Source organism: Pygocentrus nattereri, chromosome 6, assembly GCF_015220715.1.
Source record: "Pygocentrus nattereri isolate fPygNat1 chromosome 6, fPygNat1.pri, whole genome shotgun sequence".
Classification (NCBI taxonomy): domain Eukaryota; kingdom Metazoa; phylum Chordata; class Actinopteri; order Characiformes; family Serrasalmidae; genus Pygocentrus; species Pygocentrus nattereri.
This window is the reverse complement of record NC_051216.1, coordinates 36,980,240-37,104,369: the sequence shown is the minus strand read 5'-3', so window position 1 is coordinate 37,104,369 and position 124,130 is coordinate 36,980,240. Positions and strand designations below refer to the sequence as shown.

Below are 124,130 nucleotides of genomic sequence, written 5' to 3'. Positions count from 1 at the left end.
CCAACTCACTTGCTACTTTTTCTCTTATGGGGTAAGGAATGGGTCTAGCCTTGTGAAATTTTGGTGATACATTTTCATTCAGAACACTTTTGCCCTTGATGTGGTTGAGTGTGCCTATTCCATCTTGGAAAACATCTGCTGCACTTTCCAGTACCCTTTTTAGTTCTGTTTCTGTGGACACCTATGTGGCAGCAATAGTGCATATGCTGTAGATGAATCTCCATTCCAACTGTATTTGTCAGCCAATCTTGGCCAAAGAGTTCCAGTCCATTGATTTGACTACCTACAGATTCAGCATACTCTGTTGGTTCTGGTACTTCACATTCACAGGCACAACAACCACTGGTGTGATCCTTTCTCCTGTGCAAGTCTTCAAGATACAGCAGACCCATTATCTAGTTCCATTTTCACCATTTTCCCATTTACTTCAGGAGTGAGCCATATTTGTTGTTTTCTGTCTACTTTCACTTGGTAAATGTCCAGGCTGCCTAGTCCTATGTCACTATTCAAGTGCTGATCCACACGCTGCATTTCTGAATGTTTTGGGAAATTTTGTCTGGTTTTCTTAACCATGTCTCTGTCATTACTGTGTTTTTTTTTTTTCACTGACCTACAAGCCCTTTGGATGACCAACTTTGTTACACTTTCTACATTTTTCCACTTTAAATCTGCACTCAGCTGCTGTGTGGGAGCCTCTGCCACAGCGATAACATCGTTCACTTGGTCCTGCTGCACTTCATTTTGAGTAAAGTTTGTGTCACTTACTTTTGCTCCTGGCTGCAGCTCTGTAGCATCTCTAGCAGCGGCTTCCATTGAAACAGCAATTTCCACTGCTCTCTTGAAGGTGAGTTTATCCTCAGTTAAGAGCCTTTCTTGGAAGCTTTCTTTCAAAAGTCCACAAACTAAGCGATCTCATAGAGACCGAATTCACAATATTCAGATAGTTTCTTTAGTTCAGCCACATATGCTGAAATGGACTCTCCCTCATTATGATTACGTTTCTGGAACCAAAAACGTTCCACAATTAGCAAGGGCTTTGGACACAAGTGGTTTTGCATGGTCTCCACAATTTTACTGAAGCTGAGTTCTGCAGGCTTGTCCAGTGCAGTTAAGTTTCTCAACAAGCTGTAACCGTTCCCTCCCATTGCACTGATCAACACGGACACTTTCTTTTCATTGGCTATATTATTTGCCTCAAAATATTGTTCAATCCTCTCAATATACATCATCCAGTTGTTTGGTGAACCATCGAAGGCATCAAGTTTTCCAATATAGCCTGCCATTTTGCTGTCGTATTACTGCAACCAGACTTCTGCAACTTACTGTACTGTTTGCGGCACTTCCCCCTCTCTCTATCTGGCCAAAAGTCCAAAGGTAATGTAGGTTCTTCGGAAAATAATTCTCGTCGACACTGTAGCGTCCGCATTCTGGTGAGCAACGTCTTCATACAACACTAGTAAATAAATGAGACCAATAAGGAGGTAGCATGGATCAGCTTGTCTTTTTCTTTACTAACTCACTTTTTGCGGTGTGCAACAACAAGAGAGGGAGGGAGGATACTTACTTCAAAATAAGAGTCTTACTGAACTGCAACACAATACACAACAAAAACAATCTATCAGGTATCAAGTCATGCATCCATTTTGTGTAATAACGTGAAAGGATGTAACTTTTAGAGCCATTAAAAATGTTGGATTCCTAGTATTATAATGGAACAATTTGCACTATAAGTTTTCACACCGAACCACTCTGAATGATTGCTTACACCTAAATCATTGAATGTTTACAAATTGGTGGAGTTCCCCTTTAAGGCATTTTATTACTTTATTACTATATATATATATATATATATATATATATATATATATATATATATATAGCAGATAAATAATCATTAAATAGAAACAAAGCTGTTATGTGGCCCTGTAAAAACATTCTCTGATGATTTTTGCACAGGGTAGGAAGAAAACGTTTACGGTGGCACAGAAGCCACAGAGAAGTAATTGTTAATATCATATCAATATGATTGTCTTGTTTTTAAAGGCTTGTGTGGCAGTGTGATGTTGCACTAAATTATTCACTTCAGGGATTTTATTTTGAAATCAGCAAGGGCTTTTAATTGTTGGAGCTATTCATTGAGGAGCGAAAGGGGGGACTATTAAATGTAAAATTCTTTCTGTAAAATTCTTAGTTGAATTATTTTATTGTTTCTTTTGTCTACTGCAAATTATTTAGCTTGAGAAATATATAAAAGAGAAGTCTGATTTCATAGAAGAAGTTCAATATGGGCAGAGTTTTAGCAGCCTTTACTTGAGTGGAATACGAAGTAAGCTGTAGCCCCACCTTTCGTCCTCTTTGGAAAATGCCACTGAGAGAAGGTGCTGGCAAAGTTCATTTAAACACACTTTGTTAAACACACTGTATTTTCCAGTTTTCAACATGAAATTAGTTAATTCAGTCACAAAAAAACATTATAATATATATATACAAATATATATATTATATACAAAAGCATTGTTTATGCTTTTGTGCAGTTAAAACACTGTTGTATGAGGTTTTAGTATGTTTTTATTCACTGTTGGCCATGAGTTATGTTAAAGTGGAATGTTGAGGTGGAATGCTAGCTACAAAGTTAGAGTATGGATGCTAATTGTTCATAGTAGATTTGTTCTTTCTTTTGATTTATATGACCAGATTAAACTGATAGTTTATGCATTTTGTTGTTTTTAAAAAAACTGTAACTTTTATTCTCAATTTTAGGGTTTGTATAGTTCATGTAGTGTAGCAGCTTTGTAATCTGAGTGCATGGTGTTTAACAGGTGCAGCTGAGAGAGAGAGAGAGAGAGAGAGAGAGAAAGAAAAGCTAATGAAGCCTGTTAATTCGCCTTTTGTAAACTATGTGCAGGTATGTTGTTATATTGTCAAATGTGTGTTAATCTTGTATTCAGGGAGTGTGTAGAGTTTACAGTTCACTTTACATGTATTATTATTTTTTTAATTATTATTTTAAGGTGTGATTGATGAAATCCCCTCTTTGGAAAATGCCACTGAGAGAAGGCGCAGCTGAGAGCACGAGAGAAAGAAAAGCTAATGAAGCCTGTTCATTCTCCTTTTGTAAACTCTGTGTAGATGGAGAAAATAAATGTTCCTTCATGTTAAGCTGGTGTGCTGATATTACTTCATCAATTTATCATCCAAGCCTACACAATGCAAAAATAAACCCGTTACAAAGTGGTGCCATGACCATGGCTGATGACTCGTTAGCATACTGCAGACCACCGTGCATGCTGCTAAGTGATGACTACGCTACAGGGAGACACAAGCTGCTCCAATGAAGAATCCTAATCTGGGAACTTTCTTCTTAACTTCTGGTTTGAACCTTGTTGAGCAAAGAACTTTTTGGTTATATTAACAGTTTTCTTTGGAACAGCAACATGATTTCTCTGTTCATTTAGGACATGTTTTTGCTATAATGGTATTTTTTTTTATTTGTATAGCAGAATAGAAATGCTAAGTTGTTTGCATTCTGTTAAGCACGGAGGGCATAGTAGATAATGGGGCAAGTTGTAACGCCAGTCAGTTGGGTATTGAGAGGGGCAGGGTTTTTTTACTTTCGACTCCTCATACTGAGAAAAGTGTCATGTTTGCTCACCCTGAACTCACAAGGACAGCAAGCAAAGTTTATTTATATAGTGTTTTTTACAACAGCTGTTGTCACAAATCAGCTTTACAGAACAATCAGTATTACAGAAAGAAAGAAAAATCCGGGTCCAAGCCCCCATGAGCAAGCCAGTGGCAACAGTGGCAAGGAAAAACTCCCTAAAAGAGGAAGAAACCTTGAGAGGAACCCATCCTCCTCTGGTCGACACTGGATAGCAAACATTGTTACTATGAAGTATTATAGAACAAAGTGGGGGGAAATAAAAGAAAGTAGTGGCTAATTTGATTAGCTTATGATTATGCAGCAGCAACAGCAGTGGTCAAGCTGATGGCTGGTGAGCAGTGGCACTGTTATCACTGTTCTGGTGATATTAGTTATATGTGCATTGAAGGACAGATCAGGGTCTATCACGACACCAAGACTTTTAACTAGGGTGACCACCTCCAGGCAGACAAAATGTGGGACAAGTACCAAGTTTAAGTGGGACAATGTGGGACAGACGTAATAACTTTAAGCTTAAGATATAATGTCTATCTAATTTACCAAGTAAACATTTATTCTTGCCTTTCAACCCCACCAACCAAAAGATTAAGACACTACCTGACCCAAAAGATAGCCCAAAGTTGTTACGGTTTAAGGCATAGGCATATAAAAGACAAAACACTAATTTTGCAACATCTTGTCTTTATTGGGGCTATCAAATTAGTCAACTGTACAAAGGACCAGGCATTATGCAACTAAAAGTATGGTCTCCGTTTTTTATCAAATTCAACTTAAAATACAAGGCACAAAAAAATAACAGGCCTTGCCTATTTAAGTTCAACAAAATATTAGGCCTAACCTATACAACGTTTTAACAATTTTAGTGCAAAATATTAGGCCTAACCTATACAATGTTTTAACAATTTCAGTGCAAAATATTAGGCCTAACCTATACAACGTTTTAACAATTTTAGTGCAAAATATTAGGCCTAACCTATGCAATGTTTTAATAATTTCAGTGCAAAACATTAGGCCTAACATATACAATGTTTTAACGATTTCAGTGCAAAATATTAGGCCTAGCCTAGACAAAGTTGAACTATTTCAGTGCAAATAAGGTAAATAAGGTAAAATAAATGCTCTTCACTTCTGCTCCAGAAATTTTATCAAGCTGGGGGTCATTTGGTTTAATGAAAAACGATTGCATGTATTTGCATGTTTCTTGTTGTTGTGCTCTTTTTCTGTGAGACGCGTCGCTTCACATCATATTCTCCGCCATGCCAGACAGAAAAACTGCTTTTACATAAAATGCAAAAAGCTCTCTGCTTCGCCACCATGGCCAAAGTAGCCATGGCTGCCTAGCCTGACCAAACAGCGCTCTCAAATTTGAGATTGTTAACAATGTTGAGGAGGCGTTTGTGCGCATGTCAACAGCTTGATTGACATACGACTCAGCCTATCGACTACCGCTTTTATTGCTGTCCTCTGAACTATTGGACAAAAGTTAAGCGTAAACCTATCCACAATGTTTTTAGGTAGGGTGGAATGAAAAAGCGAGACAGAATGCTCAATTTGCGTGACGCGGGACAAAGGGTAAAATTGCTGTACAGTGCAACGTAAAGCGTAAACGTAAAGACAACGTAAAGACAGGTGGTCACACTACTTTTAACGGATGAGCTTGATGCAACTGAGAAATTGTTAAGTTTAAGAGGTAAGTTAGACAGGCAGGGGTAGACTACTTGATCAGTTTGAGAGGGCAATTCCTGCATTCACCTCTAGCCCAGACAATACGCATGAGAGAAACTCTAACCACAGTGTGATCAGTAGTCATATTAATGCCTTAATTCAACAGATAGTGGGTGAGATACTTAATAGGCTCATGGGTCGTGCAAGAGATATAACAAAAGGTCTGGATGCGAAATAACTCAGGAACTACTGATGCAAATGCAGTATTTGCAATTTTGAAGAAGCACTTTAGCGAGTCTGTCAGTTCAGGGTTACCTTTAGCTGATTTTTATACAATAAAGCCACACGCTAGTGGGAACCCATTAAATTATTGGATAAGGTTGAATCAAGCCGCAGAAGTGGCTGAGCAATGCCTTGGTAGTTAAGGGAGAGCTATGTTTATCCAAAGTATGGAACTAGCGGTTATGTTCATTCAAAACTGCCCAAAGATCTTTCCCTGGTGCTTAAGAGCAAAGCAGTCCATTCTTGGACAGCTTGTGAAGTTCAAGAGTGCTTGGATGAGTTCCTGAGGGAACGTAAGGCAAAGAAGTGTCACCTTAAACAAAATGCAGTGGAAGTCTCAGAGGAGAGATCTATGGATTATATGTAGATATATTCATGTGAGGATGTTAAAACGCTGATCATTTTGTCCTGTAATTGTGTGATGGTCTCCAACACCGCAGCTTGACTCAGGAGCAGAAACACTGCTAAGCGGCTGTGCTGCATCTGTATCTGTTAAATATGATCATTAGAAAATGCAGTTTAGTGAAGATTGTGGTTGTAGTTTACTGTCTTCCCTCAAGTGCACACTGCAATTAAGTTACAAGTTACAAAATCAATTAAATACCATGCCATTTTCCTGTGATGATGAAAATGTTTTTCATATTTTTCATCCTCTGCTGCACTTCTTCCTTCATTGTCATCAATTAGCTCCATCTCCTCTGCAAAAAAAACACAATGCATTGACAAAATGTCAATTAATAAAGCTTGTAGATCACAACATTAAACATATGTACTGTTGTCATTGTGAATGAGTGAATAATTGACTGGATAATAAAAATATAAAAACACAAAGGCAGGAAGGTACAGGCTGTGTAAATGCACAGAGACTGGACACGGTTTTTCCCAGGTTTTGGAGTACAATCTTCAGGGCCTAGTTTACAGACCTTCATGTGTCACTGAAGAACATTCCTGGTGAATAACCCTTGGCAATATGCACAATGCATAAAGTCAGTGCCTTGTGCTTTCTTCAGTGGTCGTTTGCATTGAACTTGTTCACCCTTGCCTATTTTAATTACAGAAGCATTATGTTGTCTCCTCCCTTCCTGTATCGGGCCTTGTCATGGCGGAAGGGCTAGGGATCTTCAGAGCCAAGTTGTCAGGAGCAATATGCTCCTGGTAGGAGCTCGGCCATCCGGAAGAAGCTCAGAGTAGAGCAGCTACTCCTCCACATTGAGAGGAGCCAGCACGGCCAAAATCCCTGCTGCAGTGTGTGCAAACCTGGTGAAAAACTACAGGAAACGTTTGACCTCTGTAATTGCAAACAAAGGCTACTGTACCAAATATTGACATTGATTTTCACAGGTGTTCAAATACTTATTTGCAGCAGTAACACACAAATAAATTATTAAAAAATCATACATTGAGATTTCTGGATTTTTTTTTAGATTATGTCTCTCACAGTGGACATGAGATGAAAATTTCAGAAATTTCCCTCCATGATTTCTAAGTGGGAGAACTTGCAAAGTCGGAGGGTGTTCAAATACTTATTTTCCTCACTGTATATAATACATATATATATATATATATATATATATATATATATATATATATATATATATATACACTGCTCAAAAAAAGGGAACACTTAAACAACACATAACTCCAAGTACATCAAACTTCTGTGAAATCAAACTGTCCACTTAGGAAGCAACACTGATTGACAATCAATTTCACATGCTGTTGTGCAAATGGAACAGACAACAGGTGGAACTTATTGGCAATTAGCAAGACACACTCAATAAAGGAGTGGTTCTGCAGGTGGGGATCACAGACCACTTCTCAGTACCTATGCTTTCTGGCTGATGTTGTGGTCACTTTTGAATGTTGGTGGTGCTTTCACACTCACATGAGACGGACTCTACAACCCACACAAGTGGTTCAGGTAGTGCAGCTCATCCAGGATGGGACATCAATGGCGAGCTGTGGCAAAAAGGTTTGTTGTGTCTGTCAGCGTAGTGTCCAGAGGCTGGAGGCACTACCAGGAGACAGGCCAGTACACCAGGAGACATGGAGGAGGACGTAGGAGGGCAACAACCCAGCAGCAGGACCGCTACTTCTGCCTTTGTGCAAGGAGGAACAGGAGGAGTACTGCCAGAGCCCTGCAAAATGACCTCCAGCAGGCCACAAATGTGCGTGTGTCTGTACAAATGGTTAGAAACCGACTCCATGAGGATGGTATGAGGGCCCGACGTCCACAGAAGGAGGTTGTACTCACAGCCTCACAGGTTCACACTGAGCACATGTGACACACGTCGCAGGGTCTGGAGAGCGATCTGCTACCTGCAACATTCTTCAGCATGACCGGTTTGGCAGTGGGTCAGTAATGGTGTGGGGTGGCATTTCTTTGGAGGGCCGCACAGCCCTCCATGTGCTCGCCAGAGGTAGCCTGACTGCCATTAAGTACCGAGATGAGATCCTTAGACCCCTTGTGAGACCATATGCTGGTGCGGTTGGCCCTGGGTTCCTCCTGATGCAGGACAATGCTAGACCTCATGTGGCTGGAGTGTGTCAGCAGTTCCTGCAAGATGAAGGCATTGAAGCTATGGACTGGCCCGCCCGTTCCCCAGACCTGAATCTGATTGAGCGCATCTGGGACATCATGTCCTGCTCCATCCACCAACGCCACGTTGCACCACAGACTGTCCAGGAGTTGGCGGATGCTTTAGTCCAGGAGGAGATCCCTCAGGAAACCATCCGCCACCTCACCAGGAGCATGCCCAGGCGTTGTAGGGAGGTCATACAGGCACGCGGAGGCCACACACAATACTGAGCCTCATTTTGACTTGTTTTAAGGACATTACATCAAAGTTGGATCAGCCTATAGTGTCTTTTTCCACTTTAATTTTGTGTGTGACTCCAAATCCAGGCCTCTATTTTTTTTGAGCAGTGTACAAATGTAGTGCTTCTTCACTGCTTACATTCCTCAGTCAAAGTGCTTAAACATTATTTGTGAGGATGCTTAAACACATTTTGTGACCATGTGACTTGTGGGGATACCGTCCTAACTGCGAACAGAATCTGTATTATTCACACTCGGTACATTTGGCAAATTATTACAAACTTTAAGTAATTAAAAAAATGCTAAGCCAAGGCAGATTCCCCCCTTGGGGCAGTCGTGGGCTGGAGGTTAGGAAACTGGCCCGGTGACCAGAAGGTTGTCAGTTCAATCCCCAGTGCTGACGGTCCATTACTGTGGTGTCCTTGAGTAAGACACCTAACCCCCATTTGCTTCCCAGGCGCCGTGGATAGGGCTGCCCACCACTCTAGGCAAGTGTGCTCACTGCCCCCCTAGTGTGTGTGTGTGCTCACTAGTATGTGTATGTGGTGTTTCACTTCACAGATGGGTTAAATGCGGAGGTGAAATTTCCCTGTTTGTGGGATTAAAAAGTGTCACTTTTCTTTCTTTCTTATCCATAGCACGCATATTATTTTAGTTCAAAGATGACATAGATGACATCTGTTAGAAGAAGGAAAAAAATTATTTAGCCAACCTTCTCATTCAGAACCATTTGATTAAAATCTTGTTTCCACTTGATAACAGAAATCGAGAAAATAACCTGCCGAAATCACAAAAAGAGAGAGAGCGCATCCAACAGTTCACCCAAGGTCACTTCTCTGATCCAGACAACATTGATGTGGTAGATCAATCTGTTGTGAAAGCAATCTGTGAGAGACAGCTCACTTATAGTGCCTGTCCTGATGAGAGAGAGAGAGAGAGAGAGAGAGAGAGAGAGAGAGAGAGATTGTGTTACCTTGGTGGAGACTCTTGGCCTGTCCCCTAGTGTAGTGCCTGACAGCTATGAGCAAGAGGAACAGCTTGGAGGTTTGCCAACCATTCCAACCCAGCTGAAGCAGAGCTAGCAGCTAAGCAAAGGGCTGATCGATGCATAAAGCATGTTATCTCCCAGATCAAACATGGGGACACCACCTCCCACCTTGCGCATCCAACTCCCTGACCTCCCACTGCTCCTCTGAGAACTAAGCTGTCTTGAACTCAGTGACAACATCCTGTACAGGTGACACCGAGTCGGGTCCCAGACCACTTACCAGCTTGTACTCCCAGCTGAGCTTCGCCTCACCAGCTTGCATGATGGGTCACATGGGAGTTGATCGTACATTGGACCTTGTGAGGGCCAGATTCTATTGGCCAAAGATGGCTATGGACACTGAAAGGAAAGTGAGGACATGCGGCAGGTGCATGCGAAGGAAGGCACAACCCAAAAGAGCTGCTCCTTTGATCAACATTAGCACTACTAGACCACTCTGCATGGATTTCCTGTCCCTGGAAGCTGCCAAAAGTGACTAAGGATATACTTGTTATTACAGATCACTTCACTTTTCAAGTTTTTCAAGTTTGCGGTTGCCATCCCAACACCCAATCAAAAGGCCCGCACAGTAGCAAAATTCTTGTGGGAGAATTTTATGGTATATTATGGTATCCCAGAAAAGCTACATAGTGACCAGGGTCCAGATTTCGAGTCACGCACAATCAGGGAACTCTGCCAGGTAGCCAGTATTCACAAGGTTAGGACATCCCCTTACCACCCTTGGGACAACCCTGTAGAGCAGTTTAATCGCACCCTGCTTGACATGTTAGGCACTCTCCAGGATAAAGATAAGACTTGTTGGCGTGACCATGTAAGACCATTGGTCCAGCTTATAATTGCACCAGGAATGAGGTGACTGGCTTCACCCCATATGAACTGATGTTCACGCGCCAATCTCGCCTGCCAGTTGATCTTACGTTCAAGTTGCCGGTACAAGAGGGTCGACATTCATCTCACTCTGCAAAACCTTAAGTCTCAAGGAAAGCTACAAGATAGCTATGGAAAAAGCTGCAAAAATAGCTCACAAGAACAAAACGAGGTTTGACAGACATGTAGCACTGGTCAGGAATGTCCGTATCTGTGGCAAACATAAGATCTCAGACAAATGGGAACACACTGTCCATGTAGTGCTGAGAAGAGCAGGCACTCTTCCAGTTTACACAGTTAAACCTGAAAAGGGGGATGGCCCTGTAAGGACATTACATAGGGACCCGTTACTTCCATGTGGGTACTTACCTGTGGAGGAAAGCAGTGGGCCTGTACAAAAACCAGTACCATGCAGACCAGGGACCCGTACACACCCTGCTATATAAGAGGAGGATTCTTCAAATGAAGATGATGATGTGCTCATTCCAGTTTATTTAAGTCCTTCTGTCCCCACAGTCTGTGAGAATCCTGTGCTGCCTGATCCACCAACAACCAATGTCCAAGATACTCAGCATACTGAACCTCCAGGCATTCGTCCTGTTGAGAACCCTGTAAATGCTCAGAATGTTGATAATACTCCTGATGTTGACAACCCACCTGATATATCCAGTAGTACTTCAGATGATCCTTTGATATTCGTGGAGTCTAACCTTCATGAGACTGATACTGACTACTTACCCATTGACAGGGTCACACCAACGGAACAAGCAGATGAAACGTTGAGTCAAAATGACTTAACTGAGGATGATTTTCCAAACGTCCAAAGAGAGCAACTTCCAGTTACCTCAAATATGTCAGGCATTGATGAGGAGAAGGATGGCATCAGAGGTGCGGAACCTGGGGAGAAAAAGGAGGAGACAGATACAGAAGGAAGTAAAGGATGGAACAGTCCTAATGGATACAGGTGATTCTGTAAGGGTAAGGTGATTCTAAGAGAAACTGTCAGCCGCCACGATGGCTTGATTATACTGAGTTGGGCAATCCATTGCTCACTGCAGTTAAGTCATTCCTTCAAGGACTGTCCACCGCTTGGGCAGATGTCATAACTGATGAGGAGCCAGCACAACCCCCTGCTTTGTTCGGTAACACTTTATTTGAAGGCTACCTACATAAGGGCTTCATGATGCATTCATAAGCACTGAATAATGTGTTTATGAAGCACTACTTGAACATGTATTAAGTACTTATGTCAGTTCTCGCAACCTGACATAAGATGTTTTATGAAATAAATGACATTGTACTGACATAATAAGAATAAATGTTGAACATGTTTACAGCACTAAACACATTTAAAACACTGTACATAACTATGTATGTCAACATTCTTAAGATGGCATTGTATCAGGTGAAATATGCCTGGAAACCACCCCCTCTTCCCTCCATGGCATGGATAAGATGACTGATGCAATTTTATATCACATCAGAAGGTAGACTATGGCAGAGATAAATACATAAACGTTGTTTTTAGTTTATGTATGAAGTATTGCTTTTACTTCATGTCATTCTTCTCCTCTCTTAAACCACATATATGAAGCCTTGGTCTTGCAGTAGTGCCACCAGAAAAAAAAGAAAGAAAAAAAAAAACAAAACAATCAGATAAAACCAAAAAAAGGGCATACATACATTTTATTTTGTAAGTGTAAGCCAGAGAAGGAATTTACTGAATTTCAACTTTAGAGTTTAAATTAACTAGGAGGATAATTTTTGGTGGTTTCTTTCACACTAGCAGGCCTATAGTGTATGAGGAATAATTAAGCACATTTCTTTGATACCTCTGAAAGCAACTCAGTATGGGCAATTATTGTTTTTATTTGTATGTTATGTTATGGAGTTTGATATAGATATGCTATATTTCAAATATTAATGGTCACTTACCATGAGTATTATTGAAACACTGCTCATATGAACAGAAACATGTTAGTACTTGAATGTTTAGTTCTCGTATTTGAATTGTGATATCTTTGAACGTTCAATGTTGTACAACTGAAGCTGGAGATTTGAGATTTGATAAGGTTTGTGAGGTTTAATGCAGTATATAGCATTTTGATATTTAAACCTTTAGTGATGCATTAGAAAAGAGAGTACAATATATGTGACCTTGTTTATAGGTCAGGTTTTTGAGAGGAACGGGAAAAATCTGAGGACCAGGATGTGATCCCAATTGTATTAGATGGCGAGCCAGGATCTTTGAAGAAAAGACGCGGACAAGGAGATATACACCACGTACCAGATATATGTACCACGTGCACCTACACGCATTCATACGACACTCCAATGCATGTAACACCAGGTGCACCTGAGACAATTTTTTTGTTTTGAAGGGCCCCAACGGATACTCTTATTTCAGTTTCCAAGTGTATATTATTTCTTTTTGTTGTTCTGATCATTTGGGTAATTGTTCTATAATTTTATATGGCTCGAAGATTTTTTTCTTTTGTTTATTGTAAAAATATGAGTGGCTACTCAACATTTATTCCAGTGTCTGATTCGTCATTGCTGCTCAACTTATTGGCTCCTAACGAATTTGGTGTCTTCTGATTCTGGCTGTGGGCTTATTGTCCAACCCATTATTATACTGTAATTCACTTACATATTACTAAAATTGGTTACAGATGTTTTTTCATGCAGCATTTACAAAATGTAACTGCCTTTTTTCATATTGGCTGTTAATAGAAGAGAACAATGAAGAAACACTTATTTTAGAACATGTTTGGGTACTTATTAAACCTACTGTCGTTCCTCGACACTTGTTTGACCACCAAGCCTAAGTTCTATCTATGGTTTGTAAAATAAAAACGAATTCAATTTGTTTGTTGAAAGAAAATAAAAAGAATCGAACGAACTAAGAAATACGAGAAGACTCTTCAGAATTCAGAAGTGCAGATTCTTTATTCCTTTTGAGCATGACGAATGTATTCCAAAGGCCGTTGGATGACACTCCCAAATATACAGAATTTGTACACGTTTTGTACCCTCGGAAAAGGTGGGGTGACATCGCCCCACCTCTTTTTTGTCATCTCCTGGTTTCACAAAACCACCATTATATCCAAATTGACCTTCATATGTCTATGAAATAGGGTCTTGTTTGAACCATTATCTCCAAGTCTTGTCTGAATCCTTTTTTTAAAAAACATTGTGCCAAGCGCATGCTGGTACTTTTCCATCTCGGCTTTTGGCCTTGAAAGGTTCACAAGTCCACTCACTCCCTATAAAGTATCTTCTCTCTATAAAGTGTCTTCTCTCTTACGCCCTACTGAGGAAGCTTGTTTTAGGGCACTTGCTTCAATGTGCTTAGGCCTTATTTATGATCTATCCTGTATAATACATGGCATTTTAATTTTGAGAATCTTTAATTTACATCACTACCTTTCAAGGAATTGATGTACTTCACCTCTAGCTTTGACGTCTTGTCAGTCTTTGTGATCACATGATGTATGGCGTCTTGCAGTGGGCTGATTCTTCGTGCCATTTTTAACTTTTCAAGGAACTGTCCATATATCGACTGGATTAAATAGAATAATAAAGATTCTAAACAAAACACAAAAACAACACACAAAAATCAACATATGCTCCTCCAAAAACAGAACTGCACATCACTGCCACATCCAAGGTTTTCATCCAAAACATTTAAAAAGAGCACAACCAGGCTTTGGAGTGTTTTCTTCAGGGCCTGGATGAATACTTTTGAAATGACTGTTACTGTTCAGATTGACAAATAGTTACCATCAGCTATTTACAAATACTTCACTTTTTCATACTGCTTTTAAAACGAACCCTGACTGGGGGATCACGTGACCGATTTCCCGGGATGGCAGCACGCAGCTAGAGCTCTCGCATCTTTCCCCGTTTTCTGTTCTTTTTTTGACGTTTTAATATTTCTACTTGAATTCTTTTGCCGGTGACAGGGTGGCTGAGATGTCTACCGCAAAATGAAGACCAATTCCCTCTTCAGTTGTCTCCCCAATCAAGAAAAAACAAAGGCAAAGTGACTCACCCGAATTCGCAAAAATGGCGGACCTGCTAGCCGAGTCGTTGGAAAAACAGGCCAGTTTACTCCAGATGCAGATTGAGGTACTAGCGGAAAACTTTAAGGCTCAGCTCTCCATGATTCGGGATGAATTTTCAGCTCAGATGAAACCAGTGTTGGCACTTATATCGAGGGTGGACTCTTAGGGTGGACTGTTAGGCGAACAGCACGAGCAGAAAAGTTTGCTGAATGAACATACTTCACTTTTCGAGGCCATGGAGAAGAAGCTGGCTGACCTAGAGGACCACTCCCGCCACAACAACGTTCGCCTGGTAGGTCTCCCCGAGGGAACCGAAGGTAGCGACCCCACTGGCCTTATTTAAAAGGCTATCAAAGAGTGGTTTCCAGCACCGGTCACCGCCGAGATGGAAGTGAAAAGAGCTCACCGCGTCTATAGAAGTCAGAATGACTCACGCAACTCCCCGCGCGTCTTCATCTTCAAACTCCTGTGGTACCATTACTGGCAGCGTCTCCTGAAGGCAAGCAGGGCCAGCGCTCCCATCTCCCATTCGGGTGCTAATCTTCGATTCTTCGTTGATTGTAACTCCTTCACTTCTAAGAGAAGAATGGCTTTTCTTCCACTTCAGAAGTCTCTCCGAGCAGAGGGTATTGAAAGCTTTTTGCTTTATCCAGCTCAGCTGAAAGTCACCATCTCAGTTACTGTGCACATTTTTTCTTCGCCCCAAGAAGCAGAGGAGTGGCTGCAGCTTCTGTCTAGGAACACCGTCAGCCCTATGTAACTCCTAAGTTTTCCGAAATCGCGTGTTCGCCTCCTCTGTTATATCTACCTTCTTTAGTTCTGAAATTTTAAAAGTTTGATTCTTGGGGAGAGACCCTGTTTTTTATTTATTTATTTTATTATTCCCCATTGTACGTTTTGATATTCAATATAAGATTGATATTTCTTTAATGTCAGGGGTGCGGTGCGACTTCTCGCTGCCGGGCTTAAGCCGCCTAACGTGTCACGGCTCATCTGTTGGGTCTGGAGCCGGGGAGAAAAAAGTTCTCACCCGTTCCAGAGGGGTTTGTTAAAAACTGTTCTAATATGGGATTTATGGCACCCAGGGTTGTTTGTTCTCCAGCCAGTACTTTTTGATGTTTAAGACAGTATCTCATTTATTTACTAGTAATCTCCCAAGCATTACAGTTATATTTTCTATTTTTCCTAGTTTATTTTGTCTTGTTCATCCTAGTTTTTATAATCACTTATGTCCGTAGTAACAGTATTGTCCTGGAATGTACGGGGTCTGAATTCGCCTTCAAAGAGAGTCTCCTGCCTAGAGATTTTGCGGAGGAAAAGAATAGATATCTCTCTACTACAAGAATCCCATCTTTTACACACCGATGTGGCTAGAATGTCAAATAAATATTTTAAGGTAGCAGCACATTCCTCTGCTAAGAAAAAACATAACAGCACATTAATTATCTTACGTAGGAAATTTAATATATCAATCCTTCACACAGGTGCTGACGTATCTGGTCGAATTTCTCACATTACGGTGATTATTGGTGGTAAAAAACTCACTTTTGTTTCAGTTTATGCTCCAGCTGTGTTTGACTCTGAGTTTTTTGTAGCTCTATCTAAATATATCTCTAAATTCGATTCTCCGTTGCTCATTGGTGCAGATATGAATGCCGTTCCTAATAACTCGTTAGATTGCTCGAACGCAAATCACTCTGATATACAAATTAAATCCACCCTTGCTCTGAACGAACTTATCTCCGATTTCACTTTGATCGATGTATGGCGTGCCCTAAATCCAATTTCCATTAAACTATGGTTCTGTTCAAAATGATCAATTTCTATGGGGAGTGATTAAGGGCTTTATTAGGGGCTATTCTACTTCTTTTGCTTCTCACCTAAATAAAACAAAATTGTCTAAAATTAATCACCTTGAATATAAAATATCTACCCTACCTCACTCTTTACAACATAATTTTGATAAATCAGTTGCAACTGAATTAGAACAGGCTAAAAAAGAGCTTAATTAAATTCTTAAACGACACTCTGAATTTTTAATTCATAGAACAAGACAGTATTCTTATTTTCACAGTAGCCGACCAAGCCATTTACTTGCTCTTAAACTACGTAGTAGTGAAAGTTTTTCAGACATCCATACTTTACAATCTCCACAAGGTGACTTAATCACAGATTCTTCCAAAATGAATCTTATCTTTCAACAGTTTTATAAAGAACTATACCATTCACAACCTGGCCCATATCATGATGATCACACATTATTTCTTAGGGATTTAAATTTGCCCTCTTTATCCACAGAAGAAGCGGAAACCCTAGGCCAACCACTTACATTGGACGAAATAAAAACTACATTACAAGCCATGAAAAAATCAAAAGCGCCTGGAATTTTACCTAACCTTTTTCCCACAAATTGGTCCATTTCTATTAGACATGTTTAATAAGTCAATAGGGATGCAAATATAGCTGTGATTTCTCTTCTCCTTAAGCCTCGAAAAGATCAGACTTTACCTACTAGTTATCATCCTCTATCACTAATTGGGGCTGACGTTAAACTTTTTGCGAAAATATTAGCTGGCAGACTGGAAGCCTATATGTCTAAATTAATACATTGTGACCAAACAGGATTCATTAAATCTCGTTTCTCTTCAGATAATGTACGATGATTGCTACACGTGCTGGATCATACTCCCAACTCAGCAACACCATGTGCTATTCTCTCACTCGATGCAGAGAAAGCATTTGATTGTTTGGATTGGAATTTTCTATGGAGTGTACTTGAAATAATGGGTCTTGGTCACAACTTCATAAACATGATCAAAATTCTGTACTCCAACCCTTCTGCCACTGTTATAAATGGTGCAAAATTTTCATCATTTTTTTCCAATATTACGAGGCTCTAGGCAGGGTTGTCCCCTCTCCCTGGAACCACTTGCACAGGCAATTCGCCTCTCCAGCACCTACTCTCCTGTTGGAATCCTTAATACCCAGCATTACATATGCAGATGATATTTTGCTTTTTGTTAACAATGTCCCTCAAACTCTCCCTCATTTATTAACTATCTTGGATATATTTGGCAGTCATTCTGGCTACAAAGTAAATAAGACCAAGTCTGCTTTGCTCCCTCTGAATGAACCCATGAGGAAGCTTAATATTCAGTCACCAATCCCTGTGGTGGAACATTTCAAATGCCTTGGTATAGAAATTTACCCATCTCTCAATAAGACCATACAATTCAATTACAATCATATATTGGAACAGGTTAGTAATGATCTAAAAAAATGGAATAAGTTGACGGACACATTTCAAACACGTATTTCTGTAATTAAAATGAATATTCTTCCCAGACTTAATTTCATTGCCTCTATGATTCCTTTATCCCCCTCAACTCATTTTTGGAAGAAGCTTAATTCTACTGTTTCATTTCATTTGTGGAGAGGTAAAAGACCTAGATACAAATATCTCAATCTACAATGTTGCAAAACTGATGGTGGCCTCTCAATTCCGAATTTTAAGTTATACTACTATTCCTTTGTCCTCAGAGCTTTAACGGTGTGGCTTAACCCTGACGTAAAGACTTCATGGCACCCTGTAGAAGAATGTATAGTCGCTCCCCATAGACTACAAGATTTCATTTACTCTAATATTTCGCTCAAGAACTGTACATTGAAATATGGATCAGTCATTAGCAACTTACTTTCAGTGTGGAGAGATGTAGAAAAATAACAAATGTCACCTCCAAGTGACACAAAGACGCCCCGATTTTTCATAATTATAAACTCCTTACCGCCAATAAACCTTTTTCTTTCCCTGCATGGCAACAAAATGGAATTAACACACTGGGCGATGTCATTGGTGAGGCTGGTCTCTGGACATTCCAGGACTTACAATCTTTTTACAATTTACCTGGTTTTTCTTTCTTTCTTTATTTCGACCTGCGCGCCGCCATGAAAACATATGAGGTTCCTTGGAATTCTCCTTGTCTCCTCACCCTTTACATCATTTTTTCTATGGCAATATGGAAACACAAGGCTTGGTCTCAGCCATCTATATTACACTACTCCAAACCACATACAAACCATTAGGAATTCAGACAAGCTGGGAAAAAGAACTCGAACTTTCTGATGATCAAATTGATTGGCAAACAGTCTGGAACAATATTATCTCTTCCTCAAAAAATCCAAATCATCAGTTAATCCATTATCATTTTGTGTTTAAATACTATTTGACACCTTGCGTTATTTTATGCACCTTATCCCTTCTGCTTTGTATACATTTTGTTCTTATGGTGCATATGGTACCTTTTTGCACATGTTCTGGGAGTGCCCCAAGGTGCACAAATTTTGAACTAAAGTCTCTTCTACATTGTCAGAAATTTTGGGGAAAACAATCCCAATGTCACCTCAACTTTTTCTTCTGAATGATGACTCCTGTTGTAATTTGAACAGCACAGAAAAGAAAGTCTGGATGGCTGGCACAACTGCAGCCAAAAAATTACTGGCTTTGCATTACTGCATTACTGGCAACCCCCACATTCCCTGAGCCGGAGAAAATGGATTCTTTCCTGTATTGACGTTGTCAACCTGGAACTTTCAACTGCCTGCATTCATGGCGCTAAGGAAAAGACACTAAGGGCTTGGGAGAATGCTGCTGACATGTTTACAACACTGCTTTGAACTTGTCTAATCTTATCTCTGATCACTGTTTTTAATGCAACATTGTTTTTGATTTAACTGGCTACTGTTTTGATTTAACTGGCTACTGCTTATAGGTGGAAAATAATGAAAATAAATAAATAATTGATCAAAAAAAAAAAAAAAACGAACCCTGACTGTTCAGACATATAGGCCCCAATAAGGTACATGTTCAATTCTATTAAATTTAATTATATAAACCAAGAAAAACACTTCATTATTAAAAATAGATAAAACTTCTCTACTAGTACGTTGCCATTGTTTCCACATCAAATGGATGCTCTCTCTCTTGTCCACTAAACGAGGAACAGGAACCCAATATTTTCATTTAACTCCAATATATCATTCAGCCTTTCCCACTTTAGCTAGAACATGACATTACCTCAAGAGACAAACTTTTTTATTGTCTTATTACGACAGGACTGATTTCAGTGCAACCACATGACATCACAGACATCACAAACTGATGTTCACTGCTTACAGAATGTCTGAACTGAGCTCAACTTTTAACTGTTTAAAAAGAAGAGAAGAATATTTTATTCAACTAACATCTACAACAGGTAAAAACTGAAGGATGTACTGTGAATCTTTTAAATGTAATCTTTCTCTCAGTGTTATTGTTTTTGCTTGTTTTAAATATAGCATTTATACATTTCTGTTAAACATATGCATTTTAAACTTCTGCAATTACTATTTAACACTATATTATGTTAAAATATCATAATTAAAAATACTCAAAACTCAATATTCAAAATGTATCACGTAACCGAAGAGCTGTTTTTTTGAACATTGTTCTGAAATTGTGCATTTTTGTGAAATAAATGATTTGCATGATTTTTATGTACACATCACAGGTGTAGCTATTCCCACTAGCACATACAACCACACCAGCTTTAGACTACAGAACCCAGTTTGGCCTTCTACACAAGTGGCATACGGTAACGTAGCTGCTTCCAGAATTTTGCGTCAGGCTTGGTAGAGTAGTGTTGCTTCCAGTGCAGGACACCCTGAGTACAGCAGATGTAGCGCAGTGACTCTGGCAGCTGGGCATCGTCCACCTTTGCTCCCACCTGGACCAAGATGACTTGCAGGCCCTCTTTAACCAGGGCATCATACAGACCCATCCACCACTCATACGGACCCCAGCTTAAGCCATATGTTCCAGCTGGGCAGGAGACAGCAGGATCAATTGCTGTATTATTATTGTTTATGCTCACATGTTCAGCAGATATTCCCTGCAGAAGTCCCACTGTAGCACTGTTTATAGGCTTGGTGAAGGCCTGAGATGTAAGAATGATGATTAACCGTCGGCTTTTTCCAACTGTATCAGCAATGACATCAGGGACAGCTGAAAAAATACAAAGCATAGAATTTTGAACAGGGCTATAAAATATTCAAGTGTTGTGGCACAAATGTGAATTCTTCAGCACTGAGATAATGAATTAACTTGTCACTTTAAATGTGAAAAAATATAGCATTTTGCAAAATGTACAGATAATTCATTTTTTCTACATGGGGCGCTATTAGGCAGCATTTTTTTTTTTTTTGCATTTTTGAGTATATATATATATATATATATATATATATATATATATATATATATATATATATATAAACACAATCAAAGTGTTAAATCCCAAATCATGGATTGCTTTAGAGCCTCAAGCTAAACAAGGTTTATTTTGTACATTGTAAGACTCTTTGTTTACAGAGATCTGGATTTGTTCTCTAGTGTTTGTATTACCTGATGACAGCTACTTTAAACTTTAGGACTGAATTGTTGTAGTAAATAGGCAGTGTGAAAATGTTTCTATTGTACACACCGCATGGCTGACAAATAATTGATATATAAAATAACTGACCATAATTTATTGAGTATGACTTCCATGAGCACTTGTACTCAACAAAATATTCATATGAAGATGTACACACATGCACAAGAAGGTCTATCGTACTATGTGTGACTGTGATCTTTTATACATTCACACAGCATTAATTTTTCCTAGCATGTGGAACAACATTATGCCACTGCTGTAAATGCTCATGTGTAATTTGAGATGTTACACATTAAGTAGAGATGGCATATCATTATAAATGGGTATCTGGGTATCAGGACATAATGCTGGATGGAATATCAGAGAGACAAAAGAACCAAGTCCTGCAAGTTAATGTTAGTTAGTTGTCGTTTGTGTCTGTGTATGTGAGTAATTTAAGTATGATAGAGTATGAAATATTGGACCAATACTGATATCAGCCAATACTCAAGGTTTCAATACTCATTTTGTAAGTACTTGTAAGTAGAGAATTATACATTTTATTATGGTTTAAATTTGATGAACATATTAGGGGGTAATATGTTAATTTCAGCAAATAAACGGTATCTGTGCTTTGGAACAGAAATGTGTGCGCAGTAGAGGATGATTTACACAAAGTTAGAATTAACCAACATAGAATTTAAATGGGGTGCCTAAATATTTACATCTGTAGCTATAATAAAATACACTGCTTTTTAAATTAAAATAAAAAAATCTCCCTTTAGGCTAAAATTTGAGCAAATACAACTAAATTAACTTATGATTAACAAAATGTGATTAACTGCATTTACTTTAATAGTTTATTAAAATAATTATGAAATGTAAATGTAACACAGAGCAAAATGACAATCTACACTTTATTAGGTACACCTTGCTAGTAAAAGGTTGGACCCCCTTTTGCCTTCAGAACTGCCTTAATTCTTCGTGGCATACTTTCAAGGTGTTGGAAACATTCCTCTGAGATTTTGGTTGGTTATTTGAGTTACTGTTGCCTTTCTATCATCTCGAACCAGTCTGCCCATTCTCCTCTGACCTCTCACATCAACAAGGCATTTTCATCCACACAACTGCTGCTCACTGGATATTTTCTCATTTTTGGACCATTCTCTGTAAACCCTAGAGATGGTTGTGCGTGAAAATCTCAGTAGATCAGCAGTTTCTGAAATACTCAGACCAGCCTGTTTGGCACCAACAACCATGCCACATTCAAAGTCACTTAAATCAACTTTCTTCCCCATTCTGATGCTCGGTTTGCACTTCAGCAATTGTCTTGACCACCTCTACATGCCTAAATGCATTGAGTTGCAGCCATGTGATTGGCTGATTCGCTATTTGTGTTAACAAGCAATTGTTAACACAAATGCTCGGTTTGCACTTCAGCAATTGTCTTGACCACCTCTACATGCCTAAATGCATTGAGTTAACAAGCAATTGTACCTAATAAAGTAGCCGGTGACTGTAAACGTATGGGTTAAACATACAGTAAACAGATTGTATACAGTATATGTATTGTGGCTAATTAAACATGCAGTAAATAAACATTAACGGATATGCCCCAGTATGAGCCTGACTGTATGTGTACCTGCTCCTGGTAGGTCATCACGACCACTGATGAATAGTTTGTAACCAAGATGATCCTCTAGCACCTCCGGTAGGACATCCAAGGCAAAGGCTGTTGCAGAACATTTACTCTGATCACTGCCATGGAGATAGCTGACATAGGCATCATAAAGCTTCCCATCTATAAAGGAAAAATTTGGCACAGTCAGATCCATAAGTACTACCCCAATTCCAAAAAAGTTAGGAGGCTGTGTAAAATGTAAATAAATCTAAAAAACAGAATACAATGATTTGCTAATCTCAAAGACATATATTTTATTGACAACAGAACATAGAACACATATCAAATGTTGAAAATGAGACATTTTACTATTTCATGAAAAATGTTAATTCATTTAGAACTTGCCAGCAGCAACGCCTCTCAAAAAAGTTGAGATAGGGCCATGTCTACCATTGTGTAGCAACCCCTCTTCTTTTTTTTTTTCTTCAAATGCCTAGGAAGTGACGAGACCAATTGTTGGTGTTTTGGAAGAGGAATGTTGTCCCATTCTAGCTGCTCAACAGTCCTGGGTCTTCTTTGCCATATATTTCTTTTCATGATGAACATAAAGTTTTCTGTTGGTAAAAGGTCTGATCTGCAGTTCAGAACGTGGAGTCTTTTTCTGCAAAGCCATGCTTTTGTGATGGATACTGTATGTGGTTTAGCATTGTCTTGATGAAATATGCAAGGCCTTCCTTGAAATAAACGTCTGGATAAGAGCATATGTTGTTCTAAAACCTCTATATACTGTTCAGCATTAATAGAGCATTTCAAGATGTGTAAGCTGCCCATGCCATAGGCACTTATGCAACCAAATGCCATCAGCGATGTTTCTGGATCATATGGCTTCTTCTTTGCATGATACTTTGCAATTTTACATTGAGGAACATTTTTCTGAAATTGTTAGGGTTAGTTTTTTGCAGATTGTTGAAGCTCTGCCCATCTTTGCTTCTGAGAAACTCTCTAAAATGCTCTTTTCATGCAAAGTTCTGTGAGTGACTTACAAATTGTTCCTCCAGCTATTTTTATTAGTATCACTTACTTTTCCAGCCTTTTGTTGCCCCTGTCTCAGCTTTTTTGAGATGCGTTGTTGTCATCAAGTTATAAATGAGTTTATATTTTTCATGAAATGGCAAAATGTTTCACTTTTAACATCCGATATGTGTTCTATGTTCAATTATGAATAAAGTATGGGTCTATATATATGAGTCTTACAGACCTGATTATATCAAATCAAATGTAAATATAAATTTACATGTAAATTTGTTATAATCTATGGTTTTACACATTAAAATTTTAAAGGACTAAGGACTAGGTCGAACACCTTTGTCATATCTCATCTTAGGTACTAGGGAGCTAGATGATTCACCATCAAAACTCATCATATACTGGTTTTAATGACTTTATTATTTTTGTATTATAAAATTATAATAATAAATGCATCACTCATCACTAAGAAATGCATCACTCACCGCTTGATGTTTTTAAACATGGGCTCAGCTTTCTGTAAGCTAGAACCAGGTCAACCTTGAAGAAATGTAAAACCAGCAAACCCAGTACGACCATCGTATAAGCAACAAGCAGCGCCACCCCGCAATACAGCTCATTCTGACTGGCTGTGAAGAAAGACAGAAGGGGATGCATGTGAATAATGGGCACATGTTAATTACAGAGCATTTTATGTGTTTGACGTGTTGCATAATTTTTAAACATAACACCAACTCTGATCTGCATATTATTTTTTAAATGGATGACATAAATCTAAATATAAAAATATCTACTCCCTCTCTAACTGCCTGAGTTAAGATCTGGATGAACTCTAATTCCCTTAAACTCGACACAGATCAAACTAGCATCCTAAGAAAACACCAACACGTTTGTTAACACCCCACTCTGAATCTTACTTACTCATCATGACTGCCAATTTTGCTCAGAAGTAATGATGCAAAAATGATAGATCATGTCTCCACTACAGCATGCTCAAAATCTAGCTAGAGGCTAGCTAGAGCTAGAGTCTAAATTCATATTAATTTATTTAGTTACTGTACATAACCTTTAAAGCCATTCATGGACTTGACCTACCATAAGCTCTATTGGGATGGGACTACTTTTCCCATGGTGGTAGGTAATGCTAGTGGTAGGTAATGCTATGTTCATGTTTATAAAAGATATCTCAGTATAAGTGACAGATATGGGAGGTGATATCCATACTTCTTTGAGCCTCCATACTTAAGAAACTCCTTTTCTACTGAATATGAAAGCATTTTTACTGACATGTCTGTTTACACTGGATTAATATAGCATGAAGTAATTTCCTCAGCTCATTTTATGGAAACTAAAAGGTTCCAGAACCTTTACTGAAGTGGGAGGGCACAAGTTGGTAAAATGACTGACATGGCACATTTAGATGGAACTAAAACACAAAGAAGCACTAGTAAAAATGCCATTACACACCTCTTTGTGTAAAACTAATATTGTCTGAATAGAGCTATATATAGCTGAACCTCTACATCCCTACACCCAGCCTGTACACTCAGGTCCACTGGTATTCGGTGGTGGCAGGTGTTTAATGTAAATACATACACACACACACAGTGGGGAAAATCTTGTACCTTCATTGTTTCTTATTTTTGAATACATTTGTTTGAATTTGAAAATGCTACCAACTTTTTATAACTTATGAATAATTCTTAATGCATGATTGAACCAACAGAAATGGTCCAAAATGACTTGTAATAAAACCTTTTTTGCAGTGACTTATGTTAACACATTTAAAGTTACCACTGTAAAGATACAAGGTTTTAGAATGAAATTGACAATTTATGTGAAATAATGTGATATGTGACAAATTAATGTTTTAATCACTTACCTGGGACAAGTGTCAGTGTGCCATTGCTTGTACCTTTGGAGTTTGTGATGAAACACATAAAAGGTATGTGCAGAAATTTTGCCTGAACTTCCAAAATGGTAAGCTTCCTTTCACAGTACTTTGTGTTGTCCACTGAGGTACAGCTAAATTAACAAAAGAGAAAATCTCAGGACAGAACATGACTTCATGCTGTATATCTCTGTACAAATGGAGAACCATAACTACTAGAACTAGGCCTTCAGTTCAGTCCAAAAATATCTGAGTCAAGAAACCCACTGCTACAATAACACTACTTTACATTCCATATGTTTAATTTGAAGCTTGTAAAGGCAATTAACATATACACGAAATAGTCAAAAGTATGTGGACACCTGACCATCTATATGAATCTGCTGGACATCCCATTTCAAAACCATGGGCATTGATATGGAGTTCCCCCTCTTTAAACTGTGTGCTCATTCAGTCAAAAGACCATTTGTGATGTTGGACAAGAAGGCCTGGCTCATAATCAACATTAATAAAAAATAATAATGATAAATAATAAAATAATAAATACAATAAAAAAAAGAAGTTACGTTTATATAGTTCCTTTCACAAACCCAAGGTCGCTTCACATAGCATGGTCAAAAAAAATAAATAAATAAAACTAAGCAGTGGAGGAGGAAGAAAAAGGTGCATTAAAGAGAAAAGTCTTTAAGTCAGATTTGAAAGAGGAAAAAGAAGAGCAGTGCTAGAGGGAGTGAGGAAAAGAATTCCAGAGTTTGGGGGCCATGGCATTGAAGGACCTCCCTCCCAATGTCTTGGGGCAGCAAGTAAGTTATTCCAGGAAGACCTGAGAGAGCGAGAGGGAGTGTAAGAGGTCAGCAGTTCTCTGAGGTAGGGGGAGCAAGGTTATGCAAGGCTTTGAAAGGTTTGAGTAGTAAAACTTTGAGTAGGAAATTTTTTTACTTTATACGGATGGGACTGGTGGCCAGCGTAGCTGAGAGGGAATGGGGGTGATGTGAGCACTGGGTGAGAACTCTAGCCGCAGAGTTCTGAATGTACTGTAGCTTTTGTATAGATTTTACAGGGAGACCAACAAAGAGGGAGTTACTGTAGTCAATAAGGAACATAATGAAGGCATTAAGTGATGAGTCAAGTAAAACACCAAGATTTCTAACAACAAGTGCTGGCTTAACAAACAGGCCATCAATACTAACTGAAAAATTGGATGACTTTGACAGTAAATGTTTAGGGCCAACCAGTAACACTTCAGTTTTATCAATGTTTAGCATGAGAAAGTTATTGTGCATCCAAAGCTTTAAATCAGAAATACAATCAATTATCTGAGTGTGTGTGTGTGTACTGAGATATAACTGAATATCATCAACATAACAATGAAAGTTTAGGCCATGCTATGAATGATCTGGCCAAGAGGTGAAATGTAAATTAAGAAAAGTAGGGTCCAAGAACTGAGCCTGCGGCACAGCACATGTAACAGGAGAGGTGGAGGACTTCTGTGGACCTAGTGTGATGAAACTGCTGTCTGTCTGTAAGATACAACCTGAACTACTGTAAGGCTGTGTCAGTGATACCAATAGACAAAGGATGGGAAATGAGATCATCATGATTAACAGTATCAAAAGCTGCACTTAAGTCGAGGAGAAGGAGAAATTTTGACAGAACCACTATCAGCAAACTGGAGACGATCATTAACTAGTTGCAGAAGATCTGGCTCAGTGATGTTGTGAGTACAGAAACCAGACTGAATTTGCTCATGGGGGCATTATCACTCAGAAATGTCTGGAGTTAGGAAGCAACCACTCTTTCCATTACTTGAGCTAAAAATGGATGGTGTGAGATTGGTCTTTCTAATAAGAAAGATAAGTCGGGTCCAATTCAGGTTTCTTAAGTATAGGAGCAACTGCAACAGTTTTAAGGGCAGTAGGAACAAAACCAGTAGAGAGACATGAATTTATCACTGTAGCAATTGTGGTGTTGATTACAGTTGAACAGACTTTAAGTAGAGGGGTTGGGAGCAGGGTCAAGCTGACAGGAGGAAGCATTAGACTAAGTGATGAGTTCAGAGACAGAAAAGGACTCAAAACGTTTGAAACAAGTTAGCTTTGTGTTCAAAGTAGGAAAATCAGTAAAGGCAAATGACTGAGAAGTAGAAGGAAAGATGCTACAGATCTGATTAATTTTCTTTTCAAAGGAATGTAGAAAAGTCTGACATTGCTCAGCTGAATGGGGGCATGCTAATGCAGGAGGATGGAGGAATTTGTTAACAGTTCGAAAGAGAGTTTTCGGCCTAGACGTAGCATTATTTACGATGGAGGAGTAGTGTTTGGAGCATGCAGTCTTAAGGGCACCCCTATATTTGTGTTGACTGTAAAGTAGAGAGTGGACAGTAAGACCAGTTTTTTATAAAGGCGCACAAGACGCTAACCAATGGCCTTCAGTACGCTTAGTTCAGGGGTGACCCAAGGACAGGAGCGGGTGGCAGGGAGGTCTATTTTTAAAAGGGGCAAAATCATTAAGCAATCCAGAGAGGGTGTGATTATAAAGACACCATACTCTCAGGGGTTGACAGGTTATGTAGGTCAGACAGGGCTGAAGACTGAAGAAAAACAGCAAACAGATTGAGATTGACAAACCTAATATCACGATAGACAACAGGGATTTTTCCGCAAGGGGGTGGAGCAGAAATATAAAAACTACATTCAATTAAATTGGAAGGAGTTCATTAAGTTCAGGCAAGAAGCTTGCAGCAGGTTTGGGAGGGCAATAAACTAACAGGAACAGTAGAGGTGATGAGGAGACAACCTTCAAATCAATATATTTAAAGGTTGTAGTATTGAATAGTGAAAGTTCTTTGACTGTTAAACCAGAATGATGAACCACAGCCAGACCACCTCCTCTCCCTGTCAGTCGGGGCTTTGAGAGATAACTGTAGCCTGGGTGTGTCGGCATGTTTAAATGTAAGTAGTCACCAGGTTGTTGCCAAGTTTTCGAAAGAAAAAACACATCCACTTTTTTCGGGTGATGATGTCATTGATTAACGAGGCTTTATTGGATCGTGCGTTAAGATGGGCGAGGTTAACGCAGCGACGGCTTGGAAGGGAAGTTTCAACAAGTTTTGAAAGTGGACGAAGATGGCCATGATTTTCTCCATGGATGGCTATAGTGTCACGCCGGCGAGCACGATTATATGTCCATATAGTCGGTATCCGCGCAGCAGAGCCACCACAATCATTTCTAAACGAGGGTCCTCTTTTTGAACGGATGATGTAACGTGGACGTCGAGCAGTCCCAAGTGTCCGGCAGAGATTATATGACGCAGAATCCAAGCGCGCATACTAGGTGTTTAAATGCAGTCCGTGAGTATTTAAACATTGCCAGAGCGTAAAATACAACAATGCACAGCACGACTCTAGGCCAAAAACAAAAACTCTGGACACTGGCCGTGGACATGACAGAAGAGATGGTGAAAATACCAGAGCTCAGACCACGCACGTTAGCCAACCAATACCCATTACGCCACCCAGCTAAGACTGTGAGAAGCACAAGCAGAACTGTTGCAACTCACAGAACAAACTGGCAACAGCAACGAAGCAAGAGGGTAGAAACACACACCACAGATGCGGTCACGGTGCAGGAGAAAAGGAAGAGGGCTTCGCGCAGGTGAGGAGCAGCTGTGTCAGGCATTATCACAAAGCAAGATTGCGAGTTTAAAATAGGCAGACGAGCCCATCGACACTGGAAACTATATGTACCAAAAGTCCCGGAAAAGGAAAGAAAAAGAAAGCCCAAGAAAAACAAAGCGAAAACAAAACACCGGCCTGTATCCGCAGCCAAACGCGCGCAGCATACATTCGAACAGGAACCGGAGAATCGGTTTGCTAGCAAAATAAATTACAGGTCATCCCAAAGGTGTTCAGTGGATTGTATATAAGCACAACAGAGGCATGTAGGATGAGAATGTTCAGAGTGTTCACCAGCTTATTCCATTACAAAGGTGCTTTCAAACACTAACGTGTAGAATCCATCAATAAAATATTCGTTTATTACTAAAAGCTCGGGCATCTGTGGTCAAATTACATATGTTGTAATTGTTGAAGTGCAAAGAAGTAAACACAACCTCTGCAGCAAACTATCAGAAAACATTTTTCTGCAAATGTTAATGCACTGTGCAGAATGTGGTTTGGCATTCACTTGCTGAAATAAGCAAGGCCTTCCCTAAAAAAACGTTGACTGGATGGCAGCATGTGTTGTCAAATCATGTATATATCATTCAGCATTAATAGTGCCTTGACAGATGTGCACATCACCCATGCTATGTGCACTAATGCACCCCTATATCATCATGAATACTGGCTTTTAAACTGTGCACTCATAACAAGCTGCATGGTCTGTGGCCTGGAGGACACAGTGTCCATGATTTCCAAAAATTATTTCAAATGTAGATTTGTCAGACCACAGGACACTTTTTCCACTTCCACTTCTGGATCCTCTTTATATATGGTTTCTTCTTACATTTACATTTAAATTGCATTTGCGGAAGCAGCAAAGAACTGTTTTCACAGACAGTGTTTTTAGGAGTGCGTCAGAGCCCATGCAATGATTAATTACCACTACAGAGGTGATGAAATACAGTGGTAAAAATGCCCCCATCCCAATTTTTTGCCACATCATTAGCATCAAATTTTAAATTAAATGTAAGGTTTAAATGACTTGCACATCATTGCATTTTGTTTTTATTTCAATTCTGTACAGCGTCCCAACTTTTTTGGAAATGAGGTTGTAGCTAAAATATAGCTACATAAGCATAGAAGCATGTACAAAAATGCTTCCATCCTGCATTTCTACTGTCTGAAATGTCACTATTGTCAAGAAATGACACTAAGAGGAAATATGGAAATTAAGGCAAGACCTGGAAGTGCAAGGAAACACCCAAGGAAACACCACTGCTCATATGGTAAGCAGAAAGGCAAAACATCTATATGACAGCAAAGATCTTGCAAGAAGGTTTAGCTGACAAAGAAATCTTCTTACTGCACAATACTGCCTCCACAAACATGATCTGCATAAAAAACCCATTAGAATGAAACATTACCTGCAACCCCATCACAAAATTTACTGGCTAAGGTATGCAAAACATCTGAATAAGCCAGAGGCATTCTGGAAACAAGTGCTGATGAAGTAAACCTGGAGCTCTCTGGCCACTGTCACCAAAGGGTTTATGTATAGCCAGTAGCACAGGGAACACTACAAGTACAGTATCTCACAAAAGTGAGTACACCCCTCACATTCTGCAAATATTTTATTATATCTTTTCATGGGACAACACTATAGAAATTAAACTTGGGTATATCTTAAGTGTACAGATTTTATGGCTGTATAGATATACTGTCCTCTGAAAATAACACACAGCCATTAATGTCTAAATAGCTGGCAACACAAGTACATCTCACAGTGAACATGTCCAAATTGTGCCCAACATGTCAATGTTTTATGTGACCACCATTATTATCCAGAGCTGCACAGGTTGCTACTGGAATCCTCTTCTACTCCTCCATGATAACATCACAAAGCTGGTGGATGTTAGAAACCTTGCGCTCCTCCTTCCGCTTGAGGATGCCCCATGGGTGTTCAATTGGGTTTAGATCTGGAGACATACTTGGCCAGTCCATCACCTTTACCTTCACCAAGGCAGTTGTCGTCTTGGAGGTGTTTTTGGGTTCATTATCGAGTTGGAAAACTGTCATGCGGCACAGTTTCCGAAGTTTCCCCTCCAATCATGCTCTACTTCAGAATGTCATAGTACATGTTGGAATTCATGTTTCCCTCAATGAACTGTAGCTCCCCATTGCCAGCAGCACTCAAGCAGCTCCAGACCATGATGCCACCACCTGTAGGCAAGAGACAGTTGTCTTGGCACTCCTCACCAGGGCGCTGCCACACATGCTGGACACCATCTGAGCCAAACAAGTTTATCTTGGTCTCATCAGACGACAAGACATGGTTCCAGTAATCCATATTCTTGGACTGCTTGTCTTCAGCAAACTGTGTGTGCTTTCTTGTGTGTCAGCTTCAGAAGAGGCTTCTTCTGGCACTATGGCCATGCAGACTGAGTTTTGCGGCGTATGGTGTGAGCACTGACAGGCTGACCTCCAACTTGTTCAACCTCTGCAGCAATGCTTGCAGCACTCATGCATCTATTTTTTTAAGTCAACTTCTGGATATGACGCTGAACACGTGGACTCAACTTCTTTGTTCGACCCTGACAAGGCCTGTTTGGAGACCATTGTATGTATGTATCCGTTTCAGGGTGTTAGCAATCTTCTTATAGCCTAGGCCATAGTGGAGAGCAACAATTCTATTTCTCACATCCTCAGAGAGTTCTTTGTCATGAGGTGCCATGCTAAATATCCAGTGGCCAGTATGAGCAAATTGTACCTAAAACACCAAATTTAACATCCCTGCTCCCCATTCACATCTGGAACCTTACAACTTTAATGAATCATGTGACACCAGGGAGGGACAAAAACACAACTGGGCACAATTTGGACATGTTCACTGTGAGGTGTACTCATTTGTGTTGCCAGCTATTTAGACATCAATGGCTGTGTGTTGAATTATTTACAGTGGACAGTAAATCTATACTGCTATACAAGATGTACACTGACTACTTTAAGTTATATCCAAGTTTAATAATGTTGTCCCATGAAAAGATATAATATAATATTTGCAGAATGTGAGGGGTGTACTCACTTTTGTGAGATACTGTAGATAGGAGAATGGGATTCCATTAAATATCATCTAATTCTGGAAGCAAATGTGACACAGCCAATCAAGAAACTGAAGCCGAATAGAGGCTGGCTTCTACAACAGGACAACAATCCAAAACATGCCTAAAATCCATTATGAAGTACTTGAAAAAACACAAGCTGAAGCTTTTTTACCTAAACATCATTGAAAAATTGTGGGCAGATATTAAACATGTTTTTCATGCAAAATGGCACATGAATATTGCAGAACTAGAAGTTTTCTACAATTAAATATGAAGTACTGTAACTGTGCATTAAGATTTACAGAAAAAATCTTTTTAATGCAGAGGTTGTGTTTACCTCTTTTTAGTTTCAAATATCACAAAAATATTTAGCCTGGGGTGCCCAGACATTTGCATATAACATTGTCTATTAATTACTTAAAAAGGAAATGGAGTGTGGTACAAAAGTGGATGATTAGCACTTAATGAGGAATGTATGTATGTACTGAATATACAATTCACTCTTCTGAAGTGTGTAACATACAGTACACCTATCTTTTCATGCTTTCTTTTTTGCATAGTCCTCATATGATTTGCACTACATACATTTTCATACTCACTTGACATCACCAGTAACAATGGATTCTGGAATATCTTCAGAATAAATACCGTTCACCAACCAATAAACTACGGTAGGTTCTGTATCATCTTCACCAGTTCCAACAAACACTCTGCAGTTCAACTCATATCTTATACCTACAGTGAATAACACACAAACACTTAAATACAGCTACAACAGTGGCACAAAACAGGCATATATTTGCAACTGACTGCTGAAGTACAACAGAGTATGTGTACTTTTAGCAAATAATTTAGCTTGTGGAATCAGACAAGGGTGTTACACATCACTTACCAACTTTAACAGTATGCGTTTCCTGTTGATGTGGTTTGACAACTGTGGGCTTCTGTGGAATTGAACCTGTTGATGCATTAAGTAACCACTATGACACAGCACAGAAGATACAAAAATGCAAAGGCAGAACTCACAACAGACAAGTACATTAATATTTTTTATGTAATTTTCCTGATACAGGTTTACATGATTTTACTGCCATATCAGAACCCTGTATTTGAAATTACAGGGTTTTGAAATAGTAATAATAATAATAATAATTTGAAATTACTATTATGTGAAATAGTAACTTTATTGTCTGTAGACAGCTGTTTGTTTAGAGTTTTTTTTCTGAAATGATGGGTGTTTGTTCCCTTTTGCTGCCATAACAGCCTTGACTCTCTCTAGTTTCACTGCTCCACAGCCAAATGCTGGGGTTTTCATACCCCTCTAGCTCATGCTTGACATAGGGTATGCTGGTCTTAGACTCATGTGCAGCTGCTCCAGAGCATTCCATTCAATTGGTCAATGCTTTCCTATGGAGCACCTGTACCAGCAACTTAAAGTAGCTGAGTTCTAATTATAAAAGCTGTCTGAATACTTTTGAATGTTTAGGGCTGCTTTCCCAGATCCAGATCAAGCATAAATTTGGACTAAAAGAATTCCACTTTGCACCTTGTATTGGTTTTCAAAAATAATACTGTTTTCTACATCTAATAAAAACTGCTTACTATTCTAGGTTTGTTAAAATGATCACATTAAATTACTGATTACAAGCTGATTTGTTAATCACGCTTAACAGTTTCCTGAAGCTTGATAGAGACACTCAATCACAAATCAGAATGCTGTCTATTATAAACAAATGTACAGTGCTCTTTTACAATTTAGATTTTTATTGAGCAAAGTGACAAATTTGACTGTTTATTTGTTTGGTAAAAGTATGACGGCTGAACTTTCTTGCTGCTCTACTCAGCAGCACAAATGCTGTGTGTGAGAATGACCAGTGCGTGGAAGCTGTAGCATCTGAAACACCCAAAATCTTGTCCAAATATAAACATCTGAAACAGTGTGTAAAAAGATATTTCTTAAAACAATTGTATATTTATAAAGTAGTACAAAAACAAAGATGTTCTTCTTCACTGTATAATTTTTACCTGAACTTACATTAAAACTAGTTGGATTTGTTGGGAAAACAATGGCAACATGGAGTGATTCAGTTCTGTTTAACACAGAGCCATGGCTCTGGTTCAAGAAAGCAAAACAAGAGTTGAAATGGAAAACTTTGTAAAGGTAAAACTATGTGCAAACACCACACAGCGTGACTGACAAAACCAAACTTGTTCATTATGGTTCATGCAGGTGGCACACATGCAACAACACCCCTGCTTTGTGCACATGGCCACATAAATTTAAGCTGACTGATGTACAAAATGCTGCAAACAGCACTCGGTGGTGATTTTTTGTTTAAAACACCATTTTGGTTAGTTTATAAGAGTTATTTAAGCTGTTCATGCTCATTGTTAGTTTGTCTCAGGGGTGGCAATTTTTGTGTTTCAGTATATTTGGGACTATCAAGGTATCCACTGTACAGCAAAATTCATATCATGTCATACGAGTATTCAGTTTTATACTGCCATATTACACCAACGTTATTTACACCAACCCACCCCTACTATGTACTAAATAACGTCGATTTCCATTAAATGCATCAAGTGTTGACTGATTCATCACGTTAAAAGATTCACAAGCTTAAGTTGATTGGGAGAGGTTTCCACCTTAATGCATTTTTACTTAAAACTTAACTAAAAATGTCAACATAATGTAAAGAAATAACAGTTTTAATGTCAAAGATGTCTGTGTATCGTGTTGCAGAGATATCTACTGAAAATAGTATGCAACCAGCTCTGTCCTATTCTGTCTCATAATACCACTTTGTACTCCAAGATCAAATCAAATCAAGTAAAATTTATTTGTATAGTGGTTTTAAAACTGATGTTGTCACAAAGCTGTTTCACAGAATTCCAGTAAAGACAAAGTTTTAAAATGAAATGTAAGAACTCCCAGGTGAGCAAGCCAGGGGCAACATTCGCAAGGAAAAACTCCCTCAATTCTGAGGGAGAAACTTTGAGAGGAACCAAGGCTCACAAGGGGGTACCCATTCTCCTCTGGTTAAACTATGTACAAATGATTATACTACTATTAATAGTAGTAGTATTAGTAGTAGTAATAGCTAGGAGTCTATGAAAACTTCAATGTAGGGTGGGCAGCTAGTCCAAGGCAGGTCGCGGTAGCTAGGGCGTGGGCAGCTGGTCTGAACCTGGCAGCAGGAGAGATCGACAGTCAGTCGTCCTTCAGTGTCCGGCCGAATAAGTGTAAGGTCGTTTACTCGGAAAAAGGCAGGGAGATGGAATTAGTTCTATTCTGTTTGTTTGTATGTAAAACGTGAACATTTCCAGAGTGTGGCTAATGACTCCAGCAGATCTGACTATAACAGGTTAACTAAAAGGAGAGAACCAGAAGGACACACAGACATGGGAGCACTCTGAAACAGTTTGGCATCCCTCCGCTCCACCATCCACAAACCTGAGTGACTGCATGCGTCTCAGTTTACTATAATTCCCTGTGTCCATGGACCCCTGGATCTGCCGCCTTTATCTAAGGGGGAACATTCACTACCAAAAGCTAAACTGAAAAAGTGAGTTTTCAGCCAACATTTGAAGATTGAGACTATGTCTGTGTCCCAAATGTTTTCTGGAGGATCATTCCAGAGTTTGGGGGCTTTGTGAGAAAAGGCTCTTCCCCCAACTGCAGCCTTGTGAATTCTAGGAACTATTAAAAAGCCAGCACTCTGTGATCTGAGTAGTTGTGATGGCTTGTAATAGGAAATAAGGTCTTGCAGGTACTCAGAAGTGAGCGCATGTAGGCTTTATATGTCAATGAAAGAATTTTATAATCAATACGGAATTTAACAGGCAGCCAATTAAGTGATGATAGCACTGGACTGATATAATCAAATTTTCTAGTTTTAGTGAGGACCCTGGCTTTTGGCTGGATTTTGGACTAGTTGAAGTTTGCTTAAATTCCTACTTGTACATCCTGACAGTAATGCATTACAATAGTCTAGCCTTGAAGTAATAAAGGCATGTACTAATGTTTCTGCGTCACGCAGGGATAAAGTATTTCTTAGATGTAAAAAAAGCTGTCCTAGTGATGCTACCTATGTTTTGATCTGAATCAATTACGATGATTTTTTGCTGCTGAACCAGTGTAACTTGGTTTGTCATCATTTCCACTCTATTTTCCGGATTGTTTGTTTTACCATGGGGCGAGCGTTTTCTGCCTTATCCTTTTTATTTTAAGTGGCGCCACATTTTTTAAAGTGGATCGAAGGGTATTTTCTAAATAATTGGTTACTAAATCTAACTCCATTTGGTCTTTTGGAGTGGAGACTGGGCTTGATAGTTCTGGAAGGTTTTCTATAAATTGTAGGCAGTAAAAGGTTTTATTGAGCGCTTGTAGAATAGCGAGGGGACGTACATATATTATGGCTAAGACGTAGCTTGTATGAAATTAGGTAATGGTTGGAGATTGCTGAGGTTTGCGGTAAGCCATTAAGCCTGTCTATGTTAAGACTTAGTGTCAAAACTAAATCTAAACTACAGTAGTGACTACTGTAGTGTGTAGGCCCTGCTACATTTTGGGTAATACCAACAGAGTCTAGAATTGAAGTAAATACCTTTTTTAGTGGGTCATCTGCCTTCTCAAAATGGATATAAATGGACATAATTATAGCCTAATTATATATTCTAATTATATATAGCATAATTATAGGCTTCATTTAGTGCTGAATATTCATCTGGTCTAACCAATGTTTCAGTGAGACAGAAAACACCAAATTTATGATCACTTATAATTTAATTTACAATGACTGCTTTTGAGTTTAGTGATCTTATATTGAGTAATCCAAACTTTAGATCTAAGGTGTTAGTGCTATCATCTGAATATGGATATAGAGGCAGCAGTGAGTCTCTGTAGCATCAAGTAAATGCAACAATGGCTGAAGAGTTGGCAAGCGACTTATCACCACCATAACTCGCTTCTAGCAGGAAACCACATACATAAGCAAAGAAAAGAACTGACATAAATAGAAGCAAAACAAGAGTTAACATTAGTGTTGCTTTCCAATGTTTGAGACAGCTCTTGGTGAGAAAATGTTGGTGATATGTTTCTCCCTATTTGTTTGGAGTGTGGAGTATGAATTTGACAGGTTGCATCCTTTTACATATTGTTCCTATAAGCTTAAGCATGCATGTGTAGGGCTTTGTAAGTGTACATAAGCCTGAAAACTACTGTAAATTACAAAGGTTATTGATACTGAGTGTAATGCATTTATTATTGATTGATTTATTTTCTATGTAAAGACATAGTGGTGTAATGGCATCCTGAGCATCCTGAACCTTTTAAGGTCGGACAGGAAAAATTTAAACAAGAAGCTGGTGAAAAAGAAGCTGACTTTAGCTTCTGTGAAAGTTCAAATGCATAGAAAAAGATAGAGAGATTGCTCATGCTATGCTCATGATACACAGCTGTACATATCAGCCAAACGCAATGATAAATCCAGATTAAATAAAATAGAAGATTGTGTAAAAGATATAAGAAACTGTATGTTGCAGAATTTCCTTCTTTTAAACCCAGATAAAACAGAAGTTCTCCTTCTTGGTCCAAAGACTGCTCAGAATAAATGCTTAAATTTAATGTTAAATCTTGCTGATTTATCTGTAATACCTGATTCAGTAGCTAAAAATCTTGGTGTTACAATTGATTCCGATCTGACTTTTAATCAACACATAGGAAATATTACAAGTATAGCGTTTCTTTACCTCCGAAACATTTAAAAGTTAAGAAATGCATTATCCCTACATGACATAACTTCAAGGCTAGACTACCGTAATGCATTGTTGTCAAGATGCTCCAGCAGGAACCTAAATAAACTTCAATTAGTTCAGAATGCTGCAGCTAGAGTACTCACTAAAACCAGGAAATTTGTTCACATCAGCCCAGTTTTATCAGCATTACACTGGCTTCCTATCAAATTCCATATCGACTATAAAATTCTCTTATTGACGTATAAAGCTGTGCACAGTCTCTCACCGGAGGAACTGCAAGATCTTATTTCCCGTTATGAACCGCCACGTTTACTCAGATCACAGGATGCTGGTTTTCTACTGGTTCCTAAAATTCAGAAGACCTCAATGAGGGGAAGAGCTTTTTCTTACAAAGCCCCCAAGTTGTGGAATAATCGCCCAGTTAATGTTCGGGACTCTGACACAGTCTCAACCTTTAAGTCTAGACTGAAAACATACTTGTTTAGATTAGCTTTTGATAATTATCCTTCCCCTTTAGATAAAGGCAGGAGATCCAGGGGTTCATGGACCACTTCACACGATCACACAGGTTTGTTGACGGTGAAGTGGGGGGGATCCAAGTGTCTCTCATATCTGTGTTACCTTCTGGTTCTCTCCTTTTAGTTTATGCTGTTATAGTTAGATCTGCCGGAGTCACCATTTATTACTGTCATACTCCTGAGCAGAACTACTTTTGTCTCTTTACTCTTCCTGAGATAATGACTGCCCTCCCATCCTGAACGCTGTTGGAAGACTGACCATCAGGGCCTCCTCCTCACCTATCACCAATCCGCTCTCCTGTTCATTTGTGCCAGCTGCAACACCCTCAATTACATCACTGTTCCATCCAGATGTACCAGCATTGAGATAAGATGTGACTGTTTCAGCTCACTCACACTTTTCATAAAGACTCAGTCAGAGACTGCCTAAGTCAGAGACCGCCTCAGTCAGAAACTGCCTCTACCAGTGCAGTTTCTAAAGCTTTACCATCCAGTCTTCAAACAGAGATCATGTTAGCTTTTATTTGGTATTTAGCTTATTAAATTGTAAATACTGTTTGACCAGAGGAGGATGGGTCTCCCCTTGTGAGTCTTGGTTCCTCCCAAGGTTTCTTCCTCCAGTCTGAAGGAGTTTTTCCTTGCCACTGTTGCCTCTGGCTTGCTCACTGGGGGATATATGTTGTAACTGTATGTTTTCAAACTTCTGTAAAGCTGCTTTCTGACAATATCATTGTAAAAAGCACTATACAAACAAACGTGAATTGAATTGAATTGTAGCAGCAGTTTGCTAACCCACTACCTAGATGACATTATTTACATTACTTGATGTGTCTAGCTAAGTGATCACTCTAATTTTATATTGTGGTATTTGTCTGTACAACATTTGCAAAGGATTTTATAACAATTTTATGATTTATGATTAGAGCTTTTGATGTAGCACTGAAGGGAGGAGTGTGTTTGTTATTCTGTTGAGTTCAAATACCAACAATCGTTTTCCAGAATTATATAGTGCACCTCTAAGTTTAGGAGATACATCAACCCCCAGATATTTAAATTTGTTTAAAGATGCCCAGGTAAAGGGAGAAATACTCATGGGTTTACCTGAAATTGGTAAGCCCTTGGCTATTTTGAATAACAAATCATATTTTAAAAGGTATTCCTCTGCGTGGTGCTACATTTTACGCAGCTGCAATTTGTGGTCTACTATGACCTGATCATTTGGGTCTTGCCACAGTGTTCACCTCAGAAACACAAACCTAAAAAAACTTGTATACAGAAATGTATCACATGCATAGCCTTGTAAACATTGTTTAGAAATTTTATGAATGTTTTTTTTTATTTACCAGAAACCACAGACACTGTCAGGGTCTGGGCAGCAGTGTACCAATTTCCTTCATGGGTAAAATTCACTAAGCAGGTGTACTCTCCTCTGTCACTTTCTTTAACATTCAAAAATTGAAGAATGATCTCTTTTGAAGGAAGAGGGCTGCAGTCCTTTGCAGAGGGAGAAAAGAAAATGAAGTTTCACCTGTATGACCATGAGCATACATGCCACTACCATGCCAGTGTCACTGCAGACTACAGTCTCTAATTATAGAACTACAAAGTGCTCCTATATGGTACGTGGAGCTAATAAAATGAACTATATATGCAGACACACAGATGTGTATTAATGAAGTGGCCAGTGAGATTTATAAGCCAGCCAAAATCCAGTTCTGTGTACAGAAAGCTCAACTCAAAGTAGATTTGCATTAGGTAATAATGTAGATTGTTAGGTAATAATGTAAATAGCTTATCTCAGTAGAAAGTCATACCTTCATCCAGGTCACATGAATATCAGCACCTAAATTGAGGATTTTGCTTATGTGGCCAAAGTTACAGTCGAGGAACTGATTAATGCCCTTTTTTAAGGTGAATGGGAAGGACTTCACTGAGGGACATGTCCTATTGGCTACAGAAATGTTGACCACTGTTTCTTCTTTTCTCCCCTTGCGCCTGTTATGAGGATACAGATACAAAGGAGAAATAGTGTCAAAGTCATAAAAGGCTGCAAATGGGAGACAGCTTCTGTTTATACGCCAACCGATGAATCATTTGGCTAATAAAATTGGCCTGTGTTAAGCTAACTTGGAAAGCACTGTTTAAGTACTAATTCTACCAGAGTTTCTTTAATTTTTATCATATAAAGTTCTATGAGCCAATTATATTCTTATCTCATATTGGTTACATATTAGCAACAAAATGTTCGTTCGTCAGGGCCTACTGCATTATATTATCTTGTTGGAGAATACTAAACCCTGTTTTAATGTTTAATTAGAGTTATCCACATTATCCCACTTGTTTTCTCACAAGCTTAAAAGCTAGCTATGAACTGCCCACTTCACCTAGATAAGTAACAGTCTAACAGAATAAGCACAATTCAAATGTCGACTATTCTAGCATGCAGTAACCAAAATGCTGACAGAATAGCCCACATTTTTAAATGATGCTTAAATCTGCAGCAATGCATAAATGCGTATAAAAGACTTCCTAAATGCGTATAAAAGACTTCCTAATATATATAGAATCAGATAATCATAAATAAAATGTCTGAAGCCAGCTTCTTTAGTTTTGCACCGGAGATACAAAGGTAATGAAGATAACAAGTAATAGAATTTACATGTATGAACACATAGCTACACTGCAAAACTAATGAAACTAACTTCAGACACCAAATGTCTTGATCAGTCAACTACACAATGGTTTCATATAGAACCATGAACACTCAACCATTTGCATGCTTAAATGGTTCTCTGCATGGTGAAATGGTTATTGAGATTGATGGAGAATGTGTATTTGTAGAACCTTACTAAAATGCTTTTATATAGCACCAAAAAGGTTCTTGTATTGTGTATAACCTTAATTTTGTAACAATAGCAGGACCTTTTTGGTGCTATATAGAAGTGTATACAACACACTGATGCAAAGTACTTTAAGTGATGGTTCTTTGAGTGTTCATAAGTGTACATTTCATTTACCCTGATTTAAATTGTAAGCTAACTGACCTATCCCTGCTTCACTCAAAAAAAGAAAAAAGAAAGAAAATTGTGGCAATTGTTGCAAGAATATTAGCAAAAATCACAACAAAATAAGAATGTGTAGCAAATAAATACATATTTTTTTAAGGATAGGAATTATTCACATCGGATTGCTACAGTTTCTGTTTCAAAGTGCTATACAAAATTGAATTTCCAGTTTAATATGCTATAGATGTGCACAATGTTGTTGTAGTTGACAAACTATGCTGGTTGGAAAGACAATTCAGGTTCGAAGCATTTCCACCAGAGAGGTCTCCAAAAGGGTAAAATTTACACATATTTACATAAATGTAGGATTTTTTTGTTAGTTTAAACCAATTGCATTGGTGGAACAAATGTTTATCTGGTGGTTGATGGTTACAGCTAGCATCCCAACTTTCAACAACTGCTAAGGAAAAATGCCACTTAACATGCCATAAGTTATGTCAGACAGGTAAAAATCAAATAAATACACATCAGGTTTCTCAGGACGGGAACTGGGAGCTACTGTATTTTTGTGATAAGATGTCCTCACACCTGAAATTACAAGAGTAGTTTCCACTGTGTGAGGGCTGTGCAGGAAAGAACCACAGTAACTGATTTCTAAGCCTCACTCCTGCAGGAACACCGTGCTCATCGGAGTTCTGCTTCTGCCCCCAACTCCAGATCACTTCAGTGTCCTCTTGGAGAAATTGCTTACACTCGAGTGGAAACACATGACCTGCAGTGATCTCAAGTTGCTTTGTCTTGTGATCCCCTGGAGAAAAGAGAAAGTAGATAGGGTACACTTTTCTTATTATTTAAGAAAATAAATACACACTTTTCCTGTCAGCCTACAAGTAACTGATCTGATCAGCCAAGGCAAGTTTGAGTCTTTAGATCTGCAGCAGAGCTACAAAGCTAATGCAGGTAAAAAATAATGGATGCTTACATCATAGGTTTACTATTTACCAGTTTAAAACATGGTTTTGTGACAGTTTTGGATGTGTAAGACTGTGTCACGATTGGCCCCTCCCAGTCCTGTCCATGTGCTTTTTGTTTACTTTTTCATCCATGTGCATTTGTTTTGGTTCAATCCAGCCCCCTTGTTGTTACCACCGCCCCTCCACCCCTGATTGTTACCACCTGTTTCCCACCTGTCCCTCGTCTTGCCTCTGTTATATAAGCCCTGTGTTTGCCCTGGCCTGTGTTGGTGTTTGTACTGTTTGATCGTGTTTGTGTGTGCTGTTTGATGTAAAGCTTGTGTGTGTAGTATATGTATTATTTGAAGAGTTTTTGTTAAGTGTTTGGACTTCTGCGTTCATTGTCATGTCTGTCCCTCCTGCTCTTCATGTTGGCTACCTGAATCTGGACTCTGTTGACCCTGATTTTGGATTTGCCCATAATAAATCTCGCTTGTCTCTGCACATGCATCCGCCTCAACATCGCTCCATGTTACAGATTGTGACTAGTCTAATGCAGGCTTCCCATATCCAGTCAATAGTTCTGTTTTTTCAGGGTTGAATATGTCAAAAGTGTACTTAATTATGTAAAATACTTTAATCACAGGCATACACCTTATGAAAAACGGTTCAACACATCACTTGGCAGAACTTAACAATTACAACCACAGTCTCAGTCAATTCATCTCTACATAGGGGGAAAAACCTGAAACCAACAAGCCTATCATCACAGCAGTGAAGAAGTTTTTGAAGAGGCAACAGACACTGTAGCATCATACATGAACCTCTGCGAAAACAGCTGCAATTTGACCACACTAATGGTGAAATACAGCACCTACTCAATCCTACTCAAAAAATCAAAAAAGCAACATTGCTGCTAACAACCACACTTCAGTCTAGAAAGGCCTCCAAGAGATCACCTACAAGGTGGAGATTAAAATAAAAATAGGTTGGGTTTTACTTGAGAATTTTTAATTAGTTTATTTAATTAGATTTTAATTTGAGGTTTTGAGGTTATCTCTCATACTTCTTCTTATTCTTCTCCCACACTTTTCTGCGATTAATACAGCCCGAACTGTACTCCGTTCAAAATGCTGTTTCGAAGGTCTCGGCACTGTGACATATGCTATGTATTTTTGGAGTTGATTGGATTGGTAGTTTTTAATAAAATTAAGTTTAAAAATGAAAAACCTCACATAAGATTGAATGGCAGAATGTTCAGAACTTCAAATTCTAACTGACATTGATGATGTCACAGCAGGCCACTCAATCTCACAGACACAGCTGTCACGCAGAGAATCAGTTTTAAAATCCGTAAACTTTCACCTAAAAACACCATTTCAGTTTTAAATGGTAGAGAAACTTGTCCTTTCTTGAAACCTTAAAATATATCATCATTTTATCAATTATCTTAAGAGTTATGAGCATTTGTTTGGCACTAGGCACAGAAAACTGCCCCATTCACTCCCATGTAAATTTCTCAAAATCAGAATCTGCTCATGTCAAGATTTTCTCTGTGTTTAACTTGTCATAATTCAGACATTTTCTTCTCAATACACACAACCTAAATAATCACCAAATAATTTACCAAAATAATCCTCAAGGGGCCTTATCTCACACCATCTATCTGGTTAAGCGATAAAGTAAACATTTCCCGAGTTATGACTGTTTGTTCAGAGGGTGCAAATTGGACTCAAACAAGGCTTCTCCACTAAGAGCTGCATAATAACAGAGTGAAAGTTAATTTGAATGACCACCCTCCCCAAACACATACATCTCTCCCTCTCACACCCCACACAGACACACACAAACAGACACATACCTAAGGAGGTGTTTTTCACCTACACAGAGACACACACAAACACACACACACACACACACTTGTAGCTCTTTTCAAGCAGTCTTGCAGTTCCTTCAGGAAATGCACATCTAGTTTTTAAACTTAATTTTATTAAAAACTACCAATCCAATTGACTCCAAAAATACATAGCACAAGTCACAGCGCTGAGACCTTCGAAGCGCAGTTTGAACAGAGTCTGTATGTTAAGCGGTCAGCCCGAAGAGGCAACGTGGGGAGGCCATGTGGGCCCACCACCCGCAAGGTCCAGCATGGGGGAGCGGTGCAGTGCCATATTGGCAGTGGGAGATTGCGGGGAGGCAGTTGGAGTTTGTCCCGGTGGACGAGAGGGTCGCCTCAATGCGAATTAAAATCACAGAGAGGAAAACTTTGACTGTTGTCTGTGCGTATGCACCAAACAACAGGTCAGAGTATTCGGCCTTCCTGGAGCGAGTGGACGGGGTTCTGGAAAGGGTCCCGCCTACAGACTCCATAGTCCTACTGGGAGACTTCAATGCTCACGTTGGCAATGACTGGGAGACCTGGAGAGGCTTGATTGGGAAGAACGGCCTGCCCGATCTAAACCCGGATCAAGGATGTTCATAAGTGTACATGGTACCAGAGCTCCTTGGGTCAAAGGTCAATGATCGACTTTGTTGTCGTTTCATCTGACTTGGGACCATATGTTCTGGACACTAGGGTGAAGAGAGGTGCTGAGTTGTCAACTGATCACCATCTGGTGGTGAGTTGGATCAGATGGCAGGGAAGACTGATGGTCAGACCCAGTAGGCCCAAGCGAATAGTGAGGTTGTGCTGGGAACCACTTTCAGAGGCCCCTGTTCGGAATGATTTCAACTCCCACCTCCGGGAGAGCTTTTCTTATGTCCCGGAGGAGGTAGGGGACATGGAGTCTGAATGGACCCTGTTCAAAACCTCCATTGTGGAAGCTGCCAGGCGTAGCTGTGGCCAAAAGCTTGTGGGTGCCTGTCGGGGCGATAACCCAAGAACCTCCTGCTGGACACCGGTGGTGAGGGAGGCCGTCAAGCTGAAGAAAGAGGCCTTTAGGGACTGGTTGGCCCGAAGGACCCCCGATTCAGCAGATAGGTACCGACAGGCAAAAAAGGTGGCAGCTGCAATGGTGGCAGAAGCAAAATCCAGGGCATGGGAGGAGTTTGGTGAGGCCTTGGAAAAAGACTTTTGTTCGGCCTCAAAGAGGTTCTGGACAACTGTCCGGCGACTCAGGAGGGGTCGGGGTGGCTGCGCCCAAGATGTATTCGGCAAGCGTGGAGAAACTCTGACTTCGAATGAGGATATTGTCGGTCGGTGGAAGGAGCACTTTGAGGAACTTCTTAATCCCTCACGGGAGTCAGGGCCAGAGGCTTCTGGGGTGTCAAGTTCCATTTCCCTGGTGGAGGTCACTGAGGTAGTTGGTAAGCTCCTCAGTGGTAAGGCACCGGGGGTGGATGAGATTCGTCCAGAAATGCTTAAGGCTCTGGATGTTGTGGGGCTGTCATGGCTAACACGCCTTTGCAATATTGCATGGACCTCGGGAACAGTACCCTTGGACTGGCAGACTGGGTTGGTGGTCCCTATTTTTAAAAAGGGGGACCGGAGGGTGTGTGCCAATTATCGGGGTATCACACTGCTCAGCCTCCCTGGGAAAGTCTATGAAAAGGTGCTGGAAAGGAGACTCCGACCGATAGTTGAACCTCAGATTGAGGAGGAACAATGTGGATTCCATCCCGGCCGTGGAACAATGGATCAGCTTTTCACCCTCTCACAGATTGTTGAGGGAGCATGGGAGTTTGCCAACCCAGTCTACATGTGTTTTGTGGACTTGGAGAAGGCTTATGACCGTGTTCCTCGAGATATCTTGTGGGAGGTCCTCCGGGAGTATGGGGTGCCGGGTCTACTACTCCGGGCTATCCAATCTCTGTACTCCCGGAGTGAGAGCTGTGTCCGTATACTCGGCATCAGACTCTTTCAGGGTTAGCGTTGGACTTCGCCAGGGTTGTGCTCTGTCTCCACTCTTGTTCGTGATATTCATGGACAGAGTGTCCGGGCGTAGCCAGGGTCAGGAGGGCATTATGTGTGGAGGCCGGAGGGTGGCGTCTCTGCTATTTGCAGATGATGTTGTTCTTTTGGCGGAATCACATGGATGCCTCCAACGCTCGCTGGAGCGGTTTGCAGCTGAGTGTGCGGATCAGCACCTCCAAGTCTGAGTCCATGGTCTTGGCCCGGAAAAGGATGGCATGCCCACTCTAGGTAAGGGGAAAGGACCTGCCCAAGGTGGAGGAGTTTAAGTATCTTGGGGTCTTGTTCACGAGTGACGGAAAGAGGGATCGTGAGATCGGCCGTAGGCTGGGACAGGCGGCAGCAGTAATTCGGTCACTGTACTGGACTGTAGTGGTGAAGAGAGAGTTGAGCCAAAAGGCGAAGCTCTCTGTTTACCGGTCGATCTACATCCCAACCCTCACCTATGGTCATGAGCTGTGAGTAATGACCGAAAGAACGAGATCGCGAATACAAGCGGCGGAAATGAGCTTTCTTCGTTGGGTGGCGGGCTACATGCTCTGCGATAGAGTGAGGAGCTCGGTCATCCGGAAGGAGCTCAGAGTAGAGCCGCTACTTCTCCGCATTGAGAGGAGCCAGCTGAGGTGGTTTGGGCATCTGATCCGGATGCCCCCTGGACGCCTCCCGCTGGGGGTGTTCCAGGCACGGCCTACCAGACCCCGGGGTCGCCCTAGGACCCGCTGGAGGAATTATGTCTCCAAGTTGGCCTGGGAGTAGCTTGGGGTCCCCGGGAATGAGCTGGAGGAAGTTGTGGGGGACAGGGTCATCTGGGATTCTCTGCTCTCCCAACTGCTACCGCGACCCTGTTTGGACTAGCGAGCAACAATGATGGATGATGGATGGATTCCATCACCCTCTGCAAATTTCTCAGAATGTTTATCTACCTTTTTGTTTAATAATGTCTGTACATTCAAGGCATAAAAAACTTCCTGCAGTATCGTGATATTGCACTTATTGTCCAGTTCAGTGTACATGTAGTCATTTGGATACAGTTGAAGTCTTTGAATATAAAGTTCACTGTCTCAAGAGGTTGACACCTGTATTATGCACTGTGCAAAATGGAATGTTATATCATCACACCCTCAAACCACACAGCTGTTCAGTAATCTCTTTTTGTGATTCTGACACTGTATGTCACTGTTATGAATATATCTATATAGTTTGTGTCCATTTTCAGATAACAGTATTTATATTTTTACTCTAACGTGTTTAAACTGTAGATACTGAATGCAACAATTAAAACTTGTTTTTTACAAAAAAACATTGCTTCATAAAATTCAAGCAAGGTTCTCTGACTAATAATCAAAGAAGCTGGCAAGTAAAAAAAAGTTTATTTTAGCATTTCAACTAATGCAATATACTAATAGATGCAGTAATAAACAAACGCTATGTAAAAGTATGATCATCTATTTTTTCAGCAGCATGTTCCAGAAAAATTGAATTTGTCATCTGTGGTCTTTGTAAATATGGGCTATGAGGACTTGAAACTTTGAGCTTTTCATATACCTGTCAAATAACAGTTGTGACCCAGTTGTGGGATATACCAAATCAGTTGAAATGAGTGACCTAAATTATCATTTAGAGAAAATATTTTTTTTGTTTTTGAGAATTGGCAATGGAGAAAGGTGCTGTAACACATTTCAAACACATTTCCATGTATACCACATTAATTTCTTCCTAAATACAAAACTCAATTCCAAAAAATTTGGGACACTTAATAATCGTTTGGGGACTGAAGACAAAATTATGCAGTCTTTAATTTTTTTTGCCATTCTTTAGTTATAGAAGTTGTGCAACCATATGGGGCCTTTGCTGTTGTACTTTACACTTTATAATGTGCCACATTTTTAAAAGAAGATTGTTCTGGACTGCAGGCACATCAGTCTAGTGCCTGCATTCTCTGACTATGCAGCCAGTTATAATAAAGCCACTGCATTTAGGAAACCATTTCATGCATTCTACAGCTGCTATTCAGTAGCAACTATGTAATGTAAAAGAGAAAAACAATAAGGATTGCACACTTTTTGTTAATCATTCTTACAGATATTCACCATTATATAGGGAGATTCACTTAAAAGAGGCCCTGAATATAATTACTCTCTAGGATGAAGCAACTTTCAGGTCCTACCCCCATACCCCTTCACTCAGTCATTCAACTTCTCATCAAGATAGTGGTGTACAGTACTAACAGGGTCAAGGTATATAATAATTTTTTTTTGGTTCAGATTACTTGATCCTAACGGGAGTTACAACAGAATATTCAGGGCCTCTCTCGAGTGAATCTCCCTATACTGCTGAGTGCATTTACATGCACTTAATACAGAACTGTGGGAAATAAGATTTAAAAATAAATTTGTCAGTAATCTATTCACGGCCTTTACAAGCAACTGGGTGCTCAGATAATGGGAAAACTTTGGGTCTACATGAGTCTAGCAGTAACAGGATTTCTGCTTTACAACTGGCCAGTAAGCTCACAGAATAAGATGTGATGTGAACATAATATATAACCTACATGTTATGAAGCGTTTTCGTGGAAAATATGAAAATACTTGAAAATCTTGAAGAGGAAGAACATTTAAATTCTTAATTTCATCAAGCATATATTTGGTGTCACTCTAAAGGCAATGTGTTGCCATCTCACGGGTGCTGCGTATAAGGCTGCTTGCTGTTTCTAAGACATTACCCTGTTTTCACACATGCCTAGACTGAAAAGATGCAAAAAAAAACCTGAGGGTTTGCATGCCCATTTTTATGGGCATGCAAATCTTTATCAGATTTCTAAATCATACTTCTATATCTTAATCCAATTTCAGAAATTGGAGTTGGGATGGGAAATTTAACACTAGCACTTTTCAATATATGAACAAATGATCCAACAGTTTAAAACTAATCAGCTAGCGATTGTAATGATTTTAGGTATTTCACCCTCTACAGATTGTTACCAAAATAAAGTTCAGCATCCATCATGTTTGGGGGTTTATTAGTGCACTGTGAAAGCACTATTAATGCTGAACACATTTTTGAGCAACATATGCTATATTTAGATCCCATCTTTTTCTGAATTACATTCTCCATGTGTTATAACAACATGGCTATATGATCAGAGAGTACAGGTGCTAGACTGCCCTGCATGCAGTGCAGAACTCTCCCCATTGAAAAAATGTATTTCATTAATCTCAAAACACAACAATGATGATAATGTACATTTACACTGCTAAAGAACTGTGTAACTGAAGAATGGAAAAATTCTGCTTTTAAAACTAAATAAGTGTCTTCAGCTCCCAAATGATTTTTAGGGTTCTTAAAAGGTAAGGTAATGTAACACAGTGGCAAATATGCTCCTGTCCCAGCTTTTTTTTGGACATGTTGCCAGCGTCATATTTGAAGTGAGTATATATTTAAAAAAAATAAAATAAAAAACAGTAAAGGTAAAGCCAGGTCAAATCTTTGTGTTGTTTTCAAATGAATAGAGGACAATGTGGATTTACTAATCACTGCTTTTTTTCATTTTGCATACTGTCCCAATATTTCTGCTATTTAGTAAGTTAAATTAATGAGGGAAGGTTGTCTTGAATATGACTATGTAATTTTACTTCAAAAATTACCCAGTCACTATAGTATATCTGTCAGCATTTTCTTTTAGCTAACAAAAATGTCTATAGTATTTCTTACAACACCCGTAACTATCTGCGTAAGGAAAACCCCTCCCGTAATGTTCATACTTCGGGGAAAGCGTCTTGTATGAGTGTAAATTACTGGGGGTATAGCCAAGATGTGTACTGAGTAAACAGAATTTCCAATAAGAACTTTGCTCAGAGTCAGTCCAAACTTCAAGACAAATTATGCTCTTCTCTTTTGCCTCAGCTCCATCACCTGCTCATGCAGTACTTCTGCAAGAAAGTGGCAGCCACAATCATTCATGCAGCCCTTCAAAAATATATATATATTTTTAGGGGGGTTTGTGGTGTCTGAAAACAACCTGTCGGTAGCCTGACACATCAGAAGCAAACTAGATTCAAGAGTGCTTCTGTTTAAATTAGATTTGGTCAGTTGTATCTGGTACTGGAACAAGCAAAGGAAATGCTTATGGGGTTTCATCTCATACTAACTGACTCATCAGAATTTTGTCAGCTACAGTGAGATTTTGGTTGTCAAGTCACCTTTATTTATATAGCACATTTAAAGATGATGTCAACTAATGCACTGTAAAATAAAATCAAGTCATTTCAAAATGTTGTTCGGGTAAAGTCATATTCAGGCAGAAAATGTTCTGGAATTTTTATTCAGGCTTAGATTTTTGTCATATTTTACCATTCATGTTTTTGAAACCTTTCCATTTCGGGCTTATAGGTTTTTACACATTTGAAGAGAAAGAAGCCTGATTCTGTGTAAATGGAAATAGCTGTGCAGAGGTGTTGCTGAGGTGGGTGAGATGTGATAAGTGAATGACTTTGCTCAGATCTAAATTTCAGTTATTTGTTTCCAATTTTCAATGAATTTTCAGGGTCCAGTATGAGATAATGGTACCCAAAACATCAAATTTTAACAGCCATGCTTCCCAGCCATGCCAGCTATTTAGACATTAATGGCTGTGTTTAATTATTTTCAGAGGACAGTAAATCTATACTGCTATACAAGCTGTACACTGACTACTTTAAGTTATATCCAAGTTTCATTTCTATAGTGTTGTCCCATGAAAAGCAATAAACTATTTGCAGAAATGTGAGGGGTGTACTCACTTTTGTGAGATACTGTACTGTAGATGTTCCTCTTGAAGATATAGATCCCCCAACCCATCCTCTTTGGAGAATGACTTTATTAGTTATTTTTATGCAGCGAAGATAGCTGTTGTGAGTTTGCAACCTAATGGTGATGCGAATGATGCACCATATGCACTTAAGACAGCAAGGTAATTGATTAGAGTAAATAAAATAATGACTAAACTTAATGTTTTGATCTTTTCTACTCTTTTCTGAAGTAAAGGCAGCACATAAATTGAGTAGACACTCCCATTTCTGTCATTTATACTGAGATTTCTCATGCTGTGCGAATCACTTATAAATATTGCACATGTCCTGAGGTAAACTTTTATTACTCCACCTCGCCATGGAAAACTAGGCCCATCCAAATAAGGCTTAAGTCATAATTATAAGATATGATGTCATTATTATAAGATGGCAAGTAAATATTAAGATATATATATACCACCACTATGCTTGACTGTAGGCAAGAGACAGTATTTTAATAATTAGATCATATATCATAATTATATCTCAGCATCTCAAAAAATGATTTATAATGATATTCTACTTTAGTATATTGTAATGATTGCTATCCTGTAGTAGTAAAATTGCTATTCATAATTACAACTTAGCATCTTATAGTGAGACACCAATTGATAATTATGATATACTAAGCCATAATTAACCGAATTCTTCTCATTATAAAGACAAATTATTGTCAAGTGGCAAAATCGGCCTTCCACAGAGTCGACTCCCAAGAAAAGACTCATTCAAACAGTTGGCTCCTTCTCGAGAGACACACACATGAAAAAATAGCATAAAAACTCCAGCAGACCGGTGTTACCAGTATGACTGCTATCGTGTTTAGCTTAGTTAGTCTTATTGTCCAGAAATAGTTCTGGTTTGAAAGCAGATTTATTTGACTATCTCGGTCCGCTTGCTTCCCCCTTTCTGGCACTTCGTTTCCACTGTCAGGAAGAAAAGCCTGTTTCTGTATTCAACACGAGTGTGAGGTAAAATGTCATTTTGTTAGGATTCAAAAACTAAAACTTACCTTCTGTCTGTGAGGAAAGGATGAGAATCAACATCAGTTGGAAAGAAACCGTATGAATCATCCTCCCCGTGCTTGCAGCAGCAGGTCTGGGGTCTACACTGTATTTATCTACTTGGGATCACTAACAGCTCGACTCCTGGAAAATAAAATAATGGTGGAAATGTTAAACCGAATAAACTCCGTCGAAAAAACTACTCCCCTGCACCATTGTACGAAAAGTACAAAAAAAAAAAAAAACATTTAATGCAGGCTAAAGAGCAGGAACGTGGAGTTTCTGGTTTCTTCGTGGTTTCTTGGAGCAGTTCTACACACCATTAGGGAAGTTAGTTTAGCGTAACAACAGAGGCATGACAGGAAACTCGGTGGACTCCCATCAGATAAACCTATTTATGCATTCATTGATAAACCTATTTATTCAAGCTCCTTATTTTTATTTTTCTCGTTTCACCTTAAACGGAAACGCACGAGACTGAAGACAGCTTCCTTTTCGTCAACTTCTTATTCAAAATTTCCCGTTCCGCCTTAAATGGTGCAACCTTACTCCCACACCTTAATCCACGTTTTTTTTACTTACAGTGCCATTTTACAGCAAATTATGTTACTCTAGCGCTAACACAACATGGAAAGATTTCTCGATTAGCCTTAAAATTCCACCAATTTTTCAAAATGTCTACATAGTCAAACAGACGTCTTCATGTTAAACAGAATTATTACAATGTGGTTTTGTGGGAAATTTTAAAGACTTAAAGAAAATATTACAGTGGTGGTGAAAAGAACCGGGGACCGCCATACAACACAAACATAGACATTTTATTTGCTAGAGCCACTAGTAAACAAGAATATCAAAAATATCATAAAACAAGAGACAACAGTCTAAGACATCAGGCAGTGTGGTCATAACCATTTCATGTTTATGTGAGGGAGCTTTTAGAGATGGATGTCTATCACAATGAGCAATTCTGACTGGGCATATTTCACACCAGACCACTTTTAATGGATCTTAAACTTTAACATATGTAGAAATTTAGAAAAACATCTTTTAAAAGATTTAAAGGGCCACTATCTTGGAAAATTATATTTTTAAAATGAGAGATTTTGATATGGCATCTAGTTCGTGTATGAAAAAAAAACCCAGCCTATTTCGAATTCACTGTTTTTGTGACGTGGCAAAAGTTAACACATTTATATTTGTCAAAAGCACTTTAGGCCCGCCCACTTGCCTGAAGTTATACGGGTGTTTCAGCCCAGAATACTTCTCAAATGAAGCCTACACAGGGCAATTAGAAGATCATTTAAATAGTCTTAAAGGCAATGTAACAACAATAAAAACCCAAACTAACACAAAACATCATAAGTGGACCATAAATAAAATATGTGATTTTATATATATATATATATATATATATATATATATATATATATATATATATATATATATATATATATATATATGGGCCCTTTATGATACTAATAAAGGCGGTAAAGAGGTGGTTCATAAAGACGGTCTCATGAACACAGAACACTGCTAATTAAAGATAAAGTGATCATTGTAATCTCTCTGTTAACGCCAATTAGAAGGAAGGAGCTTTTGTGGCTTAAAATGAAATTTTTGTTTAGTTTTTTTTTTTTTTTGTAAAACTGCTCCAGAATTAAATCATTGAGAGGTGAAGTTGCTGTGATTTGATGTGTGGGGATTAACAACCTACCTTCACGCGTCTTCTGAGTTTTAAATGTAATTTCGATGGTGAAATAATGGAAAATCTGAAAAAAAAAAAAAAAAACTTTGCTCCTCTGTCATGAATGTATTTGTACATTCTACATTTTAGACCCAAATCCTCTCTTTGAAAACTTTCATCAACCAACGTCTCAAAGGTCAGGCATACTGTTTGCATCTGAAAAGAGGTTATAATATATTCTCGTCGTCTAAGTAGCTCCATTTGTTGCAGTTTTTATTTTTCATGTGCTCAGCTGTCCTTTACATTGTGTAAAAAGATTTGTCTCTTCACTGAGTGTTTCAGCCCAGAGAGACAACTAGAAATGCTCCACGACTGCTCGGAATCTCTTTCTGAAATCGCTTTATTCTCAATCTGTAATCTCTCCACATTAACTTACATAAATTTACATAGTCCACTGTAAAGTTACCATTTTGGAGATGCTTGTTTTTCTTTAGAACAATGATATGTGAAGTTTGTGTATTAAACAAGACAAATACTATTTTTTGCCTTTCTTAGGGTTCATATTCTGTGTATACATATCACTGTCCATAAACAAAAACAAGCATATCCACTTTTTTGCTATTTTTATTTTTCGACATCCTTTGAGCACAGCAGCAGTAAATTTAAAATTTTGGACATACTTACGTTTCTTTGGACAGCGATAATATGTACTGTAGTTTTAAAATCAGTAGCGTATATGGCTATTTCAATCTTTATCCACGTTCCTCTGCTCCTTATCTCCCTTGGTTGATATATAACAAAGCAACTCGCTTAATTCACGACTCTCACCTGTTTCAGTTTATTGGCATATTGGCAATGCTCCCCGCTCGTCTTTCCGTCTGAGAATAAAGCTGTCAGTCTCGCTGCTCATGTTTTGCGTCTCGGTCTTTCCGTTACCTCTCTTTAAACTTTTTTCCAGTGAAGCAGCAGCAGAGATGCTGCCGCTTCATCTGAAAGCGGATGAGGAAGCCTGCGGTTTTTGTTTTGCGTAAAAAAGCAGCACAGGCAGTAGCTGTGTTTTATGTGAACTCCTTTATTTCCTTTATTAACAACATGAACTCATTCTATATCAACATACAGATTATAAAAACTCCAGAATATAAATGACTAATGTATTTCGCTCCATGATTTCTGCTTGCTACTGGCCCAAAACGCCACTGGCAATGTGCCAGATCTAGAACACTATGTGACAAATGAAACTCTTCAACATGCTTTTACAGTAGTTATTTGATGACTTATGCCAGTTATTACATAACATTACATATCTTTCTCCTTAACTATATTCATAATTATTGGGGTATTTTCCTTAAATATTTATAGCAACATGCAGAACAGAATAAAAATGTCAGTGACATACCATGGAAAAAACTGCCATTTTAATAGGCCTGATGATAGAGGATGTGCTAACATCACTTAGAAAATCTTGGAAACTTGGAATTTGACCAGAACATTTACAAACAACTGTCTCTACACACATATATAACTACATTTATGTTTTTCTAGTCTTTCTAAGTAAAATTCTTTTCTCCTAGCATCAATTAATAAAGTCAATTCACACATTTCTGTATTGTGTGATGTGAGAAATCCTCAAAAGTCTGGAAAAAAAATGAAACATGAAGACTTGCTCCCTGTTCAACCCTTCAGTTGAACAGGTAGATCCCCAGGTGACAAGATCATCTCTGATTTTGAATAGTGGACTTTAACCCAACAAGAGTTTCTTTATCCAAACTGATTCCTTTTTTGAGCTTTGGTAATGGTATTAAGCATTAAAGGACAAAACAATGAAAACAGTGTGTTTCAAATGTTTTATTTCATTTGCATCCATTTCTGCAACAAAACATACCAATGATATGGTCTCCCTCATCTCCTCATTCAGAGCTCAGCTAGATCAATTTAATCTGAAAGCTGTACACATCCAGACTTCCATCTGAAAAATGATACATCCATAAGCCTTTGCAGAGATTAAAATGACAGCAGGAGTAGAACTTGCAAGTTGCAAGGCTGCCAATGATTTAAAGCCATGATGAGAAATTCCAATTAAAAATAAATATTAAAAAAAGCACTTCTGACAAAAATTTCAACTGCTGCATACACAGTACAGCTTTGGAGTGCTTGCTGCATTTCTGCAAGAAGCTCCCCAAACTCCACAGTGCCCAATTCAATCATTCCCAATCCTAGAAATGCACAATATATCAGCAGCTGATATATAATTTGCTGAGAAAAGTTGAAACATATTCTTGATTATTATTATTGATCCTAAGTTGTGGCCAATAATTACTACTGATACTTTGCCATCCTATTTCTAGATTGACTGGGATCTGTAAAAGCACATATACAAACATAGATGCATAGCCAAGCATGTCAACTGTGACAATATTTTGGGGCAGTCAACATTGCTGCCAGACTGCTAGTGTCGGTTTAAGAAAGGTATTGTCCAAATGTATACTATTTAAAGACCCTCATAGGATTTTATATATACCCTTATAGGATTATATAGCAATACGAATGCAGTGACCAGCACTCAAGTTTGTGTAATATTTATGTATTTATATTGCCATGTCGTAATGAAGCACTGAGAACTTGTTGGTTTGATTTTTTTTTTATTTTATATTAGACATAGGTCATATCTTATGATAGTTGCTGATGTGATTTCTGACTTTTGTCACAGTCTGCATTCACATTAACAGGCTGAAGCGGCATATATCTGATTTTTTTGCTTTAGTGTGACACATCCGATTTTCATAGAACTGCATGGACACACAAACCTGATCTTTTCAAATAAAATCCTGTGGCTATATTCATATTAAAAGCCTCATTGTTCAATTCTGATATTTTGCTCTAATTAAATCTTTCTCAGATGGTTCACATTTGAATATGTTAGTGAGTTAAATTTGTACATCCTAATCAATAACATCATGTGAACAACAAGCATCATGAACAACAAACTCACTAGCAGAACAAGAAGTTCATTCACTCTGATCAACTCTCAGTGTCATTAGATCAAGACGAAGGTTAAAAGGCTCAGATACTTTTGCACAATGTGTTGGCACTAGCTTCAGATTTGGCACGGCTGCCTTGATTTCCTATCTGAGCATTCTCATTAAGGTCATCCCTGAATGAATTTGTGTCTGATTTAGGACTGCATAGGAAAATACTTCACATCTGACTTAAAAAAAAAAAAAAAAAAAAAAAAGGTTTGCATGTCCACACTGCTCTATAAAAATCTGATCGGTATCAGATTAGAACAAAACACTGGATTTGTGCAACTTCAGCCTGCTAACATGAATGCAGCCTTGTGTAAGGGGTCCTAGACCAGATCCATATCTTATTAGCATTTACAACCTTTGACAATCATATCTAAATTCATGTGCTATTTTTTAATGCACATGCACTGTCATTCAGCATTACCGTGAGAGCATGGCCAAACCTGATGTTAGTGCTAATAAACACTACAAAAACAAAAGCATTTTCAGCTTTATTTCACTGCAATAGAGAAAGGCTGAGAATCTTGGTGAGGAAGGCTCATTTTGCTGGCTATTTTGTTGTTAATGATGCACATGGTTCGTTATTGCTTAGGATGTGTAGATGCTAGTTGGTTCATGTATATTACTGACAGATTTGAGTCAATTATCTATGTGAATATAAAACGCTGAGTTAGAAAAATCCAATCTAAGCTAAAAATCGGATTGTAATGTGTCTTAAGCCACACATTTCTTTTAGTTATTTTTATATAGTTTGCTTTTTAATCAACATATTTTAGTTTTTTTATTTACAACAAATAGTGTTACACAATTATGCACCCCATTTATTAATATAATTTAAAAGATCAGTTTATGATACCAGTATCAACTACTACAAAGTCATAATCAGTTATTGCATCTGACCCTGAAATTCCATTCGTGCATCTCTACCCAATTCTATTTATTTTTCATGTTGAATTACCATCTGCCTCATACATACTCACTTTATTGCTTTTGTAACTGGATTTAGGGCAACAAAGTATGCCAAATACTGAATAAAAATAATTGTATTCATTTCTGATAGTACTTTTTAAATTTAGCCCTACTGGTTCTTTTTTCTTGTTTCAACTGATCAGATGTCTGTAAAAATAAATATTGTGACATGTATTGTGAAAATGATCATTTGAACACCATGCAATATTATATTTTTGCTATATCCCCCACCTCTACTGAAATCTTTTGGCGCTGCTATGCACAGAGATAAAATGAAAATACCTAGCATTAGCCAAAAGTATATATGGTATGCTCTTCGGCAAAAAACATGCAACGCTGCCCAAGCCCTACAGTTTTGTACTCTTGACTCCCTAGAGTCAAATGAAAAGGTTTGAGGTGCTTCCTTTGATGCTTCTGAGATTTGGAATGCCCTTCAAGATGTATGGGATTTCCCCTGATGCTAACTGCAAAGAGGCCTCTTGGAGTGCCTTTATTTTTCCATAATAGGAACACAGAGTATGTAGGCTTTCCTAGTCTTTTGAAGATGGCTGAACCAACATGGGCTCCTCACTTCACAGATTCAGGAGCATGTTCCTCTTTGAATGAGGCTTAGCTTTGCCCCTCACTGGCATGTGGTAGCACACCTCCCTCCAGAAGTGAGGGGGCAAGCTGAAGAAAGCAAGAGGCTCCTCTGCGTTGCTGTTTTTCTCAGTCCCTCTCTGGTCTGACCATGTAGGCCAAAACTTCCACCTCCTTCTCTTTGCCCAGGCCTGCACAGCTCCCTGCTTTTCCCGGAGCAGACGGACCGACTCTGGGAGACTGGAAGGGTCACTGACCTCACTCATCTCCAGCAGCGCCACCTTGAGGGAACCTTCCACCAGGGCCCGGTGTAGGCCCATCTGCCGCTCCACCCACTCCACCCCCTCCGGCCTACACAGCGACGTGTTTGTGTAGAGCAGAAGCAGTCGACGGCAGCGGCTGAGAATGTCCTCCACCACATCCACCACAGCTAGAAAGGTTAGATAGGAGGCATGTAAATGTTTGACCCCACAATTTGATTTTATTAAATTCTTTCCGAAATTATTCAGTCCAACATGCAATCTCAAATGTGTTTTACCTTTTTCACATGACCATCCCAGAAATGATCATCACTGCAATAATACTACTTTCTGCTGGCCTGTCTATAGGTTTCAAGTGTACCTACACTAACACTAGTGTAACCCACCCTGATTTCAATATTAACCTACTCAAACAGAATAAGTTTGGAAATCTTTTTTTCCTCAGATAATTGAACCCACTCTGTCTATCCCCTCTCTGTTTTCATTATGGTATGCTTCTCTTTCTCTATTCCTGTCTGCATATGATTACTGAAACTGAAGGTTGGTAAAATCATACATCGTTTATCATTCATCAGATCTACTGTAATCATGTTATCAAGCTAATTTTGGGTCACAGTGAAGTTCAGGTGACAGAGATAGATTAGTATTAAATTCTGTGTTTGATATGTGTTGTTGTAGTGCTCACCCTCTCTTTCTCCCAAACAGTCCAAAGCTTCCCTAAATTTTTTAGCCTTTTGCAAAAATGACCATTAAGTAAATATGAATATATTCGTACATAGCAGAGAAGATTTTTTTCCCATTACAAAGTTCCCTCCTCTCTCTACATATTATGTTAATTTAATATATTTCAGTTTCAGTATTTTCTTGGATTTTTACTTTTACTTTGCTTACTTTCCGTAGAGTGATTACCTGTGCTCACCACAAGTGTTTCAATGCACACATGTCCTGACATGATGTGCAAATGACAAATAAACTTGAAACTTAAAGCTGACAATTTAGTAGCTACAGATTTTAGTGATATGATGAACAATCAGCTTGTTTCACATAATGTGGGGTGTCGTGTACTGAGAAAACCACTACTGTATAGAGTATTTAAAAACCTTTCACAAGAGTGAAGTTGGCTGCTTATTTGACTTTTCCGTTTCACCTTAAATTATGCAGCAGATATCTTAATAAACCACTGCATATTGTGTGTCTTCATTCTGTAATCAGCGCCACACTCTTACGCTCAAAACGCATTTTTCAAAAATTGCCTCTCTCGAATCCTGTGATAATCAAAATTTTGATCCTATTAACATTTTTCTCTTGAATATCAATATTCAGAGAGTCCTCTGAATACAAGCTTGTTAAAGAGTCAAAATATGAATGCTGCTTCATGGAAGCTAATGTTATCACACACTGAATTGAGATTAGACTTCCATAAAAAAAGCCTCCATAAAAAAACTTGCAAACCAGCATGCTTCACCAGTGTGGTGGCCCTATAGGCTATCAAAGATCATAACACAAACCACAAAGTGATATGACTGCCATCAAGCATTGCTACTGAGCATGGGCATATTGTTAGTACAGCTTAGTAACTAAATGTTATATTTTTTTTTTCCACAACAGGGAAATTCACCTCCACATTTAATCTGTGCAGTGAAACACCTATATGCACACTAGTGAACACACACAGTGGGTTGTGGGCAGCCCTATCAACAGCACCTGGGGAGCAGTTTGGGGTTAGTTGCCTTGCTCAAGGGCCCTTCTGTCATGTCCTGTCAGCTCAGGGGATCAAATTGGTGACCCTCCAGTTCAATTCAAGTTTATTTGTATAGCGCTTTTTACAACAATGTTGTCACAAAGCAGCTTTACAAAAGTTTGAAAACATATAGTTACAACATATATCAAACAGTATTTGCAATTTAATAAGCGAAATACCAAACAGAAGCTAAGAGGATCTCTCTTTGAAGACCGGGAGAGGCAGTTTCTGACTTTATGAAAAGTCTTTATGAAAAGTGGGAGTGAGCTGAAACAGTCTCATCCTATCTCAATGCAGGTACATCTGGATGGCACAGTGATGTAATTGAGGGTGTTGCAGTTGGCTTCCAACAGCGTTCAGCAGGATGGGAGGGCAGTCTTTATCTCAGGAAGAGTCACAAGGCTGGATTCCTCATTTCCAGCCCATGACGGCCCCTTTAAAATGCCCTACTCTCCACTCCACTCTTCATTAGAGTTCCTTACTTTTCTTGCAGCATAGTGACATTGAATTAATGCATGGTCATTTTAGGGTGCATGTTGCAGTATTAGTATTAATACTCTTTAATGACATTGTAATTCAGAGGATCCAGTGATATACAGGAGATTAATGTACACAGGACAAAATGTATTTGGTTCTGAACATTTTTATGATTTTTCAAAAAACCAAAACAAATCAAAATCAAAATATGGGCATAGCGCCAACTACAGTATGACACATGAAAAGGAAAAGGAAGTCGCCGCCTATCTTCAGGACCATCTTAAACCTTTATGAAAAATTTCAGTCTGGTTTCCGCTCTGCTCACAGCACAGAAACAGCTTTGGTTAAGGTCACAAATGACCTTCTGATGGCAGCAGATGCTGGCTCACCTTCCCTCCTCATCCTCCTGAATTTGTCTGCTGCATTTGACACTGTTGACCATGGCATACTACTCAATCGGCTTCATCACACCATTGGTCTCACGGACACCGCCATAAACTGGTTTCAATCTTATAACATATGGAAAGGCAAGATCCCAGACACACACTGTGACCTGTGGAGTCCCCCAGGGGTCTGTCCCTGGCCCCATCCTCTTTACTATATACATGCTTCCCCTTGGCTATGTCATTAGTCACCATGGAATTTCATTCCACTGCTATGCTGATGATGTACAACTTTACATTCGAATTGATGCAAACTCCTGTGTAGCCTCTTCATCACCAACGCCATCATCATAACTTGCTGCCTGTCTAGAAGATATTCAGGTGTGGACGGAACACAACTTCCTCCAGTTGAACAGAGCCAAAACAGAGGCAATCATGATTGGCACCCCACATCAGACTCAGTCAACCTCCATAACCAGTATTACATTCTCCGGCCACAACATTCCACTCTCCACATCACTCTCCAATCTTGGTGTGAGGTTTGACCCTCAACTCACTTTTGAGGCCCTCGAAAAAATATATAAAATATAAAACACCTCTGCAAGATCTCCTTTGACCACCTCAGAAACATTGCCAAACTTTGCCCCACTCTGACTGTATCTGTGTCACGGATAGCTCCTTCGTGTTTTGGTTTAGTCCATGTGTGTTTGTTTTGGTTTTAGTCCTGCCCCTCGTTTTGTAACTCCGCCCCTGATTGTTTGCACCTGACCCTCGTTATCCCTGTGTATTTAAGCCCTGTGTTTGGCTCTTGTGTTTGCCGGTTTTTGTTTGATGTTTTGGTCTCTGTTTGTTGTTTCATTGCCTGTTTGCTGTGTTTATTCTGTGTTTATGTCATGTCTGCCCCCCGATCTGTCCGTGTTGGCTCTGTGACCCTGGACTGTCTAGACCATGACCCTGGATTTGCCCCTAATAAATCTCGCTTATTTCAGCCTATGTGTCCGCCTCCTCACTCCGCGTTCCAAAAAGACCGGCCACCACAGGACGCAGCATGTAAGCGAGACTCCGGCATGTGGTTGTTCCGTTGGGACGAAACTAAGACAGCAAATCCCGTGGACAGCAAATCCCCTGGCGCTGAGGGAACATGAGCGAGGGAAGAACACAGGGTGATATACAAGAGTGGAGGGAGGTGCACACAGGTGGATTACATCCTTAGCAGGAGATGCCACCTGAAGGAGATTGGAGATTGTAAAGTACCACTTTACAATCTCCAATCTCCTTTACCTCCTCCAGGGGAAAGTGTAGCAAGGCAGCATAGGGTGGTTGTCTGTAGAATGAGATTAGAAATAAAGAAGAGGAAGAGAGTGAAGACAGAGCCAAAGATTAGATGGTGGAAGCTGAAGGAGGAAGATGGTTGCAGGCAGTTCAGGGAAAAATTGCAACAGGCCCTTGGGGGCAGTGAGGAGCTACCTGAAGACTGGGAAATTACAGCTAATGTGGTGAGAGAAACTGGCAAGAATGTGTTGGATGTTTCGTCTGGTCAGAGGAAAGAAGACAAGGAAAGTTGGTGGTGGAATGAGGAAGTCCAGGAGAGTATTCAGAAGAAGAAGGCAGCTAAGAAAAAGTGGGATAACCAGAGAGATGAAGGAAGTAGGCAGGAGTACTGCGAGGCTAGCCGCATAGCAAAAAGAATGGTGGCAAAGGCAAAGGCTCAGGCCTATGATGAGCTGTATGAAAGGCTGGACAGTAAAGAGGGAGTAAAGGACTTGTATCATTTGGCTAAACAGAGAGATAGAGCTGGAAAGGATGTACAGCAGGTTAGGCTGATAAAGGATAGAGAGGGAAATGTACTAGTGAGTGAACAGAGAGTGTTGAGTAGATGGAAGGAGTACTTTGAAATACTAATGAATGAGGAAAACGAGAGAGAGAGGAGGACAACGGGGGGAGAGATAGTGGAAGTGCAGAGAATTAGTAAGGTGGAAGTGAGGGCAGCTTTAAAAAGGATGAAGAATGGAAAGGCAGTTGGTCCAGATGACATACCTGTGGAGGTATGGAGATGTTTAGGAGAGAAGGCAGTGGACTTTTTAACCTGGTTGTTTAACAAAATCCTGGAGAGTGAGAGGATGCCTGATGAGTGGAGAAGTAGTGTACTGGTCCCCATTTTTAAGAACAAGGGTGATGTGCAGAGCTGCAGTAACTACAGAGGTATAAATTTGATGACCCACACCATGAAGGTATGGGAAAGAGTTGTTGAAGCAAGGCTAAGGCGAGAGGTTCAGATCAGTGAGCAGCTGTTTGGTTCCATGCTCAGAAAGAGTACCACAGATGCAATTTTTGCATTGAGAGTGTTGGTAGAGAAGTACAGAGAAAGTCAGAAGGAGCTACATTGTGTCTTTGTGGATCTAGAGAAGGCATTTGATAGGGTGCCAAGAGAGGAACTGTGGTACTGTATGAGGTCAGGTGTAGCTGAAAAGTATGTTAGGGTGGTGCAGGACATGTATGAGGATAGTGAGACAGTGGTGAGGTGTGCAGTTGGAGTGACAAATGGTTTCAAGGTGAAGGTAGGGTTACATCAGGGATCAGCTTTGAGCCCCTTATTGTTTGCAATGGTGATGGAAAGGTTGACAGATGAGGTCAGGCAGGATGCTCCATGGACCATGATGTTTGCAGATGACATTGTAATCTGTGGTGAGAGTAGAGAGCAGGTGGAAGAGAATCTGGAGAGGTGGAGGTTTGCACTGGAGAGGAGAGGAATGAAGGTCTGTAGAGACAAGACGGAATACATGTGTGTGAATGAGAGGGAGGCAGGTGGAAGGGTGAAGGCAAGGAGCAGAGGTCGTAAAGGTGGATGACTTCAAATATCTTGGATCAACCATCCAGAGCAATGGACAGTGTAGAAAAGAGGTGAAGAAGAGGGTGCAGGCAGGATGGAGTGGGTGGAGACGGGTGTCAGGGCTGATGTGTGACAGAAGGATAGCAGCAAGAGTGAAAGGGAAGGTTTACAAGACAGTAGTGCATCCTGCTATGATGTATGGTTTGGAGACTGTGGCTCTGTCTAAAAGACAGGAGGCTTTTAGTTAGGAGGTGGCGGAGATGAAGATGCTGAGATTTTCGTTGGGAGTGACAAGGATGGACAAGATTAGAAATGAGCAAATCAGAGGGACAGTGACGGTGGAGCAGTTTGGAGATAAAGCCAGAGAGGCCAGGTTGAGATGGTTTGGACATGTGTTGAGGAGGAATAGTGGATATATTGGTCAAAGAATGTTGGAGAGGGAGCTGCCGGGTAGAAGGAGAAAAGGTAGACCTCAGAGAAGGTTTATGGAGGTAGTGAAGGTGGACATGGAGATGGTTGGTGTAAAAGTAGAGGAGGCAGTGGATAGGGCAAGGTGGAGGCAGATTATCCGCTGTGGCGACCCCTAAAGGGAGCAGCCGAAAGAAGAAGAAGAATCCCACAGTATGATGATATCATGTTGTACTCATATATATAATGTATTGCCAAACCCTACTTACAAAAAAAATATTTGTTGCCATTAACTTAGTATATTGCACAAACTTCCCAGTAAGGAATGGAACCATATTCAGTGCTTTGTTTCAAAGAGGTGGTTCGTCTGAACACTCTGCTGTGGAAACTGAGGTGTTAAATGCAAAAAGGTCAAAGTCAAAGCATGTGAATGAGCTGCTGGAGAAGCGACTGAGATCAGAGAATCTGGCACAAACACAATCGCAAACACAAACTGCAGTACAGTACAGTAAAGAGTCGTCAAAGAAGATCGTGAAGCAGGGTCAGGACACTGCAGCCTTGCTGTGTGCAATTACACATGGCTATTATAGCGCTGCTGAAAAACATCACACTACTTTTTGATTTATATTTCTCTGGAGAGTGTTTGGGCAGCACTAGTCAAGTTCCATGCTTTTGTTTATAGTCTTAGTAAAAGTCAACATGTGCTCTAGAGGGAATACACTTCAGTATATTTTATTGCACATTTACTGTGTTTTTGCTGAATTTACCACACTGAAATACATAAAATGGATGACATAAAAAGATGACATTAACTTACTAAGTTACATTACTAAGTAATGACATTAACTTTCACTAAGTAAATCACTTTCACAGAGGGTTTTAAAACTTTTGCAAACCACTGTGTATATTAGATGTTCCTGAAAGGAACATCTAATATACTTAATATACCTGCTTAGGAACAACTTTACCTTGTCCAGGTATGCTGTCCCGGCCCAGAATGAACAGTCTGTATCCGTAGCGCCCCTCTAGAACTTGTGGCAGGGTCTTCAATGCAAAAATCTCAAACACTTCTCTGGAACTTTCCTCATGGAACCGCGGGTACACGACATATGCATCATACAGCTTACCATCACCATCTGGCAAGAGTGATAGCACAATAAATGTTTGGTTTTTTTTAATTATTTTGTTTTTCGGTCACAAAAAGGTGTGGATTAAGGTTTGTTCAGTAATCACCACCTTTAGTGGTCTATACAATCACCACAGCTTTGGCCATCTCTTGTGGCCAAAAGGTACACTATCATGAATTATTTTTGCCTAACATCACATTTTGAATATTCAGAGTATTCGCCAGGTATTTTTCAGTCATCGTTTTTTAAAAGCCAACATTAATGCTAGCCCTTAGCACTATCAAATAACTATCAAATGTTTTTAAGCTAATGATAAAACTTAAAATCAAAGTAAATTAAAAATCATGACCAGAAATAAACTCTCAAGCAGTGAAAGAGGGATTTGACAGCAGCATTCAGGAGAACTTATTTTTATTTATTTATTTATTTTTTGCATTTTGTTTTTGTATTTAATATTTAATTTAAAGTTCTAGGGGCTAAAATACAAGGGTAACTGCATTGGGGTTATTTATTACATTGAGTTTAACAAATATGCCAATATGACATCTAAATTTTGTACGGTTTTCTAGCTTAAAAAACGTTTACTTACCACATCAAAAAGACAAAAGGTCAATGTTAATGAAATTTGACAGACAGCTTCTTTTGAGACCCCACATATTATAAATTGAGGCACCATAAATTGAGGTTATTCTAAAAACTTCACGAATTATTTGTGCTTGGATCCTGATGATAGCCACTGACAATGTAATGTGTAGATGGCAGTTTTGGTCTGATAGCAGGTAACAGTCCATAAAAACATTACAACACCTTATATTGTTGGTTAATACTACTTTTCCCCACCCACTGATGCACAATGATGCAGTCAGAAATCAGAAGATGTTTTGAAGGCAGACAGATGTCATTACTTTTAAATGGAAGATTATGGGAAAATAAGAATTCTGTCTTTTAAATTATATGACATGATGAATCACCAGGAACATAAGCTAACAAGACAACCTACATGCATTCGGAGGCTCTTATATTTACTGTATGTCATGGAAAGTCTAAAGATTTTGTGTTCCTTAATTTATTTTTATTAAAAATATGAATTATTTTTCATTTCATAAAAATTTTATTTAATAAATTTAACTTTTATTCTATGAGCATAATGAACATATGTTGTTTACTAACAGACCACTGACCTACTTTCTGTTACTGACTCTGGCTCAGCAATATAAAAGACCATATTAATGCAAACTCTCAGTTGTAGACAGAGTTTGTGTATATCAAATTATAAATTAACCATTATTAAGCATTATTATAATGTTTTTTTTCTGTCAAATGACAGTATAAAATGAAACTATATTAAATACAGCGAGTTATTGAAAGGAATAGCAGCTGTGTAATGGAAACCACAACTTCATTTCTCTAATGCAGGTGCTGTTAATCATGACACTCATATTCCTTGTGTGTGTGAAGGCCATTCCCAACAATGTATAAAAAAAAAAAAATGTATCTGTACTGCAAAAAAAATTTAAACACCTGCTATTCTGTTTGCACCCTTTTTTTCTCCTGGAAATTCCAGGCAGTCGGTGGAAAAAATCAACACATGCATGTCTGAACATGGCTCATACATCTGTGGATTAGTACTTTCGTGTTTTGTGTGTTGCTGAGGAAGCTGTTTGTGGTGGCCTGTTCTACCTACTCAGCGTTTTTTTTTATTATTTAGCTCTTTACACAAGTGTTCAAATAAATAGGAAAGGCTTGGGCGGGTGAGGGTTTACTTGTTTCCTGTCATGCAGCCTACCTGTGCTTTCATAAAGGAAAGGACAATGGGTCCTAAAGGCTAGTGTGAGCTCCACCTTAAACACTCTGTATAGAAAGGCTCCTATCATGAACAGCAGAGCCAGCATGGTCAGCAGGAGTCCAATTGGAAGAAGCAGATCCTGATCTGTTAATATATGAGAGTATATCAGTATATATACATACACACACATGCATACATACACATGCTTTGACAAAAATAAAACCATATTTAATCCTGTAAATTCTCTGTACACGAAACAAGATTGAGTTAATCTCATATATAATAATGTGTTAACTGCAGAAAATCTGATTTTAGCAATGCAGTTCACTACGGTAATCTGATAAGGAGTTAACTTCGGGTTTACATGAGTCACTCACAAATCTGATTTATGTGTATGAATTTATGTTCACCTCCTGAAGTTAGCAACTCACAAACAAACTCAGTTTTCTGAGTATTTTCATTACAATAATGTATTACTTAAATTAATCAACTGCCAGGACAGATTTTGTTTTGTTTTGGGTTTTTTGCTCATTGAAAATTTGATAATATGAATGATTTTGCATTATTAAAGTTTATTTTTATTAGAGTATGTTTCAAATGCATTTGCAGATTTGTACTTATAGCACCTCATAAACAAGGACAAAATATGACCTCAAGAGTTGTTGGTAAACAAAAACAAAATAATTTAAATATGAAAAACGTATAAAAGGTTAAGGATACACCACTGTTTTTCACAAACAGGTTATATGCTAAGCAACTCATAACTCAACAGTAACTTGTGCATAATATTCTCTACAGCATCTCAACGGCTTTCTCAAAACAATGCACACCATTGTGAAACACAGAAAGAGCATTAAGCACAGTGCCTAAATGGAGCTTAACCAATTGATGCTTAAATTAAGTGATACTTTTTAATCCCACAAATGGGGAAATTCCATCTCTGCATTTAACCCATCTGTGAAGTGAAACACCACATACACACACACTAGGGGGCAGTGAGCATACTTTCCCAGAGCGGTGGGCAGCCCTATCCACGGTGCCCTGGGAGCAATTGGGGGTTAGGTGTCTTGCTCAAGGACACCTCAGTCATGGACTGTCGGCACTAGGGATCGAACTGGCAACCTTCCGATCACAGGGCCAGTTCCCTAACCTCCAGCCCACGACTGCCCCAAAACTATTAACAGACTTTTGGTTCTACAGTAAGGTAAACTTGCAAATTTTAGAATGATATCCAACACTAAATATGGTTAAAATGCTAATATCAATGAGCAAGCTCATTAAGTTAATTAAGGCTTTCTTATTGTTACTAATTACTGTTAGCTTGATAAATTAAGTAAAAATGGCCACGCTGTATTAAAAAAAGCTTTAGATAAATATAAACACAGTTTTTCTTTGCATTGCTGTGGCTTTCAGATTTATCCTGTTATTACATATAACTGACCATTTAGCTGACACCTTTAAAGCCCAGTCATTCACAGAAAGAAAACAAGCGTTTTTACATATTACGCATTTACATATATCTTAACAAAAACAGCCTGAATGTCTGTTTTTGATAAACTCAGACAAACCCTGTCTTAAAGTACACTTCTTAAAATATAGAAAATGCTGGTTATGTGCTTTCATGTCTGTATGTTTTCTGACCTGCAGGCTGTAGTTTGAAGTAGCTTTCAATGTTTCCACGACTACTGTATGCTACACAGTTGAAGAAGACGTTGAGATCTTCTGGCAGCACTGAAGAAAACTTCAGGGTGCGCTCCAACCAAATGCCTTCTGCCACATGAGTTTCACTGTAAGGAGACAAAGATAGTTGATTCTCAACAAGCAAAAAACAACACAAAATAAAGATGTGAAGTGTTTTTATCTTTTTCAGTTGAGTGCTTTCTTCACTTTGACCTTGATTGACTTAACTATTGCATTTAAGATACAACAGTGAATTTATATGCTGTTAGAAAATGTTAGGCTTGGAACTTTACTTGAGAAATGCTGAAAAATACTGTCAACATATGTAACGTAGGCTGTGTGAGTCATATGACCATTTCCAAACCAGATATTCCGCTGTTTTCAATGGAGCCTGGACAGAAAAATTCTGCCACAGCCAGTGACAGTGTTCCCCAGACCGTAGCAGTAAGCAGAATGGTCGAGCAATAATAATAAATAATAATAATAATACTTTTATTTATAAAGCACTTTTCATTGGCAGCTCAATAGTATAGTATTAGAATCAAATAAGACCATGACACAGATCAGACTAAAACCATGAATACCAAAGGGACACAGAATTTTAACTGAATGCTAAAGTTAAAGAGATGTTTATTTATATGTTTAATGTTCATTAAAGTGAATTCTGAGCCTGACTGTCTAATAAAAAGGTGAATTGAGCTCCACAGTTTATTAGCAAACAGTGATTTCCAGATAAACTTAGTATTACATAACAAAAATAAAAGAGGATGCAGAATCCTACCTTTCCCCACCTTATTATTATTAGCAATAGCAAGTAAATTAGAATTATTAGAAAAGCTAGTGGTAGAAACAAGTTTATCACAGAGGTTAAATCAATAAATTCCATTAAAAAAAATAAATAAAAGAAAGAAAAAAAAACATCTGAAAAAGGACAGTTGTTTTAAAGATCTGGGCGTCACCTACTCATTTTCCTGTCACACGTACAGCACAGCACTAATGGCTTCCTTTCAACAAACTCTTGCCACCACTTCCTCTCATTTCTTTTACAATACTTTATGCCAAGCATGAGGCATAAGGAAATGTGGCAAAGATCTGTTTCTACAGCGGAAATGACTAGCATTGAACACTTATGTGTTTATACAGTGTGAAAGTCTGTGTGTTCAAGGTGATATAAAACAGGAGCAGGAGGAAACGTGGTCAGTATATGCTATGTAGGATAGTTCTGCAATGACAGAACCTCCTGATCTCATACATATTGACAAACGCAGACTATGTGCATCATTGTTAATCATTAGTCTGTTTCTCAATGAGCGCAATTTTATTTTTAATGCACAAAGACCGTTCACTTCAGCTTTAAAGGAGAAGTAGGGCTGGAGCTCGTTAGACTGACGCTCATTCTTACATTAATTTTCATCTTTTTTTTTTTTTTTTAATTAACTCCACAAATTTTCAGACTTTGGGGAAAAAAATATCAGTGTCAGTGCACTGTATTTGAAAACAAGTGATCAAACCTTGAGGCTATTTTTTTATTATAAATGTGTCATTTAATAATTATTTATCCATTTATTTATACCAATATCATGTTGGTCATAACACCTAAAATAATGAAAAAAAAATCTTAAAATATCTTTTGTTGTCTAGCCTATAGTATTTTAAAATTTATTGTAAACTTTTACTGAATAAGTTTACAGCTATTATTAAACAGAAGGGAATTGCTACATTTCCTTCGGGAACAATAAAGTATCTATCTATCTATCTATCTATCTATCTATCTATCTATCTATCTATCTATCTATCTGTTTGTCTGTTTGTCTGTCTATCTATCTAATGTATGTAAACAAGCTGACATTCTAGGCTTTTTGTGGTATTTCAAAATGTTGCGACGTTATATCAGCTTAGAGGCAGGCGATGTGACCACAATGATATATATCACAATACTTCAATACATTTTCACAATACACATTCATCACCATACATTTCATGTTTCTGAGATTTCAAAAATTGTAACAGAGAAAATGGTATCTGTAGTGCCACATATATAAATACTATAATAATAATAATAATAATAATAATATAAATTACAATTTTAAACTAAATATTACTGTTCTCTTTGCATATAATTAGTGTTCTTTACAGATGATATCTGCAATATGATCATAAAATCATATTTGACAATAACATAAAAAAATATAATTAAATATTGTCATATTGCCCACCCCTGTCCCAGGTGTTGCCCATATTAATAGGCCATTGCTTTGGAATCCCAGATGTTGCTAGGTCATTGCTGTGGTACCCCAGGTGGAGGTGTCCTTTGTGACCTCATTAGGTTAGATTTGAATTTAACAAAAAAGAGAAAACTCAAAAAGATTGAAATTTGGAAAATTCAATCAAGCAAAATTATCATCTACAGGACTGCAGCTTTACATTTTACAGTTTCTGCTTGCATAAAACTTGGATGGTACCACTTTGAAGCATCTTCATATTGCACTATTTTTGATTTTCCACTTTTTTGAGAATCGAAAAATGCTCTCAGTTTTGCAATGGTACCAGTACATTATGCTAAAATTAATGCCCACCAAACTGAGCGTTATATACATAAATTAATATACCTAGTCTACTGCAAGTCTGTTTTACAATCTACTCACTTTGTAGGTTTCTGGTACACCCGGTCCAAAGAGTTTTGATTGTACATCCACTCCAGTATCACCATATGAACATCGGTGCCAGGTATGAAAACACGACACTGCTTCTCAAATGGAGAACCTGCTCATAGAGAAAAGCAACTATAAACTGAAATGATGCTGGAGACCATCTTGATTCTTGATTGATTACTCAAAAGCTAAAATAAATCTGAAAGAAAGAAAATAAAGAAGCGCTACAGAGGTCACAAAAATGAAGCAAAAAGACAGGTGCTCCTGGGGCATGGGTGCAGCAAATTCAAAATAAAAATTCCATGCTGGGAGTCAAAAAAACCCCAGAAAAATCCACCTGAATCCATAAAGCTTGCACAAAATGAATCCCAGAACAAATACATTCCCAGGCACACCATCTTAAGAACAGTTATAAAATCCTTTATTGAAACATGGCAATATGGCCTTCATCAGGAAACACAACATTAATGTAATTTTTATTTTGAGTTTGTTCAAATAAATCTCTTCAATAACAAAAAAAATCTGTTGTGGCGACCCCTAAAGGGAGCAGCCGAAAGAAGAAGAAGAAGAATAAAAAATACTTTACATAATTTTGTAAAGTATAACTCACCTAGTGCCACTGTAATATTCTCTTTGCTTGGCTCAATCATGCGAGGTCTCAGTGATACTGCATCTGAAATAAAAAGAGTGAATAATTGCTACAAAAAAGCAGAAATTTTGCTTCCACTTTTTTTTTTACCAGAAGAGCCCACTATAGCTTGCTAATAGTCTTGCTTACCCTAAAGTACCAGAAATCTGAAGCCATACCTCCAAAGTTCAGTCATAGAAGTTGGTTCAGAAATTTCTGCTTCTTTGCTTCTGCTTCCATTTGAAAAGAATGGAAGCTATAACAAAAGTAAAGAGTGGACACACTAAATTTTAAAAAAATCTAAATTATATTTAGTTACATATGTGTAGATTTACTGTTAAAATATTTTTGCTGTCCAAGTAGCTCAAAAATGGCAAATGTATGGCCAAAATATTTACTTTTAATGTAAGTTAATGCAAATATTTAATTCCAAGCAGTTATAGAGCATTTTTAGTTCATTAATTCATCATCCTCTCCATGGAACACCACCTTATCGTGGTGGAGAGGTTTGTGTGCTTGAATGATCCTAGGAGCTATGTTGTCTGGAGCAAAAGCTCCTGGTAGGGTCTCCCATGGCAAACTGGTCCTAGGTGACAGGCCAGACAAAGTGTGATCCATAATCACCCCTATGAAAACAAGAAAGCAGGACTTGTGTACCCTGCCCAGATCAGGGTTACCAGGGCCCCACCCTGGAGCCAGGTCTGATGGAGGGGCTCGCCAGCGAGCGTCTGGTGGCCGGGCATTCACTCATGGTGCCCGGCCGGGCCCAGCCCGAAGGTGCTACATGAGTCCCCCCTCCCATCGACCCACCACCGATGGGAGGGGCAGTAGTAGGGGTGCGGTGCATTGTGGATCGGGCAGTGTCCGAAGGCGTGGGCCTTGGCGTTCTGATCCTCGGTTGCTGAAACTGGCTTTTGGAACTTGGAACGTTACCTCACTGGCGGGGAAGGAGCCTGAGTTGGTGCGCAAGGTTGAGAGATACCGGCTAGATATAGTTGGGCTCACCTCAACACACAGCTTGGGCTCTGGGTCCAATCTCCTTGAGAGGGGCTGGACTTTTTTCTTTTCTGGAGTTGCCCATGGTGAGAGGCGGCGGGCAGGTGTAGGCTTTCTCATAGCCCCTCGACTCGGCGCCTGTATGTTGGGGTTTTCCCCGGTGGACGAGAGGGTAGCTTCCCTACGCCTTCGGGTTGGGGAACGGGTCCTGACTGTTGTCTGTGCTTATGCACTGAACAGCAGTTCAGAATACCCAACCCTAGGCCACAGTTCAATGATCGACTTTGTAGTCGTGTCAGCGGACTTGCGGCCATGTGTTTTGGACACTCGGGTAAAGAGAGGAGATGAGCTGTCAACTGATCACCACCTGGTGGTGACTTGGATCAGGTGGTGGGGGAAGATGCCGGTCAGACCAGGCAAACCCAAATGTATAGTGAGGGTTTGCTGGGAACGTCTGGCAGAAGAACCTGTCAGATTGATCTTCAACTCACACCTCCGTCAGAACTTTGACCAGATATCAGGGGAGGTGGGGGACATTGACTCAGAATGGGCCATGTTCCGCTCCTCCATTGTTGAAGCGGCTGACTGTAGCTGTGGTCGCAAGGTAGTTGGTGCCTGTCAGGGCAATAATCCTCAAACCCGGTGGTGGACACCCCAGGTGAGAGATGCCGTCAAGCTGAAGAAGGAGTCCTACCGGATATGGTTGGCCTGTAGGACACCAGAGGCAGCTGGCAGGTATCGACAGGCCAAGCGATCTGCGGCTTCAGTCGTTGCCAAGGCAAAAACCCGGGTGTGGGAAGAGTTCGGTGAGGCCTTGGAAAGTGACTTTAAGTCAGCTCCGAAAAGATTCTGGCAAACCGTCAGGCAACTCAGAAGGGGAAAGCAGTGTGCCACTAGCACTGTATATAGTGGAGATGGTGTGCTGCTGACTTCGACTGAATACTTTGAGGACCTTCTCAATCCCACCAACACGTTCTCCAGTGAGGAGGCAGAGTCTGGGGACATGGGAATAGGCTCCTTGGCGGCAGGGTTCCAGGGGTGGATGAGTTCCATCCCGAGTTCCTCAAGGCTCTGGATGTTGTGGGGCTGTCTTGGCTGACACGCCTTTTCAACATTGCATGGAAATCGGGGGTGGTGCCACTGGATTGGCAGACTGGGGTGGTGGTGCCTCTTTTTAAAAAGGGGGACCGTAGGGTGTGTTCCAACTACAGGGGAATCACACTCCTCAGCCTCCCTGGTGAGGTCTATGCAGGGGTACTGGAGAAGAGAGTCCGGCTTATAGTCGAACCTCGGATTCAGGAGGAGCAGTGTGGGTTCCGCCCTGGTCGTGAAACACTGGACCAACTCTTTACCCTCTCCAGGATTCTGGAGGGTTCATGGGAGTTTGCCCAACCAGTCCACATGTGCTTTGTGGATTTGGAGAGGCATTAGACTGTGTTCCCCGGGGTATTCTGTGGGAGGTGCTTTGGGAGTACGGGGTACATGGCTCTTTGCTACGAGCCATTCAGGCCCTGTACAAACAAAGCAGGAGTTTGGTTCGCATGGCCGGCAGTAAGTCAGGCTTGTTCCCAGTGAGAGTTGGACTCCATCAAGGCTGCCCTTTGTCACCGATTCTATTCATAATTTTTATGGATAGAATTTCTAGGCGCAGTCAGGGGATGGAGGGTGTCCGGTTTGGTGACCTCAGGGTCACATCGCTGCTGTTTGCAGATGATGTGGTCCTATTGGGGACATCAGGCCGTGAACTTCAGCTTTCACTGGATCGGTTTGCAGCCGAGTGTGAAGCGGCCGGGATGAGGATCAGTACCTCCAAATACGAGGCCATGGTTCTCAGGCAGGAAAGGGTGGAGAGCCCTCTCTGGGTCGGGGATGAGCTCTTGCCTCAAGTGGAGGAGTTCAAGTATCTCGGGGTCTTGTTCACGAGTGATGGTACAAAGGAGCGGGAGATTGACAGGCGGATTGGTGCTGGGTCAGTCTGTTGTGGTAAAGAAAGAGCTGAGCCATAAGGCAAGAGGTCCCACCCTCACCTATGGTCATGAGCTTTGGGTAATGACCAAAAGAACAAGATCGCAAATACAAGCGGCCGAAATGAGTTTCCTCCGCAGGGTGGCTGGACTCTCCCTTAGAGATAGGGTGAGAAGTTTGGTCATCCGGGAGGGACTCAAAGTAGAGCCGCTGCTTCTCCACATCGAGAGGAGCCAGTTGAGGTGGTTCGGGCATCTTGTTAGGATGCCTCCTGGACGCCTCCCTTGGGAGGTGTCACAGACAAGTCCACCGGGGAGGAGACCCCGGGGAAGACCCAGGACACGCTGGCGTGACTATATTGCCCAGCTGGCCTGGGAGCGCCTCGGAATCCCTCCCAGGGAGCTAGTGGAAGTGGCTGGGGAAAGGGAGGTCTGGGCCTCATTGCTCAGGATGCTGCCCCCGCGACCCGAACCCCGGAGAAGCGGAAGATGATGGATGGATGGATGGATGGATGGATGGATGGATGGATAATTCATCATGTAATCTTTAAACATAAAAGGAGCTGCTATGCAGAAATTACGTAAAATGTAAAAACACTTTACACTTCTACGACTGCAAAGATATGTTTTTTTTTTGTCCCTTAAAAATGGCAGATTTAACTGGCAATAAAGTAAATGATGGTCTCTGTCAATTGCTGTGCTTTAAGGCAAGAAATTGCTGTTGTCAAAAACAAAACCTTGTATTTCCATTTTTCAGTTTTTGACATAATTCGAAAAAATGCCTCTTCCTCTTAACATTATGTGTAAATTCCATGATGATTGGACCAAAAGAAATGGCTGAAAATGACTTGAAAAAAACATCTGGTCCCATTGTCTTACATGAAAAGTAAAGTATGTTTTTTCCTTCTCCTGTAAAGTTACCATTTTGGAGATAAAGGTTTTCTTCCAACAACAGTGAAAAATGTGTCTTCCTGACAAAAGGCTGGAGCTGCTTTCACTCATAAAAAAATGATTCTTCAAAGGTTCTTTAGTAAAGACAGTGGTTCTATATAGAATCATAAACACTCACAGAACCACTTGAAAGCTTAAATGGTTCTTTGCATGGTGAAATGGCTCTTCTTTTCTTGATGAAAAATGTAATGTATATGGTTCTATATATAACTTTTTTTAAAAGAGTTGTGTATAGAACCAAAAAAGGTTCTTCTAGTGATACAAGGTTGATATTGTAACAATAGCAGAACCATTTTGGTGCTATACAGTGCCATTTTTAGAACCATTAGAACAATTTAAGCAGCCAAATTGTATTTGAGTCTTCATGGTTCTATACTGAACCACTGTCTTTATGAAAGAGCCCTTGAAGAACCATCAAAAGAGTGTAGCCATATGCTGTATTCTCACCAGTTACTTCACACTCGATCGTCTCTGCAACTTCGCTGGTGACTCCACCGAGGATGAACATCATTCTGCAGGTATAGAACCCACTGTCTTTGGGGGAAACATCAAGTACGAGAAGTAGTAGTTTGTTGTCCAGGAAGATAAACTTTGGACCTTCTTGAAGAAGCTCACAACCCTAAAAGGAAGAAATTCAATGAGAGTTCAATGAGAATTCTTCGGCAGAACATGGAATTATTTCAGTCTGTTAATATAGTCTATAATATAATAATAATCCGTTGTAATATTCTTGGTTGACTAAGATTCTGTCAGTCAACTACCTGCATTTGTTCATTTCCTTATTTATTTGCTTACTGCATGAATGGCAGTCAATACTGCAGATATATCAGCAAATTATTTTAGACAACAGAGTTTGGACACTGTAGCTATGTAGATAATGTTTAGCAATGTACTGTTTTACTGAAGCTACTCAGCACATACATCAGCTGCACACCAGGAATTGAGAAGCACAGAAAATGCAACACAAAAATGCTGGAAAATGCCTCACTTCACAATTCATACAATTCATCATTTCAAACAAGTGGAAAATCTATAAACGTTTTACTAACAGCCCAACATCAAATATATATATATAAAAAATTACTTTAAAACAGTTATTGTGTAAGGTATTATGTTTGAATCTGGAGTTATGCAATCACTTGCTTTTTAAATCTTTTAGCCTATTGGTGACTAAAGCTCTGTTTAAAGTGGATTGGTTTTACCAATGAGATCTGGATTTTAATTCAGTATGAATCTGCAGATGTGTAGTTTTTCTATAATAATATAACTGTTGTGTGAATGGTAATGTATGTATTGTACATGAAATTATGAAATTATAAGTGATCATAAATTTGAAGTTTTCTGTCAGGAAAGGGAGGTGGAGTATGGGTTCCCCAGGGATCGGTACTGGGGCCCCTTCTCTTTTCTATTTACACCACCTCTCTAGGCCGGGTTATCCGCTCACATGGCTTCTCGTACCATTGCTATGCTGACGACACCCAGCTCTATCTGTCATTCCCGCCTGATGACCTGTCGATCTCTGTGCGGATATCGCAGTGCCTCTCGGACATATCCGCATGGATGAAGGAACATCACCTTCAACTAAACCTGTCCAAGTCTGAACTTCTGGTTATACCTGCTAAACAATCCATTCAACACAACTTCACCATAACCATCGACTCACTCTCACTCTCCCCGACAAATGTTGCTAGGAACCTGGGGGTTATGGTAGATGACCAACTCTCCTTTATGCACCATGTTGCCTCGGTGGCTCGGTCCTGCCGCTTTGCGCTGTACAATATCAGACAGATACGTCCGTTTCTAACACAACAAGCCACCCAACTCTTGGTACAAGCAGTGGTCATCTCACGCCTCGACTATTGCAAGGCCATACTGACGGGCCTCCCGGCCTGTGTTGTAAAACCACTGAAGATGGTTCAGAATGCTGCAGCGCGTCTGGTCTTTAACCAACCAAAACTGGCGCATGCTAGTTTATTGTCTAATAACAGCCCTATTTCTAACCTACTGTTTATATCTAAGATCTTAGAAAAAGCTGTGGCCCAACAACTTAGTTCATATCTACATAAAAACTACATATATGAAAATTCCAATCTGGATTCAGGCCACAGTACAGCACTGAGACAGCTCTAGTTAAGTTAACTAACGATCTTCTTCTTGCCTCTGCTACTTGAAATGAGCGCAGCTTTCGATACGATAGACCACAGTATTCTCCTAGAAAGGTTAGAAAACATGGTTAGAATCACATGGACAGCCCTATCGTGGTTGAAATCTTACTTAACAGAATGTTATCAGTTTGTAAAGGTAAACAATTTATCTTCCAATTATTCAAAAGTAAGATTTGGAATTCCACAAGGCTCTGTTTTAGGACCATTATTATTTACACTATACATGTTACTGTTAGTGCCCTGCGATGGACTGGCGACCTGTCCAGGGTGTATCCTGCCTTCCGCCCGATGACTGCTGGGATAGGCTCCAGCACCCCCCCGCGACCCTGACGGAGAAGCGGCTTGGAAAATGGATGGATGGATGGATGTTACTGTTAGGCACAGTTATAAGTAGCCATGGCATTAACTTTCACTGTTACACAGATGATACACAATTGTACATATCAGCCAAGCCTGATGACACAGATTAAAGAAAATAGAGGACTGTGTAAAAGACGTGAAAGGCTAGATGTCACACAACTTCCTCCTACTAAACAGTAACAAAACAGAGGTTCTCCTTCTGGGTCCAAAAGTGGCAAAAAACATATGATCAGATTTCATTTTAAATCTCACTGACTTTCCAGTTACACCTGGTTCAGCAGCAAAAAATCTTGGTGTCATATCTGATTCAGATTTATCATTCAATCAACACATAGGCAGCATCACTAGGACAGCTTTTTTACATCTTCGCAACACTGCCTAGACAAGAAATGCCTTAACCCTGTATGACGCAGAAACATTAGTACATGCCTTCATTACTTCAAGGCTAGACTAAGACAACTATCAGTAATTTAAGCAAATTTCAACTAGCTCAAAATGCTGCAGCCAGGGTTTTCACTAAAACTAGAAAATATTATTATATCAGTCCAGTTATATCATCACTTCATTGGCTGCCTGTTAAATTCCGTATTGATTATAAAATTCTTTTATTGACATATAAAGCTCTACATGGGCTCACTCCTGAGTACCTGCAAGACCTAATTTCCTATTACGAGCCTTCCCGATCACTCAGAACACAGAGTGCTGGCTTTTTAATAGTTCCTAGAATTTATAAGGCTGCAGCTGGGGGAAGAGCCTTTTCTTATAAAGCCCCCAAACTCTGGAATGCTCTTCCAGAAAATGTTTGGGACTCTGACTCAGTCTCAATCTTCAAATCTAGGCTGAAAACTCACTTTTTCAGTTTAGCGTTTAGCGTTTGGCAGTTAATTGTTCCCCCCTTAGATAAAGGCAGCAGATCCAGGGGTCCATGGACACAGGGAATTATAGTAAACTGAGACACTGGTGCTGTCGTCCTGCTGCTTGCACACGGTCACTCAGGTTTGTAGACAGTGGATCGGAGGGATGACAAACTATTTCAGAGTGCTCCCGTGTCTGTGTCTCCTTCTGTTTCTCTCCTTTTAGTTAAGCTGTTATAGTCAGATCTGCTGGAATCATTAGCCACACTCTGGAAATCTTCACATTCTATGTTTTACACACACCTGAACAAAACAAAACTAATTCCATCTCTTTAGCTTTTTCTGAGTAAATGACTTCCCACCTGTCTGGCTGCACACTGATGGATGACTGACGGTCGAGTTCTCCTGCTACCTGTTTCAGACCAGCTGCCCACGCCCCAGCTACCACCACCTGCCTTGGACTAGCTGCCCACTCTATATTGACGTTTTCATGGACTCCTACCCACTACTACTTCTAATACTACTACTATTAATATTAGTAGTAGTAAAATAACTTTGTAGGTACTTTGACCAGAGGAGGATATGTCCCCCTGTGTGAACCTTGGTTCGTTGGAACCTTGGTCCTCCCATGGTTTCTTCTTCAGCTCTGAGGGAGTTTTTCCTTGCCACTGTCACCCCTGGTTTGCTCACCTGGGGGTTTTTACATTCATGTCAAAACTTTGTCTTTACTGGAATTCTGTGAAGCTGCTTTGTGACAACATCAGTTGTAAAAAGCGCTATACAAATAAATTTGATTTGATTTGGCAAATGGCTGAACCAAAGGCTCCCTCTCGAGTCGTAGTTCTGCTCCACTGCATCTTACACTAATGAAATAACAACAACTAATACATGTTCGCTGCACACTTTGTAAAATCAAAATCAGATCATTTTAATACCTTTTTAGGGCAACATAACAAATTGCACCCGACAGCAGTGCTCAAACTCAAAATGTCTATTTTATTCAAATGGACTTCTTGTAAATATGTGGATATATGCTTTGACCCTTGATTCAGTGTGTCTAACTTTATCAGTTTTGCTGTCTGGTAGTAGTCATTTTCTGACGAGAGGACTCCCGTCAGCCAGACCTTTTTGGTTAATTGACTGCTACTAATATATGTAGTATAATTGCCTTCCATTTAAATTTGAGTCCTTTAATAAGGAGTGCCAGCTTTCAGATAATAAAAACACCCAATTTAGGTGAGATATGCTAGGCTGCCAATTATATCTATTTAGTATGTGCACAATGTGAATTCCTGGACTGTTCTGTTTAAATTTTTGGCTTGCTTTGTAGCTTAATTTTTGACTCACTGTTTGCTATTGTCTTGTTTTATTGCCCTTCATGTTGCATTGTTTACATGTCTGAAATAATCATTTTATAGTGACAAGAATTCACTATGATTTAATATTGCTTTCAATATTTATTGTTATTTTGTATTTATATAGTATTTTAATTCTGCAGACATTCAGACAACTTTGCTACCATCTGTAAACACTCCTCACTGATGCAGGTTAACATCTGTTTTTGGTGTTCTGAACAGCACAAAAATGAAACAATACATTGGAACTTGTTATTTTTTCTTATTTTAGCTAATCTACTGTAATATATTAGGATATCTATCCATCCATCCATCCATTTTCTAAGCCGCTTCTCCGTCAGGGTTGCGGGGGGCGCTGGAGCCTATCCCAGCAGTCATCCCAGCAGGATACAACCTGCACAGGTTGCCAGTCCATCACAGTATTAGGATATTTATTTATATTTAAAACCACTAGCAGCAAAAATACCTTTTCATGTCCATTTATGGACTTTCTAAGACTTAAGAAACCCTGTAACAGACACAGCCATGCAGAGTGTGATTTGTTTTGCACAATACTGATGTTGACATTTTGGCTATGAGCTCTCCAACTGGGTAATCTGGGGTAATGATACAGATACTCCATTCCATACAAATCAGCTTCTCAAACCATGGATGTTACATTACATAACCTCTTCTGGTAAAATGAGTCCAGCTAAAACAGACTTTCAGAAACTCCTCAGTCAGAATTGCCATACTTTAATATGAGCCAGACATGTTGTACAACTTGCCTTGTACCACTGGATGGAAAAGCTCTCCACTCCTTCAGTATAGTCTCTTAAAGGGCAGGCAAGATTATCATTCACTGATGCCTGCAGCCACTGCGGTGCTTTCTGAGGTCTTCCACACTCTCTGTACATGGGTTGCTCCACAAGCAGAACAGTGGCCTGTTTATAGCATTTGTCAGGGGTTCTGTTCAAAAATACCAAGAGCAAAACATTTGGTAGATCAATTTTACAACAGGGTTAAGATTTTTCAATTTGTAATTTCAGCTTTAGTTTGAAGAGAAATTAGTTATATGATATGATGGGACATCTCTTAAACGTGACACATGATCATGCATAGCAATTGTAAAGAACAGTTGTTGTAAACTCTCTCCCATTAGTTCTTTTTTGGCATAAAAAACTAGTTAGAAGCTATTCAATTGGTCATGGCATGTACTCAAAGGCTAACCACACTTATTTGCATCAACACTGTCACATGAAAGTTGTAAAGTTGTAACTGCTTATACATGGTCTGGAGTCCAGCAAAATTTCAGAAGCTCTGTTGCTGTATTCAATGAGTGATCAACTTGTTGTGTAATTAATTTATTTATTTAATGTAAAAGACATATATAGATATATGAACATATGGAACACACCTAAATGGGCCATTTATAAAACTTCATTTGTTAAATGGCTAAAGAAAACATGAAAGAACCCTGTCTAATAGTTTTGTCACGCATCCAGGTTCTCTGAGAGACATGGACACCCGAAATCTAATGTGTATTTCCTGTGTGTGTAGACAGGCTTATAAAATATGACTCATACAGTTTAGTTTATAAGCCTGGGCTTTAGTTAAGTCTAGTTGCGAGGTATTGTTTCTCTGTAAACTACTGAGTGTTTATTACGGTTCTTGTTATCCTGTTTTTTGGACCACTTGCTTTGTTTTTTGACTTTGCCTTTTGCCTACTCCCTTTGTACTTTTGCTGAACTGTTTTGATTCGTGTTTTGACCACTTTTGCCTGCCTCTCTGACTACGTCTTTTGCCTTGCCCTTTGGTGTTTGTTTGCCTAGTGTTATGTTCACCAGAACACTTCTGCTGTGTTTTCTAGATATGACCCATGCCTGTTATTCGACTATGTTTTTGGACTGTAGTTTTGAAAGTAAAGCTACTTTTGTAATGTGTCTTCTGTTTGGGTTCCAGTCAAGAATCTGCATTGTGGTGCATCACTAATATTTGTAGATGAAAATTCTGTTATACATGCTTCACACATTATGAACTGCTCTGTTAGAGACACATCAGCCACAATAGTAATGCAAGTAAAATTGTTATTATGTCAGGAACTGTAATTAGTTACTAAGAATTTATACTGTAGTACATTACACTACCCCATTACAGTACTCTAAACTGCGTTAGCCCCAATAATGGCCAGAATTTTCTTTAAAAACACACCATCTGACGTACCTGACAATGCATAAGTACTTTCCCTGGTGTTCCACAGTGCTATTGAGGAACCATAATTTAGTCCCCTTCACTATGGCACCATCTTCTTCTCCAGTGACTTCAAGGCCAGTCCTCTGGTTGTACCATGTTATGTTATAAGGAGTATCCAGAAATTCAAAGACATATTCATTCACCAAAGAGCAGTTCAACAGTGCTGCCTCATATGGCACTGTGAACACACGCTCAAATGCCTCACCATAGTCTTTGCAGAGATCTATATAAACACACACACACACACACACACAAACACACAAGAAAAAGAGTCTTAATAAATACAGTGTTCTAATCTTGTTGAATCCTGCATCAATACAGCCAGTTATTTAAAAAAGCGAGCTGTTCATGGCAGTGATTAGTAAATATTTGGTAAATATATGATCATTCCAAGTTTTTCAGCCTTTTCCTTTACACACAGAAATTTCTCCAGTTTTTCTGAATCTTTAGAGAATATGCACTGTATAGAGTGACATACCTAAAATCCTTGGAATCCCTTGGAAACCCTAGTTGAGGAACATTGTTCTTAAACCAAACATAATTGCATCACCTGTTTAGATTGGGCTCCAAAGAACAGACAAACTGCAGGTCTGACAAAATCAGCCACTTGGCCAGCACAGCATTATATGCTGTATAATGAACTTTAAATATACACTTTTACTTCCTTCTGCTTCATAGATTCAGTGTGAATTGTGATTGTTATGGTTTCTTCTTAGAATTTGGAGCCATAACGTTGCATTTCGTTACTTTCATAATCTGAACCACCTCTGCAGAACATGCTAAACAGAGTACTGCCAGACTAAATTGTGAATAAGTGTAAACTTGCAGGATTCAGGATGGATTTAATGGGTTGGTTATAAGTATACATTTGGGCACAATGAAAAAAAGAATAAACTTCAAACACGAAACTTATATTTTATTGCTACTACAATGTTTGAATTTCTACTAAGCCTGGCCAAAACAGCACTTTAAAGGCTTTTTCAAGGCAACAACAATGTATTAACATAGTATACCTGTGATGTCACAAATCAAATCAGCTAAGGTGTAAGCCTTCAAATAGTTCTAAGATTAGGTCAAATACCATTATGTTGTTGATTTTCAGAGTGTAAATACATTAACAAATCTTCTACAGAGAAAACACTTTAATACACAACTACAGTTTATTCACTGAATTTCATATATTGAAAAAAACATAAAATGAGGCCTGTGTTTTTTAGTATGTTAGACTAACAAATGTATCAAAGGACAAAACATTCTTAACTTTTAATAGAAATTTATGGAGAAATTATTTATTCCAAGTAATTTTTGTTGATCCCTTCATCATAAAATTTTAATACAATAGAGGGTAGTGTTCTCTGTAAAGGATGCTTTAACTTGTTTTAACTTAGAAAATCAACAAAACATGTAAATTGACCAGGGGTGTTCAGATTTTTCCATATGACTGTATAGAAGCAAACCTCAGAGAGCAAACATGGTTGACTGGCTGACTGACTACATTTAGGGTAATTTGTGTAAATTAGATTGTTGGAATAACTTATTATAAAGGAAGACACCAAATGCAAGATTGCTTGTTGTGCCTTCTATGAAAACAAAATTGTATGTAAACAGCATTTCATGCCTTTATTTGGCTTTCTATGCCAACTGTGGAGTTATGGGCCACAAAGTGTTCACTTCTGTTTTATTTCAGTGACTTACCTAGCCCTGCAATTGTCCACACCAAGGCCAGCAGAATGAGGGATCTCATACTCATGTCTGAAAAAGATAAAAGAGAAAGAGCATTACTTTTAAAAGCTCCTGTGAACCTACTAGTGGTAGTTTTTCTAATGTCTAATTTTATATACGTGTTGCATTTAATTCTTCCAATTGAAGAATTACTAAAACTTGAACTCCAAACAATAACAACAGGACAATTAAGAACTAATTATCTTTTATTAAAAGATGGAAGTGTGTATAGCCTTTACTGCTGTGTCGTGGATGTGGTAGAATAAATGGAGTGGAAGCCATTTCTCTGCATGGGATAAAAAAAAAATATATAGTAAGCCCTCACAAGTACAAAAATAAATTGCTTGATGTCTTGGTGTGAATAAATCAGAGGATTGTCTTGAAGCCAGAGTTTTGTCTGTATGTTTTTCTTTGTATATGGGTTAGAGGAAAGTAATGTAATGCTTCCAGAGCTGTGTGAACACTGAATTCATCAGCTAATGCTGCTCATTTCAAGTGGTCTTATTGTAATTTCTTGTCATTCTATCAATTCATTTCACATAGCAGCATTCAAATAGTTAAAGATATTGTATATTAGTGTACAATATAGTGTATACATGGTGTATATTAGTTATTTTGTAGCCAAACTTAAGCTCTGCAAGATAATTTTTTTTTCAGGAATTATTAGATTAAACCTAAAGTCAATTTGGGCCAAGAGTACAGATAAACTGCAGTCATGGCTTCCACAGATTCAGCCTCATCATCTTAAGTGCCAACATAGCTTTGATATGAATTTCAAACGTTTGGGCTATTATTAAAGTTTCTTCTTTGAGTGTTGCTCCCTGTTGTTGCAGTTGCTGTGAGCTGGACCACCCCAATATCTAGGACAAAACAATTTGTGGAAAATATTTAATTTTCCTGACCAATTTTGCAATTTAAACGTGATTATTTTCTATAAATTAAACTCAGGATCTTTTTGGCCAGAAAGACCAGCACCCACATTTTTCTGGCTTGAGGCTCAATGCAGTGAACTTAATAATCAGTTGGGTGAAGTAAAGACCCACACATGCTTATTTCAGAATGGAGTTTTTATATTTTTTTTGATTTGGTTATGTTTTTAGAAACTGCAGTAGCTGTGCATGTTTGCTTCCTTGGCCAACTGCTAGCCGCTTTGGGACTGTGTCGCTAAATCACATGCAGGTTTGAGTGCAGAGTTAGAGGCTAGTTCTGAACACCAAAGCAGCCTAATATTGTTTTTAAGCTTAAAACAAATAATCAAATCTTTCAGTATGACTGTGGGGCGTGACACAATCGGTTACTAAGCCACAGTTCAACAATCTGATTGGTCACCTCTTTCATTTGCGTGAAGTTACCCCAGATAAGAGAGTGGCAATGTGTGTCAGTGATCTGCTGTGTCAGTTATTTGAGTATTTTGACATCTCCTGCCTCATTTTAGCGTGTTATGACAAATTCTGTTTTATGTAAACTAGTAAAAAATGCAATGGAAAAAGGAAAATAATTTTTTTTCACATCATCACTCATGTCACATATACATAGCATAAAATTTCAGCAACCTTAAAACCCCTGCATCCAGGAAAAACTCCAAAAAAATGTCCCAACAAAACCTCTGAACTCAGAAGAGAGATCAGTAGCTCAGGCTACTCAGTGAATTACCTTGTGGGTAAGTTCCATAAAGGCACTAAATCACTGTGAGTCAACCTGTTATTCTCAGGTGTGTGTGCATTAAACTGGGTGTGCTGGCTGTGCATGCATGTGTGGGTGGAGAACACAGGAAGGCAGTTGTGCTTCTCCCACTCCTTATTCGGAGTCATTCTGAGCAAAATAAGCCAGCAATTTCAAGGACTGTACTTTACAGTGAGGGTGCAGTTAAATAATTGGAACCAGAGGCTTCTGGATACAGCATAATATGACAAATTATGGTAATTCTATATTCATTTTTGGAAAAAGAGCACACTACCAGTATAGTGGTCAGTGACTGTCACCTATACTGGACAGTTTCAGCAAAAACATAGCGAAAATCATGCATTTAATTTGAATTTTATCATTACTGTAGTATACAATTAGGGTGATACAACTTGAATATGCTCCTAATCAGGGATTCATTCAAATACATTGTGTTGAGTATCTTATTGATAAGTCACAAGAGTGTTTTATCTATGCAAAACTGTCTGGACTTTGTTTATTTAATGTAAAAAATCAAAATTGTCTATTTATGGGTGTTTTCTGATGCTAACCCACAAACAAGCAAAGTGGCAAAAGATGTTTAAGCATTCTCTAAGATCATTAAATAATGACCCAGTTATCCAGAGGACTCTGAACCCTGACTGACACACTTTTTTTACAATGAATGATGTGTGTTTGTGCAGCAAACTCAAAGGTCAGGATGTACGTGCAACTTACAAAACACATGGAAAGGTTAGTAACTCCTATTTCATAGGCTGCAATTAGTTGTGAGCACTAATTTTTACTGTAAGGTAGATATAGAGTTTCAGTAATATGATCAAATTTGGTAAGTTTTACACTTTGGCGGGGGGACCTTTTGTATTGTATATATTTTGTTCTTCCTTTTCCAATATGTTGAATTCAGTAAATGTGCATTAAATTTGAAGAAGTGAGTTCTCAGTAGAGGATGTGTTAACTTATTTTCACTTAATAAATCAGTAAAAACATGAAATTTGGTCCAAACTTTTGCGCACAACTGCATGTTCCCCACACCTGCCACCCAAAATTTCTGTATACATAATAGAAACATGTAACAAATATAAAATATAAATTTTAAAATAAAATATTTAAAATAAAAACAAATTTTAAACTAATTCAATTCTTAATTGGCTTTGACATAAGATTACACACCCCTATTGAGAGGGTTGAAGCTGCCTTAGCATTAGCTGGAAAACAGTTGCTAGCACAGTTAGCTACAGAAGAAAAATCAGATACCATAAGCTGAAGCCCAATGCCTTATAAATATTAGCAATGTAAGCTTGTGCTATAAATATTAGCAATGTGCTACATTAACTAAACATATCAGTGGAAACATTTAAATTTAAATTAAACTAAAACTAATAAGTTACAGGCTGATGATAAATACCATTTTTTGACTGAATAAAAGTTTAACAACAGCTTAAGACTGCAGTTGTGTTTTTAGCCCAAAAGGTTGATCAACGATCATTCATGGTGAGCCATCTGCTTAGTATTTATTTTATTTATAGTATTTATGAAAATGTTTGCAAATCTTTTCTATGGTTCTAATCTATTCTAATCTATTGTTGTAACATCTGTTGTCCCTTATCAACTGTTAAATAAATAAATAAATACATTTTACATGTCGCCATCAGTCACATCACATAATCACTGCTCAAAATTTTAGCACCCCCAACTTGAAACACCTTCCCGCCTCCCTGCACCCAGTTACGAACTGCCCCTTGAGGACAAACAGAGCTTATTTAAATCAGTTCATTTTCTCACTCAAAAATGGTTTTCAGGGATTCTATAGAATAGTTATATTTAGAACCACGGACACTCAAAGAACCCTAATGAATGGGTTCTTCATATTAAGGAAGAATATATCGCATATGGTTCTATAGCACCAAGAAGCACTCTTCTACAGTTACAATGGCAAGCTTGTAACAACTTTTTGGTGCTTTACAGAACCATTTTCAGAAGGTCCTGTATAGAACCACATACAACACATTCTTCTGCAATGCATGCCTTACAAGCCAGGTATAAATCCTTAGTCCATTAACCAACAGGAATTGTATATACTAATAAAAAATGAGATACAACTGTTAAGGACATTGCACTTGGACTGTTGGATCTTCTTGACTGGACAAGAAAAAAACATTTCCTGTGCAACTGCGAACTGTATTAGTCATAGATTCATGGATTCATAGCAGTGGAGTCACCACTTTGACTTGAGCTGACAGTGATTAGTCTGTTCTCAAAAGCTAAACCTTTATAAATCAAGTACTCCAAAACTAAGCTTAGAAGAACAGATATGACAAATTTAACAGAAAACATCATGTATGGCATATATTATTCATATGTTTTAGCTTTCTGTTATATAAGGTTTTTGTGCATCTTCTTTGTTTCTTCTACATACTTACGAAGTGAACATTAGCAGAAAAAGTCCAGAACTAAACTCTAAAAACTCACACACTGTAAGCTCTGCAATAAAAGCACTAAAATATTAAATAAATTAAAATATTGTATATATCACATACAATATCTAACGAAAGTGAGTACACCCCACACATTTCTGCAAATATTTTACTATACCTTTTCATGGGACAACACTATAGAAATGAAACGTATAGATTTACTGTCCTCTGAAAATAACTCAACACACAGCCATTAATGTCTAAACAGCTGGCAACACAAGTGAGTACACTTCACAGTGAACGTGTCCAAATTGTGCTCAAAGTGTCTATATTTTGTATGACCACCATTATTATGTAGCATTGCCTTAACCCTCTTGGGCATGGAATTCACCACAGCTGCACAGGTTGCTACTGGAATCCTCTTCCACTCCTCCATGATGACATCATGGAGCTGGTGGACGTTAGACACCTTGCACTCCTCCTCCTTCCACTTAAGGATGCCCCACAGGTGTTCAATTGGGTTTAGTTCTGAAGACATACTTGGCTAGTCCATCAAATTTACCTTCAGCAAGGCAGTTGTCATCTTGGAGCTGTGTTTGGGGTCGTTATAGAGTTGGAAACCTGACAATTTTTCGAAGGGAGGGGATCATGCTCTGCATCAGAATGTCACAGTACATGTTGGAATTCATGTTTTCCTCAATGAACCACAGCTTCCCAGTGCCAGCAGCACTCATGCAACTCCTGATCATGCTTGATTGTAACACCAAATTTAACAGCCCTGCTCCCCATTCATACCTGGAACCTTGTAACATCACACCAGGGAGGGACAACAACACAATTGTGCACAATTTGGACATGTTCACTGTGAGGTGTACTCACTTGTGTTACGAGTTATTTAGACATTAATGGCTGTGCGTTGAGTAATTTTCAGAGGACAATAAATCTATACGGATATACAATCTGTACACTGACTACGTTCTATCCAAGTTTCATTTCTATAGTATTGTCCCATGAAAAAATATAATGAAATATTTGCATAAATTTGAGATACTGTACATGTCCATATGATACATTAAATAATATAATATTTAATAGGAAACAGAACACAATGACCATTTTAGGAAAATGGTTTTGTATCTACATTCTACCATCTAGGAGCACATTTTAGTTCTAGAATTAAAGACTGCAGTCTATTGCATTCTCTGCATATTGTCCACACAGTCCACCACAGTGTAGGCATTATTTCGATGATGGGTAATTCTCAGCACTGCAGTGACACTAATTAATACAGGTCTAATTATGCCATTTTGTAATCAAACTTGCAATTTGTAAGTGGTTTGTAAGTAATGCTGATATGCTCAAAAAGCATCTTGAAACATATTGTGAAGTAATTTATCATGATAATGATCAATATTGACATATTGTCTAGTTCTAGGGCAGTATGATGTAACATGCAAGACCAGAGACATGAACTAGGATGGTGAAAAATATTAACTTTGCTTTCTTATTGCTCTCTAAATGCTTAGTTGGTGAACAGTTAAGCATTTCCCACCATGCTATCTCTGAAGTTCTCTTTTCATAATCGCTGATTACATCATCATCATCATCATCATTGTTAACCGCTTAGACCAGATAGGGTCGTGGTAACAGTTGGGAGAGCAGAGAATCCCAGATGACCCTGTCCCCCGCAACTTCCTCCAGCTATATATAGATATAATCCCTCCAGTGGGTCCTAGAACAACCCTGGGAAGCGGCTCTACTCTGAGCTCCTCCCGGAAGACCAAGCTCCTCATCCTATCAAATAGAGTGTAGCCTGCCACCTGTGAAGAAAGCTCATTTTCGCCGCTTGTATTCACAATCTCGCTCTTTCTGTCTTTACCCACAGCTCATTACCATAGGTGAGGATCAGGACATAGACCGACAGGTAAACAGAGAGCTTCGCCTTCGGTTCAGCTCCCTCTTCACCACTACAGTCCGGTACAGTGACTGCATTACTGCTGCCACCTGTCCCAGCCTGCGGCCAATCTCATGATCCTTCTTCCCATCACTTGTGAACAAGACCCTGAAATACTTAAACTCCTCCATCTGGTGCAAGTCCTTTCCCCTTACCTGTAGTGTGCATGCCATCCTTTTCCAGGCTAAGAGCATGGACTCAGACTTGGAGGTGCTGACCCGCAATAGCAGAGACACCACCCTCCGGCCACCACACACAATGCCGTCTTGACCCCAGCTACGCCTTGACACTCTGTCCATGAATAACAGAAACAGGAGTGGCGACAGGGCGGACCCTGGCAGAGTCCAACGCTAACACTGAAAGAGTCTGACTTAATGCCGACTAAACACACACAGCTCTCACTCCTGGAGTATAGAGTTTGAATGGCCCATAGTAGTAGCCCCGGTATGCTATACTCCCCAAGGACCTCCCACAAGATATCTCGGGGAACAGGGTCATAAGCCTTCTCCAAATCCATAAAACACATGTAGACTGGGTTGGCAAACTCCCATGCCCCCTCAACAATCCATGAGAGGGTGAAAAGACTTTACCAGGGAGGCTTAGCAGTGTGATACCCCGTTAGTTACACACACCCTCCGTACCCCATTTTTAAAAATAGGGATCTGGTCTGCAAGTCTAAGGGTACTGTTCCCGAGGTCCATGCAATACTGCAGAGGCGTGTTGGCCACGACAGCCCCAAAATATCCAGAGCCTTAAGTATCTTCGGATGAAGCCTTTGGCCCCGACTCCCGTGAGGGACGCAAGTCTTCTGGGGTTCCTCAAAGTGCTCCTTCCACTGACTGACAATATCCTCAGTTGAAGTCAGAGTCCCTCCTCCCTTGCCGAATACCTGACCACTCCTAAGTCGCCAGACAGTTGTCCAGAACCTCCTTGAAGCCGCCTTAAAGTCTTTTTCCATGGCTTCACCAAACTCCTCCCATGCCCTGAATTTTTCTTCTGCCACCATTGCGGTTGCCACTTTTTTGTCTGTTGGTACCTTTCTGCTGAGTCAGGCCTCTCTCTTCAGCTTGACGGCCTTCCTCACCACCGGTGTTCACAAGGCGGCTCTTGGGTTACCGCCCTGACAGGCACTCACAAGCTATTGGTCACAGCTACGCCTGGCAGCTTCCACAATCAGAAACAGAATCAGAATCAGAATCCTTTATTGATCCCAGAGGGAAATTGCAGTTGTTACAGTTGCAATTATTTATGTAAAAGAATAAACAATTTAATAATTGTAATAATTTAATTTAATAAGAAGAAAAATTGCAGTACACAAGATTTAAGTACTTATGAATATAGTAAATTGGCGGTGACTGTAATAATAAATATGAATCATCTAGTATAAAGTAGTTAAAATTATTGTACCTCTGAGTTTTTGCACACAATTATTATTATTTCACATATGAACAGTTTGGTATTGAGTTTTGCACAGATGAATCACACTTTGTGAATCACACACTGAGGGAGGAGATATAGAGTTTGATGGCCACATGTAAGAATGACTTCCTGTGGCGCTCTGTGGTGCATGTCGGTAGAATGAGTCTTGCACTGAATGACCTCCTGTGTCTCATCACCGTGTCATAGAGTGGGTGGGAGCCATTGTCCATAGTGGCCTGCAGCTTAGACAGTGTCCGCCTCTCCAAAACTGCCGTCGTGAGTCCAGCTCCACACCCACAACATCACCAGCCTTGCGTATCAGTTTGTTCAGTCTGTTGGCATCTTCCATCCTCAGCCTGCTTCCCCAGCATGCAACAGCATAGAGATAGCACTTGCCACCACAGACTCATAGAAGATCCTGAGCATAGTCCGGCAAATGTTGAAAGACCTCAGGCGCCTCAGAAAATAGAGACCACCTTGGCCCTTCCTGTAGAGGGCGTCAGTGTTCTTAGCCCAGTCCAGTTTATTGTCAATATACACACCCAGATATTTGTAATCCTCCATCGTGTCCACACAGACCCCCCTGATGGACACCAGTTCCTTTGTCTTTGTCACATTGAGCTGCAGGTGGTTCCGCTCACACCATGCGACAAAGTCCTTCACCGTTGCCCTGTACTCATCCTCATCACCCTTGCTGATACATCCAACTATTGCAGAGTCATCCGAAAACTTCTGAAGGTGGCAAGTCTCTGTGTAGAGCCATCAGAAAACTTCTGAAGGTGGCAAGTCTCTGTGCAGTAGCTGAAGTCCGTGGTGTAGAGGGTGAAGAAGAAGGGAGAGAGGACAGTTCCTTCTGGAACTCCAGTGTTGCTGACCACTCTGTCCGACACACAGTGCTGCAGGCATACATACTGTGGTCTGCCAGTCAAGTAGTCAACAATCCAGGATACAAGGGGGGCATCTACATGCATCACTGTGAGTTTATCATCCAGAAGTGCAGGCCAGACGGTGTTAAACGCACTGGAGAAGTAAAAAAATATGACCCTCACAGAGCTGGCTGGCTTATCCAGGTGAGCATATACTCGGTTGAGCAGGTAGATGATGGCGTCTTCAACTCCCAAGCGGGGCTGGAGGGGGTCTAGAAAAGGCTGGACTATGGGTCGGAGCCAAGACGAGCCTCTCCATGGTCTTCATGACATGGGACATCAGTGCCACTGGCCTGTAGTTCTTGGTGTCACTGGGTCGTGGCGTCTTTGGGACAGGAATAATGCAGGATGTCTTCCGCATCATAGCAACCCTCTGGAGACTCAGGCTCATGTTGAAGACATGTTGAAGTACTCAACAAAGCTGGGCAGCACAGGCTTTAAGCACCCTGGGGGGAACCCCATCAGGGCCTGTAGCCTTGTTTGTGTGGAGTCTCTTCAGTTGTCTTCTCACCTGGTCAGCAGTGAGACTCACTGTAGAGGTGACGGGTGGAGGTGCGAGATGGCCGTCACAGGAGGGGGGCAGGCTATCACGAGGGGGAGGGGGGGAGAGTGGAATGGGCTGCTGAGGACCGACAGCAGAGGAGTCAGGATAGGGGGGACAGAGCCTGCAGTGTCAAATCTGTTAAAGAACAGATTTAGCTTGTTGGCCTCGTCCATGCTGCCCTCTACTCCTCTGTTGTTACTGGACCTGAAGCTGGCGATTGTCCTCATTCCATTCCAGACCTCCCCCATGTTGTTCTTCTGGAGTTTCCACTCCAGCTTCCTCCTATATTTGTTCTTCGCCTCCTTGATAGCTGTCTTCATTTCCCTCTGAATCGTTCTCACCTCCACTCTGTCTCCAGCTCTGAATGCCCTCTTCTTCTTTTTGAGGAGAGCCTTTGTTACCCAAACAACAAGCCATGGGTAACATTTAACAGTCCTGGTTGGGACAGTGGAGTCCACACAGAAGTTAATGTAGTCCGTGATACACTCTGTGAGCCCGTCAATGTCCTCTCTGTGAGGCTCACAGAGTGCTGGCCAATCAGTAGCCTCAAAGCAATCTTGCTGTGCCTCGTTAGTCTCCTCAGACCATCTACTCACTGTCCACATGGTCACAGGCTGACTCTTCACCAGCGGCACATAACAGGGACTGAGGTGCACAAAGTTGTGGTCTGACCTACCCAGAGGGGGGAGGGGGGAGCAGCTGTATGCGTCCTTAACATTAGCATACACCAGGTTCAGTGTTCTTTCCTCTCTGGTGGGACAGTCCACATACTGAGTGAAGTGTGGTAGTGCCTTAACCATATTAACGTGGTTAAAGTCACCTGATATGGCGATAAAGGCACTTGGGTGTTGAGTTTGGAGACGTGCTGTAGTTAAATAAATGATGTCACTCGCTGACGTCAGGTTGGCAGAAGGGGGCACACAGACAGTCATGAAGATGGCATGCAAATACTCGCGTGGTAAATAATATGGCCTGAGTCCAACAGCCAACAGTTCAATATCCGGGCAACAGGTACGTTCCTTGATAGTCATGTGAACAGGGTTACACCAGCGGTTATTAACTAGCACAGTGAGCCCTCCTCCTTACCACTCTCGGTGAAGTCCTGGTCAGCCCGAACAGTCTGGAAGCCATCGATGGAAACATGGTCATCCGGGATGTCCTGGTCTAGCCATGTCTCTGAAAAGCACATTAGACTACACTCCTAGTACTCCCTCTGACTCCTGGCTAGTGCTGTCAGCTTGTCCATCTTATTAGCCAGCGATCTCACGTTGCCCATGATGAGGGAGGGGAGACGCAGCTTATATCCTTTCTTCTCCATAAGCCTCCATCGTCTCTCCCTCGCTTTCCCCGTGCACTGGTTTATTCTCCCCTCTGCATCCCCTGTGCATCCGTCTCAGAAACTCTTCAGGGATGTTTGTTGTCCTGGTCGCCATGCCGACCGTAAACAAAGCCGCCATGCTGCATCGTCTGCATCGTGAGTGAAAGAAGCACTTTCACAGAAAAAAATAGACTCAAGGCACAGCTTCTCTAAGTTGCCTCGTCAAATAAATAAACGATTAAAAAGGTAAAAAGTTAAGAGGAAAAATGAAAAAACACGAACGGGAGCTACTGTAACAGGCAGCATGCATGCACACTGAAAAGGAGGTTTTAGATAGAGGTTTGAAAAATAGAGGTTTTGAACAGGTTCCAATCAGACTCCTTGTCCCCTACCTTCTCCGGGACATGAGAAAAGCTCTCCCCAAGGTGGGAGTTGAAATCATTCCAAAAAGGGGCCTCCGACAGTCATTCCCAGCACACCTCACTATCCAGGTCTGACCATCAGTCTACCTCCAAAACATATGGTCCCAAGTCAGATGAAATGACAACAAAGTCAATCACATAAGCACATACAACAGTTTCTCTTTGTGATTTTAATTTGCATTAAGGCGACCTTCTTGTCCACCGGGACAAACTCCAACTGCACGGCCGCCAGCTGGGGACTCGTGAGTATCCCTACACCCACCCGTCGCCTCTCACCCTCTGCAACCCCTCAGTAGGAGAGGGACCAACCCCTATCCAGATGTTTGGTTCCAGAGTTGACACTGTGGGTGGAGATGAGCCCAACTATATTTAGTTGGTACCTCTCAACCTCCCGCACAAGCTCCTTCCCCCCAGTGTTTACATTCCACGTACCAAGAGCCAGTTTCTGTCGCAGTCTCCCACTGCGTACACAGCACTTCACCAGTGGTCAGCCTGCTAGATACCTGCATCCCAGTGCAATTAACTTTTAAAGCTATTTTAAACAATTAATCAGACTTTCATTGGTCTAATAATTTTTTTGTATTTATGAACTCATACACCAAACCCAGTTGCGTGCATCCCAGCCAGAATATATGTGGCAACCATATGGCGGAACTAAATCTAATCAGATCAGCAAAAATCTGGGAGCGGCAGTATGAAAATAGTACACACTCCCATAAAACAGGACCTGAGAACAGGCAACCCAAGACATGGCTCCCTCTGTCCATACGGAACTGCTGAGCTAGCATTATGGTCACCCCAGGACTGGCCTCAAATGCACTAACAGATATGAGAATTAAGATAAATGTTTAGCATTTAGTGTTTGCAATCTTGCAGTATTACCAACATACCAAAAATCTGTTTAAAAATTCTGAATCACACCAAACAAAATGCGACACTGCTTGACAACTAAAAGACAGTCTTGCATTTCAGGGACGAAAAATTACAGATTTCAGGAAGTTTACAGGTTCCTCATTTTACAAACCACTTACTCAGCAGTGCTCAAGTATAGCTGCTGCACGTTTGGACCCGTTTTCAAAAATGCTCAGAATCAGGTTTGACAACACCCCCCTTCACTTGCAACATCAGGTCCTTCAGTCAACACTGCTGTGTTTGCTCCACTTTTGCTTTGGTTTATACATAAGATAAACCAGCATACTGCATTGTTGTTTTAATATAATTCACTAAAAATGGTCAGGGCTAAGGTGATAAAATCAGCATCAGGATAAAAAAATGTCACAGTATGTCACAAGGCAGCACTACCTTGTCTTCTCACATTTACAATGTAAAATGTGAAAATTTGTTTGTTTGCTGCAACCTGTCTTGATTTAGTAATAAATCTTAAATTTAGTATAAACAACATTTAGTAAATACTTACATTATAACTAGCAAATGTTTAAACTTACATACAGCTAAATCAACTAGCCCCTGATCGCAATTATTCTGGTACACTTCATAATATCAAAGTAAACACAAGAACACTGGGCATATGCAGAATGCTCATGCTGTGAACGTACAAACATGAAGGATAAATTGCTACTACTGTGTCGCACCTCTTCTGTAGATTATCTCTTAATGTACTTCAAACAAGGCAGCTGTACTTTGAATAAAACATTTAACTGTATTTAGAGACAGCTCAGAGCCAATTAACAGGTGTCAGGTGTTACAATGGCAGAAAATGCTAGACTGAACATTTAAGGAAAAAAAATGTGTTATATCTAATCCTGTAACAACAAATAGTACACACTCTGTTTGTGTCAGGATTCTAGCCATTTATTTCTTCCTGTACTGAGTTTTTAAAGAACAATACTATTGGATTGATACTGGTATCGATCCATACTGATATTCAGAACAGTGGTACCGTTTCTGACTGTAGATGTATAGGCCAGAGAATGACCAGAATTGTTCAAACTACAGGAACTCAACTAATTGCCCTTTACAACAGTTTAGAAAAGTATCTCTGAACCAGACCGACATCTCATAAGGCCCCTGGACAGGTGTGTTTGGAAACCCTCAACTCCCGCACTCTAACAATAATGCAATAAACACAAGGCCAAAAATAATCATGAAAGGGCCCATATCATGGAAACATTCATTTCCTCTGGTTTTTGCACTGAAAAAGCTTCAAGTAAATACTATTAAAGTTCATCATTTAAAAATGTCATAAATGGTATAACATTGATTAAAAGAAAAATATTGGATACGGGCCTTTTATTTGAACTGCCCATGCCTGTTTATGTGCGCCATAAACAGTTGCAAAAAAATGTAAACAAAAGGATTGTCTCAAAAAATGATTGTCTTCTGAGGGCTTCTAATCATATTAAGTACAGTGGCAATGTAAGGACATTTATTTGGCCATTACATACATGGGCAATGTGTTTATTTAATGTGTTTATTTAATTTATGCATCTGTAGTGGACTGTCCCCAGTCTTTGAGATGCCTTAAGCCTTGTGGTCCACTGGCCTGGTCAGTAATCCATCTATGCTCTGAAGGCAGAACGCATCAAAATGGACAGATTAACACAGCAGGAGAGGAATTGCCGACCCTGTAATGAAGGGAGCTTCATTCAGACTCCAGTGGCTGGGAGTAACCACTATTTTTACACACATGCTAAGCAGTGTGATGAAGGCAAGGTGATGAAGGGTTCTTATTATAAATTTATGATGCATTTTCTATCTACTGAAGATAGCTGTTTTAAAAAGATCTTTACTCACAAAAATGGGTTGTTTTGGCAAAACATTTTTTAAAAAGTGAACTTAAAAATACTAAACATAGAAGCAAGTAAGTTCAAATAATTCTGGTCAGCTCTACTTAAAACACAAATATAAATCAGATAAATCAATCAAATGATCAGGTATGGATCACATTTTATGCTCGCCGCATGCAACAAATGAACATTGAACCATCTGTGTCTTCATTTTTTCTTACAAAACTATAAATAGAAGGCATATTGGAAAACCTTTTTCCATTTAGTCATGAGGATAACTGAATGGCAAAAATCATTGAAATACCAATCCCTAGGGCAGGGGTGGCCAACCTTTCAGACACCAAGAGCCAGAACAAAATGCTCATTACTACTAGGAGCCACAGGCTATATTTACACAAACGTTTATAGTTTTTAAACCCATTTTCCTACCTGTCATGTAGATGAGTTTAGTGGGACTTCTGGCATTTTTTGTTTTCCACAATCCGTTTCAAATCTGACTTGTAGTCAGTTGTTGCTACTCGAAGCAGTTCTTTCACGTGTGTATCAGTAAGAACAGAGCAATGCTTTGATTTCACACGTTTCAGGGTGGAAAATACTGGTTGAGCCGAACATTGACAGGAGCTTCAGTGCAGCTTGTTTTACATAGGGATGCTTCTCCACAGGCACGATTTTCCAAAATTCCAGGGTTCCCTCACTCAGAACAGACCTGAGTCTGTTATCTTCAAAAAGTCAAAAGCTTCATCTGTCACCAATGGGGCTTTCAAATAGTGTGAATCAGCAGCAAAAGGGTTAACAAGGAATGTAATTTGTGGCATTTTCAGCTGTAGATCATGGAATCTGTCCTCAAAGTTCCGTTGCAGACTTTCAAGAAGCATAGTGTGCAGTTCTCCCTTTTAGGACCTTAGCTGCTTGGGCACTTGCATTTGACACAGACTGGAAATGTGTTAGTTCTTCCTTTTTAAGATGAGTTTTAAACAGCTTGAGTTTGTTAACAAATGCAAATACTGACTGCACTAGATCAGGTAGCATCTTTAATTTCCCCTGGAGATCAAGGTTCAGGCTCTCCAAGTGGTGCAGCATGTCCACCACATTGGTGTGCAGTGAGGTAAGGTGGCGCTGAAGATTAGAAGCTTTAAAATTGGATAACGACATTTAGCATATCGAACAGAGCGGCTTTCCTTTCCGCTCAATAAAAAAATACAAATCCTCCCACTCTGGTAAGAAGGTTCTGTGTTCATCTTCATATTTTCGTTTGGCTTTACATTTCCCCGTCATTTCCATGTTTTGGCACTTGGATAGCCAGTAGCCTGGCTCAGTGTGTGGTTCTGCTGCGACACTCTCCTTGCAGGAGGAGGGGCGGGGGCGTAGCATCACCGAGGCAACAGACTTTGGCTTCTTACAGCGCGGAAAATATGCCAACATATGCTACAAGTGTGCAAAAAAAAAACATATACACTGGAGATCAAAATATCACACAATTTCCTAAATGTCAAGGTCACTATGTAGTCCTATGTGAATTTATCCTAACAGGAGTTAAAGACCAGTATTTCAAACATATTTCATGTGTTGCATACATTGTAAGGCACAGTATAAAAAACTTAAATGAGGTATTTGAAAAAGGACACTGATCAAAATTAGAGAACACTTTCAGACACTTGCAAGTCGGTGGTGTTAATATGGTCTTAATTATCTGACAAACCCTATTTAACTGGCAGCCTAACTTTCCAGTTTTCACTGATTTTGCAAGTTGGAAAGCCATTCCAAAGTGACTGAAACCCTCCGTCAGCAGGTTGTCAAGATGAAGGCTAAAGGGGTGACCCTATCAGCCATAGCAAGAGAAGTTGGTCGTTCCAAGTCTGTAATTTCCAGAATAATGCATCTTTACAACACCACAAACTCATTCAAGTCTCCCAAGAAAGACAAATGTGAGAGAGGACAGGATAATGCAGAGAATCTCCATGGGCAATCAGTTCAACACTGCAGCTGGAAATGCTCGCCAGTTCAGCTCTGAACAGGGTAAAGATCTATCTCGTCATACAGTGTCTCGACGTTTAAGAGCATTTGGACTGAAAGCCCCCTCTGCAGTGACCAAACCTCTCATTAGCAGAAAGAATCAAAAGGCTAGTTTAACCTTTGCTGAGGAGCATGTTGTGTAGACAGAGGAAACATGGAACAGAGTTCACTTTAGTGATGAAAGCAAGTTTAATTTATTTGGGTCTGATGGGACACATTATGTTCGTCGACAAACTGGGGAAAGACTGAACCCGAAGTGTGTAAAGAAGTCAGTGAAAGGTGGAGGAGGAAATGGTTTGGGGAATGTTTTCAGCAGCAGGAGTTGGGACTCTCATACAGCTACACGGCAGAGTGAATGCAAGTGTGTATCAAAACCTTCTTCAACAACACGTGGTTCCTTCCTTGCGTTTATCACTCAATCAGCCAGCAATTTTCATGCATGACAATGCCCCCTGTCACACAGCAAAACGGGTAAAGCAGTTCCTTGAAATTGAAACAATGAAATGGCCAGCTCAAAGTCCTGATCTAAACCCAATAGAAAAAACCTCTGGAAAATCCTTGGTGACAAAGTTATGGCCAAGAAACCAACTACAGTCACCGAACTGTGGAAGAAACTTCAAGAAGAGTGGACCAAAATCACACCAGACCAGTGTCAGAGACTAGTGATGTCCTGTGGCCACAGATGTGCTTAAGTCATTCAAAGCAAAGGCCTACTTCCTACTGACTGTTTTAACCTTCAGAAAATGTAATTGTAATTTTTCTCTGTGCTACAGTCATTGCTGTTCTCTAATTTTGATCATTGTGTTTTTTGCAAAATAAAGATTTTTTTTGTTGAAGTACTTTGGTTATTTTGTTAATCGCTGTTCTAGTGGCATGGTATACCCCTAACAAAAAAATCCTTCAAATGTTGACCAAAGAAGATTGCATTATTTCTGAAAAAATCAAGTGTGCTTGAATTGTTCTCTAATTTTGATCTCCAGTGTATATATATATATATATATATATATATATATAAATTCTAAATAGAAGAGCCACACATGTGCAGGCAAAGAGCGGTTAGCGAGCCGCGGGTTGGCCACCCCTGCCCTAGGGCAAGCTTCGATAACTTCATTACAGTCAAAGGAAAAGCAAATATATCCATCCATCATCGTTGCCCGCTAGTCCAAACAGGGTCGCGGTAGCAGTTGGGAGAGCAGAGAATCCCAGATGACCCTGTCCCCCGCAACTTCCTCCAGCTCATTCCCGGGGACCCCAAGCCGCTCCCAGGCCAACTTGGAGACATAATCCCTCCAGCGGGTCCTAGGGCGACCCCGGGGTCTTGTCCCGGTAGGCCGTGCCTGGAACACCCCCACCGGGAGGCGTCCAGGGGGCATCCGGATCAGATGCCCGAACCACCTCAGCTGGCTCCTCTCAATGCGGAGGAGTAGCGGCTCTACTCTGAGCTCCTTCTGGATGACCGAGCTCCTCACCCTATCGCAGAGCGTGTAGCCCGCCACCCGACGAAGAAAGCTCATTTCCGCCGCTTGTATTCGCGATCTCGTTCTTTCGGTCATTACCTACAGCTCATGACCATAGGTGAGGGTTGGGATGTAGATCGACCGGTAAACAGTGAGCTTCGCCTTTTGGCTCAACTCTCTCTTCACCACTACAGTCTGGTACAGTGACTGCATTACTGCTGCCGCCTGTCCCAGCCTACGGCCGATCTCACGATCCCTCTTCCCGTCACTCGTGAACAAGACCCCAAGATACTTAAACTCCTCCACCTGGGGCAGGTCCTTTCCCCTTACCTGGAGTGGGCATGCCATCCTTTTCCGGGCCAAGACCATGGACTCAGACTTGGAGGTGCTGATCCGCATACTAACCGCTTCACACTTAGCTGCAAACTGCTCCAGTGAGCGCTGGATGGGATCAATCTGATCTAGCCAAAAGAACATCATCTGCAAATAGCAGAGACGCCACCCTCCGGCCTCCACACATAATGCCCTCCTGACCCCGGCTATGCCCTGACACTCTGTCCATGAATATCACGAGCAAGAGTGGAGACAGAGCACAACCCTGGCGAAGTCCAACGCTAACCCTGAAAGAGTCTGACTTAATGCCGAGTATACAGACACAGCTCTCACTCCGGGAGTACAGAGATTGGATAGCCCGGAGTAGTAGCACCCCATACTCCCGGAGGACCTCCCACAAGATATCTCGAGGAACATGGTCATAAGCCTTCTCCAAGTCCACAAAACACATGTAGACTGGGTTGGCAAACGCCCCCTCAACAATCTGTGAGAGGGTGAAAAGCTGATCCATTGTTCTTGATCCATTGAGTCTCCTTTCCAGCACTTTTGCATAGACTTTCCCAGGGAGGCTGAGCAGTGTGATACCCCGATAATTGGCACACACCCTCCGGTCCCCCTTTTTAAAAATAGGGACCACCACCCCAGTCTGCCAGTCCAAGGGTACTGTTCCCGAGGTCCATGCAATATTGCAAAGGCGTGTTAGCCATGACAGCCCCACAATATCCAGAGCCTTAAGCATTTCTGGACGAATCTCATCCACCCACTGTGCCTTACCACTGAGGAGCTTACCAACTACCTCAGTGACCTCCACCAGGGAAATGGAACTTGACACCCCAGAAGCCTCTGGCCCTAACCCCCGTGAGGGAGGCACGGATTAAGAAGTTCCTCAAAGTGCTCCTTCCACCGACCGACAATATCCTCATTCGAAGTCAGAGTTTCTCCACCCTTGCCAAATACAGCTTGGGTGCAGCCACCCCGACCCCTCCTGAGTCGCCGGACAGTTGTCCAGAACCTCTTTGAGGCTGAACGAAAGTCTTTTTCCAAGGCCTCACCAAGCTCCTCCCATGACCTGGATTTTGCTTCTGACACCGTTGCAGCTGCCACCTTTTTTGCCTGTTGGTACCTATCTGCTGAATCGGGGGTCCTTCAGGCCAACCAGTCCCTAAAGGCCTCTTTCTTCAGCTTGACGGCCTCCCTCACCACTGGTGTCCACCAGGAGGTTCTTGGGTTACCGCCCTGACAGGCACCCACAAGCTTTTGGCCACAGCTACGCCTGGCAGCTTCCACAATGGAGGTTTTGAACAGGGTCCATTCAGACTCCATGTCCCCTACCTCCTCCGGGACGTGAGAAAAGCTCTCCCGGAGGTGGGAGTTGAAATCATTCTGAACAGGGGCCTCTGAAAGTCGTTCCCAGCACACCCTCACTATTCGCTTGGGCCTAGCGGGTCTGACCATCAGTCTTCCCTGCCATCTGATCCAACTCACCACCAGATGGTGATCAGTTGACAGCTCAGCACCTCTCTTCACCCTAGTGTCCAGAACATATGGTCCCAAGTCAGATGAAACGACAACAAAGTCAATCATTGACCTTTGACCCAAGGAGCTCTGGTAAGTTTTCCTCTCTGCGATTTTAATTCGCATTGAGGCGAAAAGCAAATACAGAAAAGCAAATTGCGTTCTTTTATTTGATTGTTTGTTGAACTTCTTACATAAGTGCCCTGGCATTGCAATCTGTGACTAAGACAAATATGTCCTCCCTTCTCAGAAGAATGATGTCATGAACCGTAACAGCGTTCATTTCCATTTATTCATCTATCACTCTCTTATCTACAATATGTATTTTCTAACTTTTGTTTGTATTGTCTTTTGTATGTATTTTTCTAAATTTTAACTGAACATCATTTGGAACTTCTGAGATTGGTAAGAACGGTCATAGCACATGATAACAAATCTGTAATCAGAGGTAAAGTTGTGGACTTGAGTGATATGACTTAATTTTGAATGTAATGACTTCAGAGTTAACAAAATAAAAAAATGTATACCATTAACTGTTGACTTGAACACTAATAACTTAAATTTTAACTTGAACATCAATGACTTGTTAATGTTAACAATGTTAACCATAACCCAAAGCAAAAAAAGATGTGAAGAGGAGACTGTATGCAGACTGTACTCTCTACAGTTGGTTACTTTTCATGTGAATGGATTGGTTCCCTGGTTTAATTATGTCAGAACACCAGTAAATGTAAATATAATATAGAGCAATGCTGTGAAATGTCTGTTACCACGTTTACATTTAGCAAATTTTTTTTCAGAAGACAAGCAAAGTGTGAGAATTCAAGTCCACCTTTATGACCACAAAACTGAAGTGACTTCTTATTCACTAGCTTTATTTTCCAATTTTCCATTCCGCCTTAAATAGTCCAACAGTTACATTCTGGAGCCTAGCTTCTGTATCATTTACGGTGGAACAGGAAATCTGAACAAGCTTTAGCTTTATATATTTACCTTCCACTGTCTTTTCTGTAAATGTTGTTAAGCATGGTTATTTTGGCTTCTGTTTATTGTCTAAATTCAATTCAAATTAGCAGATGTTTTGTTTGCTGGGCTAGTTTTTATTTTACCCGTAAGCTCCTAAAAATCATCACAAATGATTATCAATAAACTTTTTTATGAATTCATTTCAATAATACACCTGTTTGTGCACTATTCTTTGTGTATGCCATGTCACCAAAAAAAAAGGTTTCTCATAGTGAAACAAGGTATTCATGGTATAAAAAAATGCCATCATTTATCTAATACTGCTTTTTCTCAGCTTAAGTCTGACAAAAATGACTTCTCTACAAATACCAAATAAATACTTAAATAAGGATTTATAGGTGACCTGCATTAAATCAACAATAAACATTTTTCAGTAATGACTTATAACAGGTAACTACGCACTGTCATGACAGGAAATAGATCTTGACATAATCTTTTTTTTTTTTTTGACAGAACCTTCCATATTTCCCATTCCTTCAACAGAAAACACTTGAACAGTTCAGAAAGCGTATTAACTTCTGTAAAACTGTATGATCAATAGTAAAGTGGAATAGAGCTGGATCCATTTAAGTGGCTCCACTTTTGTGTTGTTAATCTTTTAATCCATCATTACTTCAGACAAAACACAATTTTCCTGAGCGACTGTTCCAGTGACAGTACTTTTCCGCAACAGCTAAACAGACCACAGAATACAATCAATTTTGCCTTGTATTTAGTCACCCAACTTTATGCTCTCAGATATCCTGTAAATAGGTGTCAGTTTAGCTTCAGCTGGAACCAAGCTTGTGCTGTGAGGCTTGTTTGGCCTGTTAATTAACACATTCCAGTCCTCAACACCACACTTTTTAACTAACTTGACTTTTTGCTCTGTCAGACATTAGTTTTATCATCTTTACCATTTATCAGCAAAGCACCTGTTAGTCAGACTTAAACTTGTACTACACTATGCTAAAATTAAGTAAGCTGATCAAGCTCAGCGTTGTGATAACTACAGATAAATGTGTAGTTATCTACTTTGTAGCTACTTTCCCAAAGTTTGTAGCTAGCTACAATTTATCTACTGTTCAAGAAATAGTAGTGGCTACTTATCTACTTTTTGAAAAGTAGTGGTTACTTTTTAGGTGCTTTTTGAAAAGTAATGTGCTACTATGAAAGATTGATTATCAGAATGTTTGTGAATCTCTATCTGACACATGAAACAAGAGCAACTGACAACAAGACACTGCATTTAATCATGTGCCAGAAAGAAACACACAATTGAAAAGCTGAAAATATACAAATAGATCACCAAAAGGAAGTTTAACTGTGACAAACAATCAGACTTACACAACTAAAGAAATTATATCCAGCAAGAATTCAGACTAAAGGCAAAGTCAATCATTCCAGGTTTTTCCTGTCAAAAATAACTAAATACAAACCAAAGAATTTTGTTGCAGTGTTGTGAACTGTTGAAATAAAACTGCTCCAATTAAAACATTCCAGCAAGATGCACTGATCAGGCATAACATTATGACTACCTCCTTGTTTCTACACTCATTTCCATTTTATCAGCTCCACTTACTATGTAAGTGCACTTTGTAATTCTACAATTACAAACTGTAGTTCAACTGTTTCTCTGCACTTTGCTAGCCCCCTTTTACCCTGTTCTTCAGTAGTCAGAACCTCCATGGACTCTCACAGAGCAGGTACTATCTGGGTGGTGGATCATTCTCAGCACTGCAGTACCACTGATGTGGTGGTGGTGTGTTAGAATATTTTGTGCTGGTATGAGTGGATCAGACACAGCAGTCCTGCTGGAGTTTTTAAACACCTCAGTATCACTGCTGGACTAAGAATAACCCACCAATCAAAATTATCCAGCCAACAGAGTCCTGTGGGCAGCATCCTATGACCACTGATGAAGGAGTAGAGGATGACCAACACAAACTGTGCAGAAGCAGATGAGCTATCATCTCTGGCTTTACGTCTGCAGGATAAACCGACAAAAAGGGTACATCTAACACAGTGGACAGTGAGTGGATACAGTGATTAAAAACCCACTTGTACAGCTCAACACATTATTAACACACCACCACCATGTCAATGTTACTGCAGTGTTGAGAATGATCCACCACTCAAATAGTACCTGCTCTTTGAGGGTCCATGGGGGTCCTGACCACTAAAGAACAGGGGGCCAACTTATGTACACAGAGAAACAGATGGAGTACAGTCTGTAATTGTAGCTATATAGTAAGTGGAGCTGAAAAAATTGACAATGAGCGTAGACACAAGGAGGTGGTCATGATATTATGCCTGATTTGTGTACAGACACTCACATTCAGAGTCTTCATTAAACTTCAGCAACACTTTAGCCTCAATGTTTAGCCTCCTCATCAGTGGCCCCGGCTCTGTTTGGGGTGAGAATCAGGCCTTAATAATCTTTCTGTTGCTGCTGTTGCGGCTCCACAGCAGAATTAGATTTTTAGGTAAAATAACAAGCCTCCTTTGTTGTAAAATCATTCTAACACACAGTTCTAACACAGTTTTCACAATAAATGGTCTTAAATGCTGTAGTTAATGTAGAACTGCTAATTCACCAGCCTTTAATGCTGAAGACTGCTGGTCATACAGCAACGCAGATAATGAAATGGATGCAACTCACGAAACGGATGCTGCTTCTCATTCTCTGGATTCTTGCTCAAATTTTCCTGTTCCACCTTAAATAGCGCAGCAGTACAGTTAAGATGCAATGGGACAATTCGAATGAGAAGCTAGAGGATGAGAAGCAATAATACAATAGTAATTGTTATAAGTTGAATACTGAGAGACGTTTTACAAGAAAGCAGAGCAAAGTCTGTGCTTTTGTTAATGTTTTTAGCCTGAACTATCAGCACATACTGATACATACTCAGAGATGGTAAAGATGGTAAAACGGACATAAAATTGTTGTTCCAAAGGTGAATTCATTTTCATCTCTTCTTAACATTCCGGTTGTAACCCCTGAGCTCAGCCTACTAGAAAGGGGTGATCAGCGCTTGGCATGTGCCCTTTTGCTCAAGCTGTCCACGGCTCAGTCAGGACTGCACAGCTGCCACCAGCCCAGTTATCAACTGTGTTCTGTGGTTCAGATTTTGCTGATTGCCTGAAGTCTGTAGCAAAATTGTAGCGAACATTTTTACTACAGCTATTCAAAAATTTGTAGGCAATACAGCTACTAGATACATTTCAGCTATAGCTACAGGGGCTCTTAGCTCCAAAAATTTGTAGCTAACTACAAATAGTAGCATTCTACTTAGCTATTCCCCCATCCGTGGTCAAGCTGGACATTGAAACACCAAAACCAGGTTTAAGTTTGTCTGGATTTAGTGGAGCACATGTGTTGAATAAACATTTGAACTCAATGATAATGCTTTTTTTTACCCGATTTACTCCCCAATTTATTTGTTTCCAATTCTACCTACTACTTAGGACCCTCCCAATCACACAATACTACCAATGCTAGGAGGGTGTAGGCTAGCACAGGCTTTCTTAGAGACCTGCGAAACCAGCCACCGCTTCTTTTCGTACTGCCGTCAATGGACAGCCAAATGCGCTCAGAGGAAAGCGCCAACCACCAGATCTGTTACATCAGCTAACAGATGCCTGCACTGACTAGCATTGCATTGAGTGATGGGGGGAGAATCCTACCCACCCAGAGAGAGCGAGGCCAATTGTGCTCTCTTGGACTCCCAGCTACGGATGGCTGTAGCATCACCAGGGATCAAACTCGCGATCTCCTGATGATAGGGCCAACGCTTAGACGGTTGTTCCACTTGGGAGCCCTATGACCATGCTTTTTGAGGGCAGTGTTTAAATATGGCACTAATATTTTGGTATGTAATGTTTAACCATAACATTGTTTAATGTTTACCATAATGTTATTGCCATGTCAGCCCAAAACCCAGCACGCAATAAAACATTTATTAATTCTATCAAGGCTCATTTGCATATTCTGCAACACCTGTATTGCAAAACAAAACACTGCATAACAAATGGAACAGTATACTGTACAGCTCTACTCATTAGCCATGAAGTGCCTGAAGAACGTTACTGACCACAGGTAGTAAGGATCAGTAATTTGAGTGCTAGCCTGCAAATTCTGAAATTCTATTTATTACCTTTAGACCACAACAACAAAAATGCACAGCAAACCAAAGCACATTACAACAGTCTAATAACAGACTGATTCATACAGAGAGAGCAAAGGTGGGAGTGTACGGCAGAGCTGCACGGCATTGTAAGCCAGTTATATTGACACATACTGCAACTGCAATGTGGTTTGTTTTTTAGAGACAGCATGATGCAACTTTTCCTTTGCCAGAAATGTTTTTTTTTTTAACTACAAAGCTTTAAAATGATCTTTTAAAGCACTTCACTTAAAATGAGCACCTAAAAGCATGACAACATGAAATTATGCAATAATGATGTGAACAACACAACCAGAGGAAGTCTGGCAACTACTGAAGAGCCTGTTATACAAAACTGTTCCATTTCTCCTCCTCCCTCGCTCTGTCCTTGTTTGGACAATGATAGTCTAATGTGTTCAATCAATCTTTGCCAAGTCACATTCTCTTTCGGGAGAACGTGAATGTGAGCTTTCGAGTAGTGGCCTGGGAACCAGCTCTGTCCACTCACTGAATCATCAAATAAAAACATTTTTCCAAAGCAAGACAATAATAAGACCTATTAGTTCCTGTAAGCATGTCATTTTTTCATTATCTATTTATTACACCACTTGAAAATAATAGCCACACCATATTGTGTGAATATTCCATGATGATTGAGGTGATGCAAAAGTAGTGTTACATTAAAGTTCATCTTTCTCTTGTAAAGTAATGTTTTTTTAAGATATAACAATATTATGTTACAGCATCAACGATAAGGATTCTAGCATGTAATAACTGTGTGTTCAGCAGTTGTTTACCATGCATAGTCATATGCAAAGTTTTGCGTATGAAATTCCATGTTTTGACGATTTTCTAAGTGAAAATAAATTAACATCTTTTAAACACATCTTAATGTACAGTAATGCACAGAGTTTAGTGCAACGTAAGACCACAATTTAATGCACGTTTACTTTTTCTTTACTTAATTTAACAAAAAATAAAACATAAAAAAATGTTAAACTCAAATGAATAGAAACTATGCACTGAAATTTGCAGAAAAATGGCAAGTTTGTTCACCATATAAGATGTGCTGGCTTCATTTTACTTTGGGGAAAAAAAAACAAAACATGTGATTTGACCAAGGGCGTTCAAACTTTTGCACACAACGGCATCTAACACAGGAACAAATGATATGCTGATTCATGGCAACTAAGTGGCCAAGTGACATGTGGTGAATCAGCACACTTTTCGTTAAGTGCAATCTAGCAACACAAGAATGTTTAAGTGTGTAGAACTGTGATTTAAAAAGGAAAATAAAATTTAAAAAGAGATCTCACGCCCTGCGACCTGTCCAGGGTGAATCCTGCCTTCCGCACGATGACTGCTGGGATAGGCTCCAGCTTCCCCCCCCCCGCCCCGCCCCGCCCCCGGCTTTGTGTATGTGATCTCACCTGGATGAAACTCTGGCACAAGCCAGGCTGTTGACTTGTTGGACTGTGTTCACTGTGACGCCAACCAACTTCAGTGAAAAGGAGGACAGAGCCTCGTCCAGGAGAGAGTGTCCACTCAGGTGACTCACCACTCACTGCATCTAGGCACACAGTGTGACTGATGGTCAAACATCAAGCTGCGTCAGAGTGACCAAAATACCCACCCCCTTCCCTAAAGCAAGAGTAACGCACGTGTTTACATAAGACACACAATGAGCAGCTGGACAATTCCACGTCTTCTCAGACCAGTTTTTGGTATATATGCACTGTTGAATTTAGCGTACAGGAGAATAAATGAAACATAAAATTTGATCTGTGCGAAGATAATGGCACTTTTTTCCTTTTAGCTTTTATTTTTTTCCACCGAAATTTGCAGAAAAATGCTAGATCTAACCCTGGTCCTGGTAGAGGATTTGAGAGCTTATTTTCAACATCAACATGACATTTGACCTTAGTTTATAACTATATATTGGAAGAAAACCTCTCCATTTGTTGTTGTTTTTTTCATTCTTACTCATGATTAAAGGACCAATATAAGTGCCCTGCTATATCTCATTCGTCACGGGCTTATTATTCAACACATTAAACTGGCGAAGAACATCCGTTTCCAATAAAGTGGCCAACGAAGACACTCCTATCAAAGAAACACACACACACTCACACACCACTCAGGCTCACGAACCCACCACAGCTCTCCCACATTAACTCAGATAATGAATGAGGAGCTTCTCACCCACATCCACGGATTAAACATCCAGAGCTTTTTAGGTTTCAGTCGGTGAAGCAGTAGCCGTAGCCGCATTCAGACTTTCATGAAACAAACCGAGCTGTTTCCCTGGAACCGGCTGAGTTGGCGAAATACCGAGTGCTTCTCCATACTCAGTTTGAGAAACCCAGTGTTGCAATTTCCTCTTTCTCACAGCACAGATTGCTTTCCTCTCCCTCCTTCTTTTCTTCTTCAGCTTTCAGCTTGCGCAACTTCTCAGGCGACCGAGCTCGGCTGTCTGAAGAACTTAACCTAGTTAACTGGGAAGTTCTGAAGCGCAGAAGTAGTTCTGTTTTTCCTCAAAAACCGACGAAAAACACAAGCCAGTTTGTGTAGACATGATTCCCTCCGCAGGTTTTAAACAAGGACTGTTTAGGTCCTCGCTTCCACGCCTAGCCTAGCATATACTCTCTCGGAAGAATAGAGAGGCCACGTCCATAATCCAGAGTGAACAAAACGAACGGAGTAAATTTCACATCCTGCAATAGGTCCCTTTCGCCCAGACTACTCCCACACTTCTCATACAGTCCTGTACGGAAGCTCCAGGGTGGGAATGTTTACTGTGAACATGGACAGATTACTATTAGATGTTAAACATGTAATGTGTAACCTAATCCAAAGGATTACTATTTTATATGATTACTTTATTTTATTACTTTTGGATTACTTGTCTTTTGAAAGTCATATTACAGAGTTCAACAAGACAGCGACATTTATGACACAAAACGATACACAACATTTTACAGGTGACTTGAGGGGGTATTACATGGAAGCATTACATGGAGGACTAAAAATGTATAAATAAATAAATTAACAAATAAATAATTTAATATATAAATTAATAAATTCATTAATACGTTTTCCCCTGAAAAGGGCATTACTTAAATGTCTTGAATTTCTTTCTACAATTTCATATATCACCTTTTATTTGGACTATTTCTGTATTTACACATTTTTACATTTATAAAAAATGTGTGAAAAAGCACTCTATTGTTATCTCTCATACTTCTTATTCTTCTTCCACACTTTTCTGCAATTAATACAGCCTGAACCGCTTAACCTACAGACTCCGTTCAAACTGCGTTTCAAAGGTCTCTGCACTGTGACTTGTGCTATGTATTTTTGGAGTTGATTGGATTGGTAGATTTTAATAAAATTAAGTTTAAAAATTAAAAACCTCCCATAAGAATGAATGGCGGAATCTTCAGAACTTCAAATTCTAACTGACATCGATGATTGTCACAGCAGGCCACTCAGTCTCACAGACACAGCTGTCACGCAGTGAATCTGCTTTAAAATCCTTAAACTTTCACCTAGAAACTCCGTTTCAGTTTTAAATGGTAGAGAAATTTGTCCTCCTTTCTGAAACCTCAAAATATCTCATAATTGTATCGATTAGCTTTAGAGTTATGAGCATTTGTTTGGCACTAGGCACAGAAAACTGCCCCTTTCACTTCCATGTAAATTTCTCAAAATCAGAATCTGCTTATTTCAAGATTTTCAAGGTGTTTCACTTGTCCTAACTCAGACATTTTCTTCTCAATACAAACAACATTACACCAAAATAATCCTCAAGGGGTCTTACCTCACACCATCCAGTTACGCAATAGAGTAAACATTTCCTGAGTTATGATTGTTTGTTCAGAGGGTGCAAATCGGACTCAAACAAGGCTTCTCCACTAAGAGCTGCATAATAACAGAGTGACAGTTAATTTGAATGATGCCCACCCCCCCCCCCCCAAACACACACGACACAGACACATACCTAAGGAGGTGTTGTTCACCTACACAGAAACACACACACACACACTTGCCATTCCTTCAGGAAATACACACCTAGTTTATTTCTATATTTCCACATTTCTACATTTTTTATTTCTGTATGTTTTGTAACATCTGTATGTTAATAAGGTAGGTGGTTCTAACCTTACTGTAAAGCAGGATTGGTTAAAAAGGTGAGATCGATTTGGCTTTACTACAACCCCAATTCCAATGAAGTTGGGACGTTGTGTAAAACATAATTAAAAACAGAATACGATGATTTGCAAATCCTTTTCAATCTATATTCAATTAAATACACTACAAAGACAAGATATTTAATGTTCAAACTGATAAACTTTATTGTTTTTTGCAAAATTCACTCATTTTGAATTTGATGCCTGCAATACGTTCCAAAGAAGTTGGGACAGGGGCAACAAAAGACTGGGAAAGTTGAAGAATGCTCAAAAAACACCTGTTTGGAACATTCCACAGGTGAGCAGGTTAATTTGAAACAGGTGAGTGTCATGATTGGGTATAAAGGGAGCATCCCTGAAAGGCTCAGTCATTCACAAGCAAGGATGGGATGAGGTTCACCACTTTGTGAACAACATTGTTGAGAACAATGTTTCTCAACTTGCAATTGCGAGGAATTTAGGGATGTCATCATCTACAGTCCATAATGCCATCAAAAGATTCAGAGAATCTGGAGAAATCTCTGCAAGTAAGCGGCAAAGCAGAAAACCAACATTGAATGGCGGTGACCTTCGATCCCTCAGGCGGCTCTGCATTAAAAACCCACATCATTCTGTAACGGATATTACCACATGGGCTCAGGAACACTTCAGAAAATCATTGTCAGTGAACACAGTTCGTTGCTCCATCTACAAGTGCAAGTTAAAACTCTGCCATGCAAAGCAAAGGCCATATATCAACAACTCCCAGAAACACCGCTGGCTTCTCTGGGCCCAAGCTCATCTGAGATGGACTGACGCAAAGTGGAAAAGTGTCCTGTGGTCTGACGAGTTCACATTTCAAATTGTTTTTGGAAATCATGGACGTTGTGTCCTCCGGGCCAAAGAGGAAAAGGACTGTCTGGATTGTTATCAGCGCAAAGTTCAGAAGTTCTGATGGTATGGGGGTGTGTTAGTGCCCATGGCATGGGTAACTTGCACATATGTGAAGGCACCATTAATGCTGAAAGGTACATACGGGTTTTGGAGCAACATATGCTGCCATCCAAGCAACGTCTTTTTCAGGGATGTCCCTGCTTATTTCAGCAAGACAATGCCAAGCCACATTTACATTTATGGCATTTGGCTGACGCTCTTATCCAGAGCGACTTACAATTTTATCATTTTACACAAGTAGGCGAAGGTAGTGTTAGGAATCTTGCCCAAGGACTCTTATTGGTATAGTGTAGGGTGCTTACCCAGGTGGGGGATTGAACCCTAACATTCTGCACGTGTTACAACAGCATGGCGTCGTAGTAAAAGAGTGCGGGTACTAGACTGGCCTGCCTGCAGTCCAGACCTGTCTCCCATTGAAAATGTGTGGCACGTTATGAAGCGCAAAACACGGCAACGGAGACCCCGGACTGTTGAGCAACTGAAGTTGTACATCAAGCAAGAATGGGAAAGAATTCCACCTTCAAAGCTTCAACAATTAGTGTCCTTAGTTCCCAAACGCTTATTGAGTGTTGTTAAAAGTAAAGGTCATGTAACGGTGGTAAACATGCCCCTGTCCCAACTTCTTTGGAACATGTTGTAGGCATCAAATTCAAAATGAGTAAATATTTGCAAAAACCAATAAAGTTTATCGATTTGAACATCGTGTCTTTGTAGTGTATTCAATTGAATATAGGTCAAAAAGGATTTGCAAATAATTGTATTCTATTTTTATTTATGTTTTACACAACGTCCCAACTTCATTGGAATTGGGGTTGTACTACTGCCTTGGCCTACCTACCTCTGCCAGCTTCATGGAAGTCCTTGGCCTCTAGTAGCTGCTTCTGGTTGAAGGTAGCCCCTAGCCAAACAAGCACTTAGCTAAATTGTTGGCATTCGTTAATTTTGTGTGGTCCCGTGTTGCTAATGGCATTTTATTACGAGCCGTTACTAATGATTTAAGATCATTAGCTGGAGATTTTGAGAACCACAGACCAAATGACTACCTGTTTCTGTTTCACCTGGAAAGATTAGTGCATTGTTTAGTTCAGCTCATTGCTGATATGGATGTGTGAACCTTGACCTAACTGTGTTAGACTGTCTTCATGAAGTCGCCCACCAGCTTTATCTCTCAGAGTCGGAGGAAGCGACAGTTGGATCCTACATTTTACCTCCAACTGTAATTGAGGTTCACCTCCTTTTTGGCCACATCACTGGAGACATAGCACAGCTGTTCAGAGTATGCGATAGAACAGTTCGCCAGAGGATGGCTAGGTATAGGATAAGGTCATTAATGCCTTATCCCATAAGGTATTTTATCCAATTAATATTTTGTCCAGTATGTCTAATTTTTTTACCTTACCTTTGTTGTTTGCTGAAAATGTAATTGCTATTATATCTATGTGCAAATTTCTAGAAAATTAGTTAATGGTTTTGGTTTCCAGATTTTACAGTACAGCATGCTATATCTCTACTGCAAATGTAGAAACAGAAATATGACTGATTAAATACATACTTGCACTTCATCATTAACGTTAAATATTAAATTAAATATTACATTAAATATTTTTGAATGGCCTAATGTACTGGATTTGTGCTTTGTTCGTAGTTTATGAAGCAGCCCTGAGAACTTTTTTTACTAAATAGCATTGGTTTGGCATGTTGTTGTTGTGTTCATAAAGTCATACACTGAAAGGTTTTACTTTTACAAATGAAAAAATCTGAAGGCTCTCCTTAGAAAAGTTACTGAATTCTGACCTCATCTTGGTCTATTCTAATCATACATCTATTGCATGTTTGTCTATCCTGGAATGGAGCGCTCTCCTCTTTTGCTCTTCCTGAGAGTCAAGGATAGTGGCTGCTGTCTTGCTATACATTTTCATATCCATTGGAGAAAATTTGTGGTTTCTTATATTAGGCCATAAAATTGTCTTGACTATTTTGCAAATTATAGGACAGCGTGTATAGGAATCCATGCGGCGTGGAGTGCATCCTTCAGCTGAACCCACAAAGGAAGTATTTTGGACCAGCACCAAACAGTTTGTGGCTATTGATGGTTCGGACGCAAACGATCCGACGATCCGGCTATAAGAGCCGGCTCTTTGAAGTGAACGACGGGAGCCGGAACTTTGTAACTTTTTGCAACTTTGGTAGAACCCAAATATATTTAATTAACCCAGAATGGTGAAGCCTTATCTTAATTTAAGATGAACCTTTACACAGAAGAAGAACTGATTTTATTGACAATTTCTTATATTGAAATTACTTTCTATATGTACAGGAGAAACAATTCGTGACCAGTCTGATTATTACAAACTGAATATTGAATACATAACATATAGTATCATACAGTTCTGGGCCTCATTCTCCACATCCCGCAGCAGCTAGCAAGCCTCGTTGAATGCTGCACAGGCCCTTGCAACTTTGGCGGTATAATCAGGGAAAACCGCAAACCTCATACTGGATATAGTAATTCACTGCCGTTGCCTAGCTCTCTTTAAAATCTCAACACAGTCAGAGTAATAGTGCAGCGTGGCCACAATGGGATGCAGGATGTCACCTCTTTTTGCATCTAGAAAGTGATGAGCGCGGTCAACTTCAGGAGCTTTGTCCAAGTCAAAGGCCTGTTGCAACAACTCTGACACTGCAGAATTAATGAGCGAGAATGTCTCCCCCTCTGGGACGATCTTGATGTTCTGGCGGCAAGACCTGGACTCCAGGTCATCACATTTAGCATCCAGTGTGCTCACTTCCTTCGTTAAAAGCTTCACTTTGGCCTGCACTGCTAGCACATCCTCTGAGTACGTGGTCAGGGAGTGCTCCATATCTGACACTGTGGATTTCAGAGTTGAGACCTCAGTCTTCAGAGCAGTGAAATTGCGCATAATTCAACATTTGGTAGCATTAGCGGCTTTTCTAGGCATAGTGACCACCATCAAACAAGTCGATAAAGTTCACAGAGAAATTTAAGCACAATGACAAACCAACCAAAAAGTATAAATGAGCCTCAAAACATTAAAATAAAACTCCGCTCCGCAGAGAGCTCCAAAAACACGTCTATAGTTACCATGCTGTGTCACACCGGAAGTCTCAGACGGTTGAGGTTTTAAAACCTATGTCAACATACAAATTAATACATTTATAATAATGTATTTGCCAGTTGATGTCAAAATACAATTTGTTTCATCCTCCTCTCTCTTCTTGCACAAAAGCCTATCTCTCTTCTAGCTGCTTTGTATATATTCACGTTCCATGTCTTTTTTTATTTATGGTGTGTAGCCTATGTTGTATACCACATGCCTTAACACAGCAAGGATATAGAATATATTTCTAAGAATATAGAAAGGTTTGATAATTGCCACTTTTCCTTTTCCCATCAGAATAGAGAGGCTCTGGAGAGATATTATGTGGGAGTGCTTGATCTCTTCTACACAATCTTCACCAACCTTGAGAGAGAAGGCCTTCTTAATCCTGACAGCAAAGTTCATCTCTATGCTCTACACTGGTGCTTGCTTCCTCACATTCAGAAGCACCTAGACTTTTTCCTTTGTGGCTGGAACTTCCACCGATTATGCATTGAAATCAGTCCCCACTTCAATGGTGGATTCGACATGTGCATGAGACAGAGCAGGACCCCAGGCAGGTCTGAATGTTTTTGTCAGACTGTCCTTCATAGTACAATTTTACTACCTAGTAGTATTGCTCCACTTCATACCAGCTCAGATAATGCTGGTTTACTGTAAGATTTATATTTACCAAATACAAAAAATTATTTTTTGAAAATTAAAAGAAATGAGCAAATAATTTTCAATGCAGAACATCGAGTGTTATCATAAAAAAAAGTTCAATTTGTTTCCTTTTTCAAAATTGACCCTTTTCAGGCATTAACTCATCAAATCCTGTAGTAAAACTACAGGTATAAATTAAAATGTTCCTAATGGCTGCATTCCATAAAGTGTCCCAGTAAGCCATGCCAATGAGCCAGCATTCACAACACCAGATAGCTGAAAGTGACTTTTATTATTAATTTCACCAGTTTATTCCTGTTTTGACACATCAAAATCTCTGCTAGTGGGATTGAACCTAATAGAGCAACATGCTCAACACTTTAGAAGTTTGCAGCCTTTAGTGTACACACTGATTGAACTAGGTGCCAAGTGTTAATATAACTCTTGGTGCTGTGGACGAAACCAGTCCTGCGTGTTTGTTACACAAATGAGACGAATAGATCAGACTGAAGTGAAACAAACGGTATTATTACAGAATTCTGGAGAGGTTACAAACAGAGAACATGCATCATGTATTTCCCAAGTAAGCTCTGACCCCTTCTCATCTGACTCCCTTTTTTATAGTTGCATGACAGCTCCTCCCTTATCCAAGATATCAGTAGATTCCATCAAGCCTCCAATGTGTGCATGCCAACTGGACATGCTAAATTGCCCCTAGGTGTGAGTGTGTGAGTGACTGTCTGTGTCTGTCTGTCTGCCCTGCGATGGACTGGCGACCTGTCCAGGGTGTATCCTGCCTTTCGCCCGAAGACTGCTGGGATAGGCTCCAGCATCCCCCCGCGACCCTGATGGAGAAGCGGCTTAGAAAATGGATGGATGGATGGATGGATGTTTAGCTGGATAAAAATGTGATTCACAGCATCTGCAATAGGTTTCAGGCAGTCTTTCCCAAGATGAGTTTATGATCATGTACGACAATAAAAGAAGAATCAGAGACCAGCAGACATTTGCTGTTTTTGTATTTAAAAGTGTACTCAAACCATTATTCCATTAGTAAAATAGATTCATTTTCTATCAATTGACCAACTGCAGCACTCCCAAGTTAATTGTTATAATAAACTGAAACCAATTCCCATGGCTAGGACAAGTGTTACTGATTTAGTGATTTACCTGTAATGTGCACTGTATTTGAGATGCTCTTGGAAAGAACAGGGGAATTGTGTCTTTCCTCCCTGTTAGCAAAGGCCAGATCAGTGTCTCTTTTAAACCCCGTCATAAGTGTCTGACTTGTCTGGAGGTGCTTCCAAGGACCTGCAAATTATTTGCAACACAACAGAAAAAGCAAGCAGCCTTATTTTCAGCTTAAGGTTTGTATAACTAATAACTTACAACAAACCTAACATCCATTTGTGTATCTGTAGGAAATAAAAACAAAAATCCAGTCCTGCAATTATAATGCGATTAGTCAGTTTGTTTTAAAGACATGTTAAAATGGTCACAGCATGAAGGAGCAGTCTTGTCAAGAAGCCATCTCCTATTTTTAGATGTGACTTGAGGCAAGTCCCAGAACAGGGCCAGCTCACTGATAATGTGCTTTTCCTCAGATGCTGATTCCACTGTACCATCCAGCTGATATAGAACATTTGAGTTAATGTGATTTCTCAAGAAGACTTTTTGCATAAATAATCAACTTTGATACAATGAACAGGGATAAAACTACAACCCCAATTCCAGTGAAGTTGGGACATTGTGTAAAACATAAATAAAAACAGAATACGACGATTTGCAAATCCTTTTCCACCTATATTCAATTGAATACACTACAAAGACAAGATATTTAATGTTCAAACAGATACACTTTATTGTCTTTTGCAAATATTCACTCATTTTGAATTTGATGCCTGCAACACGTTCCAAAGAAGTTGGGACAGTTTACCACTGTGTTACATCACCTTTCCTTTTAACAACACTCAATAAGCGTTTGGGAACTGAGGACACTAATTGTTAAAGCTTTGTAGGTGGAATTCTTTCTCATCTGTTTTCATCTGTCACTTGATGCACTTTATGAACAGCTGCTCCACTTATTTGTACATACGCACATGTAACTGTAATTTTATTTAAACTTTGCACATACTGTACACTTTTTTTTTGCTTTTACCTTTTACTATGGTTTTTTAGAGTTATTCTTATATTTTCTTTTTTTTATTCTCTTAAGAGTATATATGGTGAATGGAGGAACAGCAAAGTAAGAATTTCATTGTACAGTGCAACCGCCTGTTCTGCTGTGCACATGACAATAAAACTCTTGAATCTTGAATCTTGAGTCATTCTTGCTTGAGGTACAACTTCAGCAGTCTGGGTTCCATTGTCATGTTTTGCGATTTCATAATGCACTACACATTTTCAGTGTGAGACAGATCTGGACTGCAGGCAGGCCAGTCTTGTACCCGCACTCTTTTATTACGAAGCCACGCTGTTGTGACACGTGCAGAATGTGGCTTGGCATTTTCTTGCTGAATAAGCAGGGACGTCCCTGAAAAAGATGTTGCTTGGATGGCAGCATATGTTGCTCCAAAACCTATATGTACCTTTCACCATTAATGGTGCCTTCACAATTGTGCAAGTTACCCATGCCATGAGCACTAACACACCCCCATACCATCAGAGATGCTGGCTTTTGCGCTGATAACAATCCAGACAGTCCTTTTCCTCTTTGGCCCGGAGGACACAACGTCCATGATTTCCAAAAACAATTTGAAATGTGGACTCGTCAGACCACAGGACACTTTTCCACTTTGCGTCAGTCCATCTCAGATGAGCTTGGGCCCAGAGAAGCCGGCGTTTTTGGGTGTTGTTGATATATGGCTTTCGCTTTGCATGGCAGAGTTTTAACTTGCACTTGTAGATGGAGCGACGAACTGTGTTCACTGACAATGATTTTCTGAAGTGTTCCTGAACCCATGTAGTAATATCTGTTACAGAATGATGTGGGTTTTTAATACAGTGCCACCTGAGGGATCGAAGGTCACGGGTATTCAATGTTGGTTTTCTGCCTTGCCGCTTATTTGCAGAGATTTCTTCAGATTCTCTGAATCTTTTGATGATCTTATGGACTGTAGATGATGAAATCCCTAAATTCCTTGCAATTGCACGTTGAGAAACATTGTTCTTAAACTGTTGGACTATTTGCTCACGCAGTTGTTCACAAAGTGGTGAACCTCGCCCCGTCCTTGCTTGTGAACGACTGAGCCTTTCAGGGATGCTCCCTTTATACCCAATCATGACACTCACCTGTTTCCAATTAACCTGTTCACCTGTGGAATGTTCCAAACAGGTGTTTTTTTAGCATTCCTCAACTTTCCCAGTCTTTTGTTGCCCCTGTCCCAACTTCTTTGGAACGTGTTGCAGGGTTCAATTCAAAATGAGTGAATATTTGCAAAAGACAATAAAGTTTATCCGTTTGAACGTTAAATATCTTGCCTTTGTAGTGTATTCAATTGAATATAGGTTGAAAAGGATTTGCTAATCATCATATTCTGCTTTTATTTATGTTTTACACAACGTCCCAACTTCACTGGAATTGGAGTTGTATTTACCAATAATTTTGAAATCATGCAGTTAAAATTTATATGGTTGTAGTTTTTTAATATATAAAGTCATATTAACTGAATAATTGAAAACACAGGTTTAAAACCACAAATTTCTATTTTTATTCAATTTGTTCCCAGCACAAAATTCTTCAAGCAACAAAGCCATCTGGTTTCTCTTGTAATTCAAAATTTGGTAAAATCATTATTTTTTAAAGAATGTTTTAAGTAGCATCTTTCAATATAAATATAGAAAATGTTAAGAGATTTATTCACTTTTACTGCGTTCAATAATATTTAAGCACTTCTGCTGGTACCAAGCAAAAGTATGCTATATGATCAAGGAATCATCTTAATGTTGATCTGCCAAAAAAATATTTAAAATTGTATTACCATAAAAATATTAGTTGACTATCATTTTTTTTTAAATAAACGTAGCTTTACTTATCAATAAAACCTTACTGAAAAAACGGATCTGATGTTGATGGGGCACTAAACCACTTCAGTAAAACTTTCCTAACAGTGGTAAACAAACATGCCCCATTCAAAAGGTCAAGAATCAGAGACAGATCAAGTCCCTGGTTTACAGGTGAAGTTTCCTCATTGTTTAAGGCCAGAAATAAAGCTTGGTCAACTGCTAGACACTCAGGGGAGAGAGACCATTGGCTTACCTTTAGACAGCTGAGAAATAAATGTACTTCTGCTGTTAGAAAAGCTAAATCAGAATATTACTTTAGTTTAATCACCAGCACTAGAAACCCTCAAAACTTCTGGAAAATAGTAAATTCTCTAAAAAATAATTCCCCCCTTTTTCCAACAAGCGTTTTAGTTGACGATCAGCTGATTTCTGCCCAGAAGGAAATATGTCAAGCCTTTAACTCACATTTTGCTGCAGCTGGCCACATCTTTCATAAGAATAGCACAAACCTATTGAATAAAACTGATCTCAGCTCTACTATTTCTAAAACGCATGGTCTTTTCTCACTCCAGCCATTTTCTCCATGTTTAGTTGCTAATGCCCTGGCTAAAATTAATCCACGAAAAGCCAATGGAGAAGATGGGCTGGACCCCTTTTTATTGCGTCTCACAGCCCCGTTTATTTTAGAATACATTTTATACATTTTTAATCTTTCAGTTTTATCTTGCAGAATTCCCAGGGTCTGGAAAACAGCTCATGTAATTCCTCTGCATAAAGGTGGTGAGACAACAGATCTGAATAATTATAGGCCAATCTCAAAACTGTCGTGTTTAGCAAAAATGTTAGAATCTCTAGTAAACCAGCAACTGAAATCATTTCTTCATGAAAATTCTGTTTTATCTAAATATCAGTCTGGTTTCAGAGAAGGTCACAGCACTATCTCTGCTACGACACTGGTTTTAAACAATCTTTATTCAGACATAGACAAGAAGAAACTCCCCTTCAAAAAGTTCACCTTTACTGTCACTATCACCATGCTGTTTTCCAGATCTTTTAATACTGATTTTACTACTGTAAATATTACTACCCTGTCAGGATCCACTATTGAGAGAGTCACAGAATATAAATACCTTGGCATATGGCTGGAGGATAAACTCAGTTTTAAACCACACATAAATAAACTAGTCAGTAAATGCAGACAGAAGCTGGGTTATTTTTATAGACATAAGTCCTGTTTACCCATGCACGCCAGAAAAAGACTAGTTGAAGCAACTTTACTATCAGTGCTGGACTATGGCGATGTTATCTATAAATATGCTCCCTCCAGCTCTCTCAAATTACTGGACCCAGTGTATCACTCTGCCCTGAGGTTCATCACAGGAGATCCGTACAGAACTCACCACTGTGAGCTGTATGCGAAAGTTGGGTGGCCCTCTTTAACGGTACGAAGGGAAACACACTGGTTGCTTTTTATTTATAAGACACTCTCCGGTCATTTGCCAGAATACATCGCTTCATTGATGAATACAAATAACAGTAATTATCAGACTCGCTCTAGTAATAGGATCAGCTGCCAACTCTACCAACTGGGAAAATCTGCTTTTAGTCACAGTGCATCAGTGAGCTGGAATTCACTACAGGAAACACTAAAACTCACTGGTGTCACTCAGTCATTTTAAACTTTTAATATCAAACCACCTACAGACAGCCTGTACCTGTTTTACTTAATCATATTTATTTGTAACTTTTATTTTTGTGTTAGTTCTTCTTAGTTCTTTATCTCTTTTTATTTATTTATTTATTTCCTCTCATTTTATTTTTAATAGTTTTTTATCATTACTTTTTTAAACTTGTGATATTGTATTATTACCTTACAAATTTTTTATCTACTTTTGATCTTAATTTCTTATCATTTAAATCTCAAGTTCTATTTTTTTATTTACTTTTATCTTTTATTCACTGTAATTTTAAATTTTCTTTTAATTTAAAATGATTAAATGTAGTTATTATTTTCTTTGTCATGTCAATCCCTGTTTTTGTAAATGCTTGGCTACATTGAAAATGAGGGTTGCCCTCAATGTACTTCCGAGTCAAAATAAAGGTTAATTGATTGATTGATTGATTGATCATACCAACTTGATCCACCAAAGACCACATGCAGGATTGCTGGGCTCAGTCCACATAAGCATGGCCCACCATGTAGGAACGAATGATCAATCATTTGGCCAGCAACAACAAACAAGTCACTCTCCAATAAGAAATATCCCTCAAATAGAAGTCAAGATGTCAAAACACATAGATGACAATGTAAAACACATTAGCGCTATATATTCTACTGCAGTACAGCATTAGTAAAGGAAAGCCACTGG

General features: G+C 39.7%; 2 protein-coding genes across 2 annotated transcripts; both read right to left on the bottom strand.

Annotated features, from left to right (window-relative positions):
• Positions 1-19,486: 19,486 nt before the first annotated feature.
• LOC108443377 (interleukin-1 receptor type 1) lies at positions 19,487-54,772 on the bottom strand. Its single transcript, XM_017723988.2, has 12 exons — positions 54,641-54,772; positions 53,843-53,897; positions 52,137-52,272; positions 42,027-42,246; positions 40,248-40,428; positions 39,777-39,927; positions 33,051-33,116; positions 32,758-32,893; positions 25,387-25,529; positions 23,990-24,133; positions 22,500-22,658; positions 19,487-20,451 (listed from the first exon to the last, which is right to left on the bottom strand). The coding sequence occupies exons 3-12, from the start codon at positions 52,195-52,197 to the stop codon at positions 20,024-20,026; spliced, it is 1,689 nt and encodes a 562-aa protein (XP_017579477.1). The 5' UTR covers positions 52,198-52,272; positions 53,843-53,897; positions 54,641-54,772; the 3' UTR covers positions 19,487-20,023.
• An 866-nt stretch (positions 54,773-55,638) lies between these two features.
• Positions 55,639-111,591, bottom strand: zmp:0000000936 (interleukin-1 receptor type 1). The gene is made up of 12 exons (XM_017723991.2): positions 111,072-111,591; positions 110,300-110,439; positions 84,927-84,983; positions 83,202-83,454; positions 81,767-81,947; positions 76,713-76,884; positions 72,337-72,399; positions 71,721-71,838; positions 69,037-69,182; positions 67,396-67,539; positions 65,451-65,618; positions 55,639-58,813 (listed from the first exon to the last, which is right to left on the bottom strand). Exons 3-12 carry the CDS (start codon positions 84,979-84,981, stop codon positions 58,377-58,379), a joined length of 1,737 nt encoding a protein of 578 aa, XP_017579480.1. The 5' UTR covers positions 84,982-84,983; positions 110,300-110,439; positions 111,072-111,591; the 3' UTR covers positions 55,639-58,376.
• Positions 111,592-124,130: the final 12,539 nt, after the last annotated feature.

What these genes read in the sequence shown, in the direction of transcription:
- zmp:0000000936 (XM_017723991.2), bottom strand. Translation starts at nt 84,981, where the DNA reads ATGAGTATGAGATCCCTCATTCTGCTGGCCTTGGTGTGGACAATTGCA. An exon ending in TTTCCATCCAGTGGTACAAG is followed by an intron (nt 76,885 to 81,766) that starts GCAAGTTGTACA and finishes TCTTCCTTTTAG; the next exon opens with GGTTGTGAGCTTCTTCAAGA. An exon ending in CTTCAAACTACAGCCTGCAG is followed by an intron (nt 67,540 to 69,036) that starts GTCAGAAAACAT and finishes ATATATTAACAG; the next exon opens with ATCAGGATCTGCTTCTTCCA.
- LOC108443377 (XM_017723988.2), bottom strand. Translation starts at nt 52,197, where the DNA reads ATGATTCATACGGTTTCTTTCCAACTGATGTTGATTCTCATCCTTTCC. An exon ending in CCTTTCCTCACAGACAGAAG is followed by an intron (nt 42,247 to 52,136) that starts GTAAGTTTTAGT and finishes TCTTTTCTCCAG; the next exon opens with GGGATCACAAGACAAAGCAA. An exon ending in TGATGACCTACCAGGAGCAG is followed by an intron (nt 20,452 to 22,499) that starts GTACACATACAG and finishes GTATTTTTTCAG; the next exon opens with CTGTCCCTGATGTCATTGCT.